Source organism: Erpetoichthys calabaricus, chromosome 9 (genome assembly GCF_900747795.2).
Source record: "Erpetoichthys calabaricus chromosome 9, fErpCal1.3, whole genome shotgun sequence".
NCBI classification, from domain to species: Eukaryota; Metazoa; Chordata; class Cladistia; order Polypteriformes; family Polypteridae; genus Erpetoichthys; species Erpetoichthys calabaricus.
Window position 1 is genome coordinate 163,323,347 of NC_041402.2, and position 144,179 is coordinate 163,467,525.

At 37.9% G+C, this 144,179-nt stretch overlaps 2 protein-coding genes across 6 annotated transcripts in view; one reads left to right on the top strand and one right to left on the bottom strand.

Annotated features, from left to right (window-relative positions):
• The first annotated feature begins 35,467 nt into the window (after positions 1 to 35,467).
• Positions 35,468 to 115,293, top strand: fli1 (Fli-1 proto-oncogene, ETS transcription factor). Of its 5 annotated transcripts, none has more exons than XM_028810349.2 (10): positions 35,468 to 35,764; positions 40,602 to 40,719; positions 61,805 to 62,016; positions 67,018 to 67,169; positions 68,461 to 68,664; positions 81,858 to 81,926; positions 100,904 to 100,963; positions 106,086 to 106,145; positions 110,427 to 110,474; positions 113,035 to 115,293. In XM_028810349.2, exons 2-10 carry the CDS (start codon positions 40,648 to 40,650, stop codon positions 113,562 to 113,564), a joined length of 1,407 nt encoding a protein of 468 aa, XP_028666182.1. In that variant the 5' UTR covers positions 35,468 to 35,764; positions 40,602 to 40,647; the 3' UTR covers positions 113,565 to 115,293. The 5 variants fall into 5 exon arrangements, with proteins under 5 accessions (XP_028666182.1, XP_051788297.1, XP_051788299.1 ...); XM_051932337.1 differs by having other exon boundaries at positions 40,602 to 40,692; XM_051932339.1 differs by lacking the exons at positions 35,468 to 35,764; positions 40,602 to 40,719 and adding an exon at positions 47,490 to 47,610.
• A 21,554-nt stretch (positions 115,294 to 136,847) lies between these two features.
• LOC114657262 (ATP-sensitive inward rectifier potassium channel 1-like) overlaps positions 136,848 to 144,179 on the bottom strand; it is a 16,345-nt gene continuing 9,013 nt past the window's right edge. Inside the window, exon 2 of the mRNA XM_028808984.2 lies at positions 136,848 to 139,092. Within this exon, the coding sequence (XP_028664817.2) occupies positions 137,951 to 139,072 (1,122 nt within the window). The 5' untranslated portion in view covers positions 139,073 to 139,092 and the 3' untranslated portion in view covers positions 136,848 to 137,950. The remainder of the gene's footprint in view (positions 139,093 to 144,179) is intronic.

Below are 144,179 nucleotides of genomic sequence, written 5' to 3' on the forward strand. Positions count from 1 at the left end.
CTACCAGGTTTCAGTTGTAGCGTGTAGGTTTGATGCAATTGGAAGCGCTCCCCTGATGAAAACCAAGATGAAATCATACGAATAAGCAGGCACAGAACAGTACATACAGTACATCCAGATTGAAATTGCAATCCATGGTTGATTGTAGTTGTAATCCAATAGTGAGTGTTGTGCAGAAACAAATATACACAGATTATCGCGATCCCCTTGGTGTCATTTTGTCTCTTTTTGAAAGAGACTGCTTAATTATCCTTCTTCCCAGCAAGCCCTTCCCCCTCTGAATTTGCCTAATGGCATAATACTGCCAGGGCTGGTGGAAACTGTAGGGAGTATAAGGTGCGTTGCTACAACATTTTGCATGGCAGCAACCTGGTGGCCAGAAAGGTCAAAGTGACCTGTGGTTGTGTGTTCATGGCAAAGTGATCAGGAAACCAAGTGATAATGAACATGATGGAAGAAAGAAAAAGAAGAGCAGCATCATCTTCTCAGCATTAAGAGAAAAAAACGTTTGCTGAGAAAAGTCCTTTCAGCCCATTACAATCTCTAGCTTGACTTTTTGTAATTTGTATTCCATTGAATACGGTATTTAGCCATGCAGCTATGCAAATCACTAAACATTTTTTGTTACACACGTCCGCAAGGGAAGCAGCCCATGGGCTTAAATAAGTATAATGGTACACTAGACTAGGGGGTGGCGCTGTCCGCTAATGCCACCTAACCATCCTGACCTCACTTCCAGTTCCACACTCCAGCAACACAGCCCTTCCTGTTAACTCACTATATGAATGCCATCTGGTACAATGTACTTCAGTTCTGTTTTGGACCTGCTCTTGCACAGATCAATATATTGCTTCATTTTGCCTTTTTTCCAAGTATACAGGGTAGTTATAACCAAACCCTTATATTTATGTTTGTGATTATTACCATTTATGTACTGTATTCTAAAGTTCATGTACTTACTCAAACTAATTAATCTAATTTTAAGGCAGTTCACAAAGGGGGTCCCCCACTCCCTGCCCTGATGTCCACGCTTGATCCACCAAGGGTAAATCTAAATGTCCAATGCCTAGATCACTATGCCATGCTCACAACAAAACAGACAGCTACACTTCAAAGAATGACATGCACTTTGACCACCCAGCACACATGTAAAGACAGTTAAATACAACCCTCCCTTACTCCCATTCTTTACAACTATCTACATCGTAAATGTCTAAACAGACTCACAATGATATGAGTGGGGATTGGGGTGATAACAATATTCATACAAATAAAATAATGTTATGTACACTCACTGAGAAAATTCTTAAGAACACTATACTAATACTGTTAGAGCCTATTTTTGCTCTCAAAACAGCCTGAATTCTTTGTGGCATAGATTCCACATGATGCTGGATGCATTGCTTTGAAATTCTGGTCCATGTTGACATAATTGCATTACACAATCTCTGCAGATTTCTCAGGTGTACATTCATGATGTGCATCTCCCATCCTACTACATCCCAAAGGTGTTCTGTTGGATTCAGATCCGATGACTGTGAAGGCCACTGATGGACACTGAACTCACTGTGTGTACTTGAAACCAACCTGAGATGTCTTTTGTTTTGTGACATGGTTCATTGTCATGATGGAAGTACTCATTAAAAGATGGGTAAATTGTGGCTATGAAGGGATGTACATGGTCAGTAACAATAATCAGAAAGGCCGTGGCATTCAAGCGATGATTGATAGGTATTAATGGGCCCAAAGTGCACCAAAACATTCCTTTCACCATTGCACCAACACCACCCTTGACTTTTCACACAAGGCAGATTGGATGCATGGATTCATACTGTTTGCACCAAATTCTGACCCTACTATCTATTGTGGTGGATAGCCAGGGCCCTTACCTGGTCAGGATGCCTTCTTAAAGGAAGGACATCTCCCCCTAACTGCTAGTTGCAGTTACCCACCCCTCCCCCCCGGGTGGCTACAATACCATAGATTCCTACAGGGATCCGTGGGAGTTGGAGTTAGGTACAGCCCTGTTGGGTTCCGTGGGTGCTGCCAGGGGGTACTGCAGGTGCTGCAGAGGCCTACCTCATTGGGCTTCCACCTCGCCTGGAAGTGCTTCTGGTCCATGCTCACCGGCCACCAGAAGTGCTTTCGAGTGCTTTATAAAAGGAGCCTGCTACCATTGCTCCGGGAGCCTGAGTCGGGAGGTGGTGGACAAAGCTTGCTGGAAGAGGAGTGGAGGCGAAATGAGAGACAGAAGGACAGAAGGAGAGAGAAGAAGAAAAGAAAGTGCTGAGTGCTTTTAATGTACTGTACTGTATCCATTGGTGTTGTGGGAAATGATTTGGGAAGCGTTTCCCATGTAAATAAAAGCCTGTGTGTTACTGGACTTTTGCCTTGTGTCTCTCTGTGTCTGTCTGTGTCAGGTTTGGGGAGTTAATGCAGCCCCTGAAGGTCATACTATGTGCAGAAATCGAGATTGCTCAGAATAATTTTCAACTGTCTGGTTTTGGTGAGCCTGTGCCCACTGCAGCTTCAGCTTCAGCTTTCTGTTGTTGGCTGACAGGAGTGGAACCCTATGTGGTTTTCTGCTGTTGTACACCATCCACCTCAAGGTCTGATGTGTTGTGCATTCACAAATGCTTTTCTTCTCACCACAGTTGTTCCAAGTGGTTATCTGAGTTACTGTAGTCTTTCTGTCAGCTTGAAATAGTCTGGCCATTCTCCTTTGACCTCTCTCATCAACAAGGTTTTCATTCTCCACGGGATGCTTTTTTTTCATACCATTCTGAGTAAACAGAGACAATTAAGTGTGAAAATCCCAAGAGATCAGCTGTTATTGAAATACCCAAACCAGTCATACGGTATACAATTAGCGTTTATTCTCACATATAAGTCGGGTGTTGAAACCCGAAAAATCGATCAGACGCATCGAATTTTGTTGCAGCAACGCAGTTTCCAATTTCTTTCACTACTTCAACGATGTTTAATTTAAAACCAGCTTCATATTTTCTCTGATCGAACGCTCCCTCATTGATAAGGGATGCTCTTACGATAAAGGTGTATGAGGGTGTGAGATACAAAAAATACAAATCAGTGCAAGCGTTGCTTCAGAATAGTTCAGGCACAATAGAGAGAGAGAGAGAGAGAGAGAGGTTAGGTGCACACGCTGATACAGCGCATTGCAACACACATACAGAAAAACAGTCAGTGTGCTCCATGGTTACTCTCAGGTGGGCATTAGCATATCATAATCCCTTGTACCAATAGCGTGAGTTTTCCGTATTTGACTCATACAACTGACATTATAAAATACCAGAAATTAGATTGTAAAATCAAGTTCCGACTTATCTGCAGGAGAACTTATCTGCGAGTATACTGTATATAATATGTCATTATCAAAATAACTGAGAACACATTTTTCACCATTCTGGTGTTTAATGTGAGCATTAACTGAAGCTCCCGATGTGTATCTGCATGATTTTATGCATTGGGCTGCTACCAAAGAGTGGCTAATTAGATAATTCTTCCAAATAATTTGCTTAGTGAGAATATTTTAACACAATCTTGTTTCAGTTTGATAAGACATTCATTGTGCTCTGTAGGCATGACCATACTACCGCAAATGCTACTATTACCAGTACTAGTTATCTTCTTATATTTCAATGTTATTTAGCTTTCATTTGTACTCCTAATATATACCCTGTCCTGATGACAGGACCAGAATCCTATCAAAATGTTTGAAAACTGAGTGGCAGAAAATCAAGAAGAATACTAAAGAGTCATTAAAGACAGCATTAACGGTCATTACCCAGATAAGAAGGATCGATCATCAATATTAGAAGAGAAAAACAAGGCAGGAAGTAAAAACAAATATAAGATCAAAACCAGAAACCATTCCCTAAAATATATTAATTGGAGTTTTACAAAGTCTTTCCTTTAAAGTTTTAAATTCAGATGTTCTGTATTGTGAAGGAGATCTTTTATAACAGCAGAGTGATGACAACATGTGCCACTCTCAGTAGCTACAAAATGGTGTTGCCAATGCATAAAACACATAAACTGGTGACACAGTGATGTCACCAACACAATGAGAATATATGTTAACATAAGAATTTAGTTTTAATAATATCTGAAAGCAGGTGTAAATCTAATTAAGCACATTAAAAACATACTGCTGAAATGTCCTGAGCGGAATGACTTATTTTGCAGTTACATCATGAAATCTACTTAACTATGTCACATATTAAACTCCTCCATAATTTAGTCTTTAAGTCAGCTCCATCTGTCCTTCCTCATAGCTTTTCAGTCCTAGAGTAAGTTTAGATGCATTTCTGTGAACTTTCTAAACTGATATTATGTCCTTCCCTTTACATGGACATCAGAATTGTTCAAGATGTTTCCAATCTGGCCACATATAGTAAGCCAGACTTCTCCACACACTGGTGTATAAAACTGTCACTTATATTTGTACTCTGAATGACTTTTATATGCTGTCTGGAGGTACAGTAAATATTTCTAAAAGTAAACATTAGCTGACAAAGTTAATTGTCAAATTATGGCTGTTACATTTTTCAATTTTCAAAAATAAGAGCTGCAATCGCAATCTAATCAGATTCTGAGGAGCACTGCAGGAGGCATCATAACAAACAGGCTACTCACTGCTGATTTAAAAAATAGAAATAAGTTCTGGACCTAAACCAATGTAGGTCGACTCACAGACCAACAGCAGCACTGTTTGCCTAAGCTTTGCCTTCCCTGGTCCTTGCCAGACCTTGTAGCACTGCTGGACTAATGGACCAGCCTCACAAATCAATCACATGATGCCAGTGTACTGAACACCATGGTTACTTCATCTGAGAAGTAGCAGCTGGATACAAAAGTCCCAAAACTCACTTTACTGAGCTACACCCCAGTATAAAGACAGCAAGCGACTCTGGTGCAAAACTGCAAAAACATCAAAGAAAAGAAGCTGAACAAAGTGCAACTCTGCAAAAAATTAAACACTCTGTTACTGTGATCATCAGGCTTGGCAACACGTAGCTGGAAGATAGCTCTGGCAGAGACGGAGCAGATGTCTCCAGCCTCAATTGATCCTCCTCATTGATCACAGAAACGTGGAGACAAGTAGCAGGGTAATTTGATTTGGATGTGCTAAGACATCAGTAATTAACAGTGGGCATAAACACCCGATTAAGAAAGAGAAAGGAGATTCATTATCTTGGTCAATGTGAGTACACTGATTTGCTGCATCTGTGCAAGATATACAAATTTGGCAAGAGTTTTACCTTTTTTTTGCATAAATATTCTTCAGCCAGACGTTTAAAGTTTTTAGCTTAAAACAATACCACTCAGTCTGGAGGTTATTATTGTGTTGAGAAGAAAATGGGCTTCTGGCATCACAACATAGGCAAAGAAAAAGTGGCTTCTCCAAAATTAATTTTAATTTATGGGTATTTTTAATGTTAAAACCTAAGAATCATAAAACACTGGTAAACAGTACCAGATGAACATTTTAACATGAATGTAGATTATGTGACAGTGGCATTTCTTGCCAGCTGTGAGAATAATGTCAAAGTAAATGCAAAAAAGTCCCCTTCTATTAAATGTAAATCCAGCAGATATTTATAAGGTGGAACTCTGTGCCATAAATCTTGAAAGTTTATCTCCAAGTTTATATTATATATGATTTTTGAAAATAGTATTTATTATATAGTGCTTTTCATATCACTCTGTTATAGTTCCCTTCTAATCTATCTATCTATCTATCTATCTATCTATCTATCTATCTATCTATCTATCTATCTATCTATCTATCTTTGGCATGGCTCCTTCCTTATCTGTTGAAATATCCATCAAATTTTTTGAAACAGTGCCTTCCTTGTCTGTCTGTCCATCTAGAGGGGCACAGGGCTTAGCATGCAGCATTCTTGGTTCAAATCCAGTTGTGTTTGTTGTCTTAATGAAATCTACTTGTTCTCTGTGTTTTTGTGATTTTTATGCTGGGTAGTCCAGTAATCCACCAGGATCCCAAAGACATGTGTGTTAGGTTGTTTCTGAATTGCCACTATGTGGGTGGATGCATGTTGTTTTGTGTACAAGTAGGCTCCTTGACTGACTAGGATCCTGGCCATAGCTGGTTAATGCCTAATGCATTAATACTGGCAGGAAATGTTCAGGATTAAGTTTATTTCAGAATGTTATGTTAAAAACTTCTGGATCAGGCTGAAAAATTACTGTGTTAATTAAAGTGAACAAGAGTCTATCAATATCTCTAAATGTGAAAATAATCTAATAAAATTATGTGAACACACACACACACACACACACACACGCACACACACACACACACACACACACACACACACATATATATATATATATATATATATATATATATATATATATATATATATATACAGTATATATGTAGTGACCTGTAGGAGATGCCTCAGAACACCAAACCCCATACACAACGACACAGATACAAGTCTCAGGTTCAACTGCAAGACTTAACACAATCCAAATACCTTCTACAGGTTTATTCACACAGTCATAGTTCAACACAAGCACAATACAATTCTCTCCTCTTCTCTTTCTGTCTTTCTCTATCTCTACCCCTCCCAGATGACCTTTGCCCATCCCTCACACCCGACTCCAATTTGACTGAGTGAGGCATACAGAGAACATAACAGGGCTGCATCAAAGCACTACAGGTCCAATAATACCTGTGAGTGTCTGTTTATACTGTATATTGTATCCAAGGGATTCTGACATGTCTGGGTAGTAAACAGTCAGAATCAGTTGTCTCCCCCTACTTCTTTAATATATTGGCAAACCTGCAGGACAAGGTTCTTTGGTACCCTTCTGCTGGGATACCAGCATATTTCCTTTCACAATGGAATCTTCTGCCAAGCCCTTTGGAGCATCCTGCCTAACTTCTTTCTCACTTATTACTTCGGTCTCCTGACTGGGTAAGCAACTGACATATATATAGTTGAGACATCATGTGTATCCAGTTTAATTACCTGGGTTTGGTTATAATGAAAAGGGGAAAAACAACCGAGGCTGTTTGGTAAAATCAGCTCTGCATAAGCAGTTCAACTGAATTCTTCAGAGAGGTCCTCTCTTCTTGAGTCCTTGGTCTGGTCTGACATTGATCTCCTGCTGAGGTGAATTCAAATAGAAAGGCAGAAGCAGGGTGGAGTGTTTGTCAGATCGAGTGGAAGTGATATCATGTCCCTTATGGATTGTGCTCCTCCATTCTAGGGCAAACAGAAATCAGGCTAATGGCAGTATCCCATCCACATCCTTTCCCCAAAGCAAGAGATGTCCCAAGCCCCTACTGACATTCCCTAAGTTCATGTGTTTGACTGGACAGTATATATATATATATATATATATATATATATATATATATATATATATATATATATATATATATATATATATATATATATATATATATATATATATATATATACTGTATAGTGGCGAGCGGCTGGGGGCGGTACCGAAGGACCGAAGGAGGGATTACTCCTCCTCCGGACTACGAGGGGGTGACCGCCCTGGTGGCTATGGGGACCACGGGAAAGGAGCATGGAAGCTCAACCCTATAGGGGCCCATGTCTGAAGAGCCCTAGTCCTCAGCACTTCCGCCACACCCAGAAGTGCTGGGGGAACGAAGACCAGGGACACCCGGAGTACTTTCGGGTGCACAGCCGGCACTTCCGCCATACCAGGGAGTGCCGGCAGAAGTTCATTGGGAGGCACCTGGAGCATGTCCGGGTGAATAGAAAAGGGGTCACCTCCCTCCATTCGATGGCTGGAGTCGGGTGGAAGAGGACAGAGCTTGGAGGAGAGGAGTGAAGGCAATCAAGAAGAGAGGCATTGCAGAGAGAGGCCTGGACCAAGGGTGATTGGTGTAGTGGCACTGGGTTGAGTGCGCACTTTGTAAATAGTAGAAATGAATAAACGTGTGTTGGTGCTTGAACCATCGGTGTCTGCCTGTCTGTGTCCAGGCCACCTAACACAATATATACAGTACTGTGCAAAAGTTTTAGGCAGGTGTGAAAAAATGCTGTAAACAAAGAATGCTTTCAGAAATATAAATAATGATTGTTTATTGTTATCAATTTGCAAAATGCAAAGTGAGCGAACAAAAGAAAAATCTAAATCAAATCAATATTTGGTGTTACTACGTTTTGCCTTCAAACCAGCATCAATTCTTATAGGTACACTTGCACAAAGTCAGGGATTTTGTAGGATTCTAGTCAGGTGTCTGATCAACCAATACTACCAAACAGGTGCTAATGATCATCAATGTCACACGTAGGTTGAAACACAGTCATTAACTGAAACAGAAACAGCTGTGCAGGAGGCTTAAAACTGGGTGAGGAACAGCCAAACTCTGCTACCAAGGTGAGGTTGTGGAAGACAGTTTCATGTCATGGCAAGATTGAGCACAGCAACAAGACACAAGGTAGTTATACTGCATCAGCAAGGTCTCTCCCAGACAAAGATTTCAAAGCAGACTGGGGCTTCAAGATGTGCTGTTCAAGCTCTTTTGAAGAAGCACAAAGAAACGGGCAACGTTGAGAATCGTGGACGCAGTGGTTGACCGAGGAAACAGTGCAGCAGATGAAAGACACATCAAGCTTATTACCCTTCGAAATTGGAAGATGTCCAGCAGTGCCATCAGCTCAGAACTGGCAGAAACCAGTGGGACCCAGGTACACCCATCTACTGTCCGGAGAAGTCTGGCCAGAAGTGGTCTTCATGGAAGAGTTGCAGCCAAAAAGCCATACCTCCGACGTGGAAACAAGGCCAAGCGACTCAAGTATGCACGAAAACATAGGAACTGGGGTGCAGAAAAATGGCAGCAGGTGCTCTGGACTGATGAGTCAAAATTTGAAATATTTGGCTGTAGCAGAAGGCAGTTTGTTCGTCGAAGGGCTGGAGAGCGGTACAATAATGAGTGTCTGCAGGTAATAGTGAAGCATGGTGGAGGTTCCTTGAATGTTTGGGGCTGCATTTCTGCAAATGGAGTTGGAGATTTGGTCAGGATTAATGGTGTTCTCAATGCTGAGAAATACAGGCAGATACTTATCCATCATGCAATACCATCAGGGAGGCGTATGATTGGCCCCAAATTTATTCTGCAGCAGGACAATGACCCCAAACATACAGCCAAAGTCATTAAGAACTATCTTCAGCGTAAAGAAGAACAAGAAGTCCTGGAAGTGATGGTATGGCCCCCACATGGCCCTGATCTCAACATCATCGAGTGTGTCTGGGATTACATGAAGAGACAGAAGGATGTGAGGAAGCCTACATCCACAGAAGATCTGTGGTTAGTTTTCCAAGCTGTTTGGAACAACCTACCAGCTGAGTTCCTTCAAAAACTGTGTGCAAGTGTACCTAGAAGAATTGATGCTGTTTTGAAGGCAAAGGGTGGTCACACCAAATATTGATTTGATTTAGATTTCTGTTTTGTTCATTCACTGCATTTTGTTGATTGATGAAAATAAATGATTAACACTTCCATTTTTGAAAGCATTCTTTTTTTACAGCATTTTTTTACACCTGCCTAAAACTTTTGCACAGTACTGTATATATTGTGTTAGGTGGCCTGGACACAGACAGGCAGACACCGATGGTTCAAGCACCAACACACGTTTATTCATTTCTACTATTTACAAAGTGCGCACTCAACCCAGTGCCACTACACCAATCACCCTTGGTCCAGGCCTCTCTCTGCAATGCCTCTCTTCTTGATTGCCTTCACTCCTCTCCTCCAAGCTCTGTCCTCTTCCACCCGACTCCAGTATATATTATACACACACACATTGCGTGTGTGAGTGTTTTTGTGTGTGTGATACTTGTGTGTATTTCAATGTACAGTATGTACAGTACCACATGATCATTTTTGTTTTGTTGTCAGTATATTAAATTGAATGATACCTGCAGTAATCTGAGTCTATTAAGCAGAAAGTAAATTTTAACAATACTGAACATCCACATTGTAGATGAAGACTTATATTTTTATTACTAAAACGACTAGTGGGATTTCACTGAGTGAACAGCCATTAAACCCAGCCAAGATGTAAGATAACAGATTCCCTGTTCACTTTGCTACCATAACAAATGTCGCCTTTTGGGTCACACAGTCCGACTGCCGTCTGCCTATCTCTGTACAAGACGGATATCTCCAGCTCCATCTCAAGATTTCCTCTGTTGGCAGCATGTTAGCTAAATAAATAACAAATTAGTCTTTGGACTTATGGAATTAATTACTGCTGTCTCCAGCTTCTGAAAACAGAAAACAGGGAGCGTTTGCTTCTTTTTTATTGGATTCCCAGGATACTGCAGTGTGGATTCCATATTTATACTTGATGGACCATATCTTTAGGGATGGAAAGATTGAAATCCTGCCAAGCTATTTAAGTACAGGTTATTTTGTAGTAATTCTCTATCTTTATCTCTCTCTGCTGGTTTAATAGCCTTTTTCTGGATTACTGTAGCTTAATGACTTGCTTGCTCTGAGAAATTTTACTTAATGTTCTTTTAAAAGGAGAGACATTTTAAAGGCTGATTAACAAGCAACACAAACTAATTCAGCTTCAGTCTGTTTAAATTCCATTCCTGTAATTGTTCAGTTTCTAATTGGCACTACCATTAGAAGCTCTCCTCCTCTTCCACGCTTCTCCAAAGGGTTGGTGCTTTGGACAGTTAACATTCCAATAGAGTTGATGTATTTGTTTTCAAAACCATATTAATTAATTTCTGGGTTTTTTGAGCTTTTCTTGGTAGTATCAATGTTTTATTTGATCGTGTGCCTTTTTTTTTTAGTATTGCTATGTTCAGTACTTGACCTTGTATCATACAACAGGCCACTAGTTTATTGATACAAGTGCCTATAAAAAGTTTCCATATTTTATTATTATACATCATTGAATCACAATGAATTTAATTTGGCTTTTTTGTCATTGATCAAAACAAAAAGACTTTTTAATGTCAAAGTGAAAACAGATCTTTGCCAAATGGTCTAAAATAATTACAAATATAAAACTCAACTATTCAAGTCAGTGTTTACAAGATGCATCTTTGGCAGCCATGACAGCCTTGAGTCTGTGTATACAAGTCTATTTCTCTAACAGATTTGCACATCTGGACATTTCAATTTTTTACCCATTCTTCTTTGCAAAACTGTTCAAGCTCTAACGGTTTGCATGGGTATCGTGAGCGAACAGCAACAAATTCTTAATTGGATTGAGATCTAAACTCTGACTCGGCTGCTCCAGGACATTAACACTGTTATTTTTAATCCATTCCAGTGCATCTTTGACTTCATGCTTGGGGTTGTTGTCTTGATTGGAAACAATTCTTCTCCCAAGGCACAGGCTTCTTGCAGACTTGCATCAGGTGTTCCTTCAGGACTTTCCTTTATTTTGCTCCATTAATTTTGCCCTTGCAAGCCTTCAGGGGACAGCCGCAGAGAAGCATGCCAACAGTATGATGCATGCACCACCATGCTTCATGGTGCAGTTTGATTTATACCAAACACGATATTTAGTCTGATGGCCAAAAAGCACAATTTTGGCCTCATCAGACCATACAACTGTCTTACACTTGACTTCATAGTTCCCATGTGCTGTTCTGGCAAACACTAACTGAGATGTTACATGCATTTATTTTAAAAGTGGCTTTCTCTTTGCCATTCTTCCATAAAGGTGTGACTGGTGAAGCACCCAGCCAACAGCTGTTGTCTGCACAGTCTCTCCAATCTTGCAATGTAGCTTGTATCTCCTTAGGAATTCCCAGAGGTCTCTTGGTGGCCTTCCTCACTAGTCTTGTTCTTGCATGATCACTCATTTTTTGTGGACCGCCTGCTCTAGGTATATTTACAGCTGTGCCATACTCTTTTAATTTCTTCATGATTCCTTTAGCTGGAGTACAAGGGATATTCAGTGACTTGGATATTTTCATATCTCCATCCCATGTCTTGTTCGGATTCAGCAGGTTGGAAAATGGATGGATGGATGGATGGATCCCGTGTCTTGTGTTTTTCAATCACATTTTCACAGAGTTGCTTGGAGTGTTCTTTTGTCCTCCTTGTGTAGTATGCTGACCTACCAATAGCTGTCACGTGCATTTATTGTATACTACAAACAATGGAAACCTCTTGACAACAGAGAGGTGGTCTCCATTTAACTAATAATGCAACTTCTTAAACCAGTAGGCTCTACCAGTGATGATTTAGTGGTGTGATATTAAAAGGGTGAATACCCACGTGATCAATTACCTAGTGTTATATATTTGTAATTAATTTAGGTCATTGAAGATTCTCCATCTGTTGATCATTCTCAAAAAAGCTAATTAAATCTATTGAAATTCATTTTTGTATAACATAAAATTCTACATTCTTCTATGGGGATGAATACTTTATATAGGCTCTATTGTATACTGTATAAAATAAAATTTGACAGATCATACAATGAAAAGTATATTCAGCATTTTGCACCTGCACTCAGTAAAGTGTGCTATGCAAAAAAAATAAGTTGTTGCTGTTATATAAAAAGACTCATCTGACATATTTTATACAGACAAACTCATAATTAGACAGTAGATGGAAGCATGTTACATAACTGAATTTTAGTTTAGCATAGAGCCAATAAGTGGATTTGAAATGCTTATTTAATGGTGTAGAGTCTAGCTGCTTATCTACAAGATAAGAATTGCTGTCTGTTATGTTAATTGGTTTCAAATAAAAAGCTTTATTGTGTTTTATGATGTATCTTACGCTAATGAAAAAAATGCTTTAATCAGTGCTTCTTTCTTTTATCATTCAACAATGTGGTTCCTTTTGTTTTGACTTTAGATTATTTCATTTATAATCCATTTTTGTGAATAACAATATTCGATATCTGGAGTGGATCTTCCATTAGAGCATCATCAGGCCAAGCTTGATGCAATAATCAAACCTTCACATGCCAAAATGACCCAGGGGGACCCAACCACCCTGCTTGATTAAATGAGTAAAGTAGGGAATACTGAGCAGAAACAAATTACTGGGTGTCTGCGTGCTGCATTGTTAAAAGTACGATCAATGCTTTGTTAAGGAGATAAGTCACCTAGGGTCTGTAGAGATATTAATTTAGGTATTCACAAGTTTGTCAACTATACTTTTAAAATAAATTATTATTTTGAATACTGCCTTTGTAGAATAATACATTGACCTTTGCTTCATTTACATCCCTTTCTTTTCTTTAATTACCACATTGACGTCTAAATTTGATCCTAAAGATCATAAACTGCACATTTAAATAATATTCATAAGCTCTTGCTCCCTTAAATCCTACCCTGATGAAATTATATTTACAGTAATCCCTCCTCCATCGCGGGGGTTGCGTTCCAGAGCCACCCGCGAAATAAGAAAATCCGCGAAGTAAAAACCATATGTTTATATGGTTATTTTTATATTGTCATGCTTGGGTCTCAGATTTGTGCAGAAACACAGGTTATAGAGAGACAGGAACGTTATTCAAACACTGCAAACAAACACTTGTCTCTTTTTCAAAAGTTTAAACTGTGCTCCATGACAAGACAGAGATGACAGTTCTGTCTCACAATTAAAAGAATGCAAACATATCTCTTCAAAGGAGTGAGCGTCAGGAGCACTGAATGTCAGAAAGTGAGAGAAATCAATAGGACTGTTTGGCTTTTAAGTATGCGAAGCACCGCCAGTACAAAGCTGTTGAAGGCGGCAGCTCACACCCCCTCCGTCAGGAGCAGGGAGAGAGAGAGAGAGAGATAGAGATAGAGAGAGAGAGAGAGACAGAGTTTGTTTTTCAATCAAAAATCAATACGTGCACTTCGAGCTTTTAAGTATGCGAAGCACCGTGCAGCATGTCGCTTCAGGAAGCAGCTGCACAGAAGGTAGCAACGTGAAGATAATCTTTCAGCATTTTTAGACGAGCGTCCGTATCATCTAGGTGTGCAAACAGCCCCCCTGCTCAATCCCCCTACGTCAGGATCAGAGAAAGTCAGCGCAAGAGAGAGAGAAAAGTAAGTTGGGTAGCTTCTCAGCCATCTGCCAATAGCGTCCCTTGTATGAAATCAACTGGGCAAACCAACTGAGGAAGCATGTACCAGAAATTAAAAGACCCATTGTCCGCAGAAATCCGCGAACCAGCAAAAAATCCGCGATATATATTTAAATATGCTTACATATAAAATCCGCGATGGAGTGAAGCCACGAAAGGCGAAGCGCGATATAGCGAGGGATTACTGTATTTAATGGATAGGTAGTTAATAATGCTCACATAATGAAATGGATGGGGAAAGTGGATCAGCTCCTTCCAATGGTGTCCGATGTCACTCTTTTCAACGAGCGTATTTTGAGACTCAGATTAAGGCACTCTCTGGCTTCCTCGTCTGTTGTCTCAGTGCATGCACTGACCATGGTAAGTAATGTCTCAAGGAGGAAGACATTTTATTCTCATCTTCGCTTAGTAGTTAATGAGTGCCCACAAAGTGGCACTCCTCTGGACATGTGTGATTTCAATGCAACCACTAGCACTGACAAGGCTGGCTGTGTCGGTCCCCATGGGTCCAGTGACCATGGTGAAAGTGGCTCCATGTTCCTTGACTTTGCAAACGGTCAGGGGCTGCAGATCATTGGATCCTGGTTCCAGCACCCTGAGCCACATCATTAGACTTGGCACTCCAGTACTGGTGGTGTGGTGAAGGAGATTGATCACTTCCTTGTTGGCCGACGCTGAAAGCTCTTACAAAACTGCTGGGTCTACAGAAGTGCCCAGTTTTTTAATTCTGACCACAGATTTGTTGTTGCTACTCTGAAGATCCAGTAATCTACCACCTACTAGAAAAATGAGGCTAGACCAGGCCAGATTCCAGCATCAGGCTGTCTCTAACAAGTTTGCACACAGTTTGTGTGAGAAACTTACAGACTTGAATGCAATTGTCAATTTTAATGTGATGTGGGAGACCTTCTGTGACAAGACACTGAAGGTTGCTGAGGGTTGTGTTGGTGTTACCTGTGTTCCCAGAAGTAGGTGCTTCATCTCGCAGGGCACCGTGAATTTTCATCGAGAGGAGTTGCAGCACTCAGCTTGATGGCAACTCCAGTCTGTACTGGGAACTGAGAAGGACAGCTGCAAGGGTTCTAAGGGCAGATAAGGAGGCATTTATTAGAGGAATCTGTGAGCAAGTGACACCATAAATGGTCTAGTGACCCATGTCCTGTTTACAGATTAATCAATGCATTATGCACATACCAAATTTGTTCTCTTGGAGAGTCGTAGTCAGGGCAGCTGAAGGAACGGTCTTTACGAATGACACTGCAGTTGTGACCCACTGGTCTGGCTACTTTGAGCAGCTGTTTAAAGCTGTTATCCTCAAAAGGATAACAGATAAACTTCAAATCTAAGGTACTTAAATCAGGACTTATCCTTGAAAATATGTTTTTATGAACTTTTTTTAAAAATTATTTTATTATATTCATTGTGGATGCTTGGGCTCAAATGCTGTTTCTGGTCTTGTCTGTGTGGATTTTTTACATTATCCCTGAGCTCAAGTGGGTTTTACTCATTGCACTTTATTTGTGAACAGTCTTAAACATAAAGGTGCCAGAATGGTTCTTTAGAGAGATTCCATATAGGAGAACCATCCACATGAAAGTTCCAGTATTTATCAAGTATTTATTTAGATCCACAACAGGCTTCATTAGGAGCCATGAATAAATGATAGCCATTTTTTTCCTGATTTTAAAAAGATTTTTGCACACAATAACACTGGCAAAGTTCAGGTTTTCTTAATCTGTAGGTATTAAACTTACTCTGTTAGCTTAAAGAACCAATTTCATATGTGGAGAACTTTCCCCATGATGAAATAGTTCTTTGTCAAGCAAAGATTCTACAAGGAACCACACAACCCAATTAAATGTTATTTTTGGATGATTATTTTTACAAGTGAAGATTAGGGTTTACTGGGTATTCTTAACTGGCCCTGTATCAGAGTTTATGGGTGTAAATGTTAAATGTTAATGTCCTGTGGTGGAGAGTTGGACCATCCAGGATTCAATCAATGATTCCAGTGAGCTATGAAAATTGACAAATGGATTATGATTTGCAGTTATACACTGATTCTTCTCTGTGTAACAAGTGCAATGAAATTATTATTGTAATTCTGATTTGTTCCTCTTTAATGGAAAAATACATAATTAAATTAAAATTAAGTAAAATAACAATAAATAATAAAGGGCTGTTGAAATATACCATAAGTCAATTCCTTTAAAACATGTACTGTAGTATAGATAATGTCTAATAAACATGTCAAAGAGCAAAAATGCATCATTCAAGAGTCCATGCCAGCTCATCAGAAATTTGTAACTCAAGGTACCTAAGGCAGTTACAGTAGCCCTTTTTATTGATTTCCATTGATTTTGACTGATGTGCAGTTCTCTGTAGAAATACAAAACAAAATCCTCTGTCCTGATGAGCGTGTTTTCCCAGAGGTCCATCCATCCATCCATTTTCCAACCCACTGAATCCGAACACAGGGTCACGGGGGTCTGCTGGAGCCAATCCCAGCCAACACAGGGCACAAGGCAGGAACTAATCTTGGGCAGGATGCCAACCCACCGCAGGACTCCCAGAGGTCCCTTGTGTGTTAATCTATCTAGTTACATTAAGGATAGATTATTGTGGTAAACTAGAGCATATTTTTTGGGGAAATTTAACACCCCAATATGAAATAAGTAGCAGAGGTTCCTCATTTTGGACAACTGTTTGAGGCCTGCTGCATTGTCCAGAACAAAAAACAAAGACCTGCAAGTCCAGCACAAGATTAATTGATGATTGCCAAATAATAGAGCTTTATGTGTTTCAAACATGCTTTAGTTCAAAATGGATCAATGTCAACATACCACTAAGGTAGTGGTTTGCCATTTACTAGAGTTCTTCTCAATTGTCTGCATACATTTCCTGAAAGTATGCCTCACTCAAAACTAGAAGCACAAATTCAAAAACACAGCTAGTCTTTTTCTCAAAACTGAACGAAAATATCACACTGTCTTCAAACCCATGTACAGTACATCCTCACCCAAACTACACGTTTTTGCAAATTGCACAGTCTAGCAATGAACATAATTCAATCTTCACATTTGCACACTTGATGCATACATTAAATAAACTCTTTTCACCGTACTTTATCTTTTTTTTGTGTAGGTCAAGTTTTTACAAGAAATATGGATACCCATTAAAGTAATAAACACAGCAAAACTTCTTAGGCTGGTTTGCAATGTTACTTATTTCTCTGTATACATGAAAAATAAAAAAATGAACAGTACTTCAAATGTATGGAAGCAATGGAGGACGTATTTTAGGATGGAGAAGCTCTAATCCTCAACCGCTATACATGATAATAGTTATTTCAGGGTTCTTCAGCCTCATTATACTCATCCTATGGAAATCATCATAAAATTTAGAGAGCTCCATGTTGATCATATATTTACATCCTTCTTCTGGCAATACTCTTTCTTTTCTTTTTACACATGAGAAGCTTTTCTCAAAGACAACCTATGCAACCTCCCCTCAGCTTTTATCTCTGACTATCCCTGAAAGATACTAGCTAGTTTGGATGACTATCCAGGCAGTAACCTCCAGAATATATGAAAAAATTTCAAGGATCTTACCTCTTGGTGATCTTAAGGAACAATGGGAAAGGGATTGTTCCATAAACAGGTATGTAATTTGGCTTTTCACAAAAGACACTAAGTGGCAACTTTATTACAGTAAGTACACCTGCTTTTTAGCATTAACAGCCAATCATGGCCCAACAATATAATACTGTATATACAGCATGCAGCATTGCCCAAAATGTTTAGTGCTGTTTGACCAAAAATTAATTGTGGTATGATTGTTAGTGTCAGACGTAGTGATTATAACATTTCACAAAATATCTACCTTCTATTCATATACTACAGCCTAGAGAGAGAGAGAATGGCCAAGCTCACACAAGCTAACAGAGAGACCACAGACACTCATTTCAGTTCTTTACAATAGTGGTTTGCAGAAGGGCATAATGGCAGAAGGACATAACAGCAGAAGGGTATAACAGCAGAAGATGAGTAACAGGTTCAACTACTTGCACCTAAGAAGAGGGATAATGAGGTCACATGGCTCATGAGATCATGAAAAATAGATATATTAAGATATTGAAATGTAGTCTCATCTGACAAATCTCAGTTTCTGCTGTGACATGTAGATGGTAGAGTCAGAGCATAGAGAAAACAACATGAATACATGTATACATGTATCAATCCTGTCTTATATCAAGGATTCAGTCTGTAGGTGGTGCTGTAATGGTGTGGGGAATGTATTATTGGCACATATCAAACCTTGCAATGCTAATTACACTAAGGGTCATTTGAATGTTTAAGTATTGTTTTTGACCATGTGTTTCTCTTGTTGCCCACAGTCTAACCTTTTATCAAATAGCTACTTCCAGCAAAATAATGGAACATGTCACAAGGATTGCATCATCTCAACCTAGTTCCACAAACATGACATGAAATTTTCTGCAATGGCCTGCAAAATTCCTAGATTCCAATCTAACAGAGCACTCTTGGGATGAGGTGAAATGGGAGGTTCACAGCATGAATGTGAGGCCAATAAATCTATGAAAATTGTATGAACAAAAATCCTTAAGGAATGTTTTCAATACCTTGTTGAACCTATACATGATGGTCCAGATCTAATTATGCAATTATTGCTTTGCATTGCATTAAAAGTTGCATAGTTAGATCTGGTCCACGTTATATGTTGAAGATAGAGTACTAGTCGGTGTACTTAATAAAGTGGCTAGTGAGTGTACTCACTAGTTCAAGATGTACCAAGCATGTCAAAGCATAGTTACAAATTTCTCATAATTCAAATATATCTTATCAACAATTGCCTAAAATGTATCCAGGGCCTGATCCAACCTAAGAGGAATGTCATCAAGTGCCTCCATCAGTAGGTCACATTTTATGAGAATGCTCCACACTCAAAACATTTTGAGCAGAATATTTTGTATGCCTTTGAATCTAAAATCAGAGCAGAATGCTTTTATATCAATATTTGAATAATACCAGATGGGATACAAGGGTATTGTGAAAGATCTGTTATGATATTCCATGTCACATTACTTAAAATGAAGATGTGTTTTGATCAGATGGAAGAATCCTAACCCACCTTTTATAATTCATGGGAAAGCAATAATTTATATTAACACAAACTGAAAAAAGTCTAGTTCTATTTTGGAAGATTAGTTGACATTTTCTTCAGAATTTGGCAAGAATTTGTTTATACAATTCTAAGTAATTACGCTGGGCCGGTGTTGAACCTATTTATATTATTTGCTATTTATTTCATTATAAACAAACACTTGTATGGGGACTGAGTGCTGAGTTTTTTGCATTGCCCTCAAAAATTATGATTGAATTTTCTGTTTTTTGACTAGATGTTTTGTTATTTTATTGTGTTCTTTAACTTAATTTTAAAACAACTTTGTACAACAAACATTTCTAGTAATAAAATGCAATGCTTTTATCATTGTAACACATGGCACACCACAAACATTTGTAGCACCATCTGTTAGAATGGTAAATGCAATGCATCAAAGTGGAGGTGGGATTACATCAGGGATCGGCTCTGAGTCCTTTCTTATTTGCAATGGCGATGGACAGGTTAACAGACGAGATTAGACAGGAGTCCGTGTGGACTATGATGTTTGCTGATGACATTGTGATCTGTAGTGAGAGTAGGGAGCAGGTTGAGGAGACCCTGGAGAGGTGGAGATATGCTCTAGAGAGGAGAGGAATGAAGGTCAGTAGGAACAAGACAGAATACATGTGTGTAAATGAGAGGGAGGTCAGTGGAATGGTGAGGACGCAGGGAGTACAGTTGGCGAAGGTGGATGAATTTAAATACTTGGGATCAACAGTACAGAGTAATGGGGATTGTGGAAGAGAGGTGAAAAAGAGAGTGCAGGCAGGGTGGAATGGGTAGAGAAGTGTGTCAGGAGTAATTTGTGACAGACAGATATCAGCAAGAGTGAAAGGGAAGGTCTACAGGACGGTAGTGAAACTAGCTATGTTATATGGTTAGAGACAGTGGCACTGACCAGAAAGCAGGAGACAGAGCTGGGGGTGGCAGAGTTAAAGATGCTAAGATTTGCACTGGCTGTGATGAGGATGGACAGGATGAGAAATCAGTACATTAGAGGGCCGGCTCAGATTGGACAGTTGGGAGACAGTCAGAGAGGCGAGATTGTGTTGGTTTGGACATGTGCAGAGGAGAGATGCTGGGTACTTTGGGAGAAGGATGTTAAAGATAGAGTTGCCAGGAAAGAGGAAAAAAGGAAGGCCTAAGAGAAGGTTTATAGATGTGGTGAGAGAGGACAGAGCAAGATGCAGAGGGCAGGAAGATATGGACAACAGGAGTAGCTGAAAGAAAAAGAAGAGATTCATAAAATACATTCCAATAGGTGGAGAACTGCAAACATCAATGTTAAGGTCCAAGTTGGTTACTTAGATTTCAATCATCTTAGACAGCTAATACAGCTAGTATTGTGATAATGCAATTCATAACACAAGACTTACAAAAGTATTGCAAGATAGGAATTAAAAAGTGGAGCTAGTTAAAATTATACAAACACAATTAGGATATTTGGAAGTTGTATTTTCCCAGAGAGGCCTTGCATTGTGGTCAGTGAAGACATATGAATAGTTCTTACTTACATTAAATTAAACTTCTTCTGTTTACAGTAATGAAAGACCAGAAACAGTTTACTTGTAGATGAAATTTCAATAAGACAAATATAATCTGCAAATGCATAAATAAAACCCAAGAAAAGAACAAATAACATCACTTAACACAAGCAGATTTCATACTTTAAATCACAAGTTTGGTATTTCATATACAACAATATTTTTCCTTGCAGACTTTGTTATATATTTCTTTGTCATTACAATGTATCCATTTCTGGATCTTGAGAAACTAACATCTCATGTAAAGCACATGCTATTTTAAGGCCCTGGTCAGGTAAGCAATTTCACCCTGAGTCAAGAGAGGTGCTATCAGAAACACAATCTCCTTTTGTGTCCACAGCTCAGAGGAATACCAGCTGGAAGAAAAGTGACCTCACTTTCGATATGTCCCTTCCAAAAGGCTGTTATAAAACCTCAAAGCTTTCAATTTAAGACCTGCACCTGAGGAAGAACTAGCTCTGACTCAAAAGCACTCTTCTCTCTTTGAGGACTTTTAGCTTTGATCCCAGCAGTTTAGCTCCCTTGCATGTTACTTACTTTAAGTTGTTTATCAAATGCCATCATTAAATGGAGATACCAGGCTGTTACCTCCCTCTCTCTTCAGGTTGTCTCTCTCTTATTTATTTTACAGTTGATATTGTCTACATACTGTATTATATTAAGGTATATTTTACACCAAAGAGAATTAGATAGCATATTTTATGCATTAGATGACTACAGAAAATGCCATCAAGCTATCACCTGTAGTCAATTAATCAAAGGCACATAGTGCAAAGTGTAAAACTTTAATCAATATGTATCTCAGGAATACATCAACCATGATGCGTTGTCCACCTATGAAGACAACAGCCAAGGCGAGGTAATCCAAAAACACTCCATCTTGATAAGTTACAAGTATGGGTAAAATAGCAGAGAGCACACCACTCACTGAAATCTCAACTTGCACAATCTCCTCAGTTACAGGAGAGCAATGGCAGAAGTACCTCCACCTACTTTTCAAATAATGCTAAAAAGACACTTCAGGCAGGCTGTCTGGGACATGCAATGAAAATCGCAGAAATGCCAAATATGCCAAATTGGGAACTTGCAGAATACACAGGCTTAGTAAAATTTTCCAGTTCTTCACACACTTCTAGTCAGACTAGTCTGGTCTGAATACATTGCTGTCTTCTACACATTTGAAAAAAAAAATGTTTTTCACTTTATGTGTAAACAGTGGGGCGGCACGGTGGCGCAGTGGGTAGTGCTGCTAGCCTCGCAGTTGGGAGACCTGGGGACCCGGGTTCGCTTCCCGGGTCCTCCCTGCGTGGAGTTTGCATGTTCTCCCCGTGTCTGCGTGGGTTTCCTCCGGGCGCTCCAGTTTCCTCCCACAGTCCAAAGACATGCAGGTTAGGTGGATTGGCGATTCTAAATTGGCCCTAGTGTGTGCTTGGTGTGTGGGTGTGTTTGTGTGTGTCCTGCGGTGGGTTGGCACCCTGCCCAGGATTGGTTCCCTGCCTTGTGCCCTGTGTTGGCTGGGATTGGCTCCAGCAGACCCCCGTGACCCTGTGTTCAGATTCAGCGGGTTGGAAAATGGATGGATGGATGGATATTTGTGTTAACAAGAAGTTGAACAGGTTTACCTAATAAAGCGGCCGGTGAGTTTTGATAGAGCCTTGTTATCATTCCCCACACCATTACACCACTGTTGACACAAGGTATGTTAGGTGTACAGATACAATTTGTTGGTGCCAAATTCTGATCATAATGTCTGTGTGCCTCAGCAGTAATGGATATGCGTCACATCAAGTTATGTTAGTCTAAAAGTGTTCAGTTTTCATAATTTGACAGACAAGTTTGGTGTTTGCTGAATTTTGAGATGTTTTTCTGCTCACAATAGTTATACAGAGTGGTGATCTAAGTTACAGTAGTCTTTTTGTCAGCCTAAACCAGTCTGGCCATTCTCCTTTGACCTCTCTCATCAACAATGCATTTCCATCTGCAAAACTGTCACACGCTGGATGTTTCTTGCTTACACACTATTCTGAAATAAATGCTAGAGACATTTGTTAGTGAAAATCCGAGGTGATCAGCAGTTACAAAAATACTCAAACCAGCCTGTCTGGGGCAAACAATTATGTCATAAATGCAGTCAAAGAGATCACTTTTTTCCCATTTGAGATGATTTTATGGCTTGTGCTGCTGCCACATGATTGGCTGATTAGATAATTGTGTGAATAACCAGGTGTTCCTAATAATTTCAGAAAGATAGATAGATAGAAATTGAATGAAGACAGCAAGCATTAAAAGAAATAAACTGTAGTTTAAAAGCCTTCTTCTTCTTTTGGCTTCTCCCGTTAGGGGTTGCCAGAGCAGATCATCTTCTTCCATATCTTTCTTTCTTCTGCATCTTGCTCTGTCACACTCATCACCTGCATGTCCTCTCTCACCACATCCATAAACCTTCTCTTAGGCCTTCCTCTTTTCCTCTTCCCTGGAAGCTCTGTCCTTAGCATCCTTCTCCCAATATACCCAGCATCTCTCCTCTGCACATGTCCAAACCAACGCAATCTCGCCTTTCTGACTTTGTCTCCCAACCATCCAACTTGAGCTGACCCTCTAATGTACTCACTTCTCATCCTGTCCATCCTTGTCACACCCAGTGCAAATCTTACCATCTAAAATCTTTTACCTCCATCTCTGTCTCCTGCTTACTGGTCAGTGCCACCGTCTCCAACACATATAACATAGCTGGTCTCACTGTAGACCTTCCCTTTCACTCTTGCTGATATCCATCTGTCACAAATTATTCCTGACACTCTTCTCCACCCATTCCACCCTTCCTGCACTCTCTTTTTCACCTCACTTCCACAATCCCCATTACTCTGTACTGTTTATCCCAAGTATTTAAACTCATCCAACTTCTCCAACTCTAATCCTTGCATTCTCACCATTCCACTGACCTCCCTCTCATTAACACACATGTATTCTGTCTTGTTCCTACAGACCTTCATTCCTCTCCTCTCTAGAGCATATCTCCACCTCTCTAGGGTCTCCTCACCCTGTTCCCTACTATCGCTACAGATCACAATGTCATCAGTAAACATAGTCCATGGGGACTCCTGTCTAATCTTGTCTGTCAACCTGTCCATCACCATTGCAAATAAGAAAGGGCTTAGAGCCGATCCCTGATGTAATCCCACCTCCACCTTGAATGCATCTGTCACTCCTACACAGACCCCACCACGGTCACACTTCCCTCGTTAATATCCTGTACAACTCTTACATACTTCTCTGCCACTCCCGACTTCCTCATACAATACCACAACTCCTCTCGAAGCACCCTATTATATGCTTTCTCCAGGTCCACAAAGACGCAATACAACTCCTTCTTGCCTTCTCTAAACTTTTCCATCAACACCCTCAGAGCAAACATTGCATCTGTTGTGCTCTTTCTTGGCATGAAACCATACAGCTGCTCACTAATCAACACCTCACTTCTTAACCTTGTTTCCACTACTCTTTCCCATAACTTCATGCTGTGGCTCATCAATTTTATTCCCCTGTAGTTACTGCAGTCCTGCAAATCCCCCTTATTCTTAAATATTGGCAACAGTACACTTTCAAAGGTTCCATTAAACAATCTGGTTAAAAACTCCACTGCCATCTCTCCTAAACACATCCATGCTTCCGCAGGTATGTCATCTGGACCAACAGCTTTTCCATTCTTCATCCTCTTCATAGCTGTCCTCACTTCCTCCTTGCTAATCCGTTGCACTTCCTGATTCAGTATCTCCACATCATCCAACCTCTTCTCTCTCTCGTTCTCTTCATTCATCAGCCTCTCAAAGTACTCTTTCCATCTGCTCAAAACACTCTCCTCGCTTGTGAGTACGTTTCCATCTTTATCCTTTATCACCCTAACCTGCTGCACATGTTTCCCAGTTCACTCCCTCTGTCTAGCCAATCGGTACAGGTCCTTTTCTCCCTCTTTAGTGTCCAGCCTCTAATACAACTCATGATACGCCTTTTCATTAGCCTTCACCACCTCTCTCTTCTCCTTGCACCTTATCTCATTGTACTCTGACTGTTCCACTTCTTCTTTGCCATCCTCTTCCTCTGTATACTCTCCTATACTTCCCCATTCCACCACCAGGTTTACTTTTCCTCCTTCCTCTGTCCAGATGTCACGCCGAGCACCCTTCTTGCTGTCACCCTTACTACATCTGCTGTAGTTTCTCAACTGTCTGGTAATTCTTCACTACCACCCAGTGCCTGTTTCACCTTCTCCCTAAATTCAACCTTGCAGTCTTCCTTTTTCAACTTCCACCATTTGATCCTTGGCTCTGCCCTCAGTCTCTTCCTCTTCTTGATCTTCAACGTCATCCTACAGACCACCATCCTATGCTGCTTAACTACACTTTCCCCTGCCACTGCTTTGCAGACTTCCATCTCCTTCAGAATGACTCTTCTGCATAGGATGTAATCTACCTGTGTACATCTTCCTCCACTCTTGTACGTAACCCTATGTTCCTCCCTCTTCTTAAAATACGTATTCAACCATGTTCATCCTTTTGGCAAAGTCCAGTATCCTCTGACCTTCTTCATTCCTCTCCTTGACACCATACTTACCCATCACCTCTTTGTCTCCTCTGTTCCTTTCACCAACATGTCCATTTAAACCTGCTCCAATCACCACTTTCTGTAACCTTGGGTACACTGTTCATCATTTCATCCAACTCACTCCTGAAATCTTCTTTCTCATCCATTGCACACCCAACTTGCAGGGCATATGCACTAACAAAATTCATCATCAAACCTCCAATTTCCAGTTTCATAATCATTACTCTGTCTGACACTCTTTTCACCTCCAAAACACTCTTAACATACTGTTCCTTCAGAATAACCCCTACTCCATTTCTCCTCCTATCCACACCAAGATAGAACAATTTGAATCCACCTCCGATCCACCTGGCCTTACTCCCCTTCCATTTAGTCTATTGCACGCACAACATAACAACCTTCCTTCTCTCCATCATATCTGCTAACTCTCTCCCCTTACCAGTCATACTGCCAACACTCAATGTTCCTATACCCTCAGTTCCACTCTCTTTACCTTCCTCCTCTCCTCCTGCCTCCAGACACGTCTCCCCCCTCTTCTTCTTCTTCTTCGGCCAACAGTAACCCAATTTCCGCTAGCACCCTGTTGGATAACAGTAATGGTGGCGGTCGTTGTGAACCCGAGGCTCGACCGATCTGGCATGGAAATTTGTATTGTTGTCCACATATTGATTTGGGAAAACTTTACACTGGATGCCCTTACTGACATAACCCTCCACAATGGTTTGTGCATCCCCTGTGGCTGGGTTTACTTTAAAATCCTAATAACACTTAAAGGAAGGGAAGGAGTTTTCAAGATATATAATGCATAATATACCTTTCTACTTAATGCATTATTAAAATGTGTAATAAGTTAAACTTTTTCACTTTTTCCTTTTAGTATAATATCACTGTTTAATATTTATCTGCAGTTTAGATTGACAGATTTTGTTGCCTATGGAGGACTCATCAGGCTAGCTAGCTTTTCACTTACTGGATTATCACATTGTAATCCAATTTTAAAGGTCACGGATCTTGAAAAACACCTGTTTCCTTTACACAGTAGTCCTTACTATAATTGAGCAATTTTAGTAATCAAAATGTGTTGCTGATTTCTTATACTGTATTTCCATTCATGCTCCTGCCTTGGATATGGATTATGCATAAGAATGTTTTGTTTTGCTAAAGGTTAATTGAGAAAAATACAATAAAATAAAAATCTTACAATTTAAATACCGATTATGAAAAATGTTCCGCACGATGGTGCCAGGATGGGCTCCGTCCACCTTATCTGTAAACGGATTAAGCGGGTATATGCCAACTGTAACAAAATAGATAAATTGCCTTTAAAAATTAATCATTTCCCACCATGCGGTATCAGCTCATTTAGAAACAGACTAAGACAACAGGCTGACTTCAGTCTTATTGTCTATGTTTTAAAATGACGAAGCTATCCTTATTTACTGTATGTATCTATTTATCACAAATTCCTTAAATAATAACCGGACAGTGTTAGGTTACATCCAATAGGCTATTTAGACTGATCTAGCCCTCATCCGTTATTTTTAACAGCTAGAAGATGCAGGATCGATTCGCATGTCACCCATATTTAAATGAGTAAACGGGAGCGTGGAGTTATTATTTGAATACACAAACTGGTTTACGCTTTTAAAATGTAGAAACAAATCATTTCTTCACCCCGCCGCTGTGCCCTTCATATCATTAACTCTTCAATCGGCCAGTGTTATTGTGCCACTTTACTCACAAAAATAAATTTGTCACTGTTTCTTCCTGTAATAAAATAAAATAAAAATAAAAACTTACTTCCGCATCACATCTTTAAAGCACATTGTACGATGTTTGTCTACCGATTTTTAAGAATCTCAAATGGAAAAAACGAGGCCGATATTGCAATGAAACGTTCTTTTTAAGAAGTCGCCTCGGCAGCTTTCCACACGAGCTTTGATTTGCTGCCTTGTTCTTTTATGACGCGGTTACGTTGTGGCATCTTTGTTACCCACCTGCCAATGGGCAAGGCTCTGTGGCTCCCCCGTCCCAAATCTGTTCAGCCCACCTAGATGCCCATGTCCTGTGCATGTGTGCTCTCCAGAGATGTCTTATCCTTTGTTTAGGCTTGTATTAAGGTGTCAGTGGTTCTTCAAAATGATGCCATTTAGTTAAATATTGTTTGGTTTCCAAAAGAACCATTCACAGGAAGGTTCCAGAAAGAACCTTTATTTATGTAAACCCGGAACATGTTTCCTAAATAACCATGGATGGATTGTAAGAGATTTCTGAAATACATGGGTTCACGATTTTAGAAGGATTATTGTTGCATACAATAACACTGGCTAAGTTATTTTTTCTTGATCTGTCAGCGTTCTGCTAATCCTCATATTACACACCAAAGATTTCAGTTTTGTCCACATATTTTGGGACCGTTTCAAAGCCTAAATAACCGATTTCATATACAGAGAACCATTCCTGGAATTAAATGGTTCTTTGTCAAATAATGGTTCTACGAGAAACCACACAACCCAGTAAAGTGCCATTAAAGAACCGTTCTCTGAGTGATAGGGTCATTATTGTCACCGCCACGGAGTACAGTGAAAGTCTTGCTTGGTATGTGCACATCAACAGGTCGCCATTCTCCAGCACCGCATGATTAGTGTGTGTAGACATAAAGATATTGTCACCTTATTTTTTACGGGTTTTTTTTTTACTGTAAATTTAACATTTGCTTACGATGTTGGCTAAAAAACCTTACCTCAAAACTTCTGTCTTCTTTACCTGAAAAATCTAATATAATCTAAAAGTGGCTCGATCAAATTACAATCGAGAAACTGTGAGCCATTACCCAAAACATTTACACAGACCAAATAACAACAGGATTTAAAAAGTATATGCTTTCAGATAAAAGAAGAGGGGCGGCACGCGGAGACAAGGGTCCAAGTGCCGAGACCTCCCTGTGTGTAGTTGGCGCGTTCCCCCCGAGTTCTTCGGTTGCACTCCTCTGGGATGCTTCGATTTCCTCCCAATGTTCAAAGACATGCATGGTTAGCTTCTGATCGGTGTGTGTGTTCGCTCTGTGATGTACTGGCGCTCTGTCCAGGGTTTGTTCCTGCCCTATGCTAGCTGGAATAAGCTCCACAGGCCCCCGCGACCCTGGTCCGGAATAAGCGGCTTATGACACGTTGTGTCAAAAGAAGACAGTAAAGGGCAGACAGCCACTCTTTCATAACAGAGCTTCGTATCCTCTCCACGTCGCATTGATTGCCTTCTGTGCGGAATGTGCATGTTCTTCTGTGTGTATGTCCTCCTAGGATTTACTCGCGTTTTTGTCTTCAACCCGACAATGTCAAGTGGAGTAAGATTAAAGGGTTGGAATCAAAGTCGTGCTTAACTTCTTCATAGCACCTTACAGTTTTGCAGGGGTGGATGTCGAATAAATACTTTTCTTGAAAAACGAGTAAACAGTTAACTAAGACTGAAAACGAAGCAACTCAATTAAATCAGTTCGAAATTAAATTCTCATTTAGGATTCATTTTAATTAAAAATGCTGACGAAAATAAACACAGGCACACAAATCAGGTATGTGTTTATCTATTGACGTAGTAGTTTCCTAAAAAAATCGGACGCTTGACTAGATAGGCTACGAGGGAACTGTTGCTCAACACAGTTCCTCCTGATCTACTGTATATTAGATGGTTAGATGGCGTGCTTATCAAAATGATCAACTGCCTGAGATCCTATTAACACTACTTCACACCCTGTTGGTGTCACTCGCGAAGCGATAAGAAATTCTACTCTTCAAACTTTGCATTCAAAGAGAAAAAATGTTTTCGATTTGGCAACACACGGTCGCTGTAAAGGTGGACGTTTTCCTAAGCAGTATACTTTTCTATTTTGAAAGACTCTTCAATACTAAATATAAAATTCCTCCTCAGATTGAAATTTCATTATTAAGGCACACTGAAAAAAAATGTTTTTTTTTTGTAATTTAGGTTGTAGGAAATGCATGAATGTAAAACCAGGTGTAAATAATTAAGTTGTTTTTGTTAAAATATGTTTTCGCAGTATCAGCCCAGCTGATTTGAGCAGAGTATACAATTTGTTGCGTGAATTTGAGTATGCAAGCAGAGTTTACGTAAATGTTCTCCTTAAGTAAATGTGGTTTTTTTTAAATAAAAAGATCTTGAGTTTCGATAGGTTAAGAACTGTAATGATTTTGGCTAATATACGTGCTATCGATAGCCCCATATACTGTTTTGTTAAACTGGACTATTGGGGATATTGAAGCCGCATATCGTATTAAGTTCCACTTCGTCGATTCTCATATAGGTGACTCATTGTTAAGCGCCTCAGCCGCAGCGCTCCTGGGGACCTTGTAGGATTCCCAGACTGAAGAACTGCACGTTTCTCTGTGGCTATCTAATGTCTTCAGCGTGCTCTTCGCCAGCAGCTTAAATACTTAAACTTTCTGTTTATTGGGGTTTAAAACTATGAGGTTTCCTTGATACGGTGTTCACCCCGCCGACACTCATAAGATGGTTCTTTAATGGCGCTTCAATGGCTTGTGTGGTGAACCTTTGCTTGACAAAGAACCGTTTTATTTTGGGAAGTTCTTTAAAAATACAAACCTACTGGCATTTCACAAATGCTACCATATGTTCGTGGCTACTTGTGGAACCTGTTATGGATCCAAGTAAATCATGGTTCTTTGTAGAACTCTCTTGAGGATGGATCTCTTGTCCCCTCGGAAGAGCCACTCTGACGCCGTTATTTTTGAGTTTGCCAGGCGGCTTGTTGCTTTGCACCCAATACTTCTGATTTCCACGTGGAATTTGACTAGACACGTTCTAAAAGGATGCATGCTCTTGTCCAGTGACTTAATGCTTATACAAACGATGTTTAATCCAAAAAGTGATTCATCCGTTAATTTAAAATCCACTTTTCCAAATAGGAGCCGAGGGACATACAGTATCTGTAAGTGATTAACAGTGCTACAGACAAACGACAGTGGCAAGGAACTCTCACTCATACAGGACAATTTACAACAGAAAATTAATTTGCAATCTGTGAGAATAATATTTGAAATCTATCTAACTGCATGTATGTGCTCCGGGAGTGAAACCAGAGGGAGCTTTAGCTACTTCACACCACAGAAGCCTCTGTTCAGTATTCAGTCTTTAAGGACCCACACAAGAAGGGCTGGATGAAACCATTATGACAAAACCAATCTCCATAATTATGTGCAAAGCTGACAACTTTTATAAAGCTTAATGAAATCTATGGCAATAGGACTTTTTCTAATAATAAGTATACCTCTAAATGATTCATTTTACTATATCAGCATTGTATAACGGTCTGTAAAAAATCTATCCAACTTCAAAAACAACAGATTTCACTAGTTATTAGAGCTAATAAATCCACAACATGTACTGTAAATGTGAATAAGCAATGGGAAATGTTGAATTCACCCATTCATCCATCCTCCCTTCTATTTAAATCTTGTTTATTGCAGGGTGCACTCTTGAAAATAAAGGTGCCAGAGCGGTTCTTCAGAGGGATGCCGTAGGGGAACTACTTCTGGTTCCAAAAAAGATCCATCCACACAAAGCTTCCACAAAGAATCTTTATTTATTAAGATCCATGATAGACTCAATACAGTAAATAACCAAGAATAGATGGTAACAGATTTGCGAAGTATACATGAATTTAAAAGGACTCTTGTTGCACAGCATAAGAGGATAAGTCCAGGTTTTCTTAATCTGTTATTGTCCTGCTAGGTAGCTTACCATACATTAAACATTTCATTTAGAAAGGTCTTCAAAGAACAAATAACCAGCTTCATCTCAAGCTTCTGGAAATGTTCTACCAATCCATAGTGGCCAATGTGATGTTTACCTCTGAATTCTTCTACTGAAACAGTCAGTCATTTTCAAACCCACACCTAAGCTTAAAAGAAGAACAATGCCTGAATATTTATCAAGAAAGCTTGCTCCATGACACGGCAAACCGTGGACACGCTGGAAGTTGTTGTGGAAAAGTGGTTGATGGCAAAATTGGATGTCATCATGAAAAATCCCCTCCATCCTCTCTAGGACATGCACTTTTGGAACACTTTTAGCCACAGCCTCATTCCACCATGGTGTGCTAAGAAGTGCTCCTGGTGGTCTCTTCTACCCACTGCTACTGTATCCGGCAATTCAAAGCTTCCAACCATACCTTGTACTTGCTAAGTTTATTTAATTACTTACTTATTTGTTTGTTTGATTAATTGATTGCATGTATTATCTGTCTTGAGAATCTGTATTCTTGTTTTTATGTTTCTGCTGCTGCATACATTTGAATTTCCCCATCAGATAAAGTTTATCTACCCTAATCTAATCAAATCAAATCATTTGCAAAGAACCCTCCCCAGAATGAAATGGTTCTTGGTCAAGCAATAGTTCTGTGAGAAATCACACAGCCCAGTAAAGAACCATATAGTACCATTAAAGATCCATTATTTTGAAGAGTGTCAGCATGCTGGCATCAGGCCTCAGGACAGGGTGCCAGTCAGTTGTTGGGCACATTACTCATATTGGGATAATTTCAGAAAAAAATTAGTCATCTACTCTACTAGTTCTTGAAACGCAGAGAATATGAGTACCAGAAAAAATTAAAATATTAGGAATGGACAGAATTTTGAACACCTTCCTCTGAAGCTGTGAAACACAGTGCTCCACTAAGCCAACCAAGTGATAATAGATTATAATATACTGTATTTTTATAAGACAGATGGTATTACTTTCTCTATTGAGAACTTTAAATTGAAAATAGTGAGTGATGGCAGGCTGAACACATGTAATGTTACACAAAAGTATTTATTTATACACTATCAAGAAGCTCAAGTGTCATAGTGGAGAGTCACAGGATGGATCTGATTTAGCTGATTATCTTGTGATTTCCAGTGAAGCTCTCAAGCTTCATTTTTAGTATTAAGTCCATTTATATGTTTTTATTGTTTCACCCCATTGTACCCCTTTGCGTGAAGTTCTCTCTTGGTACTCTAATTTCAACCATGGTCCAGAAACCATTAGATTTGCTGTTAATACTGGATGTGACTCTCTTCTGTAATTGACTTGACTAAATCCAGGATGGATTCTTACTGATATGAATATATATAACCTGCTGCTTCAGGACAAAATCACCAGTGTAGTAAATAATTATATTGCAGCACATATCTTATACAGCCACAGATGAAATCAGCCCATAGACAAGAATGAAATTTAACTGAATTGCAGTGTGATTGGGGCAGGAATCTGTCAGGTAATTTATGATGTCACCTTCCAAATTCAGAGCCCCTCATTGGATTACAGCCAATGTCTGTGTGCAGTTTAAATACTTTTCTTATGTTGTTTCCAAGTTGTGCATATTTGGGTAATTACCATTTCCAAATTAACATGGGGGTGTGGATGATATGGGACTGTGTTTCATTGCTGCAGAGTAAGAACAGGGACTCCATGACCCTGCAATGGACTATAGATTTAGAAAATAAGGTTGACTGGAAGGGCATGTGATAAGTTTACATTTTACTGTCACGTAGGATAATTAGATGATCATACTTTATTTGTGTAAATATTCTTTACAAAAAAGAGTATTTATGGAAAAGGCAACTCAAAGATTATTCGAAAAGGGCAAGATATTTATGTCATGTTTGCATGAAAATTGCCATGTTGACAAATTGTTGTTATATTTTGCACAAATTGTTGTTATATTTTTGATGACAGCAGCAGATTTTGATTTCCGGTCTGAAGCTACTAGTAGCTTAAAGTAGTTTCTTCATTAAACTGAGTTCTTTGACCAACTCCTTTAATTTATGATTCAGTTAGACCATAGTCCGTGCAAAATGGACAGCCAGACAACAAAGCATCTACTGCAAGACCGTCCACTTCATGAGATGATAAGATGTCAGATCTGACTGGAGCAGACTCCAGTGATACAGAAGCTTAATGGCAACCTGGAGGAACTTTAATTGAAATCTGGAGGGTGGCATGTCCATCTGAGTGAACAACAAGAAGACTGACATTTTTTTAATTTTGTAAATAACCTGTATCATTTGCAAGAATAATAATCATGCCCTTCCCTGTAACTAAAATGGCAAAATATTGATTTCATCTTCAATGGCTGCTATAATTGAGGAATGTAAAGAGTCATAAGATAAATGTACTCCATACTCCCGTTAATTTGAAATTATTTTTTATTTTAAAACGAATAAGTGGTAAAAAAATCAGAGGGCTCAACAACATGACAAGTAGTTTGTTTGTGCTAGACCATGTGTGGTCAGGGATTATGGAGTTGTCGCTAGCATATACATTTAATGCCAACTTGACTTGTGATGTTGATCAGCCTCCATTTCGTCTTGTATGAGGGTCTCAATGAGTTCTACAGCATTAAGTGTTCCTTCCAGTGCATTGTCCTACCTTGCATCTATTAAGCCATAATGTAATAACAAATTTTTAAATGGTAATAATGTATTGAATTCACAACCTGGCATGTTAAAAGTAGGTAAAAGTACCATAATAATAAAGCAAGAAGAGTGACAAGAGACAGGAAATAGTTTACATTTAACAACTCAGTTGGAACAATACAGTCTGGTGCCAGCTTCCAAGGCTAGAACTGAAAAAAGTTTAGAAATATGGCATTTGTTATCTTATTTCACTTCCTATGCCATGACTGCATCTTGCATGAAGGTTCCTCTAAACTTTACTTATTGATGTTTTTTTTTTCAAGTTAAGAGCTAATATTTAATTCTTGTTTCCGTTACTTAGCACCTTATTTTTGCATTATTTTCCAACATAAAAGTGCAATAATCATTAAAATAACAATAATTATAGCAAAGGAACAGAAAAAATGGAGAACTGTAGGCAAAACGCTGATAAGGTGTTTTAGACGGAGCCATATGGGGAGAAGGAGCCTGGAAGTGTGATGGGGAAAGATAAGAAAGAAGGAAATCGAGTCAGTGGACTGAGTGGGTGCAGTTAAACAGAAAGGGCAAGAGGCTCAAAAGTGACGCGTGTCGCTGTCAGGAAAGCACGACTTTTTTAAATGAAAATTAGGAACCCATCCATGTGTCAAAAGTTGTTTTCACAAAGAAAGAAAGAAAGAAAGAAAGAAAGAAAGAAAGAAAGAAAGAAAGAAAGAAAGAAAGAAAGAAAGAAAGAAAGAAAGAAAGAAAATGTTGGCTACATACCGTGCTTATGCAAATATAAGATGTAAATAAGGATTTTCAAAACTGACGTGTTTTCATGCTATTTTACTTAAAATCTGCATATGAATCAACTGATATATGAATATTATCGTTATTCTTGCATTGCTCAAAGAATACCATTTTAGCTTTTGCGCGTCTTCTTCTTCTTCTTCTTCTTCTTCTTCTTCTTATTATTATTATTATTATTATTATTATTATTATTATTCACTACTAATTGTATGTGTATTAAAGGAGAAATTTTCCCGGTTTTCGGTGAAGGGCAGTCTTACCGTACGTATATACAGTACATGTTCACTCCCATTAAGTACATGTGAGGAAGGCTTTTCTGTGTAATAATTGATTGCAGCTGTTTGACGAGTTCTTTTGCTCCTCTAAGTCGCAGTTACCAGTTATCAACAAAAGGTATGTCGTTAACAATCGCGTATTTATCTTTAAAATGTATTACTGTGTTTAATATTTTAAATTTATTGGTTGGTTGGGCTAATCCATCTTGTCAAAATATAACTTTAAAATCAGCTTTACGCCAGGTAAGTGAAGTCGCAGATTCTTTGTTTCGAAAAAAAATACATATACCATTAAAGAGCAGGTGTTTTACCGGGCATTACCTTTGTAGTGTAAAAGACTTCCACAAATCTTAAGTTTTCCAGCTTTTGGACATGGGTGGGAAGTGCAGATATTAAAAGGGAACCTCGGTCAGTTATTTGCTATAAAAACGGGGAGGGGCGCGTGGAGCTGGTTTTCCTTTTTTTACGGTTCTGTTCCCATTTATTCTAAATTTCCTTTTGTTTCACGGATCACTTGACTTGCGGGACTCCGACTCCCTCCTAGAAGACAGGAGAATGGGTGGTATGAAGGAGTGGGTGGAGGATCGTCGCTACCTTTTTAGTGGTTCAGCTTCGGCATCGGGGAGCCATTCCTACTGATGTACACTCCGCTCTTGTCTTGCATTTTTTACATCAAAATCGAGAAAAGGCGAGAAAGCGTCAAAATCAATGTTCAGAAAATCAAGATAAAGACCACTTTTTATTGTTACCGGTAGTTTAATTCCGGAAACTGGGCAAATTAGTACGACCCCCTTCGCCTAACTCTCCAGCCTTAAAAGGTGAGTAACACCCCTTCTCTGCAGATTTTTTTTAACGATCATTTCTCGAATGTCTGGACCATATTTAAATTGTTACTAGTCTAGCAGAAACAGCAGGAAAAATTACTGAACGTAACGAGAGCCTTGTAGTTTTGTTCATCTTGTATTTGTTGAGTTATCACTGGCATGGCTCTGTGGACATCACTGGGAAGTCCTGTTACAATACTGTACGACCACAGGGAATCACTGGCAGAAGAGGCCGTCTACAACTGAAGGATCAAGTATAGAATCACCAATTAACACCTCGGCAACTATCTGCAGTAATATAACCTTTATTGTTTGGAGATTCGATGTGAAAAATACAGGGAGATTGTAAGAAGACACGCTCGTGGTATGCGCTAGCTGGGTGTAAGTTCATAGAAATCATATAGCGCCTTCATACGAAAAACAGAGCGCATATTTACGTGTATAATTATGATACTGCAAACGATTTCTATTATATTTTAAATCGTATTCATGATTGATGAGAACTGTACGTATTACAAGACCCAATTTACCTTAAAGATGTGATTCGTTCGAGCTGATTTTATTTTAAATAATCTGCTGATACAGAAGTTTATTCTGTGTTTCTAAAGGAAAGCATCTCTGTTTTTCTTAATTTCTTCGGCGAAAAATAATAATTAATTTTTAGAGTGTTACTGTGTAGCTTATCTTAAATTCGGAGGAAAATGATAATATTTTTTAATATACCAGAAACGGTATGAACATTAGTTTATCATACTCAAAACAATTTTTTGCAATAACAGCTTTCTGGTCAATGAGAATAAATATGGCAAACTATAAATTAAAATAGATATCAATCATATTTGGTAAAAAAAATAGACACTGCATCACACTGTATCTCAGTGTTTAAGTTCCGTCTCCTGTCAGTTCCCCGAGAGGCATTGCCCGTTAAAATCTACTTCGCCCCCCTCCACTCTATTAAATGCATCTTGTAATTAACCTAAAGCATACTTTACCCATTTTATTCTATCTTTTCAGGATTACGAAGTGATACCCAAACTTTAGCTGAAAATGCTATCTGAAAGTTACTCTTCTTGGTGTTCAGATACCCTTCAACCTATTGCTTTCTGCCTCATTCTTGTGGTTGCAAAGAATGGCCCCGCAACTTTAAAATTGTATTCGGCAGGTTCAATAAATCGATGGGTTCAATTGTCGCATTGACGAATGTTGGCATAGATAATTATGCGCGAGTATCTAGAAGAATGAATCGCAATCTTTACTTTTGAACATTACCTGTTGACTTGGCAAAGTGAATACCTTGTTTAATTTTTTTAAGCAGATGTTCATTATCCCCATGGTTATACATTAACAGATTTGACAGTCTGCAATATTTTAACGGTTGTGTCTGTATTTCTACTGAATAATGTCAAGCATAAAGTTGAGGTACGCTGCGGGGTGAAATTCCAAGACTTTTACAGACGCACCCTATAAAAATTGTATATGTAGTAGAATCACCACTGATTTTTCTTTTCTTTTTTTTTTTGTTATTTCAGTAAATAACTTTTTCTTGTTTAAAAGTTAATTTTCTGACATATTAAGTAATAATATTTTTATCCTAATATAATACTTACAGTAGAAGTGCATTTAAAACGTGCTAGCTGTGAAGCTTGAATTCATGTTTCAAACTTGACTCTGCCTTCTGCTTATATATGTGTTAGTATATTCGAAAATTGTTACTCGATCCCATGTGTTTCTAATTTGACATCCCCCACCGCCTTACCGCCCTTACACCTGCCCCTCCCCTTTTCTCTTCATCCTCTACCGGTTCGTGAAAACCAGTATGCAGTCGCCCCAGGTCAGTCACGTGCGTGACTGTGGCGGAAGAAACACAATCCATTTAAAGGTTAGGTTACAACATCGAGTAAGGAACCGCTGTCCAGACTTGGTGTGTATTGGTCGTGTGGATATCAGAACTTAATGTTCTGTCTCATAAGACGTTATGTAATTCACTGTCCAATGACTGTTACCTTTGTCATATTTGAATAGTTTTATTTTATTTTTGTCCGAATGTTTTCTGTAGAAAATAGAATGAAATTACGTAATATTGTTTTTTTACGGGTCACATAAAATACGTATACAGTAGTAAAATATATAAAATATGAAATGATTCAGTTGCAATATGGCTAAAAATATGCTCAATTTCAAATTGTTCGTTTCAAATACAATATTATTCGTCTTTTGGATTTTTAAATATCAAGATGCAAGTAATATTTTCACACACATACACACACACACACACACACACATATATATATATATATATATATATATATATATATATATATATATATATATATATATATTTCATATTAAATATCTTTGACTGTAAGGAATGTTAAATACAATGTTTGTAAGTCAGCTTGGTAATTGCATCTTGTAGCAGAGGCTAAAGACATACAATCCTTGGTCTGCCCTTTCACCCCAAACGTTATACGCTGCACTTATTAAGAAGAAAACTGTTTCAATATGTGCAGGGGTTTTCTGAAATTAGAAAAGTGGGATTGTGAGACCATGCATGTGAGCAGAGAGGCGGAGAATGTAGAGCGTAGAAGACCTGGGAAAAATGACTCTAAGGCGAAATCCATAAGTTTGTGAATTTTACATTCTTTCTGTAGGGCATATTGCACCAGGAAGGTGATCTGTATAATACACTATACACTAATTATATAATACGACATACAATATACTAAATATATAATTCTATCTATCTGTCTAGTATTTATTTATTTATGTTGAACATAAGTGATAGATAAACGTTGCAGTGAATGGGTGATGATAGCGAGCCTATGTTTTTTCATTTAATCATATCATCCTCGATTGTACAGCCAAGCTCTCTTCTTAAACAGAATGATGCTTCAAGGTCTTCCGCATACTGGTATCTTGCCTACTGAACTAAAAAATAACCTGATATTAACGTTAACAAAGCATTAATAGTACTTAACGCCAGACAGCTTGCCTTCATTTGTAGCATACTTACCTGGGGCCAATCAGCCCAAGGTGTGTGGGAAATGAGATGGAACTGGTCATGTGGACACGAGGAAGTCGCTTAAACTTCACATAGTTAGCGATTACCGCGCTTGGAAATCTAGTTTCATTCCCAGTTTACGGCTTACAATTGTGCCACCCTTGATTTACATTTGGGAAATTTGGCTAACATATTCTATTGAAAAAGTGTCAATAAAAAAACGCCAGTGACTCGTTGCTTTGAAAGAAAGAAAGAAAGAAAGAAAGAAAGAAAGAAAGAAAGAAAGAAAGAAAGAAAGAAAGAAAGAAAGAAAGAAAGAAAGAAAGAAAGGTTACACCATGGTTAACACCTTGACAGCAACGGTTACAGTGATGCTAGCGGTATGAAAGCAGAGAATTTTTCACCCAAAGAACGCCATTTCAAGCTCCCTCAGGAGTCGGTGATTACCAGTTAAGGCTGCCTCTTTGTTTAAAAGTTTTTTTGTTTTTGTCTTTTTTTATCAACTGGATCATTTTATTATTCGCGTAGAAACAAATGGTCGGAGAAAACTAAACATGTAAAGTTCGTTAATTTGACAAAATATAAAGTGAATTCCGAAAAACTGGGAAATATATCAGGTGAAATAACGTTACATAATACGGTCGAGACTAGTTTTACTCAATCAAAATAATAATAATAAAAAAGAAAACAACAACATAATGTTAGTACTTGCACAATGAATGTTTCACACGTGTGGCAATGTACAGTGTACAATCCTGTTTCTTTAATGACATTTTGCGGTTCTTTTGTTGGATTCCTCATAGAGCTATTGCTTGACCAATAACCATTTAATTCTGGGATGGGTTCTTTGCATATGAAGTTGGTTCTTTGTACTTTGAAAAACTTTTTAAAATGTGGGAAAAAATCTTTAATGTATGGTAAGCTACCTAGCAAGACACTAACAAATTAAAAAAACCTGAAGTTAGCCCGTGTTATGGTATGCAGCGAGAGTCCTTTTAAAACCATGAGCCATTGGTATTTCACACATCTGTTACCATCTATTCATGGTTATTTACTGTACAGAGCCTTTCAAGTTTCTAAATAAATAAAGGTTCTTTCTGGAACTTTCATGTGGATCGGACTTTGGGAACCAAAAATGGCTCCCCTACAGCATCGCTCTGAAGAACCACTCTGGCAACTTTATTTTCGAAAAACGTGCCAGGTTTTACTTAAATTTTAGACAATATAATAATTATACATTCTCACTGTCTCCCAGCTACTTTCATAGAATTCTTAACTGTCAACTTATTTAATTCACCCCAAAGTATTACACGAGGAAACGTTTTCTGAATAAAGCGGTTTTAAGCTATAGTGTCCTTACCCCATTGACCAGCAGGAAATTTCAAACAGTTATCGCTTCTTCTTTTGCACGGAGAAGCCAGAAGATAGCATCACACACTTTATAAATTAATTTATAATTTAGGGCAGCACCAACAACTAATGTCTTCAGCATGTTTTTCTTACGTATGTTCTTGAGCCACCATGCCTGTGGTGCACCTGTCAAAGTCAAGTTCAAAATCCAGAATGTCACGCAACTTGAATTGTTAATAAAGAGCCGCGCGGGGCTGTAACGTGTTTCTTGAGGTCCTAACAATTTGTAAGGATTATTATAACTGAAATAATAACTGCATTTCCATTAATTTAAATGCGAATTTGTTTTTAAGAATAAAAGTAATTTGCTAAGACTCCGTAATTTAAATATAATTTACAACACTGCTGTTTTCAGTTGAAAGACTTTTTATAATAATTTGTGATCTACAGTGTATTTTATTTTATGAATCTGTTTTTCAGGACCTACACCTTGAACTGTGCGTGATCTTTTCTGGCCTCTTTTCTAATGAAAATGTTCCAGACTGTTCCCGACACGTCGTCTTACGTCAAGGTAAGACAAGAACGTCCCTATAACCAGGTAATGTCATTGAAGAAGAACAGGCCTTAAGTCACTTTTGTCTTCTTTGTAGTACCGGGCTACATGATTGTTTCACAGTCTGTCTTCCTATTTGTAAATTATGGGATGGATTGACATTGCGCACTTGGTTAACGCATTATCTTGTGCGTTTTCTCTGGAAAAGGAACTTAATTGGTTTAAAATCTGTACTTGCGTTAATTGGCTTAAACAGAAACAAATACGATATCATTTAAAGAGATCTCGCCATAAGCATAATTAACGGGTTAAAAGTAAGAGGTGCCAAAAATTTTCAAGCCACACGTTAAGATGGGTACTGATCAATACATGCTAAATGTGTGAATTTAAACGCTTCATTGGTATACTGTGTTCAACAAATTAGTGTGTTTGACCTTGTGGACCTTGATTAAAAATGTATTATTAGGTGTTGAGGCTGTTTGTGGTCAGTTTCAACAGCAACATTTTTTATTAAACATTCTAAATTTATAAAATGACACAGAAAGTCTACAATTTACTTTTGGAATCTAAGGTAAATCTAAATTCACATAGTTCTTACGTATAGAATGTGGTTACAGTAACTGCACAAAGCAGTCTATTGTTTTTTGGTTAAGTAATACGAAGCAACCATCATTGAAACAAATAGATGCAATTAGTAATATGCATTATATTTCATTATTTGAAGTGGTAAAATGTAGTACTATCTTAATAGCCGTTAACAGTATCACTCCAGGAGAAGAACTTTTAAATGATGAGATGAAATGAGTGTTGAAACACAATTTATGAAGCTTTCCTTCCACAATGTTCGCAAATGAAATTATTGCTATCAGTTGCTTTGTAATGCAGATGTTCTAGAGCAGCTTAGTGTTGTTGAAGCAAATTTGGAGTAACAATGTTGGACAGCTATTTTCCAGGGCAAAGTTGTAACTATTAGTATTCATCCAAACGAGTAAGATTGGTAGTGGTCATGATGATGATGATCATGATCATGATGTTGATGATGAGTTCAGGTTACATAACTGCATGTTCTTACTAAATAATTGCTATGTGAAGACGTTCTTCAAAATATAGATGATACTCTTAAAAAGAAGATGACAAAGCGGTTCTTTAGGGTAATACCATAGGGGAACCGTATTTGGTTCCCGGAAGAACCATCCATATGAAGGTTCCACAAAGAACCATTTTGTCTTTACATCCGTAACAAGTTCCATGAATAGATTATAACCGATTTGCAACACCTATGGGTTCCTGATTTTAAAAGGACACCTACTGCCCATAATAACTCAGGCTAAGTTCAGGTTTTCTTAATCCGTATACCTTGCAGTCTGTTATAAATTAAAGATTTCTATTTAATTCACATATTTGGAGCCTTTTAATAGCCCAAAGAATCGACAGGACCCTTTGGAGTTCTTTGTCAAACAATGGTTCTATGAGGAACCAGACAACCTATAGTTAATCGCCATTATAGAATCATTGTTTTAAAAAGTGTATAATACTACAGTTTATACTGTTCATTATAAACAGAAGTAGCGTTAGTGTTTATATTTATTTAGTAGATGCAGTAGCAATTTCATATTCGTGCATTTAAAACGGACGCTACTGGTGTTTAGTAAAATAGTGGATACTTTAATTGGTGATGGGAACGAGGGGGAAGCAGAACCGAGATACAGACAAATAATGTTTTCCAAATAATTCATTCATGCCATTTATTGGTTCCCAGCTTCTCTTTCCAATGAAGCATCTCAGCTTTATTTGGGGTATTCTGGTAGGGGGGTTGTATGAGGGACCCCATATAGCAACGTTCGAAAGATTTAAAAAATCGGTTCATCGTAATTATAAACGAACCAAGAAATTGGCACCGTTTGGTAATTATATGGTATAAGATTCACCCCGTTCCTCTTCTGGGGTCTTTAGTCACATTATTTATGTAAATAAAGACTCATCTGTTTCCTGAAGCCTCCAGAAACTGACCAAGCTGTCTACAAACGTTTAAGGATCAATTTTCTGGTGGTCGCCGTTCCAGATTACCTGTCTCCTTGCATGTGTTTTTTCATTTCGTTTCCTCTGGGTGGTGTTCTGTGTATTTACAGGGCGCTGACTTCTCTTCATCTGTAGTGCACGCCAGTAGTAATTGCTACTCTAAAAGGAACTATGTAACAGATTATTAAATTGACTGAAAGATGGTTGATTCAAAACGAGTATGTTTATACTTTCGTTCTTTTTTTCACGTCAATCCAGGCTCAGCGGTTAGTAATATACCGTTAAGCGGTCCCGGTATGTTTGTACTACCTTTAAACAAAAACCTTCACCAAAGTATGCTCATCTTCTGTAAGTAAAGCTATTTACCACAAAGTGTGCGTCATATCGCGTAACGTTAGGCAACCTCTCGTTTACTTAAGCGCACTATTATATTTGACATCATACTTTTTTTTTCACCGCAGTCCCAAAGAATGTAAACAAACCAAGAGGCGGACATCTGGCTTACACGTTTTAAAACAGTCTGTACATCAAATCACATGCAACCAGGGCGAGTTTCTTCTGTTAATTTACATAGCAAAAAAAAAAGCACTGTAGTAGCCAAGCCATTAATTAACGGTTGGTTTGTCCTAAGAGTTTATAGCCTCTGAGTTTTGTGTAATATTACAAGCTTGTGATTGAAACGGTGTCATCACGCTAGACTGAAAATAACTGGTCCTGCTCTTTATGTCCAAACGATCGTTTTAGAACGGTTAAAGAGTACTGCATCTGCTAAAATTAGAAAAGACGAGACCATTCCTGGGATGCGTAGTGAAATATTATAACACTGCAAAGAAAAATATAACCTTAAAAATCTAACATATTAATACAAGCGCGGGACTGGGATCTGGATTTTACTTTTTTATTAAAAGATTATAAGGTCCTTTTCTCATTTAAACATAATCTTACCTTCAAGATGTTATAAAATTCCATAAACACCTGAAGGTTATGTTAAAACCGATGTCTACGAATCAAGGCCGGCGTGGAAGAGAAAAAAAAAAATCTCTCCCTCTCTTAAATAAAATAAATGAAAAGTTTTATCAATATGTTTGTCAGATACAGTTTACGTTCATTTTGATTACCTCCAGGCAGACTTGTTTTGCTCCTTTTTATAAATGCTTTGATCGTGGGAGTTTTGTCCAGTTGTATACAGTACTCCTTTTTGTTAATGAATAAATGATCGAATAAAACTAACAAGTATACATTACTGGATTAATTGGAAATCATTTTAATACATCACAAGTAATCTCCTGCAGAGAAAGAAATGGTAACTTTTCCGTGTCACTATACAGCCGCTGTGTAATATTTCATTGCTGACGTCTTTTCATTTTTAATGTTCTTTAAAATAACGAAAACTCTATGAGCGCATTCCTGACTTAAAAATGCTTGGCCACTTCTTACTTTATAAAATTATTTGGGGCGCGGACTTCAGATGAACGCATCCTCGTCGTTAATGTTTTTGTTTCGTTTTGTTTTTTTAGGTATTTAATTTATTCAGAAAGAGGAAATATAATGATTTAGGTTTCTTTCTTTGTATTAAAGCAGGTGTTTTTTTGTTTGTTTTTCCTTTTTTTTTCTTTGCACTTGTTTTGGAGTACTAACAAAATTTCTGATTAACGGCATAGGAGAGCAGTTCTTGGGTATTTCATGTGATGGTTGGAAAATTGTCCAATAAACAAATAAATATTACAGTATTTACTTGTTTTAGCAGTTAAAGTAATATAGGCCAAAATACATAATGTTGCCAAAAAATGTGTTTCGTTTTTTACCCTCATTTTTGAAGCTGAAATAATCAAATTGATAACGTTGACAAAAATCGTGTGTTGAAAGAAAGAAAGAAAGAAAGAAAGAAAGAAAGAAAGAAAGAAAGAAAGAAAGAAAGAAAGAATTGATGACTTGGAAATACCGTTTATATTTATTATGATAACTTGTCCTAATGCAATAACGTTATAAGTATGCGAGGAACCGGTTGCTTAGTAATATGGAGAGTTGATTAAAAAATGCTGTGTGTGCTCATTTACTCAAAAATGTAAAATGATATAAAAGGAGGGAATGGAAAGCAGGCACGCCTCAAGAAACGTTTTACAGAAATATTCTGCTTCATTCAAGCGAATCCATGGTCTAGCTGCAGTCTTGTTTTGGTAAGGTCAGGCGAGACTTGGGTTCTCCAATAAAAATAAATCTCAAATTAATTACGGCCTCAAGGAAGGGGCCAGACAGTTTGAGCCTGTGTGCTGCTGTCTGAGTTTTCAGCTTGCACTGTTTGTGCTCTGGCTTTTTTTTTTTTTCTTCTTCTTCTTCTTCTTCTTTTTTTCTGCCCTGTGAGACTAGGGACTTAGTAGAACGCTATAGCCAAATGTAGATAGAGCCTGAAAAAGTACCGATCCTTATCAAACGGACGTTATCTGTGGTTAGATGAAAAAACCTTTGTCACGACACCACATTTCTAAATACCTAGACTTCTTGAGCAATGCAAAACCTCTTCTTATCGGTTTTTGTTTTAATATCTGAAGGGGACATATTTTAAAATTGTGCAACTCATAGTTGGCTTAAAAAAACAGTGCAGTTGCGGTGTGATGTGAATACATAAAGCTAGATGTCAACTATTTATAGGCAAGTAAAACTGTAATAAAAACTCCTGAACCGTATCATTTGAAATAACTGCTTCCTTCTTCTTCATCATCATCATCATTATCATTCAGGATACCCTTTTCACCTTACTGCAGCCTGCCATAACATTATTTTAATATCAGTATGTATTACATATTTTTTTGCAATTGAGAAAATAATTACAAATGTAAAACTGCAACCATTTAACTATATATACAGTAATATATACAGTATATATGTGTGTGTGGGTGTGTGTGCGTGCGTGTGTGTGTGTGTGGGTGGGTGTGTGGTGTGTACTTAGTTTTTAATTCACTCACAAGAATAAAAACGAGAATATTCCTGTATTTACGAGTTTTGTCATTTCTTGTTAATTATCATAAACTGCTAGTTGCCTATCTTGTACAATGTATTTTGAAAGCATGCCAGCATGCATTTAATTAATATTTTACAGTTTTGTTAATAAAAATAGGGCTAATGTAGAAGCCTTGCTTTTTGGTACCTGCCATATTTTAAACTTATAGTCTAAAAAGCCTGGTTAGGCTTCTCAGTTTATTGCATGAATTAACTGTTGGCTGTCAGAATGCATCCTTAACACAGATGTTTTGTGGTCCCTTATAATAAACCAACTTTCATTTGTTTACTGCCATTTCAAAAATGTTTTGTTACAGTTATAATCCTCTGGGTTACTCTCAGGTCTGCTCTGTGCTTTCATTTTATGAATTACACATTCCAAACCTTGTATTTTTCACTGACTTCATCGTGTGCTTTTATTTGGCTAAATAAGAATTTTGCTTGACAAAGTCATATCTTGCTATTACTGCTTTGCTTTGACATTCGTAATCTGTTAATGCAGTAGTGTATGAGCCAGTATACTTGGTTACAAATTTCTTGGCTTTACAGTCTGCTTGATATCCCCCCACCTCAAAGTAGCCAAGATTAAGAATGACCAGGATATCAGTGGCCCCAGTCCAACTGCATCATCAAGCGTTGTGTCTCCACCTAAGCCATCAAATTCCTTACGGGGTTAGTTTATAATATAAAAAGTAATAGCAAAGTGATCTTTGCAGTAAACAACAGAAAGCCTGTAAATAACATTACCAGTGTAATTATGTTTTGAAGAACTGTATGGTAATTAGTTTATAATATAAAAAGTAATAGCAAAGTGATCTTTGCAGTAAACAACAAAAGGCCTGTAAATAACATTACCAGTGTAATTATGTTTTGAAGAACTGTATGGTAACCTGATGTGACATTTGAGCTATATCATTCCTTTGATGAGAGGAATATTTCTAACTGCTATGATATACAAGTAAATTAATAGATAAAGTTAATTAAGTGTATATAACGTTTTGCATGGTCTCTGGGTGCTTCGGTTCCACTCCCAGTCCAAAGACAAGCAGGAGAGGTGAATTTGAGTTGCTAAATTGGCCCTAGCTGTGTATGTGGGTGTTTGTATTTGCCCTGAGATGGGCTGGCACCCTGTCCAAGTGTTGTTCCTGCCTTCTGTCCTATGATTGCTGGGATAGGCTCCAGATGTCCTACAACCCTGCCCTGAATAAGCGGGTTAGGAAGATGGATGGATGGATTGAATTTAATCTGTGTGATTGTGTGTTTCTTCTGATGATTGGTTATTTTAGAAGAAAAAAGTGATATGTTTTATGATTTCTTTTCCTCATACTTTACTTAACAAAATATGTATTCATGAAAAAAATGACAATTTCAAGAAACCAAAGAGTTAACTAAAGGGGGTCCAGCTTAATTGGTCTGCACTGAAGTGGCCCCAGGCAAAAGGCGCCATGACCCCTAGCAGGATCCAGATGTGGAAGCCTCAAGGGTGGTGCAGTTTGTGTGAGTGAGAGTGTGTGTGTGTGTCGAGAGAGGTGGCAGTGGAGTGTGTGGGGGGGGGGGGGTGTATGTGTTCAGACCCCCAGGTTTGGAGCAGACAGCACGACCCCCCTGTCAGCCTCCCTTGGCTGAGTCCTGTACAGATTTGCTCACGTTCATTTTTGGCTCCATGTCTGCCATCTGTGAAAGAAAGTGAGAGAGAGAAAGACAGAGTAGAGGGATAGAGAGGTTTCTCCACTTGAGACTTTACAGCTTTACTATAACCTTCATTTTAGTTCAGTTTCAAGATATAACTTTAAAAAGGAGACCGTCTTTTTTATGAAGTGTTTGCTGAGAAATTTGGCTTTCTAATATAAGATTTACCAAAACTTGGATTCGAAGGGGAGGGTCCTAGCTTTAAGAGTGGCAATACCTGCCTTAAAAAAGGTAAACTATTACATTTTAAATTTGCTTTTAAAGATTTTTTTTCCTGTGTGAAATGGTATGCAGATATTTAGTTTTGAAAGGCTAGCTTGTCGGAATTGTAGACATCGGAGCTGAATAGCCCGTTATATTACACAGTGACGACTACACAACCTGTAGACTTCATTTTCAAGGCAGGTAAAAGTGACGCAGACGTCGCGATCTGCTGGGATTCTCTTGGTGCTCCACTTTGTAGATGTTAATGGTGATGTACTCCAGAATGTAGGTAATGCTTTTGTTTTCCTGCAATGATTTATGGCTTATTAAAAATTAATGAGCTGCAGATGGATTTTCAAAAGGTCCTGACTTTACTGTTACATATTATTCTCGGCGAAGAGCAGAAAGAAGACTAGAATTACAAAAACGATACAAAATAGAACTAAAGGAAGCTACGCCGATGAACTTCGGGGTTTGTTTTGTTAATTTTAGAAATAACAGTTTTAGCGAGTAGATTTATGGTGATGTGATGAGGTGGTTGTGTAAATATTTTGGAAAGGAATATTTCGAATAAAAGAGCTAGTTTTATTTATAATCGTGTGTGAGTGTGAATCAACTATTCATTTTTCTTAACTACAGTAGCCAAAAGGCTTAGTAGAGGAAAAGGGTTCCATTGTTTCTCCCTCTTATCTATTTGGGACAAATATCCTGCTTTTAGTTTTGGAAGGCAGGGCTACAGTGACACACGCATAGTTTCCTTCTCAGAAGCAGTGACTTCACTTCCCAAATTTAGAAAAAAAAGAATCATCCGGTTAACTGTCTCTTTCTCTTCGCCACATATCGGAGGCAATACAAATAATTCAGTAGCGTGTCATGTGTGGGATATTCCTTGGGCCCGCAGGAATTTACCCAAAATGGACGGAACGATTAAGGTAACGCTGTCTATACTTTTTTTTCTGGTTTGGGGGTGCGTCCTGTATGCAGTATTGAGAGCGCTGTCTCTCTGTCTTTTTCCAGTCTGTTTTTACATTCTCCTTTCTGTTTCCGCGTCTCTAAAGCGCTATACATATTTCAGTGGTTACTTCCCAATTCCCCAAACCCAAAGCGGTAACCCGATTTCCTTATTTTTTCCTCTTTTTTTAAGTTTCCTTTTCCTTTCTACCGCAGGCACGTTCAATGCGAAAGAATACGCGGGGATAAAGGACTCGCGAACCTGCATGAGTTTTCAGTTTAGAAGCACCAGTTAAATGATATGATCTTTAGTCTTTTTAAAAGCGTTAACTGAAACTGTTGTCTCGGATCTGTGTAAATACATGTGTTCCATCATGTGCTTTGTTTACCGATAAATAAAAGCGTTGCGTGTAGCTCGTAGACTTGCGCTGAATTCAAGATGCTGCGCAACTGTGGTGGCAGCGCGCCCAGGAAATGTTTGTGACTTGCAAGTAAAAGTGAGCATTACAAATACACGGGACATAGCGGAGGATGGTGGCACATCGGTTGGACTAAGGGCACTCTTACGGTCTGCTAAGTTGTGCTTTGGTGGCAAAGTGTCAAGTAGGATTCCGAATAATCTAAAATGCACAAAATCTTTCTAGCATATGTTAACATTCTCAAATCAGTCAAAAGACATTCAACGTCTGAAGTAAAAACAGTGGTGGTGATACGTGTGCTGTGGAGAGGGGGGTGACAGAGTGGGTTAGGAAGAGGAAATGATTTTTACAGATGACTTCTTATTATTCATATAGGTACATCCATATAAATTGTATTTTTAAAAAACAATTACTAGAATTCAGCTCTCTTTCATTAGTTGTTCGAGTAATATATTCAACATTGCATGATTTAGTGAAGTTTGTTCATTTCATTTTAGCGACATTAACTTTTGACATTCCGTGGATTAACACACCCGCGGACGCAAATATTCGGTTTAAAAAGAAAATAAAAAAAAAAAACTACGAAATTAGTGCCATATCTTTAAGTGTTTCTAAATCATTGAAGGGTTGTTTTGATCCAAACTAAATAAGGACTAACAGCGCCCGAAAATGGTCATAGTGATGTAAAATGTACCTATTCTACTGGTCCATTTACTTTGCCTGCACTCTTAAAAACAATAGCTCTTTAATGGCACTTTACTGGGTTGTGCGGTTCCGTTGCTTGACAAAGAAGCATTTCATTCCGAAAAGGGTTCTTTGCACGTGAAACTGATACTTTGAGCTTTAAAAAAATTCTTAATATGTTAGCATAAAAGAAATCTTTAAAGAAGGGAAGGATAAACAAGCAGGGTACTAATTGATCAAGAAAACTTGAACCTCGCCCAAAGTCCCTTTAAAATCAGGAACCCATTGGTATTTCACTAACCTGTTTTCATTTATTCATGGGTATATGGAATGACGGTTCCAAATAAGTAACGGTTTTTTTTTTCTGGGCCCTTCATATGGAAGGTTAATTTTGGGAACCATATAGTTCCCTCCGTATAGCATCGAACCACTTTGGCACTTTTATTTTTTAAGAATGGACCCAATCCATTTTTATGATGGAAGAGAGTCAGAGACGTTCCTGAAAACATTAGGTGCAAGACAAGAATCCCACCTGGACGGTGATAAGGTCCTTCACAAAGGTACCATTCATGCAAACACTCTGCAACATTTTACGGCTGCCAATTAGCCAAATGCAGGGTCAACGGGAAGCCGGAGCACCCGCGTAGACACTCAGAGAAAACACAAACTCCATATGGCAATGAAGCAGGCTGGACCTCTGCTGGGAGGTAACAGTGTGTACTTCTGTGCAATCCCTTTTGAAAGTGCTTGAGTAGGAAAAGAATACATAAGGTATTCACTTATTCATTTAATGAAATAATGCATTCACATTCAAGATCAATTGATTCTTCCTGGGTCAAAACGCTTAAACCTTCTAATGTTCGATTGCATTTTGTTTATTTAGTTTTGTTTTTTTGACGCTGAAATCAAATGTCTGATTTATCTTAAATCTATTTACATTTCTTCATTGACCGCAATTCGCGTCTTTCTACGGTAAGCTCTTCTACCGGTGCACATTTTATTTCTAGAAGCTACATGTGGGTGGCGCTGTCGCCTCACTGACTAGTGTCCTGCCTATCCCGTGCCCGGTAGCTGTCTCTATGGAGTTTGCCGGTTCTCCCCATGTGCATTTTCCTCACGGTCTCCCGGCTTTTCCTCCCACACTCTCAGTGACGTGCCTGTTAGGTTAATTACCTGCGGCATACATCGCTGTGTGCGTGTCAGTTTGGGTCTGTGTACACGAGAGGGCTCTGCCATGGCTGTTTTATGGTGCTGTGCCCAATGCAGTCAGGATAGGCTCGGCTCTTTGTAATCTTCAATTGGATTAAATGGATTTGGGATTGAAAATGTTATATTAAAAGATGCGTATGCAATATGAATCATCCATCCATCCATCCATCCATTTTCCAACCCGCTGAATCCGAACACAGGGTCACGGGGGTCTGCTGGAGCCAATCCCAGCCAACACAGGGCACAAGGCAGGAAACAATCCTGGGCAGGGTGCCAACCCACCGCAGGACACACACAAACACACCCACACACCAAGCACACACTAGGGCCAATTTAGAATCGCCAATCCACCTAACCTGCATGTCTTTGGAATGTGGGAGGAAACCGGAGCGCCCGGAGGAAACCCACGCAGACACGGGGAGAACATGCAAACTCCACGCAGGGAGGACCCGGGAATCGAACCCAGGTCCCCAGATCTCCCAACTGCGAGGCAGCAGCGCTACCCACTGCGCCACCGTGCCGCCAATAGGAATCATTATTTATGTAAATAACTCTAATCTCGGGGGTGTGATCATTAAAAATTATACTTACCAAAGTTTCTTTTTATGGAAATCACTCTTTAAAATATTGGTTCTAAAATAGCATTGTACTGGGCTGCATAGTTCTAATGCTTGATAAAGAACCATTTCATTCTGAGATCAGTTTCTTCCTTAAGAAGTTGGGTCCTTGGGCTTTGTAAAGGTCCCTAATTTGTGGATTAAACAAAAATCTTTATTGCACAGTATAGGATGCCAGGAAACTGACAGATTAAGAAAATCTGAATGCATAGTCTGTTATTGTGTGCAGTGAGAGTCCTTTTAAAATCAGGAAACTATTGATGTTTCACACTTTTTTTTATCATGTATTTATGGAGCTTGTTATGGATCTAACTAAGTAAATGTTCTTTCTGGAAACATTATATGGATGGTTCTTTTAGGAATACAAAATGGTACTGCTGTGGCATTGGCCCAAAGAACAGCTGTGGCCCTTTTATTTTTAACAGTGTTATGATGGACATATAGGACAACTTGTGCCTGTGGACGACACGCTACTTTTTCTGAAGTTTTTATCCAAAGGTTATGCAATTTCATGGTTTAAAGGTTGGTGCCTTATGGTGCTATGCCACAATGCCCACCTTAAAGAGAAGCCATGGAGCTTCATTAATGTGGACAACTGCATTGGGTCAATTTGTTGTCATTATACATACACTGCAATGTTTCTGTGTGTGGAGCAATCTCCACAGTATTATTTAAAGTATCATTATAGTGTCAAAGTGAAACTTCAGCTAACAACAGATTGTGCCTTTACTATATATTTTTCTGAAACTGTATGCTGTCTATTTTTAAACACAGTAATTTTGTACCTTAAGCTACAATTAAGAAATTAATTGAACTTAGTCAAAAATATTCTTTTAAAAATATATTAAAATCTTTTAACTCATGCAAAAAACCTTTTTGCATTTATAATCCCGGTAAGTCATTCACTCATTTTCTGAACTCAATACAGTAAAGCTCTGAGCTGTGCTGGCACCGAGTACTAGGCAGGGCAGGGCACACCCTGGCTCACACACACACACACACACACACACACACACACACACACACACACACACTGCCATAGAGGGCTGGTTCACAGTTGCCAATCACGGTAACTCGCACATTTGTGGGATGCAAGACACAACTGAACTAGCTGGAGGAATCCCACAAATAGACATCCTTGGATTTAAACTCAGGACTTTAGGGGTGTAGTGCCCACTACTGTGCTTTTCCTTAACCTGATAACAGAAAAAAACTACATACAAATCTCACAACTGGTTTTCCTGCAGTAAAAATATTTTATTAGACCAATTTAAATGTCAAAAAAGTCTTATAAAGTGTGCCTGAATATGTTTGAAATATGTCAAAACTTGAAGTGAGGTATTATACTCAAAGTGTCTCTTTGCTGTGTTTTTTTACACAAGAGTCCATTTAGGGTCAGATGTAATGTCTAAAATGAGGAAAACCATTGTTTAAATAAACTTCACAGGGCACTTGTCCCACCATACTCCCTAACCCCACCCCCGTCCCAAACGTCTTGCTAAGAATAACACAGTCTGCATTAAACCAAAAGTTAACAACCATCCCTTGTTACAATTAAACAAGGAGGCCAGTGTTTTCCCAAATGTGAAAAAAATGGTTTGTTTAGAAAAATTATTTCTTTTTAAATGCATATTTGTTTGACTGTGTAATCAATCCGTTAATAAATGAAGGCTTCTTGACATAGCCATCAAGACCACATTATCATAAAGGACACATTTTAAGTCATATAATGTCTTTTCTAGAAGTGTAAAAAGCATAAACTAATACTGCAAGTATGTATTTTACAGGAAGCCATAGCTTTGTTGCGTGTTTAGCTAGTTAGTTGAAGTTCTGGACACTGGGTTCAAATCTCAGCCTAAACACCCCTGTGTGAAATTTTCACACTCTCCTCATGTCTGCAAGGCTTGTCTTTGTTTCCTTCCTTCCTTTACTTTGCCACCCATGTAGATAACTGGTAGCTCTAGATTTTTCCACTGTAAGTATGTGAGTGTAAATACTCTGTAATAAACTGGGGTGTATTCCAGTTCAGTTCCAGGTTTGTGTCTCATGCTGCTCATGTGGACTCCTGACCTCACAACCCTAGATCTGGAGTGAGTGACCTTTAAAAGAGAAGGGATGGTTGGATGGCTGAATTCTCCTTTATTGAGTTCAGGCACTAAAAATGTACATCATATGTCCAGAGTTCAAACAGGCCTGGCAATAAGGGAAAGTTGCCAAACTGGTGGAAAGTAAAGCATTAGTTCAGTGAAACAAGACACACTTCATGATCAACCAAAATGGTTTATCTTGGTCCAAATTTTATAGATTTTTTAAATTTGTGTTTTATTGTAAATGATAATCTGCGTGTATTTGCATAGGTATTGTGAGCATTTCCAACATGTATCTAAATGCTGGTACACCTAAGCTGAGCAGAGAGTGTGCTGACAAAGAGCATTAAATAGAATGCAATTTACGGTACCTTGAAGGATCAGTATATGCTCATAATTTGAACGATCCACTGCACTCCATTATTACTCATGAGCAGCCTGTTTATAATGAAGGGGAATGACACTATTTAGAAATAAACTGAACTGAACTCCAATCAAATTAAGATTGTGTTCATCACTATTCTAGTGTGACTGGCATTTTCTGACATCTTCCCTTTCTTTACTTCTATTTTTCTTTAGGACTAAGACCTGCTGTAGATATGGTTCACAAGAAAGTTCTCCACTTGTCAAGTTCTTTAATTTCCCTCCTTAGTGAAGACTATTATTTATAACTGATTTCATTTTTTTCCACACTTGCTTCTCATTATGTGAAACAAAATGCAGCAGCAGCAGCAGACTAATTGATCTACCTGTGGAATATGTAATGAGAACAGGAAAACTGTAAAAGAAGAGCTTTTTGTTGCATAATGTATTATTTAGAACATCCATCCATCCATCCATCCATTTTCCAACCCGCTGAATCTGAACACAGGGTCACGGGGGTCTGATGGAGCCAATCCCAACCAACACAGGGCACAAGGCAGGAACCAATCCCGGGCAGGGTGCCAACCCACCTCAGGACACACACAAACACACACTAGGGCCAATTTAGAATTGCCAATCCACCTAACCTGCATGTCTTTGGACTGTGGGAGGAAACCGGAGTGCCCGGAGGAAACCCACGCAGACACGGGGAGAACATGCAAACTCTACGCAGGGAGGACCCGGGAAGCAAACCCAGGTCCCCCAACTGCGAGGCAGCAGCACTACCCACTGCGCCACAAATAAATTCACTATTTACTTAAAATATAATGCAATTCTGAGTGAAAATCTTACTAACCACAGGAGCTGTGGGTGTGGTGGGACGATGGATTTATGACCAACTCCTTGCTCACTGCTTGGTGCTTTCTTCTTGATTCTTGATAGTCAAGAATAGTCTTGTCACTCTGATAACCTCACCCAGGATGAGCAGATTTAGTGCAAATCTTTTGTGACAATCGCTCAGTAAATGATATGGTTAAGAATTAGTCAGTGGATATTATACATATTATTATTTTTTATTTTTGATAATAAATTACACATCTCTGAAAATAATGATGCAAAATTGGTCAGATGTACATGAGCTAAATAGAATTTTCTTTCTTTCTTTCTTTCTTTCTTTCTTTCTTTCTTTCTTTCTTTCTTTCTTATGAGGATATTACATTTCCTCCTTTGAAATCATCGTGAGATGTAATTGACTCTGTTTTAGTACAACAATCTGGGACTGCTTTCTAGTAATGACAATGTTCTTCTTAGCATTCTCTGTGCAACCATGCAATACACGATTGTGTGATTTTTCAGTGAACTCTTACTCGGTTCGGAATTGGACGAAGTTATAAATGTGAAGAAACTAATATAAAAGCCAAACATTTTCCATTTAACGTCCTCCCGGATGCATCACATTCGCCGCATTCTTTCTGCATTGTCTTCCTGATGTTTGCTACATTGCCAGCGACTTGATTGACTTAAAACTGTACCGAAACGTTGTTCATTCGAGTTTTAGCTTTATCAGAAGAGAAGTAGCCTTCCTGTTCAACACAATCTCGTTTCCTGACATGCTTCCTCATCCTTTTTTAAACAAAGGCCCAAATGTTTCCCATTGATGCCTCTCTTTCATCCCATCGCAAGTGCAATGCGTTTGCCTGGACCGCGTTCTTGTGCTAAAACTGAAGCGTTTGTACTTCATAAACTGGAGGAGGTCGTTCGGTAAATTTTGTCACATTTCGTTTAGCTGTCTTTCTGATTTCTTTTTGTGGATATCTAACCAGGTATATTTTACTTAACAGAAGGTATAGTGATATTGAAGACTGTCTGTATTAAGCCAAAAAAATGAACACAATTATTAAATATTTACTACTTTTTGTGATGCCTATGCATTCAAGGGTACAGGACTGAGAATGAGAAGTATTCGATTTAAATATTTTGGTATTTCGAAAATACTACCTAGGTTAATATTTAAGTAAAATCAGACAGAGAAAACACAAACACGGGCACCAGTCAATCGATGAATAAAAGTCAGTACAGTCCTATAAGAGTTACTCACACAGCTTGCCGGCCATTTCGTTAATTTATATATTCGTCTTTATTAAAGCATTATTCGTTGTTTGCGAGAGTATTACAGTTGTCTAAACGAGAATGAGGTATACAAATAGACATGAACCTAAGCATGGAAATAAAGATTAACTTATATTTGGCTATGGAAAATTAATAGAATAGATTTTAAAAATAATAAAAGGTGGTGCAAATGTAAATAATTTCTTATTCATATCACATCATGTCAGTAATAGCTGGGAAAGTTGTTTGACAGTGTAATATTCCTGACCACAGGATTCATTTCAAACTCTTATTACGTGTTTATATGATCAGAGTTTCAAGGATTTCGGAACAATAAGCGACTTAAACAGTGCAGAAGGTTTATGTTTTACACTCAAAATTATTATTTAGAAAAATAGTTCATGTTGGAAAATTCAAGACGAGTAATAAAAATGAGCATTAACGGATAGTGACAGTATACGTGCTAAACTCTTTGAAAATGTAATTTTGTAATAGCTGTTTGTAGTTTCCTATTGCAGCCTTTTTGGGGACTTTTCCATGATGATTTAAAATAATAAAGATTCATCTTTATTGTGGGTTTTTAATTTAAATTCGATAAAACAGGAATTCCTAACTTAATTAAGCGATTTATCATAACATCTTAAGAGGAGACTAAAATGACTCAATGCAATTTAGAAGGTTGGGACATTTGTGCAATCGTCACTTGTGGCATACTGTTTTTATGTCGATAATTGTTTTAATGTACGTTTTCGACATCGCATGCCACTCAAAATTAACTAATAAAGTGTAGAAGCATCTGTAAAAAAAACTTATTATAATAGGCTACATCGTATTAATGTTAAAATGTAAGCGTCTTACTCTGATTCATCAAAAATAAATTAAATCGATTAGCATTAGCTACCTGGTCAGTTTTGCAAATCGAAGGTACCAAGATAAAAAATAAACTCCAGTTCTTGGTTTAGAAAATAACAATATTTGTAAAACCAGTTATTATTTTCATACAATGGCAATTTAGAAATTTCAGATTAGCACAGCTCAATTAAGATGCTTTCTTTCCATTTGTATTTAATTAATAAGTGCTATTTGATATTAATGTATTTATGTTCTTTAATTACTTTTTTTACTTTGTTCAGGTCTCTGTATTTTAAATTGGCATTCCACATAGCTGTGTGGTACAGTACTTAGAAAGAACGTTCAGATCAAAGTTTCATTGATTAAAACGGAAACGGAATTTTCATCCCAACAATATTATTTGCAATACTCGAAAGTACATTATTATCCTACTGTTTTTTTATGATTATTATTATTATTATTATTGCCTTCCCATAAAACAGAACTTATTGTCTGGGGTTATACTGTGGTTTTGCAGACTCCATGAAATAATCTTCAACAGTAAATGCAGACTACTGAAACAAAAGCCTTAGCCACTGAGTACCTTTCAAAAATCTCAATCTTGGGACTTTTCAGTGTAAAAAAATTACTTATTGGAGATTCTTGAAATCCCTATATAGATCCCTAGAAAGACGCCATAAACAGAAAAGTACGCCTAACCCAATCTTCCTTTAATGAAGTCCTTAGCAGGAAAGGGGTCCTTAAAGTCAGGGAGTAGAAGACAATTCTCAAATGGGTTTACAGAGCTACGAGCTTTTAGTTACAATACACCACTAGAGGAAATGGTAGACCAGAGATTTGTCTGGATAGCCAAGAAAAAAAATGAGTTTCCAGTAATGTGCTGAAAATAAATAAAAGTTTAAACATAATACTCTTAAGTTTGTTCTGTTGGAGTTGCCAATTAGATATTCTTAAACATTTTCAATCATTTTTTTAACTACAAAATAAAAACTATAACACTTCTAGTAGTAGTAGTAGTAGTAGTAGTAGTAGTAGTAGTAATGAAAATAATAATAATAATAATAATAATAATAATAATAATAATAATAATAATAATAATAAGCTTCAGCGCAATAATACATCAAACTTACGCTTTCAGCAGGGTTTCTGTTACTCAATTAAGCTTTGTCTAATGTCCCTATACAGTATACGGTTTTTGATATTTAAGTGCCAGATGGCATTATTTTTATAATTGTTATTGTTTTTATTATTATTAGTAGTAGTAGTATAGTAGTACCACTCTTAAATAAGGTGCCAGAGTGTTTTTTTATAACGATGCCATCCTAAAAGACCCATCCACATGAAGATTCCAGAAAGAACATTTATTTATTTAGATCCATATGGCTCCATACAATAAACAGCCATGACTAGGAGGTAACAAATTGTGACATACCAAAGGTTATGATTTTAAAGGTACCCTGCACACAATAACACAGGCCAAGTCCCGTTTTTTTTTTCTTAATCTGTAAGTGTTGTGCTAGATCGCCTCCCATACATTAAAGATTTCAGGTTTCTTTTACGTATTAGGAAGTTTTTCAAAGTACAAAGAACCAACTTCATCGGTAAAGAACCCTTCCAAGAATGACATGGTGCTTTGTCAAGCAATGGTCTTAAGAGGAACCACACAATCAAACAACCGTAAAATGCCATCAAAGATTTTTTTATTTTTAAGAATGTACTGGGAATTTCTTCCCTTGAAATTTTTACGAAGAGCGATAATGTTTTTGTCCGTGTAAGAATTTCATAATTTTTCAGAAGTCTCGTCCAAGGGATACGAGAAAAAAAAGGGAAAAAATTACGACCGCACCGTTTAAACTGTAAATATTCTGATTGTTAGTCCAGTGTTCATAGCTTTCTTTAGTATACTGATAAACTGAGCATCTCTTACGTTGATAATTCATTTTGTAAAAGGTACGAAGAAATTGACAGATTGACCCTTTCTCGTCATTCCAAGACGTTACCAGTATTTATCAGTAAACGCAGTTAGGGCATATAACGTTCGTTAAGGAGAATCCTTAGTATAATTTTAATGACTTTTTATAATAATTTTGGCTCTATAAGAGAGAACGAGTGTTTGTGGATGTTTTATACTCCTTAATTATAAAACATAATTAAACATTAACTTAATGAAGTTTCCCTAAGTAAGTTCTAATGTTAATCGATTTGAAATTTGTATCTAACGAATATTATGGGTCATGATTTATTTCTGTAAAATACTTCCAAAATTTCATTAATTTTACTTGGGCATTGACAGAAAGGCAGCGTGTGTTCTGGCAGCACATAACCCCCTTTATGTTAATATGTCGTGGTCACTCATCTCCTACCCCTTGAATAGGATCAGCACTTTAGACAGTTTATTATTTTTCTTTTATTAATGAAAAACCAATGGGGTAAATCTAATACGCCTTGACAATTTTTACTTTCAACAAGAAATCAAAACTGCCAATTCTCTGTATTTTATTTTTCCAAGTGATTATACGCTATTGCAATCGAGTATTAATTGATTAACTTTTAACTTCAACGTACTTTAGACAATATAGGAAATATAGCAAATCAAGATTGGGCAGCACACTTTAACCTTGATTAATTAAAACCATTATAAAGTCCGTGCTTTAACAAATATTAAAGGAGAATGTTGAAAATAAAATCTTAGAACTATAATACCTGTGTGAATTTTTGCTTTAATTAGCCACAAGTAAGATGCCTGGCTAAACAATAAGATGGTATTGATTTTTGGTATTCCTTCCAGTGCAGTTAAATTCAGCCACTCTTACCTGCTCTCTTTGTTTCTCAAGAGATCAGTGCGCATCCTAGTAACATCACCTAGAATGTATTGCTAGCTGAGCACAGAAATCTTTTCTGGGTAGACATGTTCACCATTGTAGTTTAGATACACTAGGTGAGCTGAAGGAAACATTGTGATGCAGTGTGTTAGGCTGCCATCGTACCGATTCAGCAGAATAGGTATGAATTGTGCACTCATGATGTTTTTTGCAATCTGCACGTTTTCCCCTTTTCTCCTTGTACTCCCACATCTCCAAAGATATTCAGGTTGGGTTAATTGGAAAGTCTAAATTGTGTGTGTGTGTGTATGTGTGTGAGTGGGCCCTGTGATGGACTGGTTCCCTGTCTAGAGTTGTTTCCCACCTTGTACCCAGTAATACCAGAGTAGGCACTAGCCCTCCATTACACCGCAGGTTTGAAAGTGTTAGGCTATGTAACGTATTAACCTAACCAAATATTTAAAAGCTATGGGAGGAAACCAGAAAGCATTTCTGAGGTGCCAATGACTGAATGGCCATCCAGCTCTGTGAAGAGGATTACTTGTGTTCTGTTTTTGTGTGTTGCATTTCCCCCAGTTTTTGACACCCATTGCATGCCCAAACTCCATGGAAGGGAGTTTCATTCTGAATTGCCTTTCCCAATAATTCTTCCATTTTTCCCCTTAAAGTTTTTTTTTTGGAGTTTTTCTTGTCTTCTTAGAGAGTCCGGGCTGGGGGGCTGTTAAAAAACAGGTCCTGTTAAAGTCCACTTAGTTATTTCTTGTGTGATTTTGGGCTATGCAAGAAATAAATTGTTGTTGTTGTTATGTAAATAAAAGCTATAGTTTTTATAAAATTGCTGTATAATGATAAATATATTTCACTAAATATCTGCACATCTGTGCTACATAGTTCTTGCAGTTTGGATTGGATTTACTGTAGAATTGTCTATTTTTGCTCTATGAACATTTTCTAGTAAAGATGATACTGATTTAAGTTACACATTTTATTAATTTTAATAACATATAGAAGGCCGTACACTCTTAAAAATAAATGTGCTAAAAAGGTTCTTCACGGCAGTGCTATATAGCAGTGTTTCCCAACCTTTTTTATTTGGTGGTGCACTTTTTGTAACCAAAAACATCCCAAGGCACACCACTATTTTACTAACCACAAATACATTATATCACATACATGTGCTCAATAGTCCAAAGTGACGGAGAAGCCAGTAAAAAAGCATCTCCAAAGATCAGAACTTGCAGACAAGGCACTTAGTGAGCACTTTGGTGGCATCTCCCAGCTACTTCGTCCCTTTGCCCATCCCTCTCTGTCTCAGAGGGAACTTGTATGCCCACTATCCACCAGCCCTGTGGTGACCACACATCCAGCAGATGGACTCTAGCAGCCAGGGGACACGTCTAAAATTCTCTAAGTGATGTCTCTGAAACATAGTGATTGCAGAGCAGCTTTTTATGCCAGTTTCTCTTGGGTTCTGACCCAGGTGCACTACACTATTATTTCCAAGGCACTCGGATTGATAAACACTGGTCTAGAGGAACCATTTTCTGTTTCCAAAAGAACCCCTACCCCTATATGAAGGTTCCAGAAAGAACCTTTATTTAGCCATGAAGAAATGATAGCAGATTTATGAAATACCAATGTGTTTAATGATTTTAAAAGGACTTCTGCTGCAGACAATGACACAGACTAAGTTCATGTTTTCTTCATCTATTAGTATCCTAATATATATTAAACATTTCTGTTTAATTCATACATTAGGAACCTTTTCAAAGTCTAAAGAACCAATTTCACATGCAAGGACCCTCCCCAGAATTAAATTGTTCTTTGTCAAAAAAGGATTCTACGAGGAACCAGACAACCCAGTAAAGTTCTATTATGGATCCAATTATTTTTAAGATAATGCTTACACTTTGAACTTAATAAAACAAGTATAAAGATGGACGTATCTTAATGTACGACTTTAATTAGTTCTTCATAAACAGTAATCATCTTGGTTAGCAAGTAAAATAGTGCATGATAAGTACACTGCATCAGAAATTGGGTTTTATCAGGATGATTAAGAATAATAAACTTTGCTTCTTATGCTCAATTTTATGTTGTTTTTTTAGGAGGCATTGTCGGTGGTAAGTGACGACCAATCCTTATTTGAGCCTCCATACGTCACTGCTGCTCAAATACCCAAGCCAGATATGACTGCCTCAGGAACACCAGATTATGGGCAACCCCATAAAATCAACCCTTTACCTCCTCAACAAGAATGGATTAATCAATCAGTCCGGGTGAGCGTGAAGAGAGAATATGATCACATCAATTGCTCAAGGTAATTTTACAATGGGTTGCAGTATGTGCCATTATCTATCTATCTATCTATCTATCTATCTATCTATCTATCTATCTATCTATCTATCTATCTATCTATCTATCTATCTATCTATCTATCTGTCTGTCTGTCTGTCTGTCTGTCTGTCTGTCTGTCTGTCTGTCTGTCTGTCTGCCTGCCTGCCTGCCTGCCTGCCTGCCTGCCTGCCTGCCTGCCTGCCTATCTATCTATCTATCTATCTATCTATCTATCTATCTATCTATCTATCTATCTATCTATCTATCTATCTACCTGAAAGGAAACTTACAAAAACAAATAAACATAATAAACCATTTGGACATGTTTTATGAAGTATCTTTCTAAATTCCCTGCATTTGTTTTCTGTTTATGTGATATCTGGGCTCTCCCTTATGCATGGCAATTAGATCTATAATATAACAGCAAACATATTGAGCTTGTCAGTCATGTTGATCGCATCATGTCTTGACTCTGTTTGTGATTTTCATAGACATTTTGTCAGAATGCAGCTGAACTGATGGGTTGGGGATGATGGAGGTGAAGCTAAATTTATATGAAATGTGGTATTACATGCTGTATTGCTTAGCTGTTCAGTATCACACTCGTTATGCTGAAATTTTTATAAATCTAATAAACACTGTAGACATTTGGAGAGTACCTTATTTGAGAACTTGAGGCTAGCATGTCTGTAGTTTGCAAGATATTGTTATACTACTTACATTACTATAGTAGTTCTCAATTTCGAGCGAGACCCTACTATCTTTGTGCATTAAATTGGCAGCTTAAGCATGCGGCAATGAGCAACCAACACAGAAAACAACCTGCCTTTTTATTTACTGTATCTTCATTTTGAAAACAGTATCAGTTATTCTCTGAGATGATTTAGTCATTATCCCTATGTATTCTATATTAACTTTGATTTTGATCTTTGAAAGGTCTTCCTATAATTCATTTCTTTATTCTGTACTGTTATACTGTCCATTATTCTTACCATGTACCCTTTTCTAGTTTTATATTCTACATATCTATATTTTACTTCTTTAACTTCTTGTACTTGAGTATGCTTCTCTCCACCTTCAAAAATCTATTAGTGCTCTAGGTATCATTTTGTGTTTTGTATTCCCTTTCATTTATTTGCTGCTGTTCATTTAATTCTATATATTTGATGCTATATTTTTTAATGTGATTGACCACCTACTTCAGGTATAAGCTTTAAAAGGCACTATATAAAATACTGGCTGATCCATTGGTTGATGGATTGATTTATTTTGCACATGTCTCTATATCTGTATGGGTACTCAGTTTTTCCTAACTGCATAAGAAGCAGTCAATTGTCGATTTCAGATTCTTCCTGCATGAGTGAGTATGGCAGTGTGTGTGCCTTTTGGCGGAGTGGGACTCCATCTATAATTTGTGTCTACCTTGCTCCCAGGGTTACTGGAATATTCACAGGCTAACAATGATTCTGATCATGGAAAAGAGGCCAGAAAATGCAATGATTGATTGATTGATTGAATGTTTGATTGATTGGTTGATTTTTCATTCTATTCATGGATTGTTTCTTCTTTGCACCAGTGTTTTTGGTATAGGTTGTAGCTCAAGTAAAATTAAATATAAATTAAGCCAAAAACACTGAATTTTCACCAAAGGTATAGTATAACTCATAGGATTATAAGGGTTCACCAAAATATTTCAAAATTACAACAAACAAACTTGAGAAAGGTTGGGGTCTGTGGAAGAGCTGGGTGTCATTAGCAAACTGCAAGCAATATCCATTACACAGAGAAGTAGAAAGATGTTGCCATCCAGTCAGAGACAATTAATAACTAGCTTGGAGAACTTAGTTAACTAATGATAATAACATTATAGTGGTGGACAGTAGGTGGGCTAGTGGGGAGAGTCCAGAATTTTTTTAGTATGTGGTACACTGTATTAATCCCCAAAGGAAAATTGTCTTTTTGACATGACATTAGAATGATAAAAGTCCTCACCATACTGTATATACAGAAAAGACAAAGCAAAAACAATTTCATTTATAGCACCACAATGATATACTCAAGCCTATGGAGGAGCAAGTACATTGCATCAATATGATGACTTGTAATAGTCAAAGATATACAGAGTATTATTCACCTTTTTTCTAAGAAATTACCTAAGCAAATGTTTCATAGCAGTTGACTAAACCATTTAAAACAAATGGGTGCCAACTGTGTCATGAGACCGAGTCCATTCTTTACACAAACACTTTCAAATGACATAAACTGAACTATAAACTATAAACTGAATTCATTATACAGTGAGTACAGATCCATACTCATATCTACTGAACTGAACACTTGACTCTATTAATTACTTTTAGACAGATGTCATAGAGAAGGAATTTGGTGTATTATATGCTGCTTATTAAGGAATCCTTTAAGGTTTCATTGAATTAGGATTTAAATATTGCAAATTTTTCAATAGATTCTAGGGAAAAGTAGATGATAATGTTTCAAAATGTTTCACCCTGCTTCTTGATAGTATTTGCGTGGCAGTCAGCTAATACAATTGCCATTATAAGGAGGCTTATTCATGTCACCTTATGTGGGCAGCGATGTTTTTGTAGAAATTTGCAGTTGTTCTTTTCAGCTGATTTGAAAGTGCAGTCATTTGTCATTTTTTAATAGTTTCACAAAAAAGCCTCATAAAAAGCAAACGATAGATGGATTTGTAAACACTCAAGCAGTTTCAGTAATGCATCCAGAATGAGCTACACATTATTATAAATAAAAGAGATAGTGCATTTTGGAAAAGACATCTAATAATATGAAAACTGATTAATTTTCCATTCACTGATTATATATCATCAGGTTCAAATACACTTACAGCTCACCACCTTCAGACCTGATCTTCATTTGAAATATAGTCAAATGGAATGCTTTATTTAAGTCAATATACTACAACAATAATCAAAATAATCACTACATAATGATATCAGTATTCTTAATTTCACTCTTTGGTTTGTGGATCTCATTCTTGGTCAAATCTGACTGCTAATGGAAAATGTAATCCATTTAAAGGTCTTGTTTCTGTTCTTGTTCTGCCACTCAAGATATTTTACTGAATAGTTTAAATTTTTAATTTAATATGAAAAGCAAACAAAATGACTTGTAAACTACAATGGATCAGAATTCCCAAGTTTGTCACCCTTATTATTAAATATATTTTATTCATTTAGCTATTTTAAATGAACAAAAATGCAAACTTATTACTGTGTTCTTTTGAACACATAGTAACTTGTAAAGATAGATAGATAGATAGATAGATAGATAGATAGATAGATAGATAGATAGATAGATAGATAGATAGATAGATAGATAGATAGATAGATAGATAGATAGTACATTTGTCTAAATTCAAAATTAACTGATAATGTGTCTTCTATATATATGTGTACTTTGTAAAGCATTGTAATGGCATTCTCTGTGAAATATTTTATACTCAATAAAGATTAGTTTATTTAAACTATAAAGCATTATACAAATATACCTTGATCTTAAAAATTCAATACAATTAGTACAATTTATTTACCTTGCACTTTATGCATTTCTACATTCATGGCTTTATTCAAACCTCCATTTGTTTCAATAGACATCTGTGTTTATACCGTCTAAATATTTGATTAGACTTTTTTTTTTTTTGACTAACAGATTATGAAATCAGAAAAATGAAATAACCTAGAACACGTTTATTTTCTGATATTTTCTGAAAGACCTCTGGAGGTACTGGAGAAAATGAAGTGCCATTATGAACAATGCTACACACCCTCTCTACCTGACACATTGACACTGAGAACTTTCATCCTATGAATTATTCAGCAGAAGTGTGTGAAGAAACGCTATGGGTCCACCTTCATACTGATGGCATTATTTATTTATAGTGTCTCACTGTCATAGTCACATGAAAATTTTTCTTTGTTTATTTTCTTTCTTTTTAAGCATTCTGGTGTATGTTCAGACCATAGTGTACGTGTGTATATATTTATTTAATTGTCTTCTGTGGAAATGCAATCCCCCAAAACAAATTCTATCTATCTATCTATCTATCTATCTATCTATCTATCTATCTATCTATCTATCTGTCTGTCTGTCTGTCTGTCTGTCTGTCTGTCTGTCTGTCTGTCTGTCTGTCTGTCTGTCCATCTAAGCACCTCATGTAATGCCATTCTCTGCAAATTCACTTTACAAGCCTGTCTGATGGTGTCCCTGTTTATTTTCAAATAGAGGTGCAGGTGTTAGTATGACATAACTGCAGCAAAGGGGAGAAAAAAAAAGTCGCCTGACGTACCAAAACAGCGGGCTTATCAAATTGGCACTCGCTAATTCGGCTAACCTTCCATCTACTTTCAAATCCGCACACTTTCCACACAAAAGGCGGTGCTTTTCAGCTCTCGGTGGCTAAATACGAACCTCGATGCCACCCCCTGCGTGATTGACACCTGATGGTCCTTAACCCTCTGCTTAGGGTCTTTCTGCGCCTCTAAAGTTACAGTATTCACCAGCTTTGCAATCATTTACTTTTCGCAAAATCCTGTTGCACTTGCTTCTGATTGGTAAATGTATGCTATTGTGTTTGTGCATGTTACTAATCATGTGTAGTTTTTGTAATTATATTCCTTGGTGTTTGGTGTCTGTCAGGAATTGTGAAAACATCTAATTTAAATGATATGTTGGTTACTATCGCACAATTTCACTGTCTATCATGATTTTTAATCTTCAAAATAATGTTGTTTAGCAGTATTTGTGATTTCTTATATATGCATAGTTATCTAATTTTGTATGAGCTAGGAACTTATATTGTATCGTGTTGTTGCACTGTGGTACAGTATTCGTTGCCTCACGTGACGGCATGCCTGTTATATTCTGACCCTCTCCTGTCACCGCCTGTCAGTGTCCTCTTTCTCTCAGCTTCATTGACGGAGTGCTTCTTTCCTAACTTTTACAGGGAGTCCCCGGTGGACTGCAGTCTCGGCAAATGTAATAAACTGGTTTCCACAGCGGAGGCGAGCCAGATGAGCTACGGCAGTTATATGGATGAGAAGAATGGCCCTCCACCTAACATGACCACGAACGAGAGGCGCGTTATCGTACCGGCAGGTGAGTTGGGTTGCATCACTCCCTGCCTTACTGGCGGAGTGCGGAGATGTGTGCCTACTATGATACACTTTATTAAGCTGGTGACGTTGTTTCGTTATAACTTAGGGGCTGTTTCTCCGTACACGGGCACGTATTCGTTCTTATGTATGTATGTATGTAAGTATTTATTTCTTTATAAGAACGTTTCTTGTTTTCGATGAGTTTTACGTTAAGGATTACATGACCACCTGGTGTCGGAGCTTGTGTTACTAGTGTAATAGTGCAGTAAAAAAGAATTTAGATTTAAAAAGTTAAAACGATGTGTTTTAATATAAAAATACGGATATTTATATTTTATTTCCATAAACTGAGTTGTATAATTTAAAATGTTTTTACATAAAATACTAATGCAATGTCTCATTCAGATGAGTCATTGTGCTCAAATTGAGCTTTATTCAATATTTGCTAAATACTAAATTTGCATACGATCTAGGCTGCCGCTTACCTTAACGCAATTTGCCCAATTGTCGTCTGAATATGCGTCGTCGTTGTAATTCATTTCATCTTTAATTTATGTATGGCTTCATTCATTATCAAACCCGCTTAATCCAAAATAGAATCGCCAGTTCCGCACACAACGCACACACTCACATTCACTCGTATGGGGCCAGTTTTCAGTAGGCAGACAATTAACTAAACGTGAGCGTTTTGAGACGAAATCTGCGGTAGCCGAAAAAAATTAAACCGAAGTGGTGAGGTAACGTGGCGTCACTGCAGTTTTTTATCTTTGATTCCCCCCCGGGTCTGCAAAACTCTGGAAAACATCGGCGCTTCATATAAAACGTGCTACGTTTTCTTTATAAGGCTGTATTATATTACGAAATATTTTATACTTTGAAAATTGTGCAGGATACGTGGGACAGTTTTTTTAAAGTTCCGTTTTGTTGCTAAATTTGATACAGTATACTAATTTTTGAAGCTATGAATACGTGTATGTTTTGCAAAGTTTTAAAATAAAATACGATGTTTTTCCTTTTGCATAAATGAAATTAATGTAATAATAATGTTTTTATTACATTGTACCTGATTTAAATGTTAATAATACCTGTTTTATTATTTAAAATTTTATCAAACTATCTTGATAGCAAACGTTTGATTCTGTAATCATAAAATGGACATTTAATGGGAAAACATAAAATTTAAATTTTGATTAAATTGAAGAAACTTATAAACTGATTAGGGTTACAAAAGAAGATTATAAAATTATAAATGTCATAATTCATTTATATTGTTTTGTTGTTATTAATTTCAGACCCCAGTTTTTGGTCGCAAGACCATGTACGGCAATGGCTGGAATGGGCAATCAAAGAGTATGGCTTACTAGATATTGACACATCATTACTTCAGAGCATGGATGGCAAAGAGCTTTGCAAAATGAACAAGGAAGATTTTTTAAGAATCACTTCAGGGTACAATGCTGAGGTCTTACTGTCACATCTCAATTATCTCAGGGAAAGTAAGTATCGATTTAGTCTTCCTGCCAATGTAACTGTACCCTGTCAAGTGTTTGCATGGGCTAATTGGTTGGTTGAATAAGCGACTCTTGTAATAAAAGCTAATAGCTTATATTTGGCCACAGAATTTTTTGAGTTTCTATAATGTGTGTTTTATGGCATTGGTGAACCAGAGAATGTGACATTTGTTTCTAATACATCTCTCTTTAATTCTAATGTACCACACAGTACAGAGTTTATCATAGTGATTCTCTCCCTTCTAATGGGATGAGACTTGTGTTTGGTGCTTGGTGTAAGAACACTAAATGTTTTATAAAATATGCTGGTGTAAATCAAAAAAGTGCAAGTAAAGTCTAGCTAGGTTAAAATAGGTTGAACATATATACAGTGCATCCAGAAAGTATACACAACACATCACTTTTTCCACCTTTTGTTAATTTACAGCCTTATTCCAAAATGGATTAAATTCATTTTTTTCCTCAGAATTCTACACACAACACCCCATAATGACGTGAAAAAAGTTTACTTGAGATTTTTGCAAATTTATTAAAAATAAAAAAAACTGAGAAATCACATGTACTTAAGTATTCACAGCCTTTGCTCAATACTTTATCGATGCACCTTTGGCAGCAATTACAGCCTCAAGTCTTTTTGAATATGATGCCACAAGCTTGGCACACCTATCCTTGGCCAGTTTCGCCCATTCCTCTTTGCACCACCTCTCAAGCTCCATCAGGTTGGATGGGAAGCGTCGGTGCACAGCCATTTTAAGATCTCTCCAGAGATGTTCAATCGGATTCAAGTCTGGGCTCTGGCTGAGCCACTCAAAGACATTCACAGAGTTGTCCTGAAGCCACTCCTTTGATATCTTGGCTGTGTGCTTAGGGTCGTTGTCCTGCTGAAAGGTGAACCGTTGACCCAATCTGAGGTCAAGAGCACTCTGGAGCAGGTTTTCATCCAGGATGTCTCTGTACATTGCTGCAGTCATCTTTCCCTTTATCCTGACTAGTCTCCCAGTTCCTGCCGCTGAAAAACATCCCCACAGCATGATGCTGCCACCACAATGCTTCACTGTAGGGATGGTGCCAGGTTTTCTCCAAATGTGACACCTGGCATTCACACCAAAGAGTTCAATCTTTGTCTCATCAGACCAGAGAATTTTCTTTCTCATGGTCTGAGAGTCCTTCAGGTGCCTTTTGGCAAACTCCAGGAGGGCTGCCATGTGCCTTTAACTAAGGAGTGGCTTCCGTCTGGCCACTCTACCATATAGGCCTGATTGGTGGATTGCTGCAGAGATGGTTGTCCTTCTGGAAGGTTCTTCTTTCTCCACAGAGGACCTCTGGAGCTCTGACAGAGTGACCATCGGGTTCTTGGTCACCTCCCTGACTAAGGCCCTTCTCCCCCGATCGCTCAGTTTAGATGGCCGGCCAGCTCTAGGAAGAGTCCTGGTGGTTTTGAACTTCTTCCACTTACGGGTGATGGAGGCCACTGTGCTCATTGGGACCTTCAAAGCAGCAGAAATTTTTCTGTAACCTTCCCCAGATTTGTGCCTCGAGACAATCCTGTCTCTGAGGTCTACAAACAATTCCTTTGACTTAATGCTTCGTTTGTGCTCTGACATGAACTGTCAACTGTGGGACCTTATATAGACAGGTGTGTGCCTTTCCAAATCATGTCCTACCAACTGAATTTACCACAGGTGGACTCCAATCAAGCTGCAGAAACATCTCAAGGATGATCAGGAGAAACAGGATGCACCTGAGCTCAATTTCGAGCTTCACGGCAAAGGCTGTGAATACTTATGTACATGTGCTTTCTCAGTTTTTTTATTTTTAATAAATTTGCAAAAACCTCAAGTAAACTTTTTTCATGTTGTCATTATGGGGTGTTGTGTGTAGAATTCTGAGGAAAAAAATGAATTTAATCCATTTTGGAATAAGGCTGTAACATAACAAAATGTGGAAAAAGTGATGCGCTGTGAATGCTTTCCAGATGCACTGTACATATTAATATAACATGTATAGATAGTATAATTAAGTACAGTGTGTGTGTGTGTATGTATATATATATATATATATATATATATATATATATATATATATATATATATACATATGTAGTTTATACAGTATTTAGTTGTATATATACTCGTGTGTGCACATATACTGTATATATATATATATATATATATATATATATACACACACACACACATACATACTGTATATACACCAGCATAGCAAAATGGCAGTTTATTAAAATCGCATACTGCATTTACAAACTTCTGTTCACGGGATATGTCTTACATCCGTCTATTTTTATTTGGACTTCTTGTTTTTTTTTTCTTCGGCTGACATTCCAGCGTGGGCATGGGCACAGGCAATATATGTATTAGTGTGTGTGTCTGAAAGTTTCCTAAACCAGTTGTGGGTCAGAGTGGGCACACATGTACACCCACACTCAGGTCTTTGGAGTTGTAGGATAAAAACCCACACACACAAAATGAGAATGTGCAAGCTCAACATGGACAATATTAGAGCAGATGATTCAAAGATGGTGGATCTGTGAAGCACAAGTATTTAACCCTGTTCCACTCTTTCATTAAAAATGTATTTTGGTATTTTTGACTACTTGCCATCATTTCAAGTATGAAGAGATGCTATAAGTACCCCTAATTGTGTTTCAAGTTGATAGTCATTTTCAAGTGTATCAAAAGCAAAGCACTGCTGTCGTTGACAATGGTGCCTCATAACTCTGCAGACCTGTGTTCATTCTTTGTCCTGATTACTGACTGGAGAGAGCTTGCATGATTGTCTCAGGATTATCCAGTTTATTCTCACAGGCCAAAGATGTGCAGGTTAGGTTGGCAATTCTAACCAGAATTGTGTGGGCTTAATCACCTCCTGAGTTGAACAGATACCACTGCATAGGTTGGTTCTCCTCTGTGTGTCCTGTTCTGCCAGGACAGTCTTCAGCTCCTTACAATCATATAATATGCAGGTTAGGTGGATTGGCAATTCTAAATTGGCCCTAGTGTGTGCTTGGTGTGTGGGTGTGTTTGTGTGTGTCCTGCGGTGGGTTGGCGCCCTACCCGGGATTGGTTCCTTCCTTGTGCCCTGTGTTGGCTGGGATTGGCTCCAGCAGACCCCCGTGACCCTGTGTTCGGATTCAGCGGGTTGGAAAATGGATGGATGGATGGATTTCTCAGTAACCAATCTGAAGTAGAGACCTGTCTGTGACTAGGTTAAGAATTGTAAATGGACTGTTTTAACTAACACAGGCAAATAGTCATTCAATTTACATGTTTTATAGGATCATTAGGCACAATGGCACACTAACTAGCATTGTTGCCCCAGAGACCTGGGGATTGGGTTCAAATCCTAGGTCAGATCACTAACTGTATGGAGATTGCACATTGTCTTTTGATTGTGTGGCATTCTAACAACATAAGATAGTCCCTGTGTGAAGGATTGTGGGTATGTGTGTGTTCATTTTGAAGTATTGGGGTATCCAGGGCTGGTTCCTGCCTTAAGCTAAATGAAGTAGATATAGACTCTAGCTGCTATAATGAGTTAGAAAAACAATGATGGATGGGTAAATAATGTAATATAATACGGACCGACATGGTGGTGTTAGGTTAATTTGAAACTCTAAGTTCAATTCATGAGATACACCTGGAGTTCCTCAAGGCTCTAGATGTTGTAGGATTGTCTTGGTTGATACGCCTCTGCAACATCGCATGGACATCAGGGACAGTGCCTCTGGATTGGCAGACCGGGGTGGTGGTCCCCCTCTTTAAGAAGGGGGACCGGAGGGTGTGTTCCAACTACAGAGGGATCACACTCCTCAGCCTTCTTGTAAAATTCTATTCGGGGGTTCTGGAGAGGAGGGTCCATCGGATAGTCGAGCCTAGGATTCAGGAGGAACAGTGTGGTTTTCGTCCTGGTCGCGGAACAGTGAACCAGCTCTATACCCTTAGCAGGGTCCTGGAGGGTGCATGGGAGTTTGCCCAACCAGTCTACATGTGTTTTGTGGACTTGGAAAAGGCATTCGACCATGTCCCTCGGGGAATCCTGTGGGGGGTACTCCAAGAGTATGGGGTACCGGCCCCCTTGATAAGGGCTGTTCGGTCCCTGTACGATCGGTGCCAGAGCTTGGTCCGCATTGCCGGCAGTAAGTCAAACCCATTTCCAGTGAGAGTTGGACTCTGCCAGGGCTGCCCTTTGTCACCGATTCTGTTCATAAATTTTATGGACAGAATTTCTAGGCGCAGCCAGGGCGTTGACGGGGTCCGGTTTGGTGGGCTCAGGATTGGGTCACTGCTTTTTGCAGATGATGTTGTCCTGTTTGCTTCATCAGGCCGTGATCTTCAGCTCTTTCTGGATCGGTTCGCAGCCGAGTGTGAAGCGGCTGGGATGAGAATCAGCACCTCCAAATCTGAGACCATGGTCCTCAGCCGGAAAAGAGTGGAGTGCCCTCTCAGGGTTGGTAGCGAGATCCTGCCCCAAGTGGAGGAGTTCAAGTATCTCAGGGTCTTGTTCATGAGTGAGGGAAGAATGGAGCGTGAGATTGACAGGCGGATTGGTGCGGCATCCGCAGTAATGCGGGCGCTGCATCGGTCTGTTGTGGTGAAAAAGGAGCTGAGCCACAAGGCGAAGCTCTCAATTTACCAGTCGATCTATGTTCCTACCCTTACCTATGGTCATGAGCTATGGGTAGTGACCGAAAGAACGAGATCGCGAATACAAGCGGCTGAAATGAGTTTCCTCCGCAGGGTGTCTGGGCTTTCCCTTAAAGATAGGGTGAGAAGGTCAGTCATCCGGGAGGGGCTCAGAGTAGAGCCACTGCTCCTCCGCATCGAGAAGAGTCAGATGAGGTGGCTCGGGCATCTGATCAGGATGCCTCCTGGACGCCTCCCTGGTGAAGTGTTCCGGGCACGTCTAACCGGGAGGAGGCCCCGGGGAAGACCCAGGACACGTTGGAGGGACTATGTCTCTCGACTGGCCTGGGAACGCCTTGGGATTCTCCCGGAAGAGCTAGAAGAAGTGGCCGGGGAGAGGGAAGTCTGGGCATCTCTGCTCAAGCTGCTGCCCCCGCGACCCGACCTCGGATAAGCGGGAGACAATGGATGGATGGATGGGTAATGTTTTAATGCAGAGTGAGGAAAAATGGTTTACGATATAATGGAGCAAGGCTGTACAACATCATATGGCTCTCTCTGTCATTTGTTGGTCAAGAGTCCTATCTTCAGTTTAAAAAGTCATTTCCAGAAGGCTTTTGTTTCTTGTATATGATGTTCACTGATTATCCCAACAGTATCTATTTAACATTATTCTATTAAATACACATTTTGAGTATACAAGTGATTAACTGACATGTAGATTAAGCACACACGTGAGATTTTTTTTCTTTTTCCATGGACATTTTACACATCATTTGCCTTATTTCTTTAATGTATCCATTGCATCAAATAAAAATAGTACTGTATGTGCAATTGTGGCTCAGTGACCTCCTAGCTCCAGCAGGTGGTGTTCAACTCCTGGCCCAGTCATTTTCTTAGTGTGCCTGTGCATTGCCCCTGCCTCTGTATTATTATTGCTATTTTTTCTCTTTTTTTTTGCTTGGTTGTTCTAATCTTAAATTGACTCCATTCTGCATGATACTGCTCAAATTATGAGAGGGCATTGCTTACATTTGATGATAGACTATTTGTGTATGCAGCAATTAATCTGCTAAAGTGTTAAAATGTTATACAGCATAACTAATTGTATCTTTCACAATACTAGAGGATCATTTCAGTATCCAGTCAACAATGGAGCACTGGCGGGGCACCCTGATTACCACAGGGTATTTCACAGAGCGAGTGTGTTCTGTTGTACTAGTATGCCATCTGGAAATTCCTCTTGATGAGTCTTTAATGGAAGAGGTGTGTTTAGAAAATCTATTATTTAACATCCATTCTTTCATCTTTCCATTTTCCTAGCTTTCTTATGCAGGGCTGGGTCACAGGGAAGGTGGAGCCTATCCCAGCAATCACTGGGCACAAGGCAGGAACAACACCAGGACAAGGCACCATCTCAGTATTGTTTAACATACAGCAACTTCAGAATTAAAGAGTGCTCCCTAAAGTAATGTTCTCAACCCCCCAATTTAGGGCTGCAGGGGGCCACAGTTTAAGCAGCATCAGGCAAATGACAGGGCCCAGACCTGGAAAGTGTGCCAGTCTATCACAGGGTTTGTACATGCATGCATCCTTACACACACAGGGACAGTATACAGTCACCAGTTAACATAACATGCACATTCTTGACATACTAGTTCCACCAAAATGTTTTCAAAAAAGAAAAAAATATGCTTCAATAAAGAAACAGAAAACATATTTCTCACCTCCAGGTCTAACTGAAAATTATTAGATAAAACAGTTCCCTGTTGCTGCTTTGACAGAAGATAAGTAAAACTTGGCTATTTATCCATTTCAGGTGTACACAACAAAAGGTGCAAGTCAAAAACCACCCCTGGGTGGAATGAAACACTTTCAGACTCTTTGCCATTTTAGAGGAGTGAAGCAATCTAATAACAAACCATGTAAAACTGGAGCTTCTGGAATAAGTCTATAGATGTACAGAATCAATACGAAAACTCCACAAGGAAGGCGAACTAGTAGGTGATCAAACAAGACTCCAGCAAGAACAGTACGCACTGCTCTACTTTGCCAAGCAGATTGTAGTTTTAGGGATAGTTTAGTTAATCTGAATGTTTTATAGGTCTGATAAAAAAAATCACATATTAAACAATATGGAATAGATGCTGGGCGACACGGTGGCACAGTGGGTAGCGATGCTGCCTCGCAGTTAGGAGACCCAGGTTCGCTTCCTCCCACAGTTCAAAGGCAGGCAGGTTAGGTGCATTGGCGATTCTAAATTGTCCCTAGTATGTGTGCTGGGTGAGTGTGTGTGCCCTGCGTTGGGCTGGCGCCCTGCCCAGGGCTTGTTTCCTGCCTTGTGCCCTGTGTTGGCTGGGATTGGCTCCAGCAGACCCCCATGGATATAATGGATGGATGGAGGGATGGAATAGGTGCTCTTACATATTTCATGACACACACAAAAAATAAGGCATTTCTCTTTTTAAAGATTATGAACCATTACGCAAAGTGTGTTAGCATTTTAGGGTTAGTTAGTTAGTTAGTTAGTTAGTTAGTTAGTTAGTTAGTTAGTTAGTTAGTTAGTTAGTTAGTTAGTTAGTATCACGTTTTCTCCAGATGCTCCCAAATTTTGAAGAGGTGGGTGTTATTTTAATTTGTGTCTTTTAATTGGCCCATTAATTGTGAATTTGTGTTTGCATAAGTGTACATGAGTCTCATCCAAGGCTAATTACTATATGTGGAGTAATGCATTATATTATGTATTATATTGTTAGATTCAGTACATTCAAAAAACATAAACCAGGCAAGGGCCTTCCGCACCTGCCTAGAAGTTGGCTTCACCCCAGGCAACCTGACCTCAAACTCTATAGACAGGCAACAATGAGGAACAGGCTTTTAAAGTTCAAAAATATCCTAAATGTCCAAAATGTATTAAAATGACCCGCAAGAGACAGGAACTGTAAGAAACACCAGGCTTGAATAACTACACCATAAACTGGATATTTATAAAGAAAGCTATTTGTGAATAATTAACAAAGGAGAGCATCTGCATAAAAAGGCAATCCATTATGAACAAGGCTCAAGACAAAAAAGCACAAACAGAAGCAACTTATACAGCATCCAGAAAATCAGTACTCACAATAGATGCACCCTTTCCAAATGCTACTGTGCCCGTGAAAGATCCACTCCTCAAACTCACAATATATGGGCAGGAGTCAGTCCTTCAGGGTGATATGAGGATGGCCTCGTCTCTTTGGGCTCCACTGACAAAATACAAGATCAGCATATTTTATATATATATATATATATATATAAATATATATATATCATATATATATATACATAGATGATAAAAATAAACAGAATAGTAGTAACAAAAATTCAATAAATATCAGAAAAATTATACTCTACAATAGAGGAAGAGTATAGAAAACAGGAAAATCAACATAAGCCAGAGAACACTCCCTGGCTGAAACATGTCAAATATAGTATAGGTTTAGCTCAAAAGTAACTGTGTGTAAGTTTATAGTAATGTAAAGAAAGAGATTAATTATGGCATAATTTTCATTTTTAGAATTCTTAACAGTTTCTACTTTCTGTTCATGTACAAGGTCAGCATGTACTTGTTTTCCAAACTTGTTGACCAGATAAGACTGTCTTTTAATTGTATTATATTTACTTGTGTTGAAGGTTAGAATAGATTTCTTACCATGTATACAGTCTTGCACCCTTGTCTCTGTCTTTGTTTGCTACTATTATAGTATAACACTTTAGAACGGCTTTCGTTGGCTTACACAATTCCTTTTGATGCTCTCCACATGTGTTTTACAGGTGTTTTGTTTTGCCTAATAAACAGTGCATCAATCTCTTATGTTTATTACATGTCACCGCTATGCAGATAGAAATACCAGTCAATCACTTTTATTGGAAAAAAAACAGGTTTATAAAATGAATGAATTGATTCTATTATGTCGCTATGGTTATTTGTTTGTTCAGCAATCTATCAGACTGCCTGATTCCATACTGAGCAAACATTTTCATATGAAATGTTAATGACTCATAAGGAGTTTGTGTGCTTCTAAGTCCAGGTATACTGTACCTGACACATACAGTATATAAAGTGCAGGAAATGCTGGAGCATACTTGCATAGTGACCTCTGAACATTATGATAAAAAGGGAAAAAATAAAATGCTTGACAAATAAAGTGATTTAAGTAGAGTATATGGTATAAATATACAGTATATGGGAACTAAAATCTTACCATGACTACAGTTCTTGGTAGAAAAGTCAGTGGTGTTAATGCAGCTAGTCCATTAAGATCACACACCAAAACATATTTTCACTTGCACATCCATAAATTCTTGGTTTTTGGTGAAAATTAATGTTTATATTCACGTTTGTGAAATTAAAAAAAAAAATTGAAGAAGAGTCAATACTATAGCAAATTTTGCAGCCACATACCATCAAAGGAATCAGAAAAATGTTCAGATTCATTTCAGAGTAATACTGGGTATTAGTCATGCATTAATATTACAATTTAATTTAATGACTGTGTCCCCTTTATAGAATTTTCCATGGTGAATACAATTCTAATAGACACTAGTTTAGATAAATATATTTTATGTACACTGCCTTTCATGGTTCAGAGCACCTCATTCACTTAATTCTTTAAAAAAATCATTAAATTTTGATGGTTCCAATAGTACTACTATCTACTACACTACATGGGAACCTGTTTTATGTATCTACTTCTCAATGTGTGAAGAAATATTTTCAGATGGTTGTGTGAAATTTACCCTAACCAACTTTCATTTGTGACCCTGTATTCTTGTTGAAGTCTTACTGTTAAAGTAACAGAATCTATCAATTGGACTAATTCCCTTAATACTTTTAAACACTTCTGTCATAGTATTTGTTAATCTTTAATTGCTTGATATAAAACTATTCATTCCTTCAATCTCTCCTCAGAGCTAACCAGTTGAATTCAGAAACCAGTTGAATTGCCTTGGAGTCACAACTCTTCTGTGCAATGTTGCCACTATACTTCACCCACCCATAGTGCAAATCCCATCCTCATCACCAAGTGATTTGCTGTGGACTAACAGTACAAAGCATCTCAGTTTTAAGATGGTAAACTGTGGTGGCCAGTCGCAAACTCACAATGTCTGGCTCGGAAGCAGTCCCTGTGCATCATGAGCTAATAGGAAAACTACATTAGTCAGCCATTTTTGAATACTGTAAGTGGAACGCTTTCTGGTGAAATCAGTTGAGCTCTATCACTGTCAGCTCCCTTCTCTTCTGTGCAATGTGGCCACTTCACCAGTCTACTAGCTAATTTTTGGACTTTCTCAAATGTCATTATGTCATTTTTATAATATGGAGACCACAACTGCACATAGTATTTCAAATGAGATCTTAGAGAGCTGGAGTCTATTCTAGCAAAATCAAGCCAAAGCAGGGACTGACCATGGTAGAGTCAATATTCCATCTGAGACACATACCTTCTCTATCAGGACCAGCTAACATAATTCCCCTCTGTGGACTAAGACCAAACTAACATGACAGAAGCACATGAATACAAAGATAGTTTGGAGAGTCCAAACATAAGGCACCCCAGCCGGTAATCAAGCAAGTGTCAGAGGGCTGTGCATTATAGGTTTATTTTCAGATTGTGACAGAGGAGAGGAAAGCAAAATGTGCAGTGACCCTAAGGATCTTTAAGTGTGGTGTCCTTGCCGTGTGGTATGAACACTGAGATCAACAGTTTACTTAACATAATCACACTTTGTTTATTTAGCCTCACCAAGCTCGTAAAATAAAATTTAACAGTTTCAGTGGCTATCATCGTTTTAATGTGTAATTGCAACTCTGCTGTAAAATTAAATTAAAAGAAGGTGTCATTCAGCCAACTGGGACCATAACCAGGAGCAAACACAGTTTATAAGTCAAATTAGTATCATCATATCCTACTGTTTCTCCTTCTTAATTTGACCCTTCTGTAAACTTCAGATGTTGGCAGTCCTCTGTGTGCAGCTGTCCCATTGCTACTCTTTCTGATCTTGGACTTTGCCAACTCTGTCCTTTTTCCAAAAAAATCATACTTTCCCTTGGTCACATTCCCTTCAGTAATTTAAAGACCAATGCTACTCTCCCTTCTCTTTATTCTTGTGGGCCATTTATTCAGGGTATTCTTATACTTACAGTACCTCCGGAATTATGTTTTTTCTTCCTGTTTAACCCTTGCAAGAGTGTCCTCTTTGTGTAACAACCAAATAGAGTGCCACTGATCTACAGAAATCACAATATGCTGCAAACCTATCTCTGTCTTGAGGAACACCAAGTTGGCTCCTTCATAAATCCTTTTGTAGGTCCTTTTCACATATAATGGAGCTAATAAACCTCTGCTTCTTGTGCAATTCTATGTCTGTATTCTGTATATCAGCTAAATTATTACCCATTCACTGGTCATTAAACATCATGTGTCATATTTGATTCCATAAAAATGTGGAAAATTTAAAGTACATTTTGCCTGAAGAAGGGGCCTGAGTTGCCTCGACAGCTTGCATATTGTAATCTTTTTAGTTAGCCAATAAAAGGTGTCATTTTGCTTGGCTTTTCTCTAAGTACATTCTAAAAAAAAGAAGCAGAGTTTAGATCTAGAATACCGGTAACATAGAAACAAGTTTAAAGTACCGGGAAGTATATTCTTTCAATTTTTCCAGAGGGAAAATCAACGCAGACCTTGTGAGAACAGACACATTTTGCACAGACTATGACCACATACAGGATTCAAACCAAGTGCACTGGATCCATTAGGCAGTAGTGCTATCCACTGTGTTATCATGCCACATATAATTAGAGCCTGTAGTCAACATATTCAAGGGGAACACAAATGAATCATTATTAGAGGAAAGAGTTATACACTTATGTATAAACACAGGCACACATTCTGCATATGTGCACACAAATTGATATGTTTTCAATATTGAAAAACATTCCAATATTTAGCCTAACAGACTATCCAGTTTATGTATACACACACACATACATATTGACACCATTAACACATCCATATGTGCACATATTCACAAACACACACACACATAGGTCTATAAATGTTAATTTACTCAAATGCATTGGTACAGACATACACTAAATATAGCCTCTCAAGAATTGATATATATGAAATTACCAATATGCTTCATTTTATAATTAATATTGAAATATCTTGTTTTTAATGTGGTTGAAAACTGATTCTGTATGCATTTTTAGTGTTGTAAAAAAAGTGCATTTGATACCTGAATAGAACAATAACGCTAACTTCTCATTGCCTACAGCAGCACATGAAAGGGTTAACACCTACGGCAGCCTTCCCCCACCCCTAATAGCGTATGCCCCTAGCTTGTGCGCTCTGAGTAAGTTTGCAATTATTTTGTAGAGTATTCAGGTTTGATTGCTGAGCTGAGACTGCATAACAGACAATGGCAGCCCTGTTCTCTGAGTCCATGGCCAGGAGAGCACGGATACCCTGGGGGGTTTTAAAAAACCAGACGTGGACCAAATTTACCCTCTTCCCAAATGCCTGAAATAATATATAATGCATACACATGTGCTTATATTGTTATCCATATTTAGGACATATATTCTAGACTTTCTATTGATAATATATTATTAACATAGAGGTTATTGTGAGTTCAAAACGTTGCTTTCAGATTTGTGTGTGACTTCACCATATACAAAATATTTTATCAGGTGTGAAGTAGTAGCCTCTTCTGCCAACAAGGTATAATTTTAATTGTTTCATATTATGCTTTATATTTACATAACATGTATGTGTATATATCCACAATTGGAGGCAGTAAGATGTTAATATTTCCCCTGCTGAAGCCCTGCAGTGTAGAAAAAATCGAGAATTGAACATACTGAAAAATGTTATGTTTACTTAGACATATACTGTATGTTATCATTGTCTTGTTCCATTTAGTTGAAACTTTCTGCCTCCTTCAATGAAAACACACCAATAAACAGGGATTTAAAAGGCAGAAAAAAGAGAAATAAACAGCCTTCATATTAACTCCATCTTAGATTCAGAGCATTTTAAAATAAATGACAGTTTTTAAAACTGTAGTTTCAGTATGCTTTCTGCAAAAACATTCAAGAAGGAGGAGTGGTTGTTATTTTAGGTTTGACGCTATCACAAATACTGTTTTCGAAATTAAAACGGTGAGGACAGTGGTAAGAAGGGTACCATCAGGGATGGCTGGTATTGGCTTGTGTTACCAAGGGCTGTAACGTGAACTGTTTGTGTTAGTTAAAAAGTCCTTTTTAGAGCTTTTGCTGATCAAACAAGTAAGGTTTGATTTACTGAGACTGAATTTTTTGGTTTGTCCTGAGATAAAATTGATGGAACATAAGAAATTAAAAGATACAATATTAAAAGTTTTGTTATTGTAACATTTATTGAGAACAGTAATTCAGTATAAATGTACAGTAAAGCTATATTATTTCGAATTATTTCAACAGTTGTTAACTGAGTGTTTGATGTATTACAGGTAGTTCAACGTTACCCTACAACACCCCATCTCATACAGAGCAGTCCCCACGTCTCCAAGCAAAAGAAGGTACTGTAAATTTGACTCTCTTAAACAAGCCACAGAGATGTCCATGAATGGGTACATTGTCTCTCTGCAAAGCAGGCAGCTTGTTTTCTTCTGTGTTTCAATACATTTATGGACAGCAACTAATACCCATGGCATGAGTTTGTTTACCCATACAGAATAAATGTATAATCTAGCTCAGCTTTCTTACCAGTTGTGGACTACTGCTAGGCAGGAATATCTATCTATCTATCTATCTATCTATCTATCTATCTATCTATCTATCTATCTATCTATCTATCTATCTATCTATCTATCTATCTTAATGGTGCCTTTCATCTACATATGTAATTGCTTATTTGTTTACTGTTATTACTATATTAGAATTTGCAAGAATAACATCAATGACCCCATGTACTTACATACTTGTAGCTTGCAGCTATGTTTCTAAAAATAAAAACATTATACATTCTTTATCTAAACACACTCTTTCAGTTTCAGTATCAGAGGAAGTCATATTCTATCACATCAGCATCAGACAAAAGGCAGGAAACATGCTTAGATGAAATGACAATATATCATAGTAACCACTCAAAGCACCACAATTTAGATGTACTATTTAATTTATTGGACTTGTCTTTTGGATGTGTAAGGAAACAGGAGTACATGAAGAAAACTCATGCTAGTGCAGGGAAAACATCTAAAGTCATTTAAAGCATTCAAACTTAGGTCCTGGATGCAGTAAGGAAGGAGATCTATCAGCCACAGATAATACTCTTCATTTTCTTTTAATTCTTCTTATCTATTAATTTCTTTTGTACTCCAGCATAACCATTTTGTTGAATTTTACATAAATTGTATTTAATGTTTGTTATATTTTATTACACCAAAAGGACTTCACATACAGTATGACTGCGAAGATGTCTGAGAGTGTACTGTATGTATTCTGTGACTGAAGCAGAATGCTATTCAGGGTTTTTTTTTTTGTTTGTTTGTTTGTTTTTTGTATTGTTGGATTCTTTCTCCATCCATCCATCCATTTTCTAACCCGCTGAATCCGAACACAGGGTCACGGGGGTCTGCTGGAGCCAATCCCAGCCAACACAGGGCACAAGGCAGGAAACAATCCTGGGCAGGGTGCCAACCCACCGCAGGACGGATTCTTTTTCTGTACCCCAAAATAAATAGAGTCAGAATTGAAGAATAACCTAGTAGCACATTCACCTTCTTAAGATATTCACTTTTTCCTGACTGGGTCCATGAAAAGCTGCAACCTACATGAGAACTAATGGGTGCAGACGTAGCCTATTCCTGGACAGTGCTGCAGTTCATTGTACACACAAAATGAGTGATTTTAGATTTTTGCCAATCAGCATGGCATCGTGTCCTTAGATCACTTAAAAAATCAAACTCCTGGAATGAACCATTGTAAGAATACGTAAATTCCACAGAAAAGAAACTCAACCTCAAAACTGAGTCCACATGCTGTGAATCGGCTGTGCTACCTGCCGTGCCATTGTAGTCTACTGGTGGACCTGTAAAATACATTTATGTATTTGTTATTTTGTTTGAATATTAATATTCTTCAGCTCTGTCTTTGTTAATATTAATGTGCCTGACCCTCATCTGTCTGCACCTGGCACTCAAAGAAAGCATTTAGAGGCCAGCTATATCTGTGTACATGCGTAATGAAAGATACAGAGAAGAAAGTAAAAACTGAGAAGTCATTTGTAAAAGAAACACAATGTTAAAAGGTGCAAAGCAAGTTAAAGTTTTTTTTTTTTTGTTTGTTTTTTGCTAGATACATGGTAGATGCAACAAACAAAAATGCCCAAAAAGAATAGAATACTATGTGAAAATGAAAATCCAATGTTACAGAAAAGAAGCCCTTTCCTCCCACTCTTCCCACTCTGTGCACTTCACTGCTAATCTTTATCAGCTAGAGACAACCCCGAAATTATAACAAATGGAGCAATTGGCAGGTGCATCTTTTGTGAATGAAATAAAGCCATGACTACTTGAAGTTCTCATTCAGGCTCCCCTCATCCATCCTCTACCTGATCTCAGGCTGCAAAAAACTCATCCACAATGCTAGAGCATTAGCAAGACAAAAGAGGAACAAGGCTGTCTTCCTTTCTTCTCTAATGACGGTCTGAACCAAAAAGAACGAAAACTGGACAAGGTTTTTAATTTTTTTTTTTTAATTTGAACAAGGCTCAAGTGAAGGGGTCGATCTCATTGCCAGGTTATTTCAAAAGAAGCTTATCGGGAGTGTGTACAAGTGTGTGCGCGTATGTGGCTAAAGGGGGGGGGGGGGGTTGCAGAAGAGACAGGTGGTCTCTCAAAGTAGAAAGGCAAGCTCACTTTGTTTTTAGGAAATTAATTGATGGTCTTTCTTGGGGGAAGGGGAGCAATGAAAGTGATGTTTGTGCAAAAATGGGCCTTCATCGTTTATTGGTGCGTGGACTGCCATTAACGAATGTAATAACCACAGTGGTACTGAAAGTATAAGAGATGGAGGACAGATTGGTTGTTGTTTATTTTCATAATTCTAAATTTCTAACGATGGACTGCCATCTCTTCTTCAATCAGTCGTTGCTTGTTTTTGTTCTCATTGATGTAGGTTCTGGTAGGTTCAGTGCAGAAAATGGAAGGTTCACAAAATGCATGGTTGTACTGTAATCCTGTGTAATATATCTTTTATTAACCCCAAAACGTTTTCAGGCATCCATTGTAATATTTGACAGAAGACATTCCAAATAGTTTTACATCTTTTCAGTAGATTGTTTTTGAAAAAAAACAGATTATTCTTTCAATTTTCAACTATTCAAATAGACACTTTTTGCAAAAAGTAATTTTTTTGGATTAGGTATAAAAAGCTCAAATTTAGCCACTAGACAATCACAAGATGTGAAGTGAGCCAGCTAGCAACCAGATAACTTGATCCCATTTGCACTTATGTGTCCATCTGTTTATAAAAAAATGTTTGAAAAGGAAAAAAAATAAGGGTATGAGAAATATGCTCATCAATGGTGCTCTCAGAAAGAAGACAAAAAATAATTTTGGAAATGTCAGGGGTCATAGACAACACCATTAACAAGACACAGATAAGAAATGTTCCATAATCAGCAAGAATTGACTTGACTAATTAAGAAATTGGCTCAAGTGAAAATGGTGGCCCTCCACAAACTGAGCCTTTTGACCTCTGAAGCAACTTGTCCTCTGTTCGCCCACTTTGCATCTCATTATTATTTGGGTGCTGACTAAGGGGAAAATATTAAGGATTTTGAATCTTTAAAAGAATCTTAAAATTAGTTTAAGAGAAGCATGTTTCAGCATTAATTTGTTACTAACTAAGAAAGCAGCTGGAACAAAAATCTGCTACCAAATCAGCTCTCCAGAATCTGAACTAGATATTTGTCTAAGCAGCTACCAGAACTATAATATAATATAATATAATATAATATAATATAATATAATATAATATAATATAATATAATATAATATAATATAATATAATAGCACTCAGGGCTTCCCTGGGAGGGGGCACCAAGTACATTTTGGAACAAAACCTAACCTAACATTTTCCCCTGTACAAGTGGAGAATCTGCAGAATTTGGAGAAGATAGGTTCAAAGGTGTGGATTTGCATACAGGACAATTACACATACACAAACACTTTATATGCTGTATTACATTATACTAGCCACATTAGAGTGCATCTAAAAATATATCATATTTGATATTTCTTGCCCTCTTGTACCTCTATCTCTTGTACCTTTAGCGTTCTTGTATGCCTTTACTCAGTATTCTAGTGTGTCTCAACCTCTCATCACTGAGGTACATCTGTCGAACGCATTACCATGAAGCCTGGTTCTCTGATTCTGTCCACTTTTTGTCTACCACCAATGGCTGATGAGCCCCCATTACCCACTGTGAAAACATCATTTATATTCTTAAGAATGCTTGCCATCTTTAAAGGTGACTCTCAGTGTGCCTCCTACACATTTACTCCTTCTCATGTGCCTCAATCTCTATTGCCATGCTCTGTAGCTTGTGTCACCAAAGCCAACTTGACCAATCAGACCAAAGTCAAACGTGGGACCAGACACTTAGACACTCTTTCACACATACACGCACACACGCACACACACGCACACACACGCACACACACACACACACACACACACACACACACACACACACACACACACAGAGAGAGTAGCGTTTTACTATATGTTGTAGTATTATTATTATTATTATACTGTATTTAAACATAACATTCTCAAGTTCACATGATCAAATATTACATTATATATATATATTATATAGTGTGAAGCGAAAAATACTGACAGCTGTGGAAATCATTGGGTACCAACCCAGCAACACCCATTTAATCACAAAAATGCACAGTTCAACAAAAAAAATCGTCTTGTAGAATGCACAAAGCACAAAATAAAGTGTCGCTTTTTCTGGTGCTCCTTGTATAGTAAAAAATCAGCTCTCAAGCTCTCCATCTCAGGGTTTCTTAGCACATATTCCTCAGTTTGTTGTTGTCTCCTGGTGATGGAACAATGCTATGGAGGAAACAAGAGACACAATTAGCTGCAGTGTCTCTTTGCTCAGCGGTAGAAGTGTTCAGCTTAACAAAGCCCTCTGGAACATTCCTAAACATGCATGTGTGACAACAGAGATGTTTTAGTCAACAGAGTCAAAGCAATAAACAATAATCACAATGTCTCTAATAAATAAAGGAATTTACTAAATTATATTTTAACTGTTTGTTACAATGAAGCAGTTATGGTTCAGAAATTAGTAAAAGTGCCAGGAGCTCCACCAGAACACCATTCCAGAGGGTTGTAGATCATTGCTTATGTTGACTTGATCATATAACAGGATTCTTTTGAGTAAATTTGGAAAAGAGCTAAACTAGTTTTTACTGTTTCCACAATTTTCAATTGAGTGGCACAAATTCTATTTTAGTCTTTTGCTAGCAGGGTGGGTAAGTGAGTAAAACACCATCCCAGTCATTATCAGTTCATTGGTTTCCTGTCCAAGGTTATGCTATGATAATATCTGAAATGGGATATTTTAGCTGAATTAGTCATGGATAAAACCAATTACCACAATTTATGTGATCATCAGTTAAGTTGACCAAATGTTGAGATTTGCTTCAACCCTTTTATAATAGGTGCTATATGTTACATGTAATTTGCAGAATTTCTGACCATCTTTTATTTTTATGTAAAGTACATACTGAACATTGATAAGCAATATGCTGCTAAAGAAACAGAATTAATAGCTGTATAGTCAGTGAGGGTCATTATTTTAATATAGGAAATAACTGCAGAGAGGAATGAAAAGAGCTGTTGAAAGTAGAATGGGCAACTGGGCACAGTGTATTCTGCCCTTTGAGGATAAACTAGGGAAAGTAATTCAAACCAAGACCCACAGTGACATTCATAAGCCCCAGTCAGTTCTACAGCCACTAACTCACATTTAGCCAACACATTTAACATTCCACCGCAACATCCGAATGCTTTAATGACTACATGTTAAGTATACAGTAGGTATATAAAGTAATAAAAACTCATATGGTAACTCCATATATTAAAGCAAGCCCATTTGAAATCCATAAAGGAGTACTACAGTTATGGTTCAAATAATTCTTATTGGTAACACAATTCAAATAAATATATATAGACATATTAAATCCAATAGTTAGTGTAGTGTTATACTCTAAAGTAGTCTACGCTAAAAGTAAAACAGGACAAAATCAAAGAATGAGCAAATAAAATAACTTAGCTGAAGTTAATCGGCTACTGTTTGCATAGTTATTAATTGAGCAGGTTGTCATTCTGATTTTCAAGTACCTTGTTCACTTTTAAGTTATATTCTCGGTTTTCTTTCTTTCTTTTGTGCTTTTAATTTTTTTTTAAATATTAAAATATTTTTATACTTTGGCTTTATCTACGAGAAATCAAAATTATCATGGGGAATTATGTTTAAATACATGTTTAAATAATAATAATAATAATTATAATAATAACATTTATTTGTATAGCACATTTTCATACAAAAAAGTAGCTCAAAGTACAATAATGCATGTATCATTATTTTGAAGATATTCAATTGCAGAAAACATTCAAGGGCAGATATATCCACAAATCATATATAATATGTGGATTTATTCACATGATTTGTATTTGTAATTACTGGTTTTACCAAATAAACTGCATTATTCTCTTTATGCCATGCTGTCCCTCAGCATGAATTATAAGAAAAAACATTTTTATCTTAGGTTGGATCTTAAATTAATTTGGCACATCACTATTTACAACATGAAATAGCACAGTGTTAACTGAAAGTCATTTTGCTTTCCACTTATCTACAAGGTAAAGAAAGCTGAAGATACTTTAATGAGAATAACTAAAGAAAAGCTCTCATGTTCTTTAAAATACATTTTTGTGCTTGAAAAGATGTTAGCAAAGTTGTCTACTTTCAGTAAATTGTGAGCCCATAAATGAACTGTAAGAGCTACTATGTGAACATAACCGTACGTTTTCAAAATAATGAATTTGGCCGTGAGCCTTCCAGAATGTATTTCTGCATCTGGATTATTTAACTGTCACTCATGTATTAGGAATGTGTAATAGTAATAGCACTAAGGATCTTGTCTTAGAGTTCATATATGCCATTTGGCCAGAATAACTCATAACTTGGTGTTTTAAATCAAATTTAAATAAATATTCAGTGCACAGCAATAATTTCATATGTACATTTGCACTACTTGGAAACACTCCATTATAACATCTATCTATTTAATACTCATTATAACATCTACCTATCTATCTATCTATCTATCTATCTATCTATCTATCTATCTATCTATCGTATAGAACTTTAATTTTTATTTTTCTTGCAAGTCATAAAAGTAGATTATTCAAAATATTTCCAGACATGCATCATAATTTTAATTTGAAGCAGTTCTCTTAAGGTTAGTCCCAGTTCTCAGTTAAACAGAAGGGGTCATCTTAGGCAGCAAAATAAACAGTTCCAAAATATATAAAAAATCTTTCAGTCTCATTATTTATCCAAAGGTAAGTCCTTTTCCAAGCTTAGTGGGTACTCTTAACTGGATGAGATTCTTGACAAACTCTACTATGTGCTTCCTATTCCTCCCTGTAACTGTCCAGGGTATTATGACCTGAAAGACCAGTCGTCTTTTTTGCTTTCTAATTTTCCTGGGCTTTCTCAGTTCCACAGATCTTTCTGCGGACCTTCAGGGGAAGGTCCTATCGGTTACACATCCCCTTCTCAAAAAGATGCAGAGCTGACATGGCAGAATCTAAAGCCCTAACCCCCTTTAAAGTATTTGTCCTGTACTCCCAGTATGTTTTAAACAGTGAAGTGAAAGAAACTGCAGAAAATTCTTAAACATACAAATCTAAGTGAGCAATCAGTAAAAGAGAAGTGAATCTCCTCAGTTAATACAAACAACATTGTACCAATTTAAAATCTTGTTAGCAAAAAAATTAAATATAGCCAGTTGACAACAGGAAAGAGTCAAACAAACACTTCACTTTCATAGAATAGCTACAGTAAATAAACCCCAGGTTTTACAAAAGGTTTATTATGTTCACCTCTGAATTTTGAGTTTTTCTTGATTTGTATTTTGTTTTTTCTGCCTACTTTGTAATTCTCATTTCAGCTTAATTTTGGTTGATTGTTTTCATTTAGTGTTTTATATTAGTTTAGTATTTGCTCCTTATTTATTATTTAATTAAGTCTTGTGATAAGACTCATGATTAGGTAATTGTGATGCAAGGTCATGTGTATGTATGTTTATGTTAATTTATTATTTTTATATATAATTATTAAGTACTAATGTAATGCACACTACTTCTACTAGTGTATATTCTGGTATTTATTGACATTTATATAGTCATGTATTTATTTTTATAGTGTTTTTTATGTGGGCGGCACAGTGGCACAATGGGTAGCGCTGCTGCCTCGCAGTTGGGAGACCTGGGGACCCGGGTTCGCTTCCCGGGCCCTCCCTGCATGGAGTTTGCATGTTGTCTGCGTGGGTTTCCTCCCACAGTCCAAAGGCATGCTGGTTAGGTGGATTGGCGATTCTAAATTGTCCCTAGTGTATGCTTGGTGTGTGTGTCCTGTGGTGGGTTGGCACCCTGCCCGGGATTGGTTCCTGCCTTGTGCCCTGTGTTGGCTGGGATTGGCTCCAGCAGACCCCCGTGACCCTGTGTTCGGATTCAGCGGGTTGGAAAATGGATGGATGGATGGATGTTTTTTATGTTCTTCTTTTTAATGCACAGTCTTGGAGCTAAGCAGCTAAGCATTTCACTAAATATTATACTGTGTAAAATTGTATGTGACAAACAAATCTTGACTGCAGTGGGCTGGCGCCCTGCCCGGGGTTTGTTTCCTGCCTTACGCCCTGTGTTGGCTGGGATTGGCTCCAGCAGACCCCTGTGACCCTGTAGCTAGGATATAGCGGGTTGGAAAATGGATGGATAGAAACAAATTTTGATGTGATTTGCATTAGGTTATTCTGTAACTCCTGTAAATATTATTGGTTGTCACCCTGTTAATGGTGTTAGAATTATTGGTTTTATTGTGTCTTTGCTTCAGTTTTGAATTTTCTCTTTTGATTTTTGGTTGGTTTTTGGAGGTCTTTGATTAATTAGTGTATGATGGATTTTTATTTTTGACTTTGGATTTAACTTTACTGCTTAGAATCGTGAACCACAATAGAGAGGAAATGTAAAATCTCTGGCTTGAGAGACAAGTTCAAATATAAAACTTTAAAAATGTTTATAATTCTCCAAAAAAATAATAATAAAGCCACAAGGTTTGTCTATAAAGGAAACCCCCAACAAACAAATCCTAAATGAAAATACAATACTTGAGATCCATAGACAAAAAACAAGAAAAATCTCGAAAACAGATACTCACAACTACATATACACTCCAAATGACAATGAAACACTGAAGGACCTTCTATCCACCTCAAAGTATATAAGTTGAGGGCAGTCCCATAGAAGCCCTGCCTCTTGGGGTTCCACACATAGGACATATGTCACAGAACAGAGGACAGATGATACATAGATAGCAAATGATAAATATAACCAAACAATAGCAATACAAAATGCATAAATACAATAAATAGCTGAAAAATAATAGTTCACAATAAACAAAGGCAATGCTGAAAAGGAAAATAAACAAAAGCCACAGAACTCACCCTGCCTGAAACATAACCATATTTTTGTTCTAATTATTTAATTTATTACATTAATTAATGAAGCATCCTAAATGGCCAGATTTATTCTATGTGGTTTCCCTGTAATGTTTTTTCATTTTTAAGGCAAGATCATAACAGTCTGCTTTTGTCTGAACCTACATACACATCACCTCCAGTTGCTGTCTTTTCTAAAGATTCAGTGCTTTAGAGAGCAGTGGCTCATAACTATATAAACTACCATGAGCCTTCCAGAATGGTTTGTAGTGAAGGCCTTTCCAAAAGAGTAGGCTGTTGCTTTAGGCAGAATACCACACAGCTAGAGTTGTGCACAAAGACACAAGTAGAAGAGTTCAATCTTATCTCACTGTTGACTGCCTTTTCATGCACATTACAATTATGTGTATAGTTAATGGCATTATGTAGGACTTGTTCCTTGTGATTTTTCTGCTACTTTTCTTATTTTATTTTTAATTGGTTTTCAAGGTATTATGGAAAAACTTTTAAAAGACAACATATAAGGAGATCTAAATACATTTAAATAGAGTAGCATGTGCCAAATGTCATGGTATAACTGGCAACAGAAGTATATATACTTCACCTCATCACAGGGCGTCTTTCTTGTGGGTCCCTTTTTACCAAAAATGTGTGTTGTATGTTTATGAAAAGTAATACTGCTTGTCTACATCCATATACCTGCTTATCCAACTTCAGAATCACGAGGACTCAGGAACATTTCCAAGTGCCCATTAATTACCATATGCTTCTGCTCCCTACCGCATTCAAACACAGAGTCAGATATCAGGTCAGGGTAAAATTTGTAGCTGGGCTGCAGTTATTAAAGGAATCTTTTTGTTAACATCTTAGAAGTACAGTGGTTGATTAAGTAACAGATTGTTAAGTATTTGACTCCAAAACCCCAATGTTTGTTGTTGCTGTGGTATGTGGAGTTCATTTTAAAACCACAAGGCAATTGGTTAAATTCCACTTCTGCATTTGTATGTGACCCACAGCAAGTTTTTAATCTGATTGTCTGCAGATTGTGGGGATATGCATTTTTGTAAAACAAAAAGTCAGTATTTAACATTAAAGGCACAGTATAACGCAGTATAGAAATTATATTATTTAATTCCTCTTTTTAGTTGTATTAACTTGCTGTCTGCCTATAGCTGTGGATGATGATCTCACACCGAAATGGGACAAGAGTGCTGGGGGTGTATTGCCTGCAGACGTTTCAAAGTCGATCTTTTTGATCAGTCTTGTTTATTCCATGAAAGCTGCAGTCCTTATACCTTTTATCATTAACCATTAACCATGACATATACAAGGTGGCTTATTTTATTGTCTAAATGAGCAAAATGAAACAGAATGCAGGATCAGATCCCTTTTTTTCATGATTTAGACCACTAGCATTGTACTCTTCTGTTTTAGTTAACTGAGCGATATCTACTTGGGCCTGTACTGTTAGTCAAAAAACACTATTTTTATTAATTAGCCAAGCTAATAAATCCACATCAGAGCTGACAATGGGTTAATGGGTCAAATGGGTCAACAATACTGGATTGGCCATGTGGGTCACAGGTCAGTGTCCGTAACCCACTGACCAATAGCAGTTCAAAATTTTAATATAATACTGAAAATAGTTCATTTTTAGTCCCATGTCACTGTAATGTAATAAAACGAAAATAGCTGCCGAATTATTAGGCCTACTTACTTACTTATCTCTAGGATGACTGACTGATCAATTGACTTCATTTCTACATTTACATAATATGAGTTCTATTGACACTGCCTTTCTGTGAACTCCGAAATACACCAGCTGGACAGCTATTCCCATGAACTGGTCAAATATGCAAGCCAGGCATCAGGCATACAGTCCAACCTGCCAAAAAGCTTTACACATGGGTGAGAAACAAGGCCTTGAGTAACATGTTTTCATCAATTTTGGAGAATTGTGATGTGCTGATTCCATTGCTGAGGCAAAAAAAGGAACACTTGATTTCCAAAATTGATATAGACTTGTCAAAGGACATGGTGTCCTTCATGAACATTTTTTGTCTGTTATTCGATTTTCTTGAATATGCCAATATTCCCACTTTGTAACATTCATTGCCAGTTTATTACACTCTTCAGGGAGCTTGGCAGCCGCAGCATTCTGACACTGACATGATTAGTCTGATGAAAAACGAATTTCTAGCAGCATTAACCGCCAAATACTGGAGCAGTTAGACCATTCTGCACTTTGTTGCACCAAACCTTGATCCAGCTTTGCAAGGATTTAGCTTTGTGAAAAACCTAAAAGATCACAAAGGGTTCTTTGAACAAGTGAAGGCTTCATGCTAGCCATTGAACCCGACTGACTCAACTGCCGATGATGTTACTAAAGCAGCCTCAGCTTCTGCAGATGTTTCCAGATGTGTCCGATTTCAACTTGAGTGCACCATTGGAACTGTTACACAAGAAGCTGAAAGCTGATCCACTGGTATGCTGCAGAAGTTCCAAGACAAGTGCCAGTAAAGTGAGTCAAGTATCCATGTGCACACTGGAACAGAGAGTCAATGATGAAATGAAAGATTACAAGAGAGAAGCAAACCCACCACATCATACAGCTTCTGCATCTGATCACTTTGACCTGCCAGAGTGGTGGGGTCTTCATTGCAAGACGTTTCCATTGTTATCAAACATCACTAGACAACTCTTTGTAATTCCAGCGCCTTCAGCTGAATGTGAGAGACACTTCATTGCATTCAATGCATGACACATAATTATGTCACAATGCAGTAGCATGTTTCCTGAAACCGTTGAAGCTATTTCAATCGTGCTTGAGGGGTACAACAGTAAGCTGATCAGGTGATTTTGGCATAGTGACTGGCACTGGCAACACTGGCTCTGGCTGACAGTATTGTCTTTGTTTAGTAAGATAGTAATACTGTGACCATTGCAATTGCAATGCATGTCTTTCTGCCAATTCTGAATGAACGGTAATTGCATTAAGCTTATAAAGTGTGTGATGAACCAACAACCTTTTACAAACAACGGAATGTCATTGCAGTTATCCATTAAAGTGCAGAGGGTTAAACTCGACAAATCAAAACTCTTTTTATTGCACACCTGTTCCTGACGGAATGCAGAATTGCAGAGAGCATAAAAAGTAAATGTACAGTTGCGTATACAGTAATCTTAAAAAAATAAATAATACTAATAAATATAAAACAAAGACGAGGATTTGTACCATTGCTGTCACAATGAGAACTAGTTTAACAATGCAGTGCCAGTTAGCAAGACGCCTGTATTCATTAACTGTATCCTCACCTGCTGATGCTGTGTCTGGAGCTAGGAAAATGAACCGTGGGTCGTGGTTCATGCAGGCCATGGGTCAAAGGCATAATGGGTTACATGGGTCACAAAACAGTTATAACATGAAAGGCATCATATCAATTATATATCATTGAAAAAATTGGATTTTTTTATGTTATTTTATTTAACACCAAGAATGCTTAATATCTCATATCCGCAAAATTACTACATACATAATAATTGTTATTATTCATATACATCTGCTTTATATAACATGTGACTCAAGATGATTCAAAGAGTGACTAGTGTAATAAAATAATGTGTTTTTAAGATGAAATACATACAAATGAATGGGGAAAATAGAGAATTAATCTATGAAAACACTTATGTAAGGATATTAGCAGATCTATCAGACTATTAGCAATTAAAAAATTTTATCCTCACTATAGAAATAAAATCTAAACTTTAAAAATACAAAAAAACAAGCTAACTAGCTTTGCATAGTTTTTTAGTTAATAACTATGAAGCTTTAAAACCAAGTCTGCTTTACTAGGTGGAGTCAAACTTAAATATAATGTTGATAAGAACATCAAAGACTGATTATCTTTGCTAAAGCTGCTGATATTTTGAAAGTCATCTTTTTTTAATTCAATTGTCCAAATGAGCAAACTGGATAAGACTGCAGGATCAGATCACTTTTCTTTTCTTTTCTCTGCATGCCAGCCATTTGAACTAACAAAAACAGCAGGGTGTTTCTGCTGATTCCATCATTTCCCACTCACTTTGGCCAAAAAAATGGAAAGAACAACTGAAAGAATCAAAAAGCAATATTGGCAAACAGAAAATTACAAAGAAAAAATAAACTCCATTCTAGTGTGTCTAATAAAACTGAGACATTGTTAGATTTCATTAATAGATGATTTTAGTGTTCTTAATTGTGTTTTGGTTAAACATCTTTCACTCATATGTTACACTCGGACTAACCAGATATACTGACCACGCACTGGAACACTTTGTTCCCTACCTGGCAAAGGACAGCTAGAGAAATGGGAGCCAGAATTTTAGTCATTTGGAGCTGATGATTTTCCACTTCATGAAAAAAAAAGTTCAAAATAACGCCTTTGAAGGCTTTCCTTCAGCATATGATGAGACTTAGTTAAAAAAAGGGAAATTATACTGCATATTTCATTCTAAATGCAATTGCTTTCTAAGACTCATTTTAGGCATTTTTATGATAATATTGCACACTACTTATGTAATTTGTTTTCTGGTCAATTTGCTGAAGCAATGAGAATAGAATAGAATAGAATAGAATAGAATAGAATAGAATAGAATAGAGTTTACTCCCACAGTCCAAAGACATTAGATGAACTGGGGTTGTTAAATTGGCCCGTGTGTGTGTGTGTGTTCACCCTGCTGTGTACTATCAGATGCTTGCTGGGTTAGGCTCCTGCTTCCTAGATGGATTGAGGAATATAATATAATATAATATAATATAATATAATATAATATAATATAATATAATATAATATAATATAATATAATATAATATAATATAATAACTTCTTTAAACCTGCTTGATCCTGGCAGCATCAGGCACAAGTCAGAAGACAGTGCGTCACAGGGCCTGCTGACGCACACCTATATACGGCCAATATGGAATCAACAGTTAACCTAACTGAAAATGTCTTTGGGGGTGTGGATAATAATAATAATTCATTACATTTATATAGCGCTTTTCTCAGTACTCAAAGCGCTATCCACACAGGGAGGAACCGGGAAGTGAACCCACAATCTTCCACAGTCTCCTTACTGCAAAGCAGCAGCACTACCACAGATAGAAAACCAAGAAGAGTAGGAGAAGGAAAATTCAAAGAGATGCAGCACAAAATACAGCTGGGCATGGGATTTTTAATCCAGAAAACTGAATTCATTATATAATGTGCATTTTTATTATAATTCAATTGTGAGTCACAGTGGCTGCCACCTACCTTGGCAGCACTGGATACAAGGTGGGAACCTTGAGTGGTACATCATAGTAAGATATGTCCATTTTCTAACACACTTATTCAGTTCAAGGTGGTATACTCATAATATAATATAATATAATATAATATAATATAATATAATATAATATAATATAATATAATATAATATAAGCTGCCTGCTAGTTCTCCTTTCAGATTACTTGTGCTGCTAGATATAAAAAAAGAATATGAGGATGTAAAGGGAGAATAAAATAAAAAATATATATATTTAAAGTAGAGTTCTAAGATGTAATATGCGAATCTCTTTAAAGGAGCTAGGGTTTCAGTTGCTTCTCTAGAGCAGACATTTTCACACTTTCAGGTCGCTTTTCCATTACTATGTATACATGAGAAAGAACAACAGTAGACTGCTTTTTCGATGGGAGTGGGGGTGAGATTTTGAAGTTTTGTTTTGTCTTTTCTCTAAGAGCTAAGCTTGATATGTTTTTTCATGAAATGCGGAAAAAGAGAGAATCTGGAGAAACAAAGAAAGGCTGTCTGAAGTCAAGGCAAGCAGGAAACATAACTCTCTGAGGACCTTGCTCAGCCACTGTAGCTCAGCTCTCCAAAATCTCTCTCTGAATTAGAACTGACAGTTTCTCTGCAACTCACACTATACTCTCATTATCCCTGAACCCCTCTGCTTCCCCTTCCTTTCCCCTTATGCACCACTGTTGTCTCCTTCAAAAAAAAGTTACTTTTAAAGTGATCTCTGCTGCTGCACTGAAATGAGACAAAAGAAAAAAAAGACGAAAAAGTTGAGGTTGATAATCAGCATTTCATTGTTACTCTGACTTAGCTGTATCTTTTTGTTTTGGAAAGAAAATGGGTGTTATATTATGTCCAGTAAATTTGATCTCTATCAGGATATACATATACTAAACAAACACATTTTTACAGAGATTGCAAAGGACTGATGAGCTTTTTAAGCTTATTGTAAAAATGCACCAGAAGCTGAAATTTGTGTTTTACACCTTTCATTCATAGGTGTCTCCATATATTAAAGATCACTTTTTAAGACAGGTCTGATATTTCTTCACTAACATTTTCTAAATGCTTTTCTGAATTAAAGAATACTAAAAAAAACTTTCAAGTATTTCAGTTTAATCTTTTGAAAATGAGCAACTCTAATGTTAGTGTTGAATTGTTGTGAGTAAGGTGTATTTTTGGATTATGAGTTTTTATAAGTCCCTACAGTAGAACTAGACCACTGCATGTCTAACAGAGTATGTAATCTGTTAGCTTTAATTTTTGAGAGGTTGCATTACTGCAGAATTAAAGCAATGTTTCACAGAGACCCAGTTTATAATGTCTACACTGGCAATGTAAGGCAAAAAGGTCTTTTCCACAATAGCTTTACTGTTACTTTCTCAGTAGAGACTATATGCTGATTTACTGATATGCTGATCAACTGCTGATGCTTAAGAAAGTTACGGCCAAATGGCTTACAGATAATGCAAAAGATTTATAATATTCTAGACCTTCTGGTATTCTCTGCTATGCATTTTTAGTTTTCACAAGCAGTAAAAGGTGTATATTTTCAAAAAGAAATAATGTACAGTATGTGAGTGAAAATGCCACTTCACTTCAACTATAAAACCCTTGTGTTTAGGACAAGTGATACAACTTTACAACTCAAAGTATAATATTAATATTTTTTTCGATTAAGTATTTATTGTCATACAAATATTTGCTGGCTTACCTAATGTTATCTTCCAAACGTTAATATCACTATTAGTAAAGTAACTACAGTATGAAATCCTTATGCTTATAATATATCAATTGCACGAGAGCTTACATGCCATACGATTATACTAATATCTTTTACAATTAAGTCTTTAGTGTCTTACAAATTTTCGCTGTCTTAACTAATGTCACCTTTTCAAGCATTAATATCCCTAATTAGTAACTGTAAAATCCTTATGTCTATAATGTATCCATTACACTGGAACTTATATCCTGCACTATAATGTTAATATGTTTTACAGTTAAGGTTTTGCTGTCATCCAGATATTCATGGTTTTAACTAATGTTAGCTTTTCAAAAGATAGAATCACTATTAGTGACTATAGGGTCTTAATGTTTAATAATATATCCATTTGATGTTACATTCCCATAGAGTAATATTAATATTTGTAACAATTAAGCTTTTTCTGTCATTGCAATATTCATAGTCTTAACTAATGTTACCCTTACAAGTGTTCATTATCATCAGTTATTCAGGTCATCTATTTACTAAACCAGCTTAATGCAGTTTCAGAGTCACAGGACACTGGAACTTGTGCATCAGCATTTGATCCAAGGTAACCTAAAAGGGCATAACTAAAGAGCATGTCTTTTGCATGTGGGAGTAGGCCGGACTCCTTGTGCAAACCCAGACGGATACTTCCTGAACATGCAGATATTGTGATCAGGTTGAAATCTGGACTGAGTCTCCTAGAGATGTAAGGCAGGAGTGCTAGCCTCAGTGTCACTGTGTTGCTATTATTACATTATTACTATTGTTGTCGCTCTTGAACCTCAGAAGTGTTTACAGTAGGGGTAAATTAACCCCCTTATGTTGTATTTTTCTTTTTTAGACTCTTCAGAAATGACTTCACATGGAAATGATTTTCTTGCTTTTCATTAAAACATGCCTTGATGGTTTTAAGTGCTCCCACAATTATTGAATTTATGCCTGAATTCATATAACACACATTTTCAATATTACATTTCTCTTGACTGCATAGAAACCGTTAAATTGATAGCAAGAACAACAGGGCACTGTGGTTAAACAATGGACAGCATCATTTCCTAACAGTTTCTAGATCGATTTCCTACTGGAGTTTTCATGTAAAGCATTCATGTTCTCCATGTGAATATGTAGGCTTCCCCCTAGGACTCCGGTTATATCTCTCATTCCAAAGACCTCTAAGATATGTCTCAAAAGTCCAGTGCTGAGGTTTCAGTAGTTACGTTTATGTGTTGTATACATTGCACTAGTGAAATGTTTGGTTGATGCAGCTCTTTTGTTGTTGTTTTATTTTTTGATCATTGTAAAATTATTTTGGTAACATTTCATAAAACAGGCTATACTGTTTGCTATAGTCCCTCAATTAGTGACTTATTACTTTGTAACACAAGCAAAGCCTTTATTAAGGCCCTCTTGTATAGCAGTAAGTGACTCATTCATGCAGTATAGGTAGCCCCTATTCAGATGTCATCAGTGCCTTGTAAATCTTATTAAAATTAAAAAAGCTTTTAGTTTAGGTCCTGTTAGTAATTAATGGAACACTATACTAGGTCTGTGTCCCAAAGTGTCATTGGTGCTTTGTAATTCTTACTGAAACTAAAGAAAGCTTTTATTAACTTCTTGTTATATAGCAGCAACCAACATACCTGTAGAATCCCTTGTTCCATTAACATTTATATTTAAGAAAAAGGCCATGGAATCAATAAAGACACAAGAGGGCAGTAGTACGTTTTCTGTGACTAACTGGGAGCAGTTCAAGACAAACATGCTGTGGAAGGGGACACCACAAAGCAGCCAGTCTATGGGCTGCGTCTCTTAACACCTTTGAAGACAAGACAGACATGATTTCAGCAGGGGTCTAGACAGGCCAGATGAGAGATAGAGTGAGAGAAAGCAAAGTTCAGTGGCTTGGGACTTAACACATGCCAGCCTGGCTTGCCGTGGGCACTTGCATAGGCCTCCAAGGAGAGTTTACGGAAAAAAAAGCAGAGCCACAGCAGAGGCCTAATTCAAGTGCCAGGCTGTGCTCACTTGTTTGGGTTTCAACATTTCATGGCTCTCTACCCAGTTTGTTTGCTTTGCTCGTTTTTGTGGTTGCCTAGTGGTGTGCCCACCTCGTGATTGCTTGCGTGCCTTTCCAAACCACTGACGTTTGGTGACATAGGAACCTTTGGATGTTGTTCAGTTGGGGAGGCTTCTTATAGCTGGCGTTTTGCTCTGGCTCAGTTTTTCTTTTTCCACAACAAATCTGGTTAGACAAGGAACCCAGACAGCAAAAGCTCCAAGCCGTGCAACACAAGCGTGCTTGCTTGTGGCTTTCACTTTATTGCATTTGCTGTTCTCCTATAAGACAGAGACAAGCAGACACCAGAAGCAAACCAAAACTAACAACAGGTGATCTGCGAGGAATATTGAGCACAAAAGAAATCAAGTTGCCAACTTTGATTCTACAGTTTTCTTCATACAGATCTCATTTATTTGAAGTGACATTTTTAGAATAAAGAGCAGCAGTTGTAACAAATACATAAATTGTAAATAGGATCAATGACTTACTGCTTTCTTTCCACAGGAAAAGGTCAATGTAAGAGCTAAAAAAGTATATTTGTTGCTAAATTCACAAAATGTAATATTACCCATTCATTTAAGAAGGTGTTTTAATGGCAGTATCATCTATTTTTGCTTTTCAGACCCCTCCTATGAAGCAGTCCGACGATCAGGATGGACCAATAGTGTGCACAATTCCAAAGGTGAGCACCACACTAAAGATATTTTGTGGAAGACTGCAGCGTTGAGGCGCCTGCACTGTCTAATGATAGGAGATGCTTTATTTTTCTGAAAACTACACAACTGTAGAGCACATTGAATTTATTTACCAGCCTTTCCCCTGCGGAGGAAGAGGCCAAAGGTGAGTTTTGCCTGGTGGTCTTCTTGAGCTTTGGGTGGACAATTTTGACCTCAGGAAACCCCAAAGTTTCAGAAAGAGGAAGAGAGGTCGTCTGGGGCAAGTTAGAGGTCCAGAGGTTAAACTCTGTGTGGAAGTCGCTTGTTGCCTGAATGTGACTGCTAGTTGTGGTTCTAAGAAGGTTAGTGATTAGGGCTGCAGACTTACATTTTGAATTAATTTGCTTTGAAGTGAAAAAAAGGTATGATATTCAAGACCTTGTAATAAACAAGTATTTCATTCTTAATTAACAGTATATGCAATATTTGTATATTAAGAAATAAAGTAAATACTTTAAGAATAGTAAAATCATAGATACATGAAAACTAATACAATATACATATAATATTAACAAAAATATATAAAATGATTTTATATATTTAAACTTGTGTGAATGTGTATGTACAATTTAGACATTACCTAACTATTACTAGTAATAAAAAGGCTTTCGTTTTGCAGGCAATTTTGTGTTTCTCGTGGAATGAATAGCACAGCTATCATGATAGCATATATAGGAAGAGAGAAATTTACAGAATAATAATGATGTAGTTATGATCTAGAGTGATAACTAGAGTGAACTGATGAAGAAGGATAGATGGAGACGGTGATGACGGCTCTGATTTCTTAAGGGATGTAAGCAATCTAGCCAGTTATAATTACAGAATAAGAATAACTGCACAATTAAAACATAAGAAAAGGATTGAAGTTACAAATGAATGGTGTAAATGCCTTACATTTTTTACAACTGGACAATGTATTTTTCAGTGATAATTTTATAGTAGTAAACGATTAGTTTTGATTTTGATAACACGTAATGTAGTGTTAAAAAATATTTTTCTGTATATATTTTTGTATGTGAAACATAAACAATATCAGATTAAACAAAGAATACAGATGAACTCACACCATGTCCATTATTCTGCAGTCACTGTAAACCAGGACTAACAGCAGCCTTTTCGACTATTACATCCAAAATATTATTATAGTTTTCTCAATTTTTTTTCACAATTGTATCAATTTTCAATCCGGTTTTCAGGGCCATGAGATTGATCCATTGGTAAAAACCTTAGATTGTCTGAAAATAACCAAGTATTTCTAATTAGTCAGTAAATAAGTTGGATATGTAGTTTTATAAATAAAGCTGACACTGTATCATAACTATACAGAATATTTTAATGAGTGCATAGTACATATCAGTACTTTCATACTTCATTTTAATATGTACATAAAATCAGTAATAATGAATAATGGAGTATCAGCTTTTAAGGATGTCAAAAATTTTGATGTTGCAGACGTGAAAATACTGTACATAGTCAGCTATTCATGAATTCCTTTAAAATTTTTTCAATATTGGTGTTAGTGAATCTATAAACATTACTGGGTTTTGAGACTGAATGGCCCCACAATTCAGTTCTATGCTGCTCCATTACCAGAGAAAAACTGAAAAGGCTTTTTATGTAATAATTGGGATCTAAACTGCAATGGAGTTTTACACAAAAGTAAGAGGTCTGTGTGATTTCACAGTCTATGTGTACAGAAGAATTCATTCTGAAGCTCTGGGGAGGGACACGCACTTCATTTGAATCACTGTTTAATCTGAGATTCAAGGTGGAGTCTAATTCCCCCAGATCTTTAATAGTAGCCCACCCTGGATGCAATTAACTCTTCTTCTACTTCTTTCAGCTGCTCCCGTTAGGGGTCGCCACAGTGGATCATCTTCTTCCATATCTTTCTGCCCTTTGCATCTTGTTCTGTGACACCCATCACCTGCAAATCTTCTCTCACCACATTCATAAACCTTCTCCTGGGCCTTCCTCTTTTTCTCTTGCCTGGCAGCTCTATCCTTAGCATCCTTCTCCCAATATACTCAGCATCTCTCCTCTGCGCATGTCCAAACCAATGCAATCTCGCCTCTCTGACTTTGTCTCCCAACCGTCCAACTTCAGCTGACCCTCTAATGTACTCATTTCTAATCCTGTCCATCCTCGTCACCCCCATTGCAAATCTTAGCATCTTTAACTCTGCCACCTCCAGCTCTGTCTCCTGCTTTCTGGTTAGTGCCACCGTCTCCAACTCATATAACATAGCTGGTCTCACTACCATCCTGTAGACCTTCCCTTTCACTCTTGCTGATATCCGTCTGTCACAAATCACTCCTGACACTCTTCTTCACCCATTCCACCCTACCTGCACTTTCTTTTTCACCTCTCTTCCACAATTCCCATTACTCTGTACTGTTGATCCCAAGTATTTAAACTCATCCACCTTTGCCAACTCTACTCCCTGCATCCTCACCATTCCACTGACCTCCCTCTCATTTACACACATGTATTCTGTCTTGTTCCTACTGACCTTCATTCCTCTCCTCTCTAGAGCATATCTCCACCTCTCCAGGGTCTCCTCAACCTGCTCACTACTATCGCTATAGATCACAATGTCATCAGCAAACATTATAGTCCACGGGGACTCCTGTCTAATCTTGTCTGTCAACCTGTCCATCACCATTGTAAATAAGAAAGGGCTTAGAGCCGATCCCTGATGTAATCCCACCTCCAACTTGAATGCATCCGTCGCTCCTACCGCAGACCTCTCCACAGTCACACTTCCCTCGTACATAGCATGTACAACTCGTACGTACTTCTCTGCCACTCCTGACTTCCTTATACAATACCACAGCTCCTCTCGAGGCACTCTGTCATATGCTTTCTCCAGGTCCACAAACACGTAATGCAACTCCTACTGGCCTTCTCTATACTTCTCCATCAACATCCTCAGAGCAAACATCACATCTGTGGTGCTCTTTCTTGGCATGAAACCATACTGCTGCTCACTAATCATCACCTCCCTTCTTAACCTAGCTTCCACTACTCTTTCCCATAACTTTATGCTGTGGCTCATTAATTTTATCCCCCTGTAGTTACTACAGTTCTGCACATACCCCTTATTCTTAAATATCGGCACCAGTACACTTCTTCTCCACTCCTCAGGCATCCTCTCACTTTCCAAGATTCCAATAAAACAATCTGGTTAAAAACTCCACTGCCATCTCTCCTAAACACATCCATGCTTCCACAGGTATGTCATGTGGACCAAGGGCTTTTCCATTCTTCATCCTCTTCATAGCTGTCCTCACTTCCTTCTTGCTAATCCGTTGCACTTCCTGATTCACTATCTCCACATCATCCAACCTCTTTTCTCTCTCTTTCTCTTCATTCATAAGCCTTTAAAAGTACTCTTTCCATCTGCTCAACAGACTCTCTTCACTTGTGAGTACGTTTCCATCTTTATCCTTTATTACCCTAACCTGCTGCACATCTTTCCCAGCTCGGTCCCTCTGTCTAGCCAATCCGTACAGGTCCTTTTCTCCCTCTTTAGTGTCCAACCTCTCATACAACTCATCATATATGCTTTTTCTTTAGCCTTCACCTTATCTCCTTGTACTCTTGTCTACTTTCTGCATCTCTCTGACTATCCCACTTCTTCTTTGCCATCCTCTTCCTCTGTATACTCTCCTGTATTTCCTCATTCCACCACCAGGTTTCCTTTTCCTCCTTCCTCTTTCCAGATGTCACGCCAAGCACCCTTCTTGCTGTCACCCTTACTACATCTGCTGTAGTTTCCCAACTGTATGGTAACTCTTCACTGCCACTCAGTGCCTGTCTCACCTTCTCCCTAAACTCAACCTTGCAGTCTTCCTTTTTCAACTTCCACCATTTGATCCTTGGCTCTGCCCTCACTCTCTTCCTCTTCTTGATCTCCAATGTCATCCTACAGACCACCATCCTATGCTGCTTAACTACACTTTCCCCTGCCACCACTTTGCAGTCTTCAATCACCTTCAGATTGACTCTTCTGCATAGGATTTAATCTACCTGTGTGCATCTTCCTCCACTCTTGTACGTCACCTGTGTTTCTCCCTCTTCTTAAAACCCTGAGTAGACTAATAAAGTTATTGAAAGTGAATAAGTGAGTAATTGCTTGTCATTTTCTAACCTGCTTTATCCAGACCAGGGTCTCTGGGGGGCTACAGCCTTTCCCAGCTGGCATAGGGTGCAAGGCAGAAACAAACCTTAGACGGGGCACCGGTACATCATATTGTAAACACACATACACCAAACACACACACTAGGGACAATTTAGTGTCACCACTTCACCTAAACTGCATGTATTTGGACTGTGGGAGGAAACTGGAGCACCAGGAGGAAGCCCACACAGACACAGGGAGAACAAGGAAGCTCCACACAGGGAGCACTCAGGACACAAACCCTGATCTCCTTTCTGTGAGACAGCAGTGCTACCACTGCACCACTATGCTGTCATAAACAAATAATGTTTGATTAAATTAATATGTATTTATTAAGTCAATGCTAAATACCATAATTATGTAAAATTTTACTCAGAAAGATACTCTAACATTTTTGAAAAGGGTTAATGAAATAATAATAAATAAATAATAATTTGGGTCAAGAATATTTTTGTTTACTCTGTTTCAATTAATTAAATATCTTTTGTTTAAGCTTTTACTGTTTAATACCTTTATTATATTTAGCCACTGGAAATTGTTACAGTAGCCTTTGTTAGTTTGTTCAGTTGGATCATGGGCAGGTTTAGCTGCTGAAGTCTGACCAAAACATTTTGTGACCTATAGCCCAACATGCTGCCCACTAGGTCATACTACCTACCATTTTGTTAATCTTTTCTAACATTTCAGTGTATACTTTGGAAATGCAACTATGACAGACGTGACTAGGAAGGATTTAAAGATACAATTTAAAAGAGATGCTACACATTTTGCAGTTTGAAAATTTCTGTATAAATGCAGTAAAAGCTGTATAAGAATGAGGAAACTGGTGCTCTAGTAGAAGGCGATATCATCATTGCATTTACATTGTCTTGGAAATGCTAACTATCAAAAAATTATTTTTCAGCTTCACCAGCTGTGGCACAAAATGGGTCCAAGAACTCTGAACAGCAGCGACCACAACCAGGTAGGAGTTATGTGGGCACCTAGCTGACAGATCGATTAGGTACAACATCTGCCTTTTCTCTGTGGTCTACTCTTTCTTAGGTAGATGATGATTATCTCAACCCAAAGAATTTTTTTTTCTTTTATAATTGCTTGTTTAAACGTACCCAGCTTTTTGAAATATTTTTCAATTCACAGTTGTTCAATCCACTGTAATTAAAAGTTGTCTAGTTCAGAAGCAGTTCCTGCCTTGTATGCAGGCTCCAGTTCCCCACACCCACAACCAAAAGTAAGCAGTTACAGAAAATGGATGAATGTATGTGCTATCCTGTCATCCTCTACTTTTACTACTGAACTCTTTGCAGTCATGAAGTTGAATCTGTACATGTTATTGACTACCCTTAATTGAGAGAGCAGAAGGATGTCTGATCTACAGAAGTGATTTCTAAACTTGGTGTTGGGGGTCCCTGTGGCTGCAGGTTCCCATTCTAACCAATTTTATAAAGTGGCTCTGAGGCTAAGGATCTGCACTGGCAATTGGAAGGTTATCTGTTTAAAACCCTGTAAATGCCAGAAGTGATTCCACTCCATTGGGCCCTTGAGCAAGGCTCTTAACCTGCAATTGCACCATCCTGGGTATGACGATAACCGGCACCCAGCCCTGCCAGCAGGTCCTCCAACGGCTGCTCTCGGCTTCTAATTTGGGATCCTGAGGTGATTTGTCTTGTAGTGGGTGACGGCAACAAGCTAGCCAGTAGGCCGGCCCCCAGCCTCTCTCTCTCTCTCAATTTTATAAACAGTCGCTTATTTGTATATTTTTAAATTAAGTGAAATCATTTGCCTTCCTTCTTTTTAGTTCACTTTCTGTCAGCACAGTTTGATCTCATCAGTTGATTTGAATAGAGCTAAAGATGAGCAGTTAATTCAATATAATTTAAGTTCATCTTCATATTAAAAATTATTGGCATAAATAGTGGAATTATTTCAAAACAAAGCTAAAAATTGCAAGCTAGGGGCTGGATGGCTTACTACAGCAATAAATAAATAATTTGTAGAGTATGTCAAAACATGATGATGTCATTTGTCTGGATCCAGGTGTACAAAGTAGAAATAAGATAGATAGATAGATAGATAGATAGATAGATAGATAGATAGATAGATAGATAGATAGATAGATAGATAGATAGATAGATAGATAGATAGATAGATAGATAGATAGATAGATAGATAGATAGATAGATAGATAGATACTTTATTAATCACAAGGGGAAATTCACATACTCCAGCAACAGCATACTGATAAAGAACAATATTAAATTAAAGAGTGATAACAATGCCGATAACAATGCAGGTATACAGACAGACAATAACTTTGTATAATTTTAACGTTTACCCCCCTGGGTGGAATTGAAGAGTCACATAGTGTGGGGGAGGAACGATCTCCTCAGTCTGTCAGTGGAACAGGACATTGACAGCAGTCTGTCACTGAAGCTGCTCCTCTGTCTGGAGATGACTCTGTTTAGTGGATGCAGTGGATTCTCCATTATTGACAGGAGCCTGCTCAGCACCCGTCGCTCTGCCACGGATATCAAACTGTCCAGCTCCGTGCCTACAATACAGCCTGCCTTTTTAAGCAAAAGGAGGAATGAAAATGCAATAAATATTGACAGTGACTACAGTTCATGCATTCAAATTTGTTTCTGATATACTGTAATTAACAGGTCCTCATATTCATATAGTTTTGGGTAATGAAAACTATTCAGATTTGTCAAACATGAAATTATTATTTATGATAAAGTAGTTGTAGCCTAATATAACAGCAAGTTGTAGAGCCATTAAAGGTCAAACTGTGTAATATTACATCACTTTTATTTGTTTCACTAAAACCGCCATATCTCACACCAGGCGTTCATGATAGGCCACCAACTGTCCAGGGCACCAGTTCATCTGAGGCCACAAAACTTGCCACACCCACAGAAACAATGGGTATAGAGACACCAATCATCTTGATTGTATGTGTTATAACGAGTGGAGGAAACCAAAATTAACAGGGAAAAATTCAAATTCTGCACAAAAAGTACATAATCCAGGCATCTAAGAACTGACTTCTGGAAATGCTACCTATTAAACTACCATGCCATCAGCTGCCCAGATTCTACCTGAGGGCTTGCAAGTTCTAAGATAACAACACAAATATTTATTTTGTTAAGAGTCTTTATATATGATAACAAAATATAATTTACACTTACTAGTTTGACTTTTGTATAGTCCATTTGTTATGTTCACAATTTCTAGAGACAAGGTTTGAATCCTACCTCGGTCACTGTCTGTGTCATGTTTGCACCTTCTGCCTGTGTATTTGTGGGGTTTCTTTTCATTCTTTTCTTATGTTAGCTTAATCAACAATTTGAGTTTGTCTTACGGCAGAGTATAATTTGGTGATGTTTTTCTAAAGGTGATTGTGTGTCGTGAGTGCAGTCCCCAATGACCTGGTGTCCTGTCCAGGTTTGTTCCTTGCCTTAAATATTTTTGCAGATCCTTGGTGTTATCTTTTGGTTTCTTACAACCTACATTGGAATATTTAGGTGTATACTTCCAATTTTTAACCAGTACTTATGTGTCCCTAATTGCATTACAGTCACATTACTTTAAAAAATATTGGTTTAATAGTAGTCAAGGGTACAATGAATTATGATGTGGTAGCTAATTTGCCGTCCCTGCGTGGTTTATCTGGGACCCTGTCCAGAGTTGCTTCCCAAACTCTACCCAATACTGGTCGGATAGGGACCCGGTATCTGCAACCCTGAGCTGAATAAGTGAAGTTGATAATGAATAGAGTAACAGTATATCTAGAAAACCAGTTTAAATTCATAATTCACACTGTTAAGTATACAGCTAATTTCATTCTCAACCATTTGTGTTTCTGATTATATTGACATGGCTCTTTGTCACATCTAAAGTTTGATCATTGTTTTTCATTCATCTACAGTTTTGGGAGTAATGTGTTAAAGGTAATACACAATACATAGTCTGATTACTTTTTAAAGTAATGTATAACCTAATACAATACTTATTTTACTGAAGTAAAAATGCCAGCATTTCTTAAAAACAAAAACAGATATGAATTACAACTTTACTACTGGAGCTTATTCCCGACACTCCAAAAATAAAAAATAAAAGGAAAATGACTGCATTATTTCATAGAAGTATTGCATATAGTGAGTAACATCATACATGCATGTGGTTAAGCATGTGCATAGCATGCAATCAAGTGAAAAGAACTGAACAAAAATTATACATATACATTTAATTCTGCATGTGCTGTGGGTCAAATTTAAATGGTCCAGTTCAGGGCCACAGGGAGCTGGTGATTATCACAGACAGCAACACTGGGTGTAAAGCAAGAAGCAAATGTGGTGCATGGCATGCTGGTCCTTTGCAGGACTCAGGCACACAGCCAAGGAGTGTGCTGCTTGCAGTATAGTAACAGAAATCTGTTAATAAAGTTTCATCCAGCGATTTATTATAGATATGTTGTTGAAACACTATGATCAGAAGGAGCAGTGGCCACTGTTCATATTGCTAATCTTCGGGGGCTCACTTTGAAAATGGAAAAATGGTATAGATTTATTTCCACAGCATGTGAACAAAAAAATGTATTTATAAAACACAAGAAAATTACTAAATTTCTGGTCCATTTCATGAAGGTTCATATATTGGCTTAGTATTTATTAGGTTTAGGATTTATACTGGCCAGGGAAATGTGCAGTTTTTCCTAAAATAGAAGAAAAAATAACACAAAGTATTGAACTGCTTGTAACGCTTTACATTTTGTAACAAATAACTATGTAACATATTTAGTTCCTTTTTTGGTAAGTAATGAGTAATGTAACTAAATTACTTTTAAAAACAATGTTCCCCAACACTGCTTATTTATTTTCTTACTCTCTCGGTCCTCTGCAAGGGTCTCTACAAGCTTTTTCCATGATCATTTATGAAGAATGCAGTTAGTTACACATGAGATGGCTTGTAAATTCTGACTTCATTGCTTTAAGGCTGACAATGATCAATGAAAAAATTTGCTAGGCCTAGATGCTTGGCACAAATTAGAGAAAGAAAGAAATGTATTATTCAGCTAGATTATTGTATGTATAAGCAAAATGGCCACCCCTTATCTAAAAACATTCTTTGCTTTAAGACTTGCTGTAAACATTTTTGGAGTCATGACTGCTTTTGATTTAATCCATATTTTCCACCTGAGTGATACTTTTCTGACCGCCTTATTTTATTTTTTTATTTTCAGACCCCTACCAGATTCTAGGCCCCACAAGCAGTCGCTTAGCCAATCCAGGTAAGATTACTTTTTGCATTTGTTCCATTGGCAGTGTTTGCAATGCCTAATGTAAAAAAAAAATGAATTAAGTGAATAACATTGATTATCTCATTACTATGGCACATGTCAAGGGGTGAGATATATCAGACAGCTAATGAATATTCAGTTCTTCAAGGTAATGTTTTGGAAGCATGAAGAATGTGTAGCGTAAGGATCTGAGTGACTTTGACAAGAGTCAAATTGTGATGACTTGGTGACTGCGTTAGAGCAACTCCAAAATGGCAAGTGTTGTGCAGTATTCCTAATATGCAGTGGTTAGTACCTCCCAAAAGTATTTACAAAAGGCATGTGAGCATCAGAACTGGACCATGGAGCAATGGAAGAAGATGGCCTGATCAAACGAATCACATCTTCTTTAAGAACATGTGGACAGCCAGGTTCATGTGTGTTGTTTTCCCGGGGAAGAGATGGTAGTAGGATTCTTTCTGGGAAGAAGGCAAACTGGCAGAGGAAGTGTGATGCTATGAGAAATATTCTGCTAGTAAACTTTGGGTTCAGGCATTCATGTGGCTGTTACTTTGACACGTACCACCTACTTAAAGATTGTTTCTGACAGCGCACAACCCTTCATGGCAACAGTATTTCCTGCTGGCAGTGGCCTATTTCACCAGGATAATGTACCCTGCAACACTGCAAAAATTGTTCAGGAATTGTTTGAGGAACATGACAAAGAGTTCACGGTGTTGTCTAGACCTCCTAATTCCCAGATCTCATCTGTGGGGTGTGTTGAGGAAACAAGTCCAATCTATAGAAGCTCCCTCTCACAACTTACAAGGCTTAAGAGATCTGCTTCTAATGTATTTAGTTGCTAGATACCACAGGACATCTTCAGACGTTTTGTTCACTCCATGCCTTGATGAGTCAGAGCTGTTTTGGTGGCACAAGGGCACTGTTGATGTTGTGGCTGATCAGTGTATACTGTAAATATAGTAGTTAAACTGTAATTTTAGACATCTAAATGGAAGTGCTATGGAGTAGATGTTTTGTATAATTCCTCCAGACCACCAAATCATTTCTTATAGTAAGTAGAGTCCTGTGTCGTTTTCATTCATTCCTTCATTTTCACTTTGCTTATCCTGAACTATCTAAACTATGCAACGTCTTGTAATAACTCCTGGGTTATTTCCTGCCAAGAGATACAGGTATTATCACTGCAGCATGTCTTGGAACTACCACTGGGTCTTCTGCCAGTGAGCCATGCTTTGTACACCTTCTGTAGAAGATGCAAAGGTTGTATCATAAATACAGTACATACCTAAACCATCTCAGATGGCTCATCTCAATGTAGACAAGCAGCAGTTCTCTTTAGTCCTCCCATATTGCTCTGCTCCTCATACTATCACCAAGAGTTAGCCCAGCAACTTTGTGCAGGAATGTAATTTTGTCTGCTTGTACTTGCAGTCTCATTCACTGTCTTGAGTTTATGACCATAGCTGTTGATGGAGATATAGACTGAGTGGGAAATCAAATCCTTCTACCACTGATCTAGTTATCACTTAACCACCAAAATCTGGTACAATTCCTGCAAAATTGCTACTGTTCTGCACTAACTCATGGATAAGACATTATGGTACTAGAACTCCTTCATTTGTGGTAGCTGCTGAACCTTTATCTGGAGAGAACAAGCTCTTTTCCAGGAGAGTACAATTAACTCAAATTTGACAGCGTTTATTCTCATCCCATCAACATTACACACAGCTGTGATCCATTCCAGAATGCATCAGAGATTATAGAGGATAGCATCAAACAGTAGATTTTGTTTAAACTGGATACTTTCCAAATCTTGGCTTTGCTTTGAGATTACTATCTAAGAAAAATGTGACCAGAGGAGGAAGCAACACACCCTTGGTGGCATCCAGTGCATACATCGAATGGACTTCACTTATGTGAACACAGCTCTCTGTTCACAAATACAAGGGCCAAAAAGCATGCCGCTTTGACCCCAGAACCCCATACTCTTAAAGCACCTACGGCAAGACACTGTGGTTTTCACAACTGTAAAAGTTTTTGAAATCCACAGAGTACTTGTAAATTGGATTGGCAAATCACCGTGACTGTCAAAGACGATTTTTTCCATTAAAATATACATTTAGTTTTAATTATACTTTATGACTCATTATTGTCCAATGAATGATTAACTGTGGACACATTCCTTTTCACATTGTCGGGCAACGTCAAAGTTTAGCTTTTATTGATATGGGAAATTCAGTTATAACTGACTAATGTCCTGATTCCTATATGTACACCGTGTTGGTATCCAATGCTTGGTTCCTAAGTCATACAAACTAAAAGATGAAATTACTTCAGGGTCAAATATTAATAAGTTTTCTCCTGGACAGCTCTTGTACAGTGCACAGAAAAAGCAAATACTGTTTCTAGGATAGTCACCCAAGTGGAACTTCGAGAACTCACCATAAATGTGAACTAAAACCTATTTCTTAGTTATCTATGGAAGTAGAAGATATACGGTAGAGAATAACGTCAAAATAACCAGTCACTTTTTGTCTCCCTCTTACAGGTAGTGGTCAAATCCAACTGTGGCAGTTTCTGTTGGAGCTTTTGTCAGACAGCTCCAATGCTGGCTGTATAACCTGGGAAGGAACCAACGGCGAGTTCAAGATGACAGACCCAGATGAGGTGGCTCGACGCTGGGGAGAACGCAAAAGCAAACCCAACATGAACTATGACAAGCTGAGCCGTGCCCTTCGTTACTACTATGACAAGAACATCATGACTAAAGTGCATGGAAAACGCTATGCTTATAAGTTTGATTTCCATGGGATTGCTCAGGCCTTGCAACCCCACCCTACTGAGTCATCCATGTACAAGTACCCCTCAGACCTGGCTTACGTGCCCTCCTATCACACCCATCAACAGAAAATGAACTTTGTGTCCCCTCATCCTTCCTCCATGCCTGTCACATCCTCCAGCTTTTTTGGAGCTGCAGCCCCCTACTGGAGTTCCCCTACTGGTGGTATCTACCCAAGTCCTAGTGTTCCTCGGCATCCTAACACTCATGTGCCTTCCCATCTCAGCAGCTATTACTGACACTGCTGCAGGGGGAACTGTACTTAATTCTGAACTTCTTTTTTGGAAATCTTTGAACTTGTGGAAACAAGGAAAACTTGGCAAAAACTGGATTTACCACCTACTTTGAAATGGAATACTACTTAAAATACCTGCTTGTACAGGAAGATTGTTTGGTTTTTACCGTGGATATTTTGTTTATCTTCAAAATACTTTTCGTTTTTAATGATTCTGAGTGTAGTTCCAGGAGCCAGGATTATCACCATATTCTCTGCATTGCAGACATTTCAATGACGGAGGGGATCCACCTCTTGTGCAGTTTTGCTACACTGGTGGTCCTTGCAAATCACATACTCATATGTAAATCTCAAGGAGGATCAACCAGCATTGACCATAACAATTCAGAACCCATCTAAATAAACCAAAATATATTTTCTGTCTTCAAAAATTGGAGTTTTTTTAACAACAAAACTTGAAAATCTGGAAACTATACAGTGAAGGATTGGTCAGAATGAGAACATCTCACTGTGACTGGAAAGGCACCTGGAAGACTTGATATTTTTGGCTTTAAACTGGAATAACACCAGCAATGGGACTGTGTATTGTGGCACTGAGAAAAAAATTCAGTGGTTATTCTCAACTATCGTTCTGCATTTCCATTTCTTTTCTGGATATATGCCCATTATAATGTGCACACCAAGGAACTGCAAGTTCAATGGCCTGCCAGTATCTACCTGGGTCAATGTTGGATTTTCCTTCTTCTTTTTATAATTCTTCTCACACCTCTATGTAGGTTTGAAGATTCCAATGGAACTAACAATGGCATTCTAAATAAAATTCCCAAAGTTGAACGAATGACATGTGATCCGCACCTTTAAAAGTACATCACTGATGGCAAAGCAAAAAAATAAACTGAAAGCAAAACAAGGCCTTGGATTCGCGAACGCTGAGCGTTTGTCAGACCTATTTTTGTAATACATTGGATAACTCACGTGTCAGAGCAACTTACTGTATAACTTATGCAGAGTTATTTTCATATGATACAGTATTAAAAAAAACGAGTTGACCTCGGTCACAAATGCAGTTTTTACTATCAGAAGAAAAAGACGGTTTTAATGTAATTTGTACATCTTTTTTAAAGAATCTGTACATTTGGTTATTATGTTTTTAGTTTTTTGTACTTTGTAACATACATTGTTTCAGGTTTGTTGTCTCCCTTAAAAAGTGCATTATATCCATTTCTTTAAAAGTTTCTCTGGCCTGTACCGTGTCTAGTTGGTATGATAAATATGTAGGTGGATGGTGGGGTGAAGGCATTTGAGCCGGATTATAGGACGACATATATGGGCTCGGGAGAGGAATCATGACAACAATGAAAATATCAGATTATCATAGTCCAAAGGCCAAAATATTTCAGAAGATCACCAAAGCTAAGGCCAACATATGGCTAAGAAAATAAAAAAGGTTGGCTGGCTGCATCTGGTTGTATCTGGGTGCTTTTAACTTTATTGTATGTAGCATTACAGCAATAATCCAAAAGAATCAATGTAGCCCCAATTCAGAGGGGCACATTCGCTACTTATATATATGCAAAGATGTACTATTTGGATATTAAATATATATAATTTTGCAAGTTATCACTTTTTTATGTTGTTCAGACAATGTTTGTAGTATGAAGGTAATGTCATGTCAAAGGGCTAATTTGTAAAGAAAAAAATGTGAAAAAATAAATGATTTTTTTCTCTGTGAAGATTTTTAGTCTTCATACTCCATAAAGTGTATCTATAAGTGTTTTGATGGCACTTTTGACTCAAATGTTTCCCCTTTGCTGTTAAAATAGTTTAGTGTCTTGTGGCCAATAATAGAGGAATGATTAGTTGTCAATCATGTAGGAATCATAAGTATAACTTTGGTACAAATTTAGGGGGACCAAATGTGGAGAGGTCTGTCATAAACATTTAGCCTGCAGTTAGATGAATGGATCCTAAGTAAGGTTTCAGGTCAGGTTTGGTTTGGTATGGATAAAGATCTTCTGGCCTCTGAAAAGCTATACCAACTGTAAGAATAATAAAAATGACAACTTGGCATTTAAAAATCAAACTTTTCAACGTATACTAAGACTTCTTGCTTCTACAATCTTGCAAACTGCATCACAGCTTTAAGCCCAAAACCAGCAGCTTGACTTTTTCCCCTAAATTCTGATTAGAACATTAGAACATTCTAGATAAGAACAGGCCATTCAGCTCAACAAAGTTTGCCAGTCCTGTCCAGTTCATTCATCTAAAATAACATCAAGTCGAGTTTTGATAGTCCCTAAAATCCTACTGTCTGCCACACTACTTGGTAGCTTTTTGCGTATGTCTATGGTTCTCTGTGTAACGAAAAACTTCCTAATTTTTGTGTGAAATTTAACCTTAACAAGTTTAAAACTGCGTCCCTGTGTTCTTGATGCGCTCATTTTAAAATAACAGTCTCAATCTGCTATAATAATTGCCTTCTTAATTTTAAACAGTTCAATCATGTCTCTTCTTAATCTTCTTTTGCTTAAAAAAGGCTCAGCTCTTTTCATCTTTCCTCATAATTCATCCCCTGTAGCCCTGGAATCAGCTTGATTGCTCTTTCTGGACTTTTTCCAATGCTGCTATGTCTTGTTTGTAGCCTGGAGACCAAAACTGTGCACAGTATTCCAGGGGTCTCACGTATAAATGGTGTGAATGCACAAAAATGTTGCATATGGCCATTTTCACACTTATATCAAGATGTATAAAAACTAAACTTGGTGTAAAGCTGCACGGCAGCCTCAGACCATGCGCATGCATGTTTCTTCTTGGTTTTGTAAATGGGTGGCATTCAGCATCAAAGCAGTGCGGTTTCCCTTTCTTTTTTATATTTGCATCCATGACATGAGCTTTATCAAATACACCAAAATTAATTACATATCATTTACAAATTTAAAGCACTTGATTGTAATCAGTCTGCAACAATATAATGTGCACAGAATAGCCAAACTATTCCAACAACCATGGCTACTTTAGCGTTGTTAGAAGACATTGCAAATGGAAGAATTAGAAGAGAGTGTGTATTTAGAGATTATACTGATTTCTTGTACCATGATAATGATTGGCTTCTAAGTCGATTTAGATTTCCAAGTGCTATCTTCTTGATGCTATGTGCTGAACTGGGGCTGGTATTACAAAGGCAGACTTTGAGGAATTGTGCTCTGCCTGCTGCTTTGCAAGTTCTGTCCACCCTCTGGTTTTTAGCCACAGGAGCTTTTCAATGTGAACTGGATGACCACCAATTGTGTTTTTTATCTATACTTGGCCCCTAACTATCCCCGGTCTCTAATTGCTTATCTCTCTTACCTCTAACACCAGCTTACAGCTAATGAGTGGTGAGAGAATTGGTGCAATAATGGCTGCCATCACATCATCCAGGTGGGTGCTACACATTGGTGGTGGTTGAAGTGGTTCCCCTCCGACTATGTAAAGCGCTTTGAGTAACAAGAAGGACGGCTATATAAATGTAACTAATTATTATTACAACTGAGGTGACCAACAAAGTTGTGTTTTTTAAGAGTATGCTACATTGTGGTGTTGATGGAGGTGTACGGGGGTCTAAACAAGATTAATCTTAAGTCTTGAGCAGAGAAGACCTAATCCAGGTGTTCAGAATTGTCACACTCATCAATAAAAGTAATCGAGGAGCTTTCTTACAATTAAATAGTGGACTATGTGGTTGATTGCACAAGTGGAAATGACATGGAGGAGGATTTTAAGATGGGAGACCGGAAGCACATCTTCATACAAAGAGTCATGGGAATCTGAAAAAAACTGCTGAGTTATGTAATTAGAATATAAACCTTAATGTGTGCATGCAATAGGGGAGCATTAGACAAGTTTTACTTGGTCGGTAAGTATGTCCGGTACCTCTCTATCAATCAAAGACTACATATGTTGTAGGTGCTAGCTTACTACCGCTCGGTGTGAATTATTCATGTTGTACCTTGCATCTTTCTCAAGGCATGTATTCATGTAGAGTGAGCTCTATATAAGCGAGTGCATTATGCATGTGTGTGCATTGAAGTGAGCGTCAGCGTGGAAGCATTTATTTCCAAAATGACACCTTCATTACTTCTGAAAATAAGCATTTCATTGGAAAGGATTTCATGATTTGCAATTTCATTTTATTTTCTATTTTCATCATTTTACAATTTTATTTACTGTGGTTAGTACATTGCGTGATTGTTTTTTCTTAGTGGTAATGCAAATTCATTCATGCATTGTGGTAAGGGAAATTCAAAAGTTTTTACTCAGAATGAAGTATTTGGTTAATCTTAAAACTTAAAGCCAGCAAGGCCTTAGACAATTGTACCTCCCAGAACCTTCAAAATATGAGACAACATGCCAAAGGAGGTCCACATGTTCTGTCCTGGGTAATTCTTAGGGATTAGCTGATGCTTCTGCGATACAACTCTATTTTAACTAGTCTATTATCTACTATCTAGCCATATGAGATTAATGGGCTGCAAGGTTTCTTGTTTCTTAAACTTACATTCTCATGTTCTCGCATTAAAGAACTAGTCAGCTAGTGGCATGGTTATGACATTTAAAAGAGACAGACAAGCACCAAATAAATTCATTAATGCATAATAATTAATATGAGGAATGATGACCCAGACTAAAGAATTAAGTGTCATTAAAAATGGGACAGGGAAAAGTGTGGAAGGACACGACACCTGTAATGATTGTGCAAGGAGCTGCAACTCTGAGGGGGTTTTCACCCAAGTCAGGTTCACTGGTCTATAAACATCTAGCCTGTTATATTCTTTTGTCAAAATCAGACCTGGGACTGACAAAGATTGTCACAATGTAACCACAGAAGGTTAACTAAAAGTGGTATACAAAAATTCTGGCCCACCTCTTTTAAGTCAGTGGGTAACTGATGTTACATACTATTAGAAATTGGAAACAAATCAAATTCTCACCTAGAGGATCTGTTCAAAACATTTTTAAAACTTGTCAGGATCTAATCAATAACATTTTAGAATAAGCATTTATGTTGGGGTTTTACTCTGGCTGTTGGGCTTCCTCTCTTTCTCATGGGTGAGGGTTGAACTGAATTTAGCTTTGTCAACTTTGACTTGCTAGTATTCAATGCTACTTGCTTTTAATAAATTCAATAAAATTGAAAAAAGTAGTATACAACTGCAGTGCTACACGAGAGACAACGGTTTGACCGAGTGAGCTAGGAAATTAAAACACAGGACATTCTAGGAACTAAAACACCTGTTTTGTCGATGCCAAAATTCGTATTAATGGGAGGTCCAGGATATGGGGAAAAACTGTTAGTCTACTGATCCAGTCTGTCTTAGGTCAAAAAGCAGACAAAAACACAAGGCTTGTTTTGAGGGGACCTTGAGCCCCCTTGGTGCTAAAAATGCAGGACTTGAGAGTTGCATTGCATATTTTAAGGAGCAAAAGTAAAGGTTATTTCCAATGTAAGAGACTCGATAGCATTCAGCAGGTGTCCAGGCTAACCTTCTTTACTTTTCAATTGTCATTAACTTTTTATACCCCTGTTGATGCCCACTGATGAAGCCCTTCACTAAATCCATAGCCTAAGTTAACTATGGTGCTTTTACATGGAAGCTGTACATGCATCAGTGTGTCAGTTTTGTCAACAGGATAATGTATCATGCCACAAAGCTGTGAACTTTCTGCAATGGTTACAGAAATGTGACAGTAAATTTAGTTTAATGCAGTTGCCTCTCCACAAACAATGCCATCAATCATCTGTGTGGTGAAAAACAACATGTAGAGATTTACCGCCATCTAATTTGTAAAAACTGTGGACCATAATAGAGCTGAGCCTGTTTTCCTGTTTCATTGCTCTTTAAAATCTGTCTAATTCATTTCATATACCTCTAAACGTTAAAATGGCTTGTCATAGTGTTGTCCCTTCAACAGCTGGTTGATTTAAAGCCATGATCATTTCTGGCTACTTTGATAGTAAAGAAGGACCAGTTAGGTATATGCAGTACTCAACAAAGTGGCCATTTAAGGTGTTTATAAGGGACAGTCTTTTATGTAAAATATTTCATTACAAATTTCTATACTGTAAAGCAGCTGTTCATTTTGACATACACCACAACTAAACAGATTACACGGCTTGATCTGAAGGAGACCGCATTGCATGCAATTAAGTGGTGGAATGTAAAAACTGGGATCTGTCTTGTCATTGATGGTGTGCAAAACTAGAACATGTGAGAGTGAAGTCAGCATTATTCCCTTCATGTCCCTGTCCCCACACATCGCCGGTACTGATGATGTCTCCCACTAGCATTCGTCTATTTTGTTTTAATCATTCTGTGACTTACTGAGTAAGTTCAATAAAAAAGAACACTTGCATGATGGAAATATTAGAAACTATGACATATCCAAAGAAATTATGCATGACTATCGTCCTTGACAAATGTCTGCTTCTATAATGCTGTCCATGTTAATTATTCACATTGCCGTGAGAGATAACCTTTTATTTAAATACATGGTTAAAGCATATGGGTTTCACTAAGTGTAATACAGCAAAAAAAAATGATTCAGTTCTGCTCTCTGTCCAATATGTGAAAAGGAAGGCTTCATGCATCCTATCAGTTTTAGTGCAAAATGCAGCTCCTTCAATATGACAAAGGGCGTATGGCGCTAAATAAAACATAACATTCTCAAACCTACTTAATCCAGCTCTGAGTTTGGTGGGCCAGCACCTATCACAGCAGTACTGGGTGCAAGGGCCCACTCACATGCACCGGAATTACTGATTAACCTAACCTGCCTGTGTTTGTCAAGCATTCTCCTTTACTTAAACTAACTATTTTGAGGCTACACACTTCTTTTAACCGAAGGCCAGTTTCTCAGTGGGGTGCCTTGTATGTGGAGTTTCCTGATTTTTCCAGTGTTCACACATTTTTTTTCCTTCATGGATCCTTATTTCATCCAAAATGATATGCAATCATGTTGACTGCGACAACAAAGCTGACTTGTTGTAAACGTATTTGAGTGCAAGGGTGTGACTGCTTTATACCCTCATGTCCACCTTTGACTCCTGCTCTGTGTTGTTTGTGGCAGGGATAGGTTCTGACTGCAGACCTGTAGCGGAAAAAGCAGCTTTGGAAAAATAATAGACAGTTGGGTTTAGAAATCATCAGATGTTATACAACACCATGAAGGATATTAAGCAATATGTACCCAATACCATACATTGCTGTATTTGATTAAAGACAGACAGACAGACAGACAGACAGACAGACAGACAGACAGACAGACAGACAGACAGACAGACAGACAGACAGACAGATAGATAGATAGATAGATAGATAGATAGATAGATAGATAGATAGATAGATAGATAGATAGATAGATAGATAGATAGATCTTTATTGTCATTGTCACTTTTACAAAGGAACAACGAAATTGAAGGTGCAGTCGACTCAGTGTGAGGCTTAAAATGACAAGAACAGAGAATATAATAACAAACCAAATAGTAATAAAAGTACTTTACAAAATATACAAATTGCACTTGTTATATATACAAATTGCACTGGTTGACTTAAGGTCTATATTGCACATTGGGAGAATGATACGGAGCAGTTTTATTCTGAGTTCAGGACCATGATTGCCTTTGGATAAAAGCTGTTTTTAAGGCGGTTTGTCCTGGTTTTCATTGCTCTGTATCTCTTGCCCGATGGCAAAAGCTGGAAGAGGCAATGACCGGGATGTGATGAATCCTGTGAAATGTCTATTGCTTTTTTGCAGCATCAGGAGGTGTAGATTTCTTCCAGAGTGGGGAGAGTACAACCAATAGTTCTCTCTGCTGTCCTGACGACCCTATGGAGCGCTTTCCTTTCTGAGGAAGTGCAGCTGCCGTACCACACACACAGTCCGTACGTGAGCACACTCTCGATGGAACAGTGATAAAAGGAAAGGAGCAGATTTTTGGGGAGATGGTTCTTTCTGAGGATTCTCAGAAAAGATAGTCTCTGCTGTGCCTTCTTCAGCAGCTCCTTGGTGTTGGCACTCCAGGTCAGGTCATCCTCCAGCTCAATGCCCAGAAACCTGAACACCCGGACCCTCTCCATACAGGCCCTGCCAATGATGAGTGGCTGGATGTCAAAATTGCTGTATACGTGTATATACTGTATATATACAGATTTTTTTTTTCAAATTTATTTTAAATTAAATTGGGAATTGTGCAATCAACTTGTAATTGGTGATGAAACGCTTGTGAAGAGTATGAATATGGGCATCTATTGTAGCCTATACAAACTGTTCATCTTCCTTGGATCTTTTCATGTTGTTTCATCCCATTAATCAACCTAAAACCTCAGTAATATACAGTGGTGTGAAAAACTATTTGCCCCCTTCCTGATTTCTTATTCTTTTGCATGTTTGTCACACAAAATGTTTCTGATCATCAAACACATTTAACCATTAGTCAAATATAACACAAGTAAACACAAAATGCAGTTTTTAAATGATGGTGTTTATTATTTAGGGAGAAAAAAAATCCAAACCTACATGGCCCTGTGTGAAAAAGTAATTGCCCCCTTGTTAAAAAATAACCTAACTGTGGTGTATCACACCTGAGTTCAATTTCCGTAGCCACCCCCAGGCCTGATTACTGCCACACCTGTTTCAATCAAGAAATCACTTAAATAGGAGCTGCCTGACACAGAGAAGTAGACCAAAAGCTAGACATCATGCCAAGATCCAAAGAAATTCAGGAACAAATGAGAACAGAAGTAATTGAGATCTATCAGTCTGGTAAAGGTTATAAAGCCATTTCTAAAGCTTTGGGACTCCAGCGAACCACAGTGAGAGCCATTATCCACAAATGGCAAAAACATGGAACAGTGGTGAACCTTCCCAGGAGTGGCCGGCCGACCAAAATTACCCCAAGAGCGCAGAGACGACTCATCCGAGAGGTCACAAAAGACCCCAGAACAACGTCTAAAGAACTGCAGGCCTCATTTGCCTCAATTAAGGTCAGTGTTCACGATTCCACCATAAGAAAGAGACTGGGCAAAAACGGCCTGCATGGCAGATTTCCAAGACGCAAACCACTGTTAAGCAAAAAGAACATTAGGGCTTGTCTCAATTTTGCTAAGAAACATCTCAATGATTGCCAAGACTTTTGGGAAAATACCTTGTGGACTGATGAGTCAAAAGTTGAACTTTTTGGAAGGCAAATGTCCCGTTACATCTGGCGTAAAAGGAACACAGCATTTCAGAAAAAGAACATCATACCAACAGTAAAATATGGTGGTGGTAGTGTGATGGTCTGGAGTTGTTTTGCTGCTTCAGGACCTGGAAGGCTTGCTGTGATAGATGGAACCATGAATTCTACTGTCTACCAAAAAATCCTGAAGGAGAATGTCCGGCCATCTGTTCGTCAACTCAAGCTGAAGCGATCTTGGGTGCTGCAACAGGACAATGACCCAAAACACACCAGCAAATCCACCTCTGAATGGCTGAAGAAAAACAAAATGAAGACTTTGGAGTGGCCTAGTCAAAGTCCTGACCTGAATCCAATTGAGATGCTATGGCATGACCTTAAAAAGGCGGTTCATGCTAGAAAACCCTCAAATAAAGCTGAATTACAACAATTTTGCAAAGATGAGTGGGCTAAAATTCCTCCAGAGCGCTGTAAAAGACTCATTGCAAGTTATCGCAAACGCTTGATTGCAGTTATTGCTGCTAAGGGTGGCCCAACCAGTTATTAGGTTCAGGGGGCAATTACTTTTTCACACAGGGCCATGTAGGTTTGGATTTTTTTTTCTCCCTAAATAATAAAAACCACCATTTACAAACTGCATTTTGTGTTTACTTGTGTTATATTTGACTAATGGTTAAATGTGTTTGATGATCAGAAACATTTTGTGTGACAAACATGCAAAAGAATAAGAAATCAGGAAGGGGGCAAATAGTTTTTCACACCACTGTAAGCTGAAATTGATACTTCTAAAATTAATTAGACATGAACAAGTCTGATTCTTTAATTATTCACCATCTTTTTTAGAATAAACACATACCGACCTCGGTGCAATGGCTCGTCTGTAAAAAATCATTTATTTCGTTTATCGGAGTCCAGCAGTGTGACATATGTTACGGGTGTCTCTTCTTCGCACTATCCCAATCCACGTGAATTCCAGAGTTGCCTTCTAGTTTTCACAGCCCCTTTTTCTTTTTCTCATTTTTTTTCTACTTTAACTTGTTTCTGTTTTCTTAAACTCTTTATTCAGATCAAGAGCTGGGCGCTGCTACCTAATGTCACACTAGAGTGTTGTAAAACGCGCAAAGGCGCAGACACTCGACGCGAGTCGGGCTGATTGCAGTCCACAAACTGCTCACGGTTGGTACGGTGATTTGAATGTCTGTCTCAAATGCAAGGCACGTGTTCGAGCTTTAAAAGTGATTACAAATTCAGTTTTTGTGATAAAAGCGTAGCACTTCATCTACCTCTTTTGGAGTCGTTGTATCCAATGCGTAATTACGAAACGGCTCATTCCATCTTATGCAAAGCTACAGAAAACTTTGAATGGGACAGGCATTACACTGCGTAAAGTTCAAAAATTAAAAACTGTAAATATCAGTTCCGTAATGGCACTTTTTCTGGGTTGTGTAGATGCCTTGTAGAACCATTTTACACTAGAAACGATACCTTACATATGAAATTGCTTCTTTTGTTTTTGAAAAAGTCCCTAATATGTGGAAAAAACAGAAATCCAGACAACTTACAGATCAGGAACATCTGAACTACAGTTTGTGTGATTGTATGCAACAAGGGTCCTTTTAAAATCATGAACCCAGTTGATTTCACAAATTTGTGATCATTTATTCATGGTTGTTTATGGGATCCTGTTACATATCTAAATAAATAAAGGTTCAGAACCTTCATATGGATGGTTCCTGTTGGATTTCTGCAGTGTCTGGCGATCCCAGGTCCAGTAGCAGCAGCTGAACTATTTGTGAAACACAATTTTTGTGTTTTTGTGCACCACGTAAGAAAACAGCATGTAAACCAACATAATTTGGGTAGACAATGTCAAATAGCACACCTGGAGATAAGAGGATGATGAAAATGAAGAAATTCTGGACCTATCATCAAGGATGACATGTGTATGGAAACAGCATTAGTGGCAAATATAGACATGGGCGGCAAGGGCAGACACCCAGAGATGTTACAAGGTGCCCGGAACAAAAAAAACAAAAAAACTGGAATGGTTATTACAGTCTTTGACAGTCAATCCATTAGGGGCGTTGTTTATGAAAGTACAGGGCCACGTGCTCCACAAAGTCCATGTTTTGCAACACAGAGGGATGCTGATTATGTATCTGAAGGGACGTGCGCTCCAGACACTAACGAAGTCTAATACTGACCACCTGCCAAGGACACCAAGGGGCACTGTCACCCATTCCCTAACATCAAGCCAAACCCTTCATCCCTAGGGATTCCCCACCTCACCTTGGGCTCCTAACGGACTTGAACAGGCACTGATGAGCCTGATACCCATGTGTGCACATTTCTGGTTCCCCAAACTCAAGAGAAGCACAGTTGTTATCCATCATGGTGTGCAGTTGGCTCAGCTATGTTATTCTCCACTTGGGTATAAGTCACTGATATTTATGCTTAGCTCTTTGAATAACTGACATTTTCCTAAAGTTATCCATCCATTCACTTTTGGACTCATTTAAACCAAAAAAGGATTTGCTGTAACCCAGAGACTACGTGCTCTTAAAAATGAACATCAACAATGGCATACTTGGCGTCTGGTTTCTCGAAGAACCTGCTTGGCAAAGCACCTTTTCATTCTTTGGTGTTCTTTGCATATGAAATTGTTCCCGTGGGCTTTGAAAAACGTATTCTAAGTGCACAAAAATGAAATCTTTAATGAACTGTAGACGACCTAGCAAGATCCTAACAGACCAAGAAAACCTGAACTCGGATGATTACATCAAGAGTCACAAAGCAATTAGAATTTCACAAATCCTACATCATCTCTTCATGGTTATTTATGGGTTCTGTTATGGATCTAATAGATATTCTTTCTAGAGCCTTTATAAGGATGGCATTTATGTAACCAAAAATTATTTCCCAATTCATCGCCAAGAGAAACCCCTCTGGCACCTTTTTTTTTTTTTTTTTTTAAGAGTGTATGCCGATAAAGTCACTTAGCAGAAACCAACCGTAAACAAGACGCCAGTCACTCGCAGGAAACTGCAGGGCTCACATCCACACTCACTTATAGAGGTCTAATTTAGATGTGCCAGCTAACCTACTACATATGAATATATTTGGGATGTGGTTGAAAACCACAGTACCAGTGGGAAAAAGCTGCTGGACATGGGAGGAGCACAGAAGTTCAGGTGATGCTTAGGAAGATTATATTAGGAGGTCATCAGGGAGTGAGAAGTTGCACCAAAGTGGCATTGACCAATATAAGAGTAATAAATAAACTGGGATCCAAAATGATAAGGTCGCCTCACACACAGCCCCAGAATATAAGATATTATATAGTATCTGTCCTGAACACAGTCTGCAAGGGAATTTTCATGTGCTCCCTGTACTCACGCGAGCCTTCCTCTTTTTTATGATTTTCTTACACATGCCACAGACATTTTGTTAGGTTAAACGGCAACTAGGCTGTCCCGGTATGCGTAAGCGTGGAATTATAACATGCTATGTCCATCCAGAGTTGGTTTGTGCCTTGTGCTTAAAGCTGTGGGATAGAAAACGATTTTTTGATGACGGGTGAGAATACACTCTTAAGAATAAAAGTGTCAGAGAGGTTCTTCAGAGCGATGCCACAGGAGAACCATTTTTGGTTGAAAAAAGATCCATCAACATGAAGGTTCCAAAAAGAACCTTTATTTATTTACTGTAGATCTGTAACAGGCTCCATACAATAAACAACCATGAATAGATAGTAACAGATTTGTGAAATACCAATGGCTCATGAATTTAAAAGGTCTCTTGCTGCATATAATAACACAGGCCAAGTCCCGATTTGCTAAATCAGTTAGTGCCCTGCTGTATAGCCTACCATACAATAAAGATTTTGGTTGTTCACTTCATATTAAGATTTTCATAGCACAAAGAACCCCTTCCCAGAATTAAATGGAGCTTTGTCAAACAATAGTTCTATGAGGAACCATACAACCCAGTAAAGTACCATAAAGTGCCATTAAAGAACCAGGATTTTTAAAAGTGTACAGTTTTTAATCTTGTGGGGTGACGCTGTAGTATTGGGTTATTCGAAATCCCCCATCTATTATGCACAAAAAGGCAAATGTGGATTATATTCACGAAAGATTTTTCTGAGAAAATAAATTGTTTGTAACGGGGTTTACGACTGACTTCCGCCCAGTCGTGTAATGTGTGATCTCTAAACTGGTCGGTTAGACAAGTGCTCGTGTATGCATTCGCTGCTATATGGATAATGGGATGACACAGAGTCGCTCCCCAGTAAGCAAGCAAACATCTGTCGGTTTGCTGGCTGTTTTGGGACGGCACAAGATCGTCAGTAGGCCAACCCGGGGGTGGTGGTGGTGGTGGTTGGAGGGATTTTCAGCAAGCCGACAGAGTTTTCAATCGGCGGCTCACTGTTGGCTTGCTAGCGACTGGCCGATCAGTATAAGCAATTTGAATTTCACAAATCCTACATCATCTCTTCATGGTTATTTATGGGGTCTGTTAAGGATCTAATGGATAACTTTTCTGTAACCTTGATAAGGATGGCTTTTCTGGTAACAAAAAATGGTTTCCCAATGCATCACTAAGAAGAGCTCCTCTGGCACCTTTTTTTTTAAGAGAGTGTGCCAATAAAGTCGATTAGCAGAAACCAACCATAAACAAAGACACCTAGTCACTCACAGGAAACTGCAGGTCTCACATCCACGCTCACTTATCGAGGTCTCGTTTAGCAGCCAGTAGTATGGAAGAAGATGATCCGCTGTGGCAACCCCTAACAGGAGCAGCCGAGAGAAGAAGAAGAAGAAGAAGCTGCTAGAACTCTAGTGGTAACCATCCAGCAGGTTAACATCGGTCCTCTCCTGGCTAGCCGACCACTATTATACCTGGAGGCCCGGTGGTGGTCCACTGGCAGCATTTATTAATTTCAAGGTCAACAATGTTCATTGATCATGCATGGGCAGCTTCTTTCACAGAGACAAAGTTAAATGCCTCAATTTTATCATATTTTACCTAAGGTGAACATGCACCAAAACATTCTAAAGACATAATAGGCTCACCGTTTGGTAAATTTATTTGAATGCAAACTAAATAATCAATTAAGGCCACTATAGGTTGTATAAATTGATATTTTGTTTCAGTTTGATATGAACTAGGCACATTGTTTTTACAGCACGTAAAGGGCTTAATTGGGTCAATTTAAAAGCAAAAACAGGCAACTGAAAATGTTAACTGAAACAAACAGTTCTGATAAACCAAAGATTAATTACAATTTTAAAATATTAGATTTTAATACACATTGTGGGTTTCCTCCGGGCGCTCCGGTTTCCTCCCACGGTCCAAAGACATGCAGGTTAGGTGGATTGGCGATTCTAAATTGGCCCTAGTGTGTGTTTGGTGTGAGGGTGTGTTTGTGTGTGTCCTGCGGTGGGTTGGCACCCTGCCCAGGACTGTTCCCTGCCTTGTGCCCTGTGTTGGCTGGGATTGGCTCCAGCAGACCCCCGTGACCCTGTGTTCGGATTCAGCGGGTTGGAAAATGGATGGATGGATGATATTAAAAGCACTCCTGGATCTTACAGGTGCATTTATTAATTCTTTGGGGACAGCACTTGTCAAACTCAGGCATTTTTACTGAGGAGCAAAATGTTTTTCCTGCTCTCTGAAAGGAGCAGTTTTACACTCGCTCTGCTCAGTGGAACCCCCTGGCAACAAGCATTGGGTGGGTAGGAGGGAGAGTTCCCATTCAGGGCCGGAACCACAAGTGCTGCCATGAACACCAAGTAAGTAACTTGTGACTGATTGCAGCCATTCTCAAGACAATGATAAAATAATGGTGTCATCACCATCCCTTTTTAAATTACAGATTACTTCAGAACGACAATGACAGCGATGCAGAAGATGCAGGAGGAGCTTACCAACAAACTCTCTGTCATCACACAGAAACTGTGCAACATGCACATGTGCACAGCATTGTACAATTGATTATTAATAATATTATTGCTATTTTTATTGTTCATATTTTAAATTGTATACATATAACATACTGTATATGAAATGTACACTCACCGGCCACTTTATTAGGTACACCCTGCTAGTACCAGGTTGGACCCCCTTTCGCCTTCAGAACTGCCGTAATTCTTCATGGCATTGATTCAACAAAGTGCTGGAAACATTCCTCAGGGATTTTGCTCCATATTGATATGATAGCATCATGCAGTTGCTGCACATTTGTCAGGGGCACGTCCATGATGCGAATCTCCCATTCCACCACATCCCAATGGTGCTCTGTTGGATTGAGATCTGCTGACTGTGGAGGCCATTTGAGTACAGTGAACTCACTGTCATGTTCAAGAAACCAGTGAACTTTGTGACATGGTGTGTTATCCATCTGGAAGAAGCCATTAAAAAATTGGTACACTGGTTTCATAAAGGGATGGACATGGCCAGCAACAATTCTCAGGTAGGCTGTGGCATTTAAACGAAGCTCAGTTGGTACCAAGGGGCCCAAAGCGTGCCAAGAGAATATCCCACACACCATTACACCACCAGCCTGAACCGTTGATACAAGGCAGGATAGAGTCATGCTGTGATTTTGTTGATGCCAAATTTTGACCCAACCATCCGAAATGTCGCAGCAGAAATCGAGACTCAGCAGAACAGGCAATGTTTTTCCAATCTTCTGTTGTCCAATTGTGGTGAGCCTCTGCGAATTGTAGCCTCAATTTCCTGTTCTTAACTGATAGGAGTGGCCAGTCTAGCCATTCTCATCTGACTTCTGGAAGCAACAAGGCCTTTTCACCCAGAGAACTGCCACTCACTGGATATTTTTCCTTTATCAGACCGTTCTCTGTAAACGGTTGTGCGTGGAAATCCCAGTACATCAGTCTATCTGGCACCAACAACCATACCACATTCAAAGTCACTTAAATCCTCCTTCTTCCCCATTCTGATGCTCATTTTGAACTTCAGCAGGTCTTCATGACAATATCTACATGCTAAAATGGATTGAGTTGCTGCCATGTGATTGGCTGATAAGATATTTGAATTAACAAGCAGGTGAACAGGTGTATCTAATAAAGTGTCCAGAAGGTGTAGACATTTTACTTTATTATTTTAGGCTATTTGTTTAAATTTCTTATATTGTGTTAAAATGTCTGTTATAGGTAGGCTTTATTTTAATATTATTTTCTTAGATCACTATGCTTTTTTTTTTTTAGGTTACATGTTTTGGGCTGTGTTATGCCTTTATTTTTTGTGTAGTAGGCCTGTTTGTGTTACATTAAGGCTGGATTTGTATGATTGTAATCTTTGCTGTGTTGTATATTGTGTAATAAGTGTGTTGTCTAATTAAATTCTTGTCTGCATGAGTGGTCTACCAACAACAATATTTAATATATGATAAAATAAATACTCATATAGTGGCTGAACGGTGGATTTCTGTCGGTAGACCTAAATGATCACCTGCCAAGACTGACTGCCTGCCGCCGCTGCTCACACTAGCGGACCGTCAAAAAGCCGATGCACAAAATCCCAGCCACCCATTGGCGGCGGCCACTCGCGCCCCACTGGACCTTTCAGTAAAAAAAACGGATGTATGAAAAATAATTATTGTCGTAAGAAAAAAAAAAAAAAGGATGATCGTATAAAGATTCCTCCGAGCACCACAGGTTAAGAGATCTGGCCATTCCACATTGGTCCTGTGTGAATATTTGCGTGAGTGGGTACTGCGATAGACTGGTTCCCTTTTCAGGGGCTCTTTCCTACTTTGCGTCTACCACTACCGGGTTAAGCTCCGTCTAGCGACCGTAAAATAGATTAAGCGGTATGGTACGTCGGTTTGCCCTTTGCAGTTCCAACATAGCGTGTTGCCACCGAGACTCTCAACAAAACAAGCGTTTTCAGAAAATGAAACGAGAGGAGTTGAGTTTAAAAATAAATCATTTTCAAAGCTTCGTAATTTAATTTAGGGTAGTGGGATTTCCGCTGCCTATCCTGGCAGCATCGGGTGCGAGGTGGAAAACCAACTGAGCACCGGACGTCAACCTTTCGTATATTGCTGTGTAAATGCTGCCATCTAGTGGTCGAAAAAACAATGAAACGGCCGGGAACTGTGAGACCGTCGTGAACAGCAGGCAATGCTGCCGCCGTGTGGTGAAGTGATTCGTGTTACATTTCCACTCCTCAACATTACCCTCAAAATCCAATTAAATTACTAAAACCGCAACAAAAAGTAGAAAATTTCATGTTTGTTCTTTTTTAATTTGTATTTTCAAAATATTTCCTCTGAGTACTGTATGCGCACATTTTATAGAAGAGTTTGATTATTCTTTAGCATGTATTTGTACTTTATTTTTGAACTGTTTCCAGTCTGCAGATAATAAACATGAACTAATAAAGTAAAACTAGGCAAAATCTGTATTCAATAAATGTGCAAAACATATTCAAATAAGAAAAAGATGGTTTTCTCCCTTCAACATTAAGTGGATGACTTCTTTCCAAATATTGCTTTTGCCTTTTGCTCATAACCTTAAATAAATTTTAAATTACCAATTTGACCTTTAATGCAATAATCATGTTATATGTTTATCCTTCGTACCTGATAATCAAGAGAGTTTGTGAGAAAAGTCAGTTGTTTTCATTTTTTTAGGATGCAGGTCAGTATATGTGCAGCTCCTGGTGTGTCTCAGAAGATAACTGAAAGGAACCTCTCATCAGTAAGCGAACCGTTGTAAAGATAAGGCCGAAGCTTTGTTTACATGACCACTTTGTTCATTATGCTTTCATTTCCCATCTAATTAAATTTTTGTCAAGGGACTGATTTTATTCTTATGTTGATGTAACATGTAAAATTACAAATGAATGTTAGTCATCTTTGGTATAAAGCAGTAATAATAATCTTTTAGGCCATAATTATCTCCAGATTTTCTTAACCAAGGGAAGAATTATAAACCAAAGGGAAAAGATGATACGTTCCATATTCCTTGACTGATCTTCCAAAGATTATTTGTTCTTTTTTGTTCCTTGAAATAACATTCCTTTAACATTTAATCCTCGGAACAGAGGCTGTTAATCAAGAACGTCAGATTCCAATACATATATAATGCTCTTCACAGATCTGATAATTTCTTACATATATTATTATAAGAAATACACAGTTAACCCTTAAATCAATATTCAGTTTCATCGTAATGTTCATGATGTAGACAAGCCTTTGCTCAACTTTTTCCAACAGTATTTTGAGTCAAACATACTTGTGCTCCAATTTGTGCTTCTTTTCATTAATTACAATAAAAATACATCTTCTATGATTTTATATTTTAATATATTTAAACATTTGACCTTAACTGATTGCCCATCTAGTACTAATTACTCATAAATCTATCTTAACTGTACAAATAACACAGATTACCTACTGGTGTAGCCCTTTTCAGCATTCCATCGACCATGCAGGACAAAATTAATATTATTTTCTAGATTCCCCAATTGTCATTCTTATCCACTTTCTGCTGGCTTATTTTCTAATAGCTGCTAAGAAAACTTTAAGAATGATTTTTCTAAAGTTTTTAAATTTTAAATATTATCAAGCTGCCATAATTACTTGATAAGTTCAGTAAACATACACTATTGTTCAAAATTTTTAGAACAGCTTAGTTTTTCTTTGTATTAAATCCATTGAAATGCAATTAATGACCTAAATTGGTGAATAGGTAAGCAGTAAACTGCCAGAGGTTTAGATATAAAGTTTAGGTTACCAAAAACTGAAAAAAAGACAATTTCAGAATATTACAAATGGGCTTTCTTTAGGGAACAACTAATATTTTACAACCGACAGATGTTCTTCAGCAATTAAAGTAATTTAGACCTTGCAAGTTAAAGCAAACAATTTGCACAGGTGTCCCAATGTCTGTTGATTACTTACAAACCCTCTGTCTGTCTTAAAGCAGAGTTGGAACAGACTGCGTTACTTCCCCCTCCAAAGTACTACTTGGACAATATTCTAGGCATAATGGCTAGAACATGGCAGTTAACAAATGAAATGAAACAGAGCATTATTACCCTAGGAAGTCTAGGCCTTTCATTTAGAGAAATTGCAAAGTGTCAGTGAGTACAGTGGTGTCCTACACAATCCAAAGACAATTGGAAACTGGAAGAAACTCTGATAGGAAGATCTGACAGACCTTAAGTCATAACTCAATCAGAAGTCAAGTTTCTCAGGGTCGTGATAAGTGCAATGAGCATCCTTCATAGAGAGGAGGGTGGTTTCCCAATGTCCTGGCTAAAATACCCACCAAGGCCTGGTCATTCTGGTCCCCTAATCATCCTCTCCATACCTGGCTAATTGTCTCTCTTACCACTACACCACCTAATAGCTAATGTGTGGTGAATGTACTGGCGTAAAAATGGCTGCTATCACATCCTCCATGGGGATGCTGCATATTGGTGGGGACAGAAGCAGCTCCCCATGGACTATGTAAAGCACTTTGATTAGTGAGAAATGTGTTATATAAATGTCATTTCTTCTTCTGCTGCTGCTTTTTCAGATGACACCAAACATTTCAATGGAACCTCATTCTTTGGTCAGAAGTCCATCCCAGTAAAAGCTTATTCTCACAGTAACACTGTCAGACTCCATGTGATATCAAGAAAAAGGATGCACTGAGAGATGCATACAACCAAAAATTTAAAGTTAAAGAAAAGTAAGTCTAAACTTTATCAAGAAGAGCATGTGCCTCATACTTGTGCATATCAGAGATGTTTCAACAAGGAGAAGGTCAACTCACCTGTGCCTTTTCATAGACTGCCTCTAAATAGCCGAGTGGTAGCTCACCACTATGAATATCAGAGTAATGACAGGAGGAAGGTCTTCAATTCAAGTACTCGACCACATCTTCATACGTTTCACTTTTGTTTAAAAGATCGTTTTCTGGAAGCAGTTTATTTAACAATATTTAATTAAAAATACACGTGTTTGGAACAATGTGAGTAAACGACCGGATGAGCTAGCATATGGTTTATGTGATATGAGTGAGAAAAGTTTTTCATGGACTTTTTTGATATTGATTGTTGACATCCAGCATAGGTCACCAAATGCCCTATTATATTTTAAACATCGTTATCTCCATTTTGTATAAAAACATGAGATTGAAAAATTTTCCCATTTACCACTACAAACTACATGAGGTAAGCAGCACATAAAAAGGTGGAGTATTCCTTGAAGGACCAAACTAAGGTCAATGTTGAGAACCAAACAAAAAAAAATAAACTAGAATAATTTCCAAGGTTTGTTTTTCTTGATTGTTAGACAAGTAGTCCCTCACAAGGTCTTTCCATTAACAAATTAAAGTTGGTGAATGTGAGTAACCATTTTATATGGCATGTCTGTTGTGATGTCTTGGGTCAGGCGAAGGTGCATCACACATCTAGCATCCCACACACACATAAAATCCAGAAACAGGGTGACAACATACAAAGAAATACACAAAATAGTGATAACAATGGCATTTAAACCAAAAACTGATTGAAACAAAAAAGCATAATAAACTAAGAAAGTGTTTCTGACATTTTGAAGTGATATCTACTGTAAGTCCCCAAAATATAGAAAATCTATTAAAAATGTACAAAAATAAAATAAAAACAACTGTAAAAATGTGAATAACATAGGAGGTGATAGCCAGAGACGCCACCATGAAGACTAAGACCACTTCAAATGCAAGACTGGCAAGATCTGGGCGTACGGCCACAGTGGGTCATGTTATTCATATATTTGGGCTCCATAGAAGACGGCAAAATAAAATAAACTGTAAATATGTTAATTGTAGTTTGTATGTAACACTCAGACAAAGTATAAGATGGGTATATGGTCTAATGAGGTCAATATTGCCATTTTATGCTCCCACTGTTAACCACTGTACTGATTCATTTACTGTATGGTGAATTTGTTGTTCACACACGTTAGCTCCAAACTACAGAATATTCAAGTGGTCTTTCAAAATGATTGACTACCTAACGATTCAGGTATTTTTTAATTGAATATAAAATACATTTTTTCCACCCAAATAAATACATTTCTCCAACCTGTCCTGGCAATGTCAGACGACACACAGGCACTCACTTTGACAGGGAAGCAGTCCATAATAGACTGGAACTCACACTTTAATGCTAACAATTAACCTAAAGCCAGTAGTTTTCTCTTTTTGTGGTTTTCATAACATATACGTTTTCCGTGGTGGGCTTGTTAGCCCTGCTCACAACGCAGTGGGGTGGCGCCTTCATAGCTCTTCCGGATAGCTACCTTTATTTTTGGTGTATGGTCCCCAAGTCGACTGCTCCAACTTTAAAGTGCCAGAGTCTCAACTTTTATGCACTACTCCATGAAGGGGACATTGCTGCCCTTCCACCACAATAAGGTCAAGAGATGTGGACTTATTTCTTCCTGTAACATGAAGTGCTGTGAAAAATGTATTGGCCCATACAGGATAATGGTGTCTGGTAAATCTTAACCAATGCTGGGCTGTACAAACTGTATAAAGACCCCCAACCCCCACCAACTGTCATCAGATATAATGGATCAGCCACCTTGACAAAGGCCTAATGACAGGGTATCTGCAAAAGTCTTCCATAAAATATCAGGAGGGAAAAGACCCCCCTGGCCGACCACATAAGAGATGGTGATATGGAGGAGGATGTATGAAGGCTCAAGGTGTGATATTGAAGACGTCAAACAAAAAATTGAGACAGTTCGCAAAACTTGATAGAACAGGCCAGGGCTCTTTCAGGCCCATAGTGCCATGGCATAATGTAACTGTAATTAATGTAAAGCACAGGTGGTTGGGAACTTAGGAGAAAAAACACCATATCTGAAGAAAAGCCTATACAGATGTGAAGAGAACCAGTGCTAACTATTGCACCATTCTAACCTATAACTTTACAGCAAGTTTCTAACAAGAACCTCTTGAATATATATATCTTGGGATGTTATGCTCAAACTAGTTAATGCACTAGTGAGACTACATGTTGAGTGTTACATGCAGTTCTGGTCACCACACTACAAAATAACATAGCAGCACTTGAAGCTGTGAAGATAAGAGTGTCCAAGTGTATCCCAGGCCTTAAAGTTATGTCACAATCTGACAAACTCGAGAATTAAACCTGTTTAGTCCTAAGCAGAGAAAACCGCATGTAGACCTAAACCAGACCTTGATACAGGAGATCAGGCCAAATTCATTTTTTGCATTGGAGACTGAAACCAGGAAACACTTCTTTACACAAAGTGCTGTGGGAATCTGGAGAAAACTCTTGAGACATGAAGTTGAAGCAAAAACCCTCACAACCTTTAAGACGTATCTTCATGAGAAATTTGGACATCTTAGCTTTAGCTAAACAAATGAACTTGATAGACCAAATTGTTTCCTCTCTTTTGTCACATTTCTTATGTTCTTATTTGTGTATAGTCTGGTGGAATCTATGGAATTTTGTTATCAGATAGTCAGTATAGAGTTTTTCTGTTGATCAATGTCAGAAAATCTAAATTAAAAGCATTAAGAATGCATATTGCTTCAAAATCGTCTTCTTCATCGCCTTTCCCTATTTTAATATGCGGTCAATGTGCTTGATCAACCTTCTCCAAATAGCTCGGTCCTGCACCTCCCCCTCAGTCAGACCCTTTTCTTTCAAATCTTCTTTTACTTCATCCATCCACCTCCACTTTGGCCTCCCTCGCTTTCTCTTCCCTGTGCTTAAATTCCTCTCACTCTTTTGCCCACATATTCATTGTCTCTCCTCAGCACATGTCCATACCACTTCAACCTACTTTCCTATACTTAGATATTTCTCTTGTTTTTGTTGCACCTCTGATTGTCTCATTTAATTAATTCTTCAATCACACCAATACTCCTGATACCTTCTTCCAATTGTTCCATCCACACTGCACTCTATGGGTTATCTCAACCGCTAATTTTCCATCTTGGACTACCACTGATCCTAGATATTTAAAGGTATCCATTCATTTCAATAGCTCTGCCTTGCCTCAGCATAAAATGTGAAAAATCCAAAGTGGTGGATATTTTATAAGTGCTTTATCTCACCTGTTTAATTATATTTTACTTGTGCTATCTTCATATGTATTACAGTAGTTATTTTCCTTATGTTTCCCATGCTATGCTCTAGTGCTGCATATTTAGATTACTACCTCTTTAAAACATTTTTGCTCTGTAGGGACTCTGACTTCAGAAACAGCTTCAAGCAGTGCCTTACATAAGGAATTCTTAATCAGACACCTTTGTTTTTCAAACTTAGCTTTCAGGAAAAAAGGTATTAATCAAAACAGTCTTAAGAGTAATCCTGTGAGAGTTTAAATGAAACACCTTTTACATTCTTACAAAAACATATTCTTTTCATTACAATTTACAATGTAAGCTTCATCATTTTTAATAGACTTGCTGCTACTGCATCCTTAGGAGCATTATTATACAGGCATTGGCCGTGTTTGCTGATTTTAATAATATGAATGACTTGTTGAAACATTTCACCTGTTATTCTTAAACATTTTGCATTATTTTGGTCAGACAAACAGATCTCTTCAGGAAGAAACTGTGCAAAATGTGTCCAGAATGAAAGGAAACACCAAAAACAAGCACCTGCATGTGTTTTGTAAGCAAAATTCAAAAGAAACCTACTCTGTTAAAGAAAGCACATTTAGTGACCAGCATCCCCCAGGACTGATGGGAGTGAAATTAAATGCCAAGTCTAAAGAAAGTGAGATGCACTGATTTACAGATCTCAAAAATTTAAAAAATACACATTAAAAACAAATTGGAAAATATAATTTCAACAGTTTAGTGGCTGTTCCCTTATTTGAAAATGGTTTGTGTTCATCTTGGACAGTGTACCGATCAAATGAAGTGCTTGAAAAGCAGCATTCTATAACTTCCTTTTTATCCTCCAAATATTCATAATGAGAAATTTTGATGTAGTACAATGTTAAAGCAGAAATGCTAAAATTAGGCACTTCTGCTTGATGTGGCACTTTCTGACATCTAAAGGCTAGTATTCACTTCTTGCCGACTATTAAATAAAATTAAATTAAATTCATCCATCATCTACATCGCCTTCAGAAACAATACATCTGCTGGATAAGCCCTTTCTTCATGGTAATGTGTCCTTCACATTTTGGTGTCATCTGTACTTTCACTACTTTCTGCCATTTCAAAGCCTGGATTGTCATATCCTTTTCTCACTTTTGCTTTGGCTTCCTTCTCGTTGTACAAGCAGAAGGCACAATGGGGTGTAGGTGCCTGGATTGTCTTACTGAAGTTGCTGAAATCCACGCGGTACTTTCCTTCCTTTGTCTTAGAGACAATGGGAGCAAAGCGGTAACCCCATTGAATCTCTTCTGGAGTGTAGGACGTTCTTACCTGGCAGGTAGCACTAGTAGACTCCACTGTCCCATCTAGGAAGACTACCAGCTCAAAGTCTTGCTGATGAATAGTGTCCACTGACAGCTCAAAAAAAGGACTTGTCTTGTCAATTGTGTGGAAAATGGTTAATGGGCAAATGAAGAAAAGATTTTCATTGCCAGCATCCACTACAAAATCGATGTTAACCTGGTCCAGAATAATAGTTTCCCCTTCAGGTGTCACTGTGGTCTTCAGCAGCTTGCCATAAATGCGGCTTCCAATAAGAAGACTCTTACGTAGGTTGGCTACACGGATGAGAAGACAAAGTTTACCCCCTCGCTTGCCAATGACAGCAGTTTTACTAAAGGTTATCGTCTTGGCTCTCTTCTTGGACCTTGAAATCTTTGCCAGAATTGCACCGCACATGAAGGAATTAATAATGACCCCCAAGATAGACTGGACAACCAGGAGGAAGATAGCCATCCCACACTGTTCTGTCACACACCGGAAACCATACCCGATAGTTACCTGGGTTTCAAGTGAGAAGAGAAAAGCCGAGGTGAGTCCATTAATGTTTTCCACACATGGAGTGTGATTAATCGTCGGTCTAAATTCAGGAAGGTCTCTGTGTAAATAGGCCACTGCATACCACATCAGTCCAAAGAGGAACCAGCTACCCAAAAAGGCTGAAATAAAAATAGTCATCTTATATCTCCAGCGTAACTCAAGGATTGTTGTCCAGATGTCCATAATGAAAGCCATACGGTTTTGATCTTCCACATTGCCAAACTCAATATTGCAGTGGCCATCTTTAGAAACCAGCCGGGCCCTCCTGGGTTTACGTTCCGTGAGGTGGATAGCAAATCTCTTCCGGAGGTACTGGAACATTCCTCCAATTGGATTCCAGTCTGAAAATGAACATACAAATTGAAAATGGAGCAAATTGGACAGACACTGGGAAATATTTAATACTTGTATGATTTATTAACAATGATTACCATAGGTATGTGGTAGCAACACAGGAGACACTTTAAGCAGTAGTGACTGATCCTTGGTTTCCTTGCCCAACTGGGCTATATTTGTTTATCATTTGTGGGGAAAAAACGGCTCTAGTTGGTTGCATTTTTTGAAGTATTTTTTTATAAATAATGTGGTATTTTGGGCTATTTGTCAAATACTGCATTTTTACCATGTTTTTCAACCAGCTGGCAAATCTTCCCCTGCTATTTTCACTTTTATATGTTCTTTACCATTGTAAAATCTCTTACAGGGCCCCCCCATTGTGTGATGGTATATACTCTGAAATATCTCTGAGGGGACTTTGATGTGATGGTGTGTACCTAACCCTCTCACTACCCCCTGCTTTTAGGTGTGTCATTTTGTCAACTTCAGGCATTGGGCTATTTTATTGGGCAAATTTGCTATTTTTAAACTGTCTTTGGGCTGTAAACCTTTTAGGGACCTGGCAACCCCGACTTTAAAGCTGAGTTTGTAGCTGCCGATTACAAGACAATCCTGTGTTCTCACAATTCTTAAACCACACAATTAACAACATGTTGACAGCGTATGGGGTTGGGAATTATATGTTATTATAAGATTAAAATTATTATATTGACAGTATGTAGAGTGTTCATAGTTATCGTGACTTAAATTATTCAGAATGCCCCCAGGTCAGGACCCAGACTTGTGAACCCTGCCTTCAGCTACAAATTTCCTTGGGCCACAAGATTTAGAAATTTCCTGTGCGAAAAGCCTACTGATATAAAACAACTGCATATCTTTAAGATAATTTTGGATGTGTAATAATTTCTTGCCCTTTAACAACTCTATTAAAGAAAGTAATAACCGATGGGATTTCACCGGTTCATGAATTTTACAATACATTGCTAGTACATCACCAGCAATAAGCAAAACAATTTGTGCAAAACTGAATTTGCAGCAACTTGGCATTTTGTTTTGCAAAAAAGTTTGTAAAATAAATTGCATTTCATCTTAAATTTTGTGCCATTTGAGCTACATTCTGTGTTTGAAAATGTTCTCTAGAAACAAATGTGGTTGTTGTTGTTCTTATTGACACAAGAAGAAAGATGTTTAGTTCCTGTCTGGATGGATTTTCATGCATTAATTCCCCATGCTTCTGCATATCATTAAGTATTTGTGATGGCCAGTGTGATTTTCTAAACTGTGGTGTGCTGGTCTGGTAACATCTCTTCAAGAGATGCCCACCAAATCAACAGGCTAATTAAAAGGGGAGGCTTAGTTATGCGACACACTCTGGACAACATGGAGGTAGTAGTGAAGGAGAAGTTTAAAACAAAACTGAGTGCCATTATGCACAATGCTGCACATCCCCTCCTTGACACACTAACACTGAGAGTGTTTCAGCCAATGAGTAATTCAGCAAAAGTGTGTCCAGGAGAGGAGCTCCATTATAAAACAGCAATACATCTGCATAATGCTGCACTGGGACTGGGACTGCCAAGTCGGATCTTTACTTTTCTTTGAATTTTTTTAATTCCTTTTAAGTGTGTTTGTGTGTGGGCGTGTGTGTGTGTGTGTGTGCGCGCGTGTGCGTGCGTGTGTACGTGTGTGTGCGTGTGTGTGTGCGTGTGTGTGTGTGTGTATTAATTTATTTAATTACTTACTCACTTACTTATCTACCTATTTATGTATTTATTTATTCAAATAGCTTCTGTAAAAGCCAAAATTTCCCCTGGAGACAAATGAAGTTCTAGCTACATGTATATCTGTCTATCTATATCTGTATCTCTATCTATTTAAATAAACACCTCTAGTACAGAAAAAAATTACAGTAAGTGTGCATATCATCAGCTAGGAAAAGGAAGTTGTTAAATAATGACGAGGGGTTCACAGTGGAGGCTTTCTGTATAGTTAGTTTTACTATGGAGAACACACAGTACTGTGCATGATGGTGTGTTTTATTGTGTCTTCATATGGAAAACATACAACATATCACATTTTTAAAAAATGCACTGCACTCTTGCTTTAGGATGTGAATGAGAGGCATAAATAAAATTGGTTTTATCAGTTTCAAATGGATGGTTACACAGGTGCACAAAGGAGCACAGGGAGCAATATTAATTGTTTTCTAAACCCAAAGTCTCCTTAGTGAGTTTCTCATTTTGCAATTGTGAAATCACCTGTGAAACTAATTTTATGGAAAGTTTCACGTATACAGTATACAGGTATATGCCAATTAATGTCCATGACATGTTCTGTGAAATAGGGCATTATGCGATTTGGACGTTGTGTGTATGCCATATTATATACAATACTTAGCAGATATATGTGTTACTGTAATGTGTCTGTTTTGACTAAATGCAGAGAGGTGATGCTAGAATGCTCCAGAAATGCAGGATGTGCTGCCTGCAAGGTGAAGCATACACTGTTGTACAGAATACACTTTATTTGTAAGTAAGGAAAATCCATCCATCCATCCATTTTCCAACCCGCTGAATCCGAACACAGGGTCACGGGGGTCTGCTGGAGCCAATCCCAGCCAACACAGGGCACAAGGCAGGAAACAATCCAGGGCAGGGTGCCAACCCACCACAGGACACACACAAACACACCCACACACCAAGCACACACTAGGGCCAATTTAGAATCGCCAATCCACCTAACCTGCATGTCTTTGGACTGTGGGAGGAAACCGGAGCGCCCGGAGGAAACCCACGCAGACACGGGGAGAACATGCAAACTCCACGCAGGGAGGACCCGGGAAGCGAACCCGGGTCCCCAGGTCTCCCAACTGCGAGGCAGCAGCGCTACCCACTGCTCCACCGTGCCGCCCAAGTAAGGAAAATTCACATTAAAATAACAATACTAAGTACAGCACAATACTGGCAGTGTAATCACTTTGTATTACATCTGGTCACATGACCTTTCACATGAGATGCACTCGTTGCATGCAGAAAGGCTGTTGTGTTTGTAACATCTAGTTACATCCACCATGTCCCACTCTTCGATCAGGATTTCTGAACTCCATTATAACCTTATGGGAACACACAATTATATATGGAATGACACTGCCCAGATGGACACTATGTGGTGCATAATTACAATTAAAACTGAGATCAATATGCATTTGTTTGTAATCTGCACATTATGTTATTTTCTACATGATGGTAGATAGTCAATTGATTATCTGCATGTAGAAATTTAGTTACCTTAAATTACCAGTAATAAATTAAAGGTAAATTCTGTAAAATTTCTGTGAATGAGTACATACACTCTCACACAGGCATTTCATAAGCTTAAAAATGATGGTTCTTCAGTGGGATGTGTGGCTCCCCTTAAGACAATTGCTTGTCAAAGCTCCATTTCATTCTGGGAAGGGTTCTTTCCATATAAAGTTGGTTCCTTTTGTCTAATATGTAGAGAAAACCTAAATCTTTAATGTATCTAGCAGGAAATTAACCGATTAAGTAAACCTGGACTTGGCCTGTGGTTGTGAAGGTTGCAAGAATCCTTTTAAGATCATGAGCCATTGGTATTTCACAAATCTTTTACCATCTATTCATGAATGGAACCTGTTATGGATCTAAATAAATAAAAGTTCTTTCTGGAACCTTCATGTGGATGTGACTTTTGGGAACCAAAAATGGTTCCCCTATGGCATCACTCTGAAGAACCACTCCAGGACCTTTATTTTTAAGAGTGTAACACTTAACAGCTGCAGAGTCCAGAGTATGGCCCACTACAGTTTCAACATTCTTCCCATGTCTGCTTGACGTTTTGTTCACTGAAGACATGTTGTATTTGTGTTTCATAAGTTTTTCTCTGGGTATTTGGGTTATTCTCCCAGATTCCAAAGACATGCATGTGAGGTTAAATAGTCACTTTAAATTGTCCCTTTATGAGTGCCTTGTGGGTGTGCTCCATAATGTAGCAACCCTCCAGGCCCTTTCTGACCCTGATCTGAAGTAAACAAGTTGGATAATGGATAGCTTCGGCCTGATGCTCCCGTTTGCCATGAGATTCTTATCTGTGTCCATCTGCATTGCTTGCACTCACTCCTCCATTCTCTCCTGGCTTTTTGTGACATGCTGTGGTACAAGTGTACAATGTTAATATTATGCTGGCTAGTCTAAAACAGATAGGGGCGGGTTTCCACCAAATTAAAGATTCATAGCCTCATAACACTGATAGATAGATAGATAGATAGATAGATAGATAGATAGATAGATAGATAGATAGATAGATAGATAGATAGATAGATAGATAGATAGATAGATAGATAGATAGATAGATAGATAGATAGATAGATAGATAGATTGATTTGAAATCTGTTCAAAAAGACTGATACGTAATTAAATTAAAACATTAAGGACTTCCTATAATTAATAACCAAAGGTGAGGAAAACTGCAATGCTCCAAATTAAGTGCTGCACATTAAAAAATATAATTAAAATATTCAATCATTTGCTTACAAACTCACATGGTGAAAGTTCAGATGTTTTATTTTCCCCTCCCAGTTTTTTTACCTGCCCAAGCAAGTACTGGCCCGGGCACTGGATCTCAGCAGGCAGCATAAAAACGCAGTGGCAGCAGCATTCCACTGAGCACGAGACACATTATTGGGAAAGATATTAGGAATGCTTCTGAACCGTAACTCACTCAGGTCGACATTTTCATAATAAAACTAATGGAGCATGACTTGCGATCTGAGTGAAACAAGCAAACAGCGTCATTGAAGAACAGGCACAAATTAGATAAAATAAAGCTTTCTTGAAAAATCAAAAAAACATATATGTAGATTTAAATGAAAAAAAATGTTAAAAATCTATTGAACATACCTGTTAGCTGAGAGCACAGTGTCTCCCTTTCTTTCTTTCTTTCTTTCTTTCTTTCTTTCTTTCTTTCTTTCTTTCTTTCTTTCTTTCTTTCTTTCCAAGTTGCACTATGAGTGCTGTAGAATTAATCCTCAGTAAAATTCTTTAAGCTAGTGCACATGTCGGAGTTTAAACACCCC

Excerpts from the sequence above, each read along its gene's own strand:
- fli1 (XM_028810349.2), top strand. The coding sequence starts at position 40,648 with ATGAAAATGTTCCAGACTGTTCCCGACACGTCGTCTTACGTCAAGGTA. Across the intron at positions 81,927-100,903 it reads ACGTCTCCAAGCAAAAGAAG|ACCCCTCCTATGAAGCAGTC; the intron begins GTACTGTAAATT and ends TTTGCTTTTCAG. Across the intron at positions 100,964-106,085 it reads TAGTGTGCACAATTCCAAAG|CTTCACCAGCTGTGGCACAA; the intron begins GTGAGCACCACA and ends ATTATTTTTCAG.